Raw genomic sequence first — 134,746 nt, forward strand, 5'->3', positions numbered from 1 at the left:
GCCAGGATGCGCCCCCTCACTGCAGCCATAGGGCAGCCTGGCCCCATGCCCTGCATGGTCTTAGAGGCATACAAAAATCCTCATTCCTCATCTACAGCGTGGTCTGGGGCACATGTACAAAACAACTCCAGGATGGGGATTGCAAACCTACCTCCTGGTCACACTGGAGGTGGCTATAGCAATATTAATGCCTGCGTGGGAGATGGGGGAGTTGGAGCCTGCAATAAAGTCCAGAAGCACAGACTGTCGCCAGACCCAACATCAGGGGCACCTCCTGCATCTCTTACGGGCGCTGAGAGCCATGGAAAGCATGAAAAGGGATGGTAGCACTGCCCTATGTGGTCCTCTGGTATCTATCAACGTGGCTTCCCACCGTGGGCAAGTTATGGTCTCTGCCCTTTACCTGGCTACCTCTGCCTGCACAAGCTGGAGGGGTGAGTGTTTAGCAGCACGTGATGCATCACCACTTCTTGCTCCAGAAATGGAAGAAAAGGAGGAAAAACTGTAGGGTGAGGGCTGGCAGGGTCCCATTGGGCAAAGCCCTCCGTGCATCTGACGCTGGGCTGCGAAAGGGCAGAGCAGGGGAGATGTGAGCAGCCCATCTCCGCTCCCATGCCGGCGGGGATTTGTCCGGCTCGCACCCTGTGAGGGGCTGGATGTGCCCGTGGTTTCCCCTGCTGAATGCAACTCCCCAGCGAAGGGTGATTTTCAATGGGAGGTTTGACCACGACCTAAGCCAGCCCAGCCCCGGGGTATTTCTATCGGCATTACACACTCCGAATGCTTCGAGACAAGAAGTTACATGGAAGACGCCTTTTGTCCCTCGGCACAATCTGCTTTTTTGTTCGGGCGGCCAGGATAATTGGAGCTGTGCGGCGCCACCTTAACGCCCTTCCCCTGGTCATGGACTTAATGCTGGGGAGAATAACTCCCCGCAGTTATTGCCATAAAGCAGCACATAAAGAGAGCGCCCTTTTCACTCGCCGATGCCACGGGGACCACCCAGGCTCCGTCGGGACAAAGCTGCGCTCGTGCACCAGCTGCAGAGGTGTTCCCCACTGATGCATGCAAATTTATGCCTACAAACACGTATCCATCAAGAAAAATAAAATCAATCCTTTCCTTTGCTTCTATGTGTTGTTACCCACGTGTCGCAGGACGTTCGTAAATTAATGGCAGTTCCTAAATTAATTGTAGCAGAAGTGCTGTGCCCCCTCCCAAGGCGGGGATGCTTGGCACAAGCACCCCACGGCAGGAGGGTCTCTGCCACCGATGTCTCACCTGCGTGGCCTTGGGCACATCGCTCGTCCTTGTCCCCCTCTGGTCCCCTATTGGCACCAGGCAGAGGGTGTAAGCAGGATGGCAGCTCCCCCAGGGATTTCAGCCGGTGTTTGGGGAAGGTGTTTTTCCAGCTGCTGCTGAGCTGAGCTGAAACGAGCCTACAGATCGATAATCCTAGAGCTGTAGAGGAGAAACACTCCCAGGCATCCCTGACTTTGGAAACGAAGCCAGAAAAATAAATAAATAAATAAATAAGCAGAAAAAGGGTGGAAAAACAAAACAAAACACAATTTTAAGGAAGAACAAACCAATTAAGAGACTGATTTCCCAGTGGGAAAAAAAAAGAAAAGAAAAAGAGAAAGAAGGATAAAGTGGCCGGGCTGTGTCTGTGTGTCCATCCACCCCAGCTCTGAAATACCAGAGGAGTTGATTCAGCTCCAGCATCAAACACACGGAGGTCTCCAGGGTCCTCTACATCCTACGGCCTTTCTAAAATGTGATATTTGGGGGGAGGAGAGCCGCACACACCAGGGCCCCAGGGGAAGGGAATGCTGCTCAAGCCCTCTATTAGACACCGGAGAATCCACACAGATGAACAGAGCCAAGCGATCCGTTTTTGGTGTTTTGCTGCTGACTGCAGCAGCGGTGGGGTCACGGGTGGGGGGGGTTTGGTTTTGTCCTGGTCACCGGGGGCACCCCGGGCAGTGGGTGCTGGGTGCGGGTGATGCTGAGCACCCAGCGGGTCGGGGCCCCGGTGCTTTCGCAAAGCCGCTGCTGCCATCTGCTGCAGGAAACCTCCCTCGGAGCCAGCAGCAAAAATAAATAAATAAATAAAATAAATAAATAAAGGCTAAAAAAAAAAAAGAGTTTCTTGGAGCTGTTTCCACTGCTGCTGAGGTGGGCCCACCAATTCAACGAAAGCAAAATGGGCAGAAAAGGGCTGCTTTTGGTGCCCTTTTTTCCCAGAGCAGTGAGCAGGACTTTCAGCGTCTCCTTTTTTGGAAGAGACCGCTCAGATTTCTGTTTTTCACTTTTTTTTCGCTCAGTTTTCCACGGTCTCCAGCTTGGTTCCAGACCAGCCGTGACCGGCATCTGCCATCTGATCCAGCACGTCGAGGAGCTTTATTCATTATTATTTTGTTTCAGTTCTTAATTTTCTCAGGAGCTCTGCTTTTGCTTTCATTTCAGTTTAGAAAAGATATGAAAATAAATAAATAAATACAACTGCAAAACTGTGGGACTTAGAATAAAAACAAGTGCTGCCCTCACCCTGTTTTGATGCAAGGAGCAGCCCTGGCTGGATCGAGGACTGAAAAACCGTCAGCGACCTCATTAAAACCTGGGGAGCAGCCAGCATCACCTGAGCATGGCCTCTGGTCCCCTGTGATCCGGATTAGACCCTCCAGGAGCCCAAAACTAAAATAAGGGGCTTCGAGGGGCACCAGGGAAGAAATCAGGATGATGTTTCTGAGGTTCAGGAGATGCCGCGAGGACAAGCGTTTGGGAAAGCTCTTCATTCCGGCGCATCCTAGAGCAGCTGACGGAGGGATTTCGAGCCAAGGAAACTCGCTGCTGTAGTTTGTTCCTTGGAAAAAAAGGATGAGGGCCCAGCTCCCTCCCGGGAGGTGTGTAACGGAGAGGCTGCAAGCAGACATGAGTGGTCGGTGCCAACCAGTGGGCGGGCACCCTTCCGCAGTGACTCAGAGTCGGGACCTCACGGCTGACCGACGGCTCCTCTGGTGGCCTCCTGGGGTGTTTCCCCTCTAAAAAGCAGGGCCCCCAACCAAGGAGAAAGGTGTTTCAGAGGAGGAGAGCTCAGATGAGAAAGATCTGATAGCTGAAGCCACTCCTGGTGACACGTCTCAAACTTACGTCTTCTCCTCTGCTCAAGCCACCAGCCCACCTTCCCACCTGCACCAGGGGAAAAGGCCTCTAGAAGGAGACACATCCCCTCCTGACCTTTTCTGTGTGCCCCAGCCAAGTGAGCCACCCCAAAGCTACGTCCCTGCCATGCTCGCGCCATGCCCTAGGGCCAAGCCCACGAAGGGCTCTGCCAGCATCTTCCGCAAAGTCCCTACCAAGCCCACCACCAGCCACGCTCACGCGGTGCCATTTCCACCCCTCCTGGCCTCCAGCTATCTACGATCCATCCGACAAGTGCTCCTGCAATAGCTCAAGCGCCTCAGCTGGATTATAATTACAGATTTCACACCTCCAGAGATGTGCAGCTTCAGAAGCTGGGGCCTGGCTGCAAACAGGTTAGGAGAGCTGTCCTGCATCCACCGTTTTCCACACTGAGGACCCCCAAATCTCCACTTTTTTCCCCATTTTTCCTATGCCTGCCTCTCACACGGTGACAGCAAGGGGCAGATATTCCCCTCCAGCCTTTCTCTGTCACATCACCATGAGCTAACCCCCAGGAGCAAGCCCACACAGCCGCCTTGTATCAGTGCCTGCAGAATAAATCAGGAAACGAGCCTCTCTTTTGGTTTATTTTCACAGCATCAGCTCTCATTAGTGGGCAGCACGTGCTCCTCGGATGCTGCTCGGCAGATCAGGGGAGGGTGGAGCCATTTCGACAGCGCCGGCATCAGCCACGCGTTATCTGCTGGCACACGCGCGTGCCCAGCTCCCACCCGGGTGAGTTTTCAAAGGTTACAGAGCTTATTAAAAGGCTGATTCATTATATCGCCTCTGTAACCGCGTCGTGGGTATGGGCTTAAATGTTAATTGCAATCTAATTCTCAAGGATAAGTCACAGCTGTTTCCCTAGAGATAAGTGCGGTGCACATGCTGCAAATGTAAAGGAATAACTGAAATAATGGGGCGTCTGCCCGAGGGATGGTGAAAACCTGGAGGGCAGTTTGATCACAGCACGGAGTCAGCACAGGTTTTTCCCCCGTGTCCTGGGGGGAATAAAAAGGACACGCCTGGAAGGTGGTAGATCAAGTCCTTGCCCTGCTGTTGTGCCCCCATGACATCTTGGGCAAGAGGTCTTGCAGATGATCCCCTAGCTAAGACCTCCTAAAGTCCTCATTTGTGAGGTTGTAGTACCACACGAGGCTACCCACGGACATTACAGCTACTCCAGGGCTGGCCAAGCCCGACCCAACCACAAGATCCAGCCCAATCTCCAACCGCTTCTGCCAGGGTTGCCCAGAGCCACAGTTGGATTAAGAGTCCGCGACGGGCTTTCCCTTCCATGAACTCAGTGGACCCCTGTGAACTTTTAGTCCAAATATCATCCTGCAGCAAGGATGCCCTTGCCTGCAGTTAAATGGAGCATCGCTCAGGCACTACTGGGCCATACAAGCCAGGAGCTTAAATCATTTTAATTTAATTTACACTTGAATTTCAGCAAATGGGACCTTGGGAGCATTTGTTTCCTCAATTTCTTCTCTGTATTGCAAGCCCAGCCCCTCCACTGAGGTCAAACTGTCTTTGACTTCAGCAGATTTGCCTTGGGCCAGAGGAAAAATTTGTGATCCATTGCACAAGTGAGGTCTGCTGTGCTCCAAGCAAGTGTTGGAGGCTGCTGCGTGATCCCATCACGTTCATACCATCCTCACAGACCCTGCTCTCTCCGTGCTCAGGGCAAGAAGGGGGAAAACTCCCCAGTTCTGGGCTTATTGAGACAGTGCCAAAACTGTGATAAAGTTTAAAAACTCGTGGGGACCTGTTACATTGCAGGGTCTAGGCCAGGAAAACCCATTCACCAGGTAGAAAACCTGCTGCAGGTTTTGGGACCTGTTTGGTAATGCAGGAGGTTGAGACCGAAAAGGTGCATGGGGAACAGGCAAGCCACCTCCACAGAAGTGACAGTGTGGCTCCAAGGTCTGAGATGAAGCTTTCCTTGGGGAAAGCTATGAGACCCCCCCCAAGCCTCACCTGATCTTCGCATAATGCCAGGTGGAGAACATCAGCCCAGGACCTCTCACCTCTAGCCCTGCTCATCTTTCTCCTGCCATGCAAGATTTGATTAAATGAAGACAACAGCACCCAACTGAAGGCTGAAGGCTCCTCTGGAGGTCTCTTGTCCAGCGGTCATCTCAGGTGTCTGAAAGATGGATGAATTACACCCTCAGATCAATGGTCCTCTGCAGTGACTGTAAAAGGGAGCAGGGAATGAACATGGCTGGGGATAGCTAGCAAAACGAAATGAAATGATCCCATCCTGCAGTGATTTAGGCACTTGCCACCTTTATACCTCCCTTCTCATACCATACCTTATTACTGACCCCAAAACCTTCTCTGCAGTCCTTCCTCCAGCAGCCTCCTTGCACCGACCCCAAACCCATCTGCCTTGCAAACCTTGCTGCAAGGCCCAGGATTTCCCTTGCATATCGTCACTTCTCACTCCTGCTGTCATTCATATTGCAATTTTTCTGCAATTTGTATCTCCATATTTCTACAAAACAGTTGCTGGATGAACAAAACTCCTCAAGGTGAAGCTTTTCAGCCTGGACATCCCAGAGCAGCCCCGACAACTCGAGTAGTTTCACACAAGCCGGACCCCAAGAGCCGCTGTCTGCTTTTTTTCTCATCCCGCAGGTGTCCGGTGAGGGTATGTGACCTGACATTGATGTTATAATTAGGCGGGTTTCCATCTTTCTCCTCGCAGCTGAAACAATCGCCGTCATTCTTGCAGGCGGTCAAAGTTCAGCGCGGGCCTGGGACGGCTGTGACATTGATCGGCGGGTCCCAGGGCGGCCGCTGCCTTCCCCTTTGACGCAAGTTGTCAGGTTGGGGCATATCAATTAGTGGCTGCGCGACTTAACGAGGTTTTGATGATGGAGAACAGCTGAAATCTCATTCCCGTCCAGGAAAAAAAAAAAAAAAAAAAAAAAAAAACTGATAATAACCTTGATACCTCTGGTGTGACATTTTCTTGTAGATCTTTGTAGCCAAGCGACTTGAGATGGGGAGCTGGGGCACTCGCTGTTACAGCTAATTAACTGGGATGATTTTGGAAGAAGCCAGGGGTGGCAGAACACAATATTGGTGTTTCAGAGGTGGTAGTTTTGCTAGCAGACAAAGGGATTTGGGGGCATTGTGCCGCTAGAGGTGAAATATTGCAGCTCAGCATTTAAAATCATGGTTTTCTGTGCATGGCCATTAAAATGTGGTGGGCAGACAGCTTTCCCTGACGGAGCTCCATACAATTGAACACAGCTCTCCAAATGGGACATTTTAAAGCTTCTGTCTTTTGCCTTTACACTGGGACAGCATCTCCCCTGAGATCCTCCTTTGCAGAGCGTACAGTCTTCATGGGCAAAGCTGCACCAGCAGCGGCCTAGAGACTTAAACTGAGGCCTACAGCCTCCCCCAGGTGGCCGTAACTCTTCCTTCTGGCAAAGCTTTAGGAAGCCCCGGTCCCACACGTGCTGTGAGGCCGCAGCTCGGTCTCCTTGCGCTTCTGGGCCCTGCAGTGCCTGGAGGGATGTCCCCAGCTCAGGGAGCCAGTGTCTGTGGGGCAGGCTGTGGGATCTTCACAGGACTCCCCATTAGAGCGTATTTTCAATCCTCACAGCAGCCCCAAGTTATCCAGGTCACAGGAGCTAATATATTCATACAGGAGACTCAAGGATTCCAGGGAGACCAAACCGACCTCAGGAGTTGATCCCATTAAATACTTCACACCACAAGTAATCGCGTGGACCTGCCACGTTACTGGTTTGGAGGGACTGGCAGCACTGGTGTGGCATGGCTGGCTCCAGGGACACCCTAAGGCCAGAGACAACTGTGTTTGTCCAGAGGAGGCCACGAGGACGCTCAGAGGCTGGAGCACCTCTGCTGTGGAGCCAGGCTGAGGGAGTTGGGGTTGTTCAGCCTGGAGAGGAGAAGGCTCCGGGGAGACCTCACAGCGGCCTGCCAGGGCCTAAAGGGGGCTGCAGGAGAGCTGGGGAGGGACTCTTGGTCAGGGGTTGAAAGGATAGGACAAGAGTAATGGCTTGAAACTAAAAATTGTTGATTTAGATTAAATATGAGGAAGGAATTCTTCACTCAGAGGGCGGTGAGGCCCTGTCCCAGGCTGCCCCCAGGAGCTGTGGGTGCCCCATCCCTGGCAGTGCCCAAGGCCAGGCTGGATGGGGCTGGGGGCAGCCTGGGCTGGGGGCAGGGGGCCCTGCCCATGGCAGGGGGTGGGATTGGGTGATATTTAAGGTCCCTTCCAACCCAAACCATGGTGTGCTTCTACAGTTCTTTGGATCTGTGATCCTGTGATCTGGGCCCCACAGATCTGGACACACTGCAGCCTCATTTCCAGCAGCAGGTCTCTGACTGCACCACTGGTACCTCATCTTCAACTTTAAAACGCTGCCACAGAGCAAACCCAGAACTGAAGAAGGTGGATGGAAAGACTGTTTACAGCACCAACCAATGCCATTATCAGGACTTGAGTCTCTGCTGCTCAGGTCCCAGACAGGAGGCCCTTCTGGGTCCAGTAACAACACTGCTGCACACTCCTAAACGCTAAGCAGGCTCCAGGCTCAGCTGAGACACAACTCTGAGCATTTGGGATGCTGTTGCCACAGCATCTCCTGCACACACCCAGCTGACATACTGGTGAATTCGGCTCATCTGCTAACGCCTCGTGCCCTTCACAGGGAGGTCTGACTGCCTAAAAAAGGAGCAAAAAGGAGGACAGCGGCAGTGTGTGAAGATACCCCAGGTGCACGCTCAGGAATATGTTTCTGCTGCCACTGCAGGTGCCCAAAATGTTATCAGATGTACTCGGTGTCAATGGTAGCACCTCTATATTTAAAGTGCTCTGTGGAGAGGGCACAGCCAGCAGCACCTCTTGACCACAGCCTTTGAGTTTCAGGTGCAGGCTGAGCAGGTTGCAAAGCATTTCCCAGGCAAAGCATCCTGCTGGAGCGTGTTTTCCATCCTGAATGCTGAGCAAATTAAGTGCTTGGGGTCTAAATGATACAGGGGGCATGGCAAAGCCTCACCCGTCACCCGAGGCTGGTCATGGACATCTTCCCCAGAGCCCTCCTGGGGATGCTGGATGGAGAGGCGATGGTAGGGATGGTTGTTGGTAGGTGATGGAGACCTCCTGGAGCTGATGTCTGGAGCAGGGCAGGTGAATCACTCCCCTTTATCTCCACTGACCTGAGCAAGAGCAGAAGGACTGGCTCAGCAGGGACATCTGCCTGTAGCAGCTGAAGGGAGGGGGGATGGATAAATGACAGCAGAAGAACCAACTTATCCTACCTAACCCATCCTCCCCACATACCAAAAGACATCACAAGGCTGCTCAACGAGGCATCATCCCCTTGCACATGCAGCTGAGAGCATTATCCAGAGGTGTCAGCGGCAGCACTAAAAATTAGCAACACGAGCATTACACAAAGCTCTGCTCCCCGGCAGGTTGCACTGCACGTCCCCGAGTCACGAAGTGTAGCTATTTCTGAAATAAGGAGAAAAAAAAAAAAAAAAGGCAGAGAGAGCTGCAGTCATTTGCCCACCATCCCGAGGGAGTCGGTGTCATAGGCGGAGAGCTGATCCGCTTCCATTTCCCCACATCTGAGATGCTCTCAGGTGCGTGGGTCCTTCTGCCAGGGAGAAACCTTGGCAAAATGCAAGCTCTTGCTGCAAGCTCTTATTCTTTTGCTGCCCGTTGAGGGGACCATTTAGAGTTCTGCTTGCTTTTCTCTTCATTTCCACCTTCCAGGATGGCAAAGTGTGGTAGATCCGAGGCTTTTCGACAGCCCAGCCCCACTGTTAGGTGATCCCAGGCCTCCAAATGCAAAGAGCGCTCATTATTTTTTTAGTAGGTAAGGTAGCAAATAGCTGTTGGGGAGTAATTTCTCAGCTCCTGTAAGTGTGATTCTCACCCCAACATGAGACTCAAAGGTGAGACATCCCCAACCCAGTAACACGGCCTTGCAGAGCAGAGAGCAGAGAGCAGAACAACACGGGGGCCTACCCCAGCATCACCCCAAAATACCCCAAAATGATTTTGCCATCACCACTGGGAGGGATTTTCTGGCTGGACATCACTGCCACCTCCTCAGAGGGACCCGCTCTCACCACCACTACCGGACACCAGCAGAAGATAATCAAGCAGTAGCAATATCTCAATAATATCTCGATAAAAAAACAAGGTGCCCACACTGGGGGAAAAGATTTCTTTGGGGGACCTGGAGTTAAAGCAAACCCTACCCACAGTGGTTTTTTTCCTGGGGCAGATGCCAAAGGAAAAGCATCGCTCAAGCAAGCACTGCGTGACTGGGGGTGATATTTTTATAACCTCAGAAAATTCGCCTTTTACATACTTTTTTTTTTTTTATGATATTTCCCCCAAAGCCAGGAGAACAGGGCGTAGCTCCGCAGCAGATGCGTCATCCGAGGCTGCCGGCGGGGAGGAAAACTGAACAGCCCCAAGGGTTTTCGTGTGGAAAAAGACACCCTGAGAGCACCCAGCTCTCGGGGCCCCCCAGGGAACTCCTCTCCATTTTGTCCTTCTCCCAAAACTGCCTTTTCACGGAAAAATAAGGTTCCAACACTCCTGCCCTGCCGGCAGCAGAAAGAAGCCTCCTCCTTCCTCCAAACGCCGTGAGTCACCGGGCAGAGCGCTCAGCTTGCATCACAGCAGCCGTGACTCAGACCGAAGGGGACAAATTCCTCTTTGGGGAATCTCTGCAAGGCGCGGGCTCGCTCAGGGAGGAGAAGGATGAATTAAACCCCAAAAGCCGTGCGCCCTGCCTAGTCTGACCCCCTCCATCGGCTGGGGTTTTGCAGGGACAGGCGAGAGGCGATGGGGTGAGCGCCTCCTCCCCGCGTTGAGTTAGAGCGAGAAGCTGCTCTGGGTTAAAAATAACCCACCAGAAAGTGAAAAAAAAAAAAAAAAAGGTTATTTTTAGTGCAGAGCATCGTCCTGATCTGGTTCAGAGTCCAGGCGTGGGGACCCGGCTGTGAAACAAGCGGGTGCTCGGCTTGTAGGGGGAGCTGGGTATGGGGGGCACGCGCACCGGTGGGGTTTTGCCGCCCGGGGGTGCAACTTTTCAAACTTTTCCAGGAAATTCTCCTGACGGCAGAATTTGGCAAGAAATATAAGGGGGATTTGAGCACCTGCGGCTTTTTTTTTTCCACGTCCTTCAGCACTGGGTCCCCGGCCCCGTTCAGCAGCGGCGGTGTTCAGGGATGTTTCAGCGTGCAGCCTCAGGCACCGCAAGGAGCCCGAGGAACAAAAATATGAGCTGAGCACATATGGGATGTGCCAAATGCAAGCTCGTGAAAGCTTTGCAGTAATCTCTGTGGGTGTGGGATGGGAAATATGGACTGTGTCTCAAAGGTTTGGTGATAGAAGTGCCATCCTTTATTGTCACTTTAGGTTGTGCATATGGGAAAGGTGGTTTGGAAGGCAGTAGTAGGTAGGTGGGCTAATCGGGAGGAAAACCAAGCCCCGCGTGGGAACAGGGAACATCGTTTTGCTGCTGGATAAAGAAACAAAGGGGGCTGCTGAAGGATTCAGCCCCCGGTCACATTTTGGGCCCCGATGCTCTGGCAATGCTGCGCCTGCTCCCGATGGACGCGGCTCCCTGCGGCTCGCGGCGCCTGCGCCGAGGGGACGGGGCCATCTGCAGCCTGGCACTCGTCACACGCGGATGGCAAGCTGCTCACTGCTTGGGTTTTCCCTTCCTTAAATCCTCCTGGTGGCCCCGTTTCAGGCAGGTCATCTTCCAGGACAGTGGAAAAAAAAAATAAATACCTTTGTTTTCTCCTCATGGCTTTGCTTTTCCAGCACCACCGTTGCCATCGCCCTCTCCTGCACCACCTGATTTTTTCATTTTTTTTTTTTTAGGGAAAGAGGCTTTGGCCCTCTGTCCTCCCTCATGTAAGGTTTTCGGCTGCCACACCATTTCAGCCCCATTTGACAGGTGAATGGAGGGCTCTGAGGTGCTCGTTTCCTGGGACCGCTGGGGGAAAATCTTGAATCTTGAAATCTTATTTTTGTGGCTTCCTGCTGCCTTTCAGAACTCCTCTGCCTGTCTTTAATAAAGGAATTACTGAGAAGTCAACCTGGGACAGCACACGACCTCGGTTTCCCTTGAGGTTACCCAAAACAGAAAGGAAATCATCCTGACGTTGCAGCATGCATTTGGCTACACCAACCTCCTGAGCTCTCAAGCCACGTGAATTTTATTTTCCATGGGGAGTTAAAAAGAAAAAATCCCTGCGTTCCCATTCCCTCCTGCCCATCTGCGTATTGTTAAGGTGAAAATATATATATATATTTTTTTTTTCTTTTTAGCCCACACGGCAGGGTGCAAGGGCAGCTTTCAGATGCGCGCCCAAGCCTCAGGCACGTCCCCGAGCAGCAGAAGGTGAGGGCACAGAGGCGAGAGCTCGGGGCAAGGCAGCAACCCGCAGCCCGACCCCATTGCGCTGCCTTTCAGCCCCATCCCGGCCCTGTCGAGCTGCGCCAGGGGAGGTTCAGGTTGGAAACGAGGAGACATTTCTGCTCAGAAAGAGCAGTCAGGCCTTGGGAGGGGTTGCCCGGGGAGGTGGCGGCGTCACCGTCCCGGGGTGTCCCCACACGGAGCGGCACGGCCTGCGCAGGGCACCGTAAAGGATGAACACAGCAGGCCCCATACAGCAGGCATGCACTGCCACAGCAGCCCCCTTTTTCTAATTTTCCCCCCTTCTCTCCATTTTTTCTCCTTTTTCCCCATTTTCTCCCTTTTCCCCCTTTTTGCCCCTTTTCCTCCTTTCCCCCCTTTTTCCCCCTTTTCTCCCCTTTCCCACTTTTTCCCCTTTCCCCCTTTTCTCCCCTTTCCCTTTCCCCCTTTCCCCCCTCTTTACCCTTTTTATGCACTTTCTTTTTCCCCTTTTTCGCTTTTCCCCCTTTTACTCCTTTTTCCCCTTTTCCACCATTTTCTCCCTTTTTCCCCTTTTCCACCATTTTCTCCCTTTTTCCCCTTTTCCACCATTTTCTCCCTTTTTCCCCCTTTCCACCATTTTCTCCCTTTTTCCCCCTTTCCACCATTTTCTCCCTTTTCCCCCTTTCCACCATTTTCTCCCTTTTCCCCCTTTCTCCCTTCCCCCCCCTTTTCCCTCCTTTCCCTCTTCTTCCCTCTTTTCCACTTTCCCCACTTTTCCCACGTTTTCCCCCTCTTCCCCTTTTTTCCCCTTTCCCCCTCTTTCCCCATTTTCTCCTTTTTCCCCATTTCTCCTTTTTTCCCTCCTTTCCCCTTTTTTCCCCCTTTTTCCCCCTTTCCCCATTTCTCCCTTTTTTCCCCTTTCCCCCCTTCCCCTTTTTTCTCTATTCCCCCCTTTTCCTTCCTTTCCCTCTTTTTCCTCTTTTCCCCCTTTTTCCCCCTTTTCCCACGTTTTCCCCTCTTCCCCTCTCTTTCCCCATTTTCTCCCTTTTCCCCATTTCTCCTTTTCCCCCCTTTTCTCCCCTTTTTTTCCTTTTTTCCCCTTTTCCCTCTTCTTCCCCCTTTTCCACCTTTTTCCCCTCTTCCCCTTTTTCCCCCTTCCCCCTTTTTTTCCCTTTTCCCCCTTTTTTCCCTTTTCCCTCCTCTTCCCCTTTCTCCACCTTTTTTCCCCCTTCCCCCGCTCTTTCCCCTTTTTTCCCCTTTTCCCTCCTTTTCCTCCTTTTTCCCCTTTTCTCTCTTTTCCCCCCTTTTCCCCCTTTTCCTTTCTTTCCCCCCCTTTCCCCCCCTCCCCTCTCCCCCCCCAGCCCCACCCCCACCGCACCCACCCACGCCCCGGAGCCGGAGGGGGCGTGGCCACGTGGTGGGCGTGGCCACGACGCCCCAGTGGGCGTGGCCACGTGGTGGGCGTGTCTCCGCCCCCCAAGCCCCGCCCCTCCCCATTACCTCCGCGGGGAGGGGGCGTGGCCCCGCCGCCTCTCCCGTCGTGCCCCGCGCGGGGCTGGCACTGACGTGGCCGCCGAGCGCCGCCATCTTGTGTGCCTGGGCGGCGAGCGGCGCAGGGCGGGCGGCTCCGAGCGGCACGGCCCGGGGACAGCGAGCGCAGCGCCCGCGGCAGCGCCGGCCTTCCCCGGTGGGTCCCCGACGGCCCCTCGGCTTCCCTTCCCTTCTATTTTTCCTCCCCTTTTTCCCGACCGCGGCCGCCTCCCGTCCGCGGCTGCGGCCTCAGGGGCCTGAGGCCTGGGCGTTGAGGGGGGGGCGGCGGGGCCGCCGCAGGCCGCGCACCCTTCGTTCCCTCACGGCTTCGGCGGGGGGCGGCGGGGCCGCTTCTGGCCTCCCTCCCCTGCTTCCCTCACGGCCCCGGCGCCAGGTTCCGCAGCCAGGCCGCGGGGCTGGGCCCGGGGAGCGGCGGGGCAGGGCCCGGAGCTGCCCCCGGCCGTTGTAGTGCCCCCCTCCCTCCTCCTCCTCCTCCTCCTCCCCCTCCCCCCTTTCCTTCTTTTCTTCCCTTTTCTCTTTTTTCTCCTCTTTTTCTCTCTGGGGAGCCAAAGGGAAGGGGGAACCGCCTCGCCGCTCCCCCTACCGGAGGGATTAGCCGGGCCTCCCTGCCTGCCCCACGCTCCCGCATTCCGGCCCCGCCCGAAGGAGCTTTGCCTCCCCTTCCTCTTCTTCGGAGGGGCCTCGGAGAGGTGGGGCCGGGGAGGGGGGGATGGATGGATGGATGGATGGATGGATGGAGCTCGGGGGAAGCTCGGCGGAGGTTGTGCTGTGAGGGGCTGGCTGCTGAGCTGGGCGTTGGGGTGACGAGAAGGAGTCTGCAGCCTGGAGGAAAGTGGTGGACATCCAGTGCTTGGGTTTGAAGGTCTGGGAGATCACTTTTCCATGGCATAGCAGCTCCCAGTGCGAGGATATTATTTAAAATACTTTTAAAATGATTTAAAAATACCGTATGATGTTTCTGTAAGCAGTAAATGTGATGCTTCGGGCTGATAGCCTCCGTCCGACAAAGGGATAGGCAAGGAACAGGAACCTCTTCATCATTTGCCCCATTACAGTGTGACAAAACTCAGCCAGGTCATAAAACTGCCCAAATGTTGTGTTTGACATTGACCTTGCTGCTGTGCTGCGAGGCTCCTGCCAAAGCAAATTCCACAGGTTGATTAGAGTTGTATCCAGAGGGCTTGTTTGGAAATATGGCTTGGTCAATAACTAAAATGTGAACTGTTTATCTAATACTTTGAACTTTGTTTTGCAAGCAGGGAGGCTGACAAAACCCCCTTGCAGCATATTCCATTAACCTTATTTTTCAGGGAAAGAAACAGAGTCAGAGTTCTTGTTCAAGGTCGTTTGGCAATGTGGTTATTACTATTTTTGCTACTGATTTGCAGCATTTATGTAGGGAAAAAAAAAAAAGGAACTCCAGCTGAACTAGAGGATTGCTTCTTGGCTTTTGTTCCTGGATTTTGTAATCAACTTGTCAAAACAAGTACAGTCGTACAGATAGAGAAAGGAAGGGATCCTTTGAAACAAAGTTTAGGAGGCTGGGGTGATGCTGCATGTTTCCTACGTTTAAAACGCATCAGCAGTGCCCGAGAACCCTGTTGGACTGCTTTGTCTGTTGTGGTCATGACGTTGGGTGAAAGGGTGAGGAAACTTGCCTCGCTTGAGCCTCTTACACTCCCGTGGTTCGCCGAGTTTACCAACTCCTCCGCTGCGGTAGCGCACCAGGTGTAAAAGTGACTCAAGCAGATGTCATCCCCGCTCCGAACAGCCTCTCCTGCTCCAGCGGCTTGTGGCAGACACCATCGCTGCTGGATCGTGCCTTCAGAGCCTGGAGTAGGGTTACAGTGCAAACACCTGGAGGGAGGGCGCTCCCCAGGGGGCTGAGGCACGATTTTGGAGGTTGCCTGCTGGTGAAATACAATCCAGAGCTGGAGGGGGACTGGGCAGAAGTTCTGCGCCAGTGCTGAGAGGCAGAGCAGGGTAAGGGCTGGATTCGTGTCCTCGTCCAGCTCGTTGTGTTGCGCTCCTGGTACGTGGGTTAAAAATCAGCTTCAAGCAGCATTCATACATCTCACCGAGGCGCGATTATCAGATAAACTATCGATTACCTGAATTTGTGAAAGGAGAAGCTCACAACACGAGGTTGCAGCTGAATTTGCAGTGCTGTAGTTTAAAGAAAGCCCTTTCTTTTAATAAGAAAAGACCAGTTCAGATATAAAAGCTGCTGGGATGTGCCAGGAGGGACTTTCATGCTGGAATTCTTGCGGGTTTCAGCAGCCTGAAATCCCAGGAATCAATATTTCCTTACAGTGGGTAAGGTTGGTGAGCACAAGTTTGCTTTTTCTTCAAAGGAACGGTTCGATTCCTTCTGGAAATCTGTCAGAACTTTTGCTGCTGGGATGCCGTAGAGCCTGTGTTAGAGCTAGCGCCGTCCTCTGCTGTTACTCCCTTTTCTTAACTGATGAGTAAAGGAGTTTATAATCAGCTTCCTACTACAGCAGCTGTTTTTTTCTGTTATTCAGCATATTTTTCTTTCTGCTTGCAAGTATCCATTTTTGTTTCTTCTTCCTAGCACATGCAGACGTTGGAGGGCCGTGGTGCTGCTTCTGCTGATGTTTCAGTTCTAACGAACCACGTCTAACGCAGCTCTCACGCTGATCTCGTACCTAACTAGCTGCGTAGGCTCTGCTTTGACATTTTCCCCCAAACCAAAAGCCGATTTCATTACCGGGGCTCTCCTGTGAGTTCTTGCCATTTCTAATATAAATGTTGACTTACTGCCCGGCTGCTAGGAAGGAGTAACGGGTTGTTTGGCTTCGCACCGAAGGTTTTTAAACTTGTGAACGGTTCGGCCTTAAACCGTGCAGAGCTTGTCGGCGGAGAAATGCTTTGTAATGCTCGCTCCCCCAGCAGCACGCCCGCCGTTTAACGGGGGAGTGTGAAGGCAGGATCAAATTGGGGTGTCACGAACACGCTGTTGGCACCACCTTATTTCCTGAGCAGTCTGCGGGGAGGTGATGGATGCGCTTTATCCAAAACCATGAACAGCGCCTGGCTGTGTCTTCAAGAAAATATTTTTCGGGCCGGATGTGTTTTCTCCTGGGTGTTGGTTTGCGTGCCTTTGAGTCGTGTGTGATTCCTTAAAGCAGGTTGAGATTTTGCTGTGCAACAGAAGTAGCTCGTGCCCTACATCAAGGTGAGCGTAAGGTGACAGGGCTGGTTTGGTTTGTGACCTGCCCTCTGGCTTGCTCCAGATTTTTTCTTTTACTCCAACCCCTCCTTCAGGAGCGAGTTCTTGTGGCGTGTAGGAAATGGTCATGGCCCCAAAGGCCGCCTTTAGCTGATCAGTTCAAGCCTTTGGAGGCCAAATTCAGCGGTGCGGTGGGGGAAACCTTTGCAGTGGTTGGGGTCCCTTAAACACTCCCGTGGTTTTAATGGGTATGGCTATGAAGGCGCGGGGACTTTTGGTGATATTTGAGTTCCAGATAACGCCCCATTGTGGAAGAAGCCAGCAGACTCGTTAGCTGCGCCTCTGTCTTCTGCTTGGTGCCTGCTGACCTGAGCATGGTCTTGAGGAACCCAAAGCACCGAAGCCAAATTCCGGTGTTAAGGCCCCGTTAACAGGGCTCCTGTTGACACTTGGTCATCTTTCCCTCGGGTCATCACGTGTGGAGGGCCAGCAAACAGTGCCTAAAAATAGCTGGATACGACTGGAGGTGAACGGTTGGGTACGGGGCCACCCTGGCTGTGTGCGAACGGGGGTTGATCAAAAAGTTTATCAAAATCTTCAGCGACAGAGGACTTAAATCTGTAAAGAAATAGCTCCAGGCTTTAAGACCCCAGCCGTACGTAGCTACCTGTGCCTGCGGGGCTGAGGTGCTGTGGGCCCAGGTCAATCCTAAACCTCCAGCAAGGGTTTGTTCCTCCTTGGCTCGCTTCTCATGTGATTAAATCGCACTTTGTGTTGTAAGGAACAAGCTGCTGAGTTCATCTGCGCTTCGGTTGAAGTTCTTCACCTGTTCTCATGTGTAACGCCAGCAACAGCTGCTCAAGCGGATTTTTTTAACAAGTTTTCTCACCTCCCCTTTACACGTGGCTGTGGTGATGTTTAGTGTCTAATATTTTGCTGCTTTTTGCGTGCTGAGCTTTTAGCATCTTCTAAAATGTGATAAAGCAGCAAAGATGATACTGGCCAGCTAGTAAAACCTGGCTGGCTTTTAAATTGATATTTCTGTGAAGTAACAACTCGAATTTTATTTTCCTGTGACTGATGTGATCAGTTTGTGTTGATCCCAGTTCAGGAATGACGGGTTTGGTTATTTTTTCTTTCAGTTAGAGATGGAGCTAATGGTTAGCCCAGTGGCAAGCGGTCTCCTCGAAATGGAGATGTTTGGGATGGCAAACGGGCCGCCTCTGTCAGCGCACCAGCGTTTCTTGCCACAGGCCCCTCAGCAAACAGAACGAGGTCCAGAAAGAATCGGTAAGGCTGGAAAAGCCCTCCGAGGTCATCTGGGCCAGCCGCCCCGCTCCCACCACCATCACCCACTAATCCCTGTCCATGCAAGCTGCCAGGGGACAGTTTTTTATAACCCTGTATCTGTAGCGTCCCCTCTCTGCTGCACAGGTTTTTAGGTGGGCTTTAGGGTTAGCGCTATGAGTGGGTCCAGCTTTGCGATGCCATGGCTGCCCCTCGTGGAAAGGGGCACCGAAAAAAGATGGAAACGTCCTCGGGAGGGAGGTTTTAGGGGTTTGCCTTCCGCACCTCCATGTGCCAGAGAATTGAGCTTGTCTTGCCTGATCTTCGTTGTCGCTGGTGTTCATCAGCTGCAGAGACCAGGGTGCCAAAATGACCGCGTGAAGCAGCTTTTTTCGTGCTGCTGGCAGTGTTGAGCATTATTTTTTCTGCTTTGGAAGCCTTCTGTGGTAAGCGTTGGTACATACCATGTACGTAAATGTTTCTATACTGTCCTTTGCCTAACGAAACAACCCCTGACTTCTGTCCCTTACGGTGTGTTGAAAGGATGCTATAACCCTGGCATTCGCCCTAACTCCTGGCTTCGTGAAATTTAACCTACGTGTGCTGAAAAAGCTTTTTTCCAGAGGTGTAGAGCTGAGATGAAGCAGAGCTGTGGCCATGCAGCTGCGCTTCCCGTATCGTGCGGTGACCCCGTGGGCTGCGGCTCTGGCTCCGTGGGAGAAGCGCTCTGAATAAAACAGCACTGAAAGGCATTAATGTGTGGTTTAGTGCAAACTGCTACAGGAGATTAAATGTCGAATGATCTTCGGTCTTCAGATGCTCCTCAGAGCTTTTATTTAACCCCCCTGCAATTAATAAAGGCAAATTCAAGCTCTTACCACGGGCTGCGTCGCTCTAACAGGCACCGGGCTGCCTGCTCCGGCAGCCGCTCGGAGACCTCTTCCGAAGATGTGCTCACAAACTGTAAGCAGTTCGCAAGCAGTAGGCTCCTTGTCACGTTTCCAGGCTTTTCATTGGGCTTGTTGAGCTTCTAAAACAACGTTCAGCAATTATTCACAATATTTAAGGAAAAGCGAAAGTTATTTTTGTGTATAGAATACAGGTAATATTTTGGCAAGTCTTTACAGATGGGAAATGTTTGAAGGTGCCTGAAAAGCGACAGGATCGCTCGGTAAACCTACCAGGGTCTTGAATTTCCCCGTATCTTCAGTGTGTGTATGTTCTTCTGGCCCAACCAACGGGCTGAAACGAAGCAGACTGTGCTCTGGGGTATGCTGGAAGTGCTCGCGCTGTCCCTTGGCTGAGCTGTGGTGGGAAGCAGCTCCGGCCCAGCTGTGGGCTCTGCCGTGGTGCTCACGCTGTTGAAAAGCAGAGCCCTGGTGACGGCGGGTCGGGATCTGGTGCTGGTGTGGCTGAGGATGTCCTCGAGGAGGAGGAAGGAACTCAAGGGGCTTTTGCTCGTGGTACGAAGTGACAAATTCTGGCAGGGACGGCGTCCCAGGAGGGGTGTCGTGTCCGGAGGCATAGGAAGGAGCAAAAGGTTTCCTTTCCTGTGGCAGCGGACAAACACGGGCAGAGGACGGTCCTGCTGGTGGGGAGGATGGGCTCCTCCTCTGCCCCAGCAGCATCCAAAAGGTACCGGGTGGGACCCGCAGCACCTCGGGGTGCTCTGCACGGGGGCTTCCTGCAATGTTCTGCTGGGGGGCAGAAGCCGGTGGGGCTCGTGCCGTGCACAGCTCGGTCAGCACAGGCTGCGGCTTCTCCGAGGGTGGAAAGAGATGGAGGTAACCGCCAGGATTTGCTCCTTCCCTGGTGGCTGCTGTAGATCCACGGCATTTAATAACCTACGATGCTTTTAAGCACACTGAAGAAAAAAAAATATCTATCACAGGGTTTACGAGGCTGCCTTCCAACAAAAGCCCTCAAACTAGTTCTGGTGGGTTATGGGAGCTCCGGTAACAGGTAAGGGTTCAGCTCTGGCTATTGCTTTCCAGATAAAGCAGCAGATAGAGGCAGCGGGAGCAGAGGAAAGCTTGCAGCCTCCTCCCCCAGCCCAGCGAGAGCTGCTGGGCAGGGAGGTTCGCCGCTGTGTGAGCGGCTTGGATAAACAGGGGCTCGAGCAGAGCTGCCTTCTCTGCTTCCTCCTGAACTTTCCTGTTTATATAACTTCCACAGATTGAAGTGGCAGGTGAACATTCCCCATGGTGCTTCAGAAATATGACGGAAATGGTTTAATACCGAAATTTTACTTCTAAACTTTTCACCCGCAGGCGGCCGTGTCTGGTTTAGAGAGGAGCTTAGTTCTAAAGTCTCGATCCTGCTGAACTTCAGTCACATAAAATAAATGAATCTGACTTGAGTTCCTCCAGCAAGTCGGTGTTTGATGTCATTCAGGAACTTTGGAGTGGACTCTGGACCTCGCTGTGAGGCTGCTTTGTGCTGAGGCATGTGACTCACTTCGTGGCACAGGCTTAACTTTGGGGTTAAAAATCGTTTCCAGCAAACTCCCTGCGAGGGGCAGAACTGCGCGGGCCTTCCCCAGCGCTGAGCGAGGAAGCCAGCCTTGGGAAATCTGCAGCACAGGGCTAGAAAGAAAAAGGCAAGATTTTGGTCTGGAGAGCACTTTTCAGTTCAGTATTGTTTAATTGTCTCGCACAGATACGCTGTGAGATACGCTTCAGTGAGAATTCTGTTTCAAGCACGCAGTGAGCAAGGAGTAGCTTCAGGAGCAGGTTCAGCACTCCTGTTACTCCTTAAATTCTGCCTTGGTTTACAGGAAGCCCAGCCCTTGGACGTTGCACGGCTTGGCTCTGTGTGCCCGTGCTGCCTGAAGCTTGGGTTTTCAGTGGGCTCGGTCCGTTCTCTTCAAACTTATATCCGGCTTTTTATACTAAGCAGCACAAAAAGTGTGTAATGTCCCGGCTACGTCTGGCTGTGAAGCTTTCAGGCTGATTTTCTCCTCTTGGGCGAGCAGAGCGACGGCTCTGGGTGGTTCAAACTCAGCAGGGGCAAGGTTTGGGGTGGAGAAGTGGTGGTAAAGGTGGACCCATCGTCCCAGGGGCTCAGTGGCTGCTGGCAGGGAGCGGCGGTGTCTCAGTGCCTAGCCAGGGAGCTCCTGGTGGCATCAGTCGCTTGTGAGCAAGAAAAAGAGCTGGGACAGGGCGCTTGGACGCATGGTCTGATTTTGGGGTGGCCCTTTGGGGCCCCAGGAGCTGGACTTGATGATCCTTGGGGGTCCCTTCCAACTAGGGACATTCTGAGATCCAAAGTGAAGAAAGAAGCATCCGTTTCTAACCTGGCTCTTTTAAAGTACTTCATGTTGGGAGTTAAGTGTTAAAACCCACGGATTTGGTAAAGAAGGTTGTTGGTGTTAATGAAAGTAATGGTGCTTACATTGTGTTCACAGGGCATTTCCTCAGGGTTCAGGAGGAAGGAAACTGAGTAGGAGCGAATCCAAGCTGTACTCTGAGTTTCCTTCTCAAAGAAGGTGCAACTAAACAGGGAGAAGAGAAGAACACATTGAAAACTTCATTTAACTGCAGGACAATTACAAAAAGTTTACGGTGACACCTCAAATTACGCCTTAACAGGGAGACAAAGTATCTGACATGGGCAGTTGTGTTGAAAGCCAACAGCAATGGAACAAAACAAGTTAAGCCAACAGCAATGGAACAAAACAAGTTAGAGAACTAATAATTTAATACTAAAATCCCTGAAAGAACATTTGAAAGCTTTAAAGCACTCAGAGCCGCATCATTTTATGAGGGCTAAGTTTTGGTTTACCTGTTTGTTGTCTTGCGTTGCTTCAGTGTGGGGGAACAAACCCTGTGCTCTGGTCGGGGTACCCGTCGGGGTTTGTATGGCCTGGTGCTCTTTTGGTGGCTGACTGTGCCCCGTCAGAGCACGCCGTTGGTAACTCACGAGTGATACTGTGGTCTCTTTCTCTAGACTTCACTGGCCAGTGAAAACATATCTCAACCATGGGAAATATTTTTGCAAACCTCTTCAAAGGCCTTTTTGGCAAAAAAGAAATGCGTATCCTCATGGTTGGTCTGGATGCTGCAGGAAAGACTACTATTTTGTACAAACTTAAACTTGGTGAAATAGTAACTACTATTCCCACTATAGGTAAGACTTTTACGTTTATTTAAATGCTTGCGTTGAGGTTTGGGTCCTGTTGTTTGCAGCAGTGCCTTATCCCACTGTCAGCCCTGATGTACAGGATGTAGTGCTGCACCCCTCGATGTAAGGGACTTGGTGCTGCGCCCTGTCAGACAAACATGGCTAAAGCCATGCTATGAACAAATCTCTGCCAAATTTTCTGGCATGGGAGGAGATTACACTGGTTTTGTTGTTTTTTTTTTTTTGTTTCCTCCATTCCCTCCCTTTAGTCCCTTGGGGAATGACCCTTCATGGGCCGCAGCAGGTTGGTCTGCATGCCTTCTGCTAGGCACGCCGTGGCCTTGGGTAGTTGGCTGAGAGCTGTGGATCTGAGCCTTGCATTATTTGTTCTCCTCAGCCTCGGGTTGCTTTTTGACATGTTTGCTGTGCATTTTGCAGCTGCTCGGGTAGCAGCCCAGCTGTTAAGTTCATTAGTCTAATTGGGGCAGGGGTGGTGGTGAGGGCAGAAGTTCTAGGGAACCCCCATCCCTCTGTTACGAGGGATGCACTGTGAGACTCCTTGCTTAAAGCAGATCTAAAGTTTAACATTTTTAGTAACGACACTGAGTGTGACTTGGTAAATAAAATAGGTACAGGCCACCGATGTTTAATCGAGACTTTGCCACAATTTCTGTTTTAGGTTTCAATGTGGAAACGGTAGAATACAAGAACATTAGCTTCACAGTGTGGGATGTAGGCGGCCAGGATAAGATCAGACCGCTCTGGCGCCATTATTTCCAGAACACACAAGGTGAGTCCTGACACTTCAATCACGGGTTTCCAGGATACAAAATTTCTAGTGTCTGTACTATAATAATCTTGCCAGTTTCTTGGGGTGGTGGGGAGCACATGTTACAACAGGGTGTGTTTGTGTGCCGTGTGGCTCTTACATTAAGCTCGTGCTTGTTTAAAGGGGGGTGGAAAGGAATGTAGAAACCAATCTTGTCCATCAGAATCAGAATTCACAATTTCTGCTCTTCTTCTGTATGCATCGTAGCTCTCAGCCTGCACTTCAAAGCAGCCTTTACTGCTTGTCATTTCCTACAAACTTCAACAGCCCCGTGAGCTGAGAGCTTGTCACTTCTTCCACTGCTGCGCCTTGATAGCGTGCATGCATTAGAGCCCTGTCACAGGATTTCAAGAGTTGCTACTCATTGGAAAGTATCGAGTGGTTACCTAGATGAAGCAAGCACACGAGCTCCGAAAATGCAAACACAACGAGCTGCTCGCTTTCACCAGCTCTCCACAACAGCAGGCTTTCTCTCAGACACGAGATTACAATAATACAAACTGTGTTTTTTCAGGTATATTGTTCTGCATTACTCCTCCTTCAAAGCTTAGCTGTGATCTCCAGCAGCAGGTGTCATTTGGCAATAGTATTTGTTGTGTGCTTATTCTCGCTATTTGCTTGCTCCTAGGTTTGATTTTTGTGGTTGACAGTAATGACAGAGAACGAGTGAACGAGGCCAGAGAAGAGCTCATGAGAATGTTGGCAGAAGATGAGCTTAGAGATGCCGTTTTATTAGTGTTTGCTAACAAACAGGTATGCCCGAGGAAGGTGTCTTTCTCTAAGAAACCCCGAAAGCACGCGACGTATCCGTGAGTGAACTCAAATTTGTGTTTTCAGCGTAATAGATACGCTCAGTAAGTGTCCGTTCAGCTTTGCTGAAGACAACCAGCCCTTTCAAACTCCTCCGTGCGTATCTGCAGGGCGCCTTCTGTAAGTGAGCTTACAGAGGGAAGAGCGTGCTGCTCCGTCGCTTGTGCAGGCTCGGATGTGACGGGTGAGAAAGCCATGCGAGCCTTTTCTAGGAACAGGAAAGGTGGACTATAAACAGAAGCAGTACTCAGCTGAGTACTTTGTGATAAAAGCTGAGGTTAAATCATTACTGCAGTTGCAGAAAACACTTCCTGAGTGGAAAGTGAATGAAAGGGCTGTGAGCTGTAAGCAGGCTGGGGGCGGATCAGAAGGGCCCGATGGCTTGAGCCAAGCATCAGCCAGTTTGCTTCTGTTTTCTGAAGGCAATGTTTGGTGATGCTGCCAGCAGTGCTTCTGACTGTGTTTTTAAACCTTTAAAAACTTTGATATAGGCAAAATAGCTTGAATATAAAATTATCTGGGGTTTTCTGACAGTTAAATTGAGAAGCCTTAGCTTTTTTTTTTTTTAATGGATTTAAAGCTGATGATCAAATTGTTAGGAAGGTGGGCGTTCCTCCTCTGGTGCTAGGAGAGAAAATGACTCTTCTTCCTTCCCCCAGGACCTGCCGAACGCGATGAATGCAGCGGAAATCACAGACAAACTTGGACTGCATTCTCTTCGTCACAGGAACTGGTATATCCAGGCAACCTGTGCCACTAGCGGAGACGGTCTCTATGAAGGACTGGACTGGTTGTCCAATCAGCTCCGAAACCAGAAATGAAACCATAAACCTTCCTCTTCCCTCTTTTTCCACCCCTCCCTCTTATTTCCTCCTATTCGCCCTTCGCTTTACTCTAATGTGGCAAACTGTGCTACTTTGTGGTATTGAGTGCCGGAAGCTGTTTTCATTTCTTTTGTCACAGTATATATTGCATCATGCTGTAAATGTGGCAAATCCAAGCCTGAAAACAGTTAGGTTTCTTATTTAATGTAAATAGTTTTTGTTTCCAATGAGGCAGTTTCTGGTACTCCTATGCAATATTACTCAGCTTTTTTTATTGTAAAGAATCAACTCACTGTTTAGTACTTGGAAGGGATTAAGTGGATTACCATAAGGGTTGCCAGTGGTCCTCGTGCAGTAGAGCTGAATACTATCCCGGTTGGGTTGTGAGATCTGTGAGATCCATTTTGGTGGCTGGTTTTTAACCTGAATTCTGTATTTTTTTTAAAATAGTCGAGGAAAAGTAAAAACACTTCAACACACAAAGGTTTGACATAGCTTCTGCTGTTCTAGCTCTAATGCGGTGACTCTTGATTCTTTGGAACCGGTGAAGCAGCGATTGACACCCGGCTGGCTTCATCTGGTTAAAACACAGGTCGTAACTAACAGATCTCTGGCGCTTTCTGTAGCTCATCCTACGTGCTCACATTTGTTCCTGCTCGTTTAAAAGATTTGTCGGACCTGGTTTAGCTGAGCGCGCAGACTCGCGCTAAACTTCTGACTTTTGGTTCAGGTGAGATTTACCACTTCCATTGAACTTGAATAATTTCTGGAAGTCACATTTTTTAGCCTGTCGTATTTGTCAAAAAGTGTTTTGTACTTTTCTTGTGTGTAAACCACTCCAGAAGGCAAACTTTTCCACAGAAAGCACAGCCTGTACTAGTCCTAAGCTCTATAGTCGGAAAGTACTGTACTTAAGTAAGAATTGCCATGAAAAACACCAAACATCTATGTATAGTGTCTAGGGGAAAAAAAAAAAAGCATGAGAGTTAGGAGAGTCATTCCACTCTAGAAGTATTCAATCCCATTTTGGAACAATCCCATATCTGTATATGTGTGAAAACCCTTGGCATCCCTCATACTGCAAGGTTCAGATTTGCCATCAGAAAAAAAGACCTCTTTTCTTTTGTATTTTGATAAACACTGAAGAAGCTGGAGCTGTTAAACTTTAACTTGAGGAACTATCAGAACTGGTTTGTTTAGTGTTGTGGAAACCTTTATTGCTTTCAATACACGATTAGTAATCAACTGTTTTGTATACTTGTTTTCAGTTTTCATTTCGACAAACAAGCACTGTAATTAAAGCTATTAGAATAAAATCTCTTAACTATTTCATGTTTTTTATGCCTTGCTGTTCATTTGATCATCTTGGCAGAATCATAATGAAATACTTGTTGAATAAAAAGTTTCATGAAACTTGCGCTGGTAGCACGGTGGTTTGTATCCCCTTTGTGCAGCAGTAGGTGTGAGGCTTTGCTGAGGGCTGAATTGAACCAGTACCGCCTCACAAGTCCCGTGAAAATTGAAGAGCTCACATTTACCAAATAACGCATTGTTCCAGTTCCTTTTTTCTTTTTTAAGTGAAGAAGCGGGCAGCAGCCCTGTGTGTCCTGGTGTTTGGTGGTGATCTGCTGCTTCTCGAGTCCCTGGAGGGCATCTGCCAAGCTTCTTGAGCAGCCCCATCGCCTCCCACAGCAGCTTCTTCCTTAATAATAGGCTCTGGGGATGATCTGCTTTTAAGGAGGCAGACTTTGTCCCCAAAAACTCTTTCATTTTTCCCTTCCACAGTCCGCTCCGGCCCTAGGGCTGCCCTCCTGCCTTCTCCAGTCCCATACAGCCCTGTCACGGAGGCTCGCTGAGTGCCGCGGCCGCTCTGCCCAGCTCCAGCAGGAGCGCAGGTTTGTTCCGGGCTCACGGCCCCGGCCCCGGCTGTGTTCTCGCTCTCTGAGCTCATCTCGGTAGCGAAGTGTAAACAGCGTCAGGCAAACAGCGACAAGGGATTACCAAACTCCGGTAAGTCAGGTTATTCCTCCAAAGCCCTTCGTCCCACCTCGCATTTCAAGCTCTGAATCATGATCTCTGCACGCCTCGCTGGGCAGGACGTGTAGTTACTGCTGCTCGGGGAGGGACCTGAACCTGAAGGGCCAGCTCCTCCGCTGCCAGCACTGCTTCGGTGGGCAAAGCCCCCCAGCCCCAAAAAGGGGGGTGCCCTGCCCTGGTTCGGAACCCAAACCCCAACACCAGAAGCTCCGGGCTACGTGGGCGTCCCTAAAAGGTTTTAGGGTGAGGCACGGTGCGACCCGACTGCCCCGACCTTAGCAGCTCCTGCGCCTCCACACGCAGGAGGAAGAGAAGGGAAGAGATGTGGGCGCGCTGATGTTATCTGAGCTGGGGGAGGCGGCCCCAAAATGGTGGGGGCGGGCTGAGGCTCCCTCACCCCCCTTTCCACCCCAAAGCCCTTTGCTGAAGGAGGGCGCGGGGAAGCCGGAGCTTGGGAGCCGGGCCCCACGCTGGGATCCGTGCAGCCTTTGGGGTTTTAAGTTCCTTTTTCAGCCCGCAGCTCCCGGGGCCGTGTTCCTGTTAACCCTCCCCGGGCAGCGTGGCTGAGCTGCGCCAACCCCACCCTGCACCGGGGTGCTCCCGGCAGGCACCGCTCACCGCCTGGACCCCAAAAACCCCAGCAGGGCGACCTCAAATGCAGCGAGCGCGGGGAGAAAACAAGCTTGGGACTCTGGTGGATTCCCCACAGGCAGCCAAGCCGTGGCTCCCTGAGCTGGTGAAGGGAAACAAGGGGGTTTCTCCCGCCAGCGGGGTGCCGAATCCACCCCAAAAAGCATCTCAAGGGAATCTCAGGAAGCAAAACCCCACAGCAGCAGGGTTAAGCAGGCGCTCACAGCCGGGGCAGCAGGGACAGAAGGGCTTTATTGCCGCTCGTCCCCCCCCGCGCTGAATGCAGCCCTTGTGCACGCGCGGCCGGTCCCACCCTGCACCGGCACCCCGGGATGACGAAGGCCCCGAAACGCTGCCAACCGGCACCGGGTGCGGGGCTTTTGTCCGCCACGAGGGCACGGAACGGCCCCGTCCCGGGCAGGAGAAACGGCAGCGTTAATTAAACAAACGAGGCCCTTGTGCGGCCCGCGGTGAGCGGAGCCCTTCCCCAGCCACCGGGATTTGTTGATTTAAAACCCACGCTCCTCCCGCGGCGCGCGGAGCACGTAAATCCCCCTGGCTGCGGTCTGAGGTTTCAAATCCCGGAGGGGAACGTGAGCGCGCTGCTCCCCGCGCAGAGCAGAGATTTCTAATTCGGGCGGCTTCCTTTTTACCCAAAGAGGCCGTTTCTCAGCCAAAAAAAAAGGCACGTCCATCCCTCCTTTTTTTATCCGCGTGCCTTGCTGGGAAGGTGGTGGCTCACGCCCAGGCCTCCCCAAATTAAAGAATGAGGGGTCAGGGTGGGTGGCTCGCCGCAGCAACCTGCTTGGGGCACCCACGGCATCGGGGGGGGGCTCCTCAGCCTCTGCCTCACCTTTATTTCGCAGCTCATGAACTTAAAAAAAGGGCTTAAAGAAAGAAAACTCCCCGCCAGCCGCTTCGCCGGCGCTTAGTCCGGGCTGCGCCGAGGCCAGCCCGCCCCAGCCAGACGGCGCCAGCGGAGCTGTGAGTTTAATTTAAAGAATAACCTTCAAAAATAGAAAACCTCTGGCCCCGCTCCCCAGCAAAGCCCCTCAGTCACCCGGCTCGGTGTCGTGGCGCTGCCTGGCCCCGCCGCGGGAGCGGGGAGAGCGGCTCCTGCTCCTCTTCCTGCCCTTGTGGCGCGGGGACGGGGGCCGGTGGCCGTCCCCGCTCCGGCTCCGCGCCCTCCTGCGGGCCGGGCAGCGCGAGGGGCTCCTGCCCGAGCCTTCCTCGCTGCCGGAGGAGGAGGAGGAGGAGTCTGTGGTGTCGTGGCGGCGCCGGTGCCGTGAGGCCTCGGGGCGGTCCTGGGCTTTCCTCCGGTGGTGCCTGCGGGGACAGGGGGAAGGTCAGAGCCGGGGACACATCGGGGACATTCGGGGACATCCCGGCCCCGCTGCGTTCCCCTCGCCCCGTTACCTCTCGTCCCGGTCCGGAGAGGAGGCTGAGGAGGACGGGGAGGCCGCCCGCTTGTGATGTTTGTCCTTTTTCTTTTCCTTCTTGTGTTTTTTCTTTTTCCTTTTCTTCTTCTCCTTTTTGGCTTTCTTGCCGCTCTCCGTCCTGCGGGGTCGGGGAGAAATCAGGCAGCGCTGGCGGGTCCCTGCCCCCCCCCCCATGTCCCTCCAGCCCCTTCCTCTGCCAAAAACTCGTCCCCAGCCCCCCCTCCATGCACTCCCCCCGCGGGTCTCCCTGGTAAAGGAGACGCCTGGGGTGAAAAAGGGGTTTTGGGGGTGAAGCAGAGGTTTTGGGAGTGGATTCCCAGAGGTTTTGGGATTCTTGGGTGGCAGTGGGACGTCTCCCACCCTCACCGCTTCTCCTCCGCCTTCTCCTCCTTGTCCTGCTTCCTCTTGGAGCCGGACGCCTCGGGACTGCCGGGGACCTTCTGGTGCTGGAGATTGGAGAGAGGAAAACGCGGAGCGAGTCCACGGGCTTGCCCAAAGCTCTGAATTACACAAGAGAGGCGCTTTCTCCCTTTAAAAGGGGGAAATTAACTTTGGGACCAAGTTGAAATGCCCGCAGTTGTCGCTTCCAACCCCGCACTTCTTCCAAACCATGCAAGGAGAACACGGGAAATGCTCGCGGGTCGGCCCCGACGTACTGTGAAGACGGAGAGCCCCATCTTGGCCGCCTCCTTGTCCTCCTTGGAGAGCATCACCCGGCCGGCGCTGCCACTGGGGACAGAAATGTGAAAAATAATAATAATGATAAAAATAAATAAATAAAGTAAATGTGAAAAATGACGATAATGATTAAAAAAAGGTAAAATAAAACCGCTCTGAAACCCGGCGTCTCAGTGCCCACCTGGAGCTGCCCAAGCCCACCACCCGGTCCACGTCTTTCTCAGCTCGCTCCGCGCCGTCCCGCTTGCACACCTCGGCCAGGTCCTGCGGGAGAGAGCACTGAGTCGTGTGCCCCCCCCCCCAAAAAAAAAACAGAGCTGGGGGGGACACCCCAACCTGCAGGGACAGCGTGGGGACCCCCTCACCTCCTTGCTGAGCCCCGTGGGTTGCCTCTTCACATTCTTGTAGCCCCTACAACAAAAAAAAAAAGGGTGCTGGGGGGCGTCCAAAGCACTTATTTTGGGGGGAGGGGGGGGTGACGGGGGGGGGCACTCACAGGGCTGCCATCATGGCCTCCTGCTCGGCCAGGCGGACAGCGGCCAGCTCCTCCTCGCGGGACAGCGGGGTGGCCTCCTTCTTGCTCTTGGCGTACCACGTCAGGTCCTTGCCCTTCTGCCACCGGCCCACCGGGGCCATCAGGGAGTTTCCTGCAGGGACACAAATTGGAGGTGGGGGGATGGGGGGGGGCACGAGGCGTTTGCCCCCCCCCCCCCCCTTTCTCTCCCCGACCCGCCAGCCCCCCCAACCCCAGGCGGTGCGGGGGAACTCACCCAGGTAGTTTTCCCTCTGTTTGTCCGTCTTGACATCCTCCCAGCTGAACTGGTCCTGGCCCCCTCGCACCCCGCCTCGGGACGAGCCGAACATGGTGCCGGGGGCGCGCTGCAAGAGTCAGCCCCCGTTTCACCCCCGCCCTGCCAGCAGAGCCCCCCCACACCCCATAACTGAGTGTGTGTGTGGGGGGGCTTACAGCAAGCGTACCCCCCAAAAAGCCCCAAACCCATGGGTGCAGAGGTCAGAGAAGGGAGAAAACCCTGAGACAGTGCAAAGTGGCGGTTCTGCGTTGGCTGGGAGGGGGTTGCGGGGGGTTACACGAGTTGGGGGGGGGCTCAGCAAGGCCCAGAAAGGCCCGCACAGCCGGTGAGGAGGGGCGGCAGGGGCTGCGGCCCCAGCAGCACAACGCCGGGGGCTCAGAGGCGGTGGCAGGGCCCGGATCCCCCCCACCTCCCCCTCTATTCCCGGTGTCCCCCCCCCCCCCCCCACGCACCTCCCGCGCCGCTCAGGCCCCGCGCACCCCGCAGCCCCGCCCGGGAGCCACCACCGGGGAGATAAGGGGGGGGAGGGAGTCGGGCTGAACCACCGCGGGGGGAGCTCCCCTGAGGGAGACAAATAAAGCAAAACCACCCCAAATTCTCCAGGACAAACTATTATTATTTTTTAACACGTTGCTGTTAGGTCACAGTCTGTCGGCCGTCCCGTCTCGGCAGGAGCGACCCCCGAAGTGCTGCCTCGCTTTTTGCAACGAGCTTCACGGCGTCACTTTTTCCAGAATTTCTTGTATTTCTCCATGTCCAGCTTGTCGAAGGTGTCCTCGTCCTCCCTGGCCCTCAGTTTAGTGGGGAACTGCCGCCGCAGCCGGGCCTTCCTCTCCGCCTCGGGCAGCGTGTTGCTGTCCAGGGGCAACTGTGGGGAAAAAAGACATCAAAAAGTGACACTGGGAAGCATCAGAGCATCCAACACTGGGTTTTGATCTTCAAATAAATCAATAGTTGCCACAGTGTTCCTCAGTAAAGGGTTCTGGTGAGGTGAGCGCCTTACCATGAGGATCTTCTTGGGCTCCTTGTAGCGGATGTGGATGGTGGAGCCGTCGGTCCTGACCAGCAGCAGCGGGTACTGGCGGCCGTACGCCTGGCGCTGCAGGCGGGACACGGCCACCCGGTTGGAGTTGGCCTGGATGCAGGCGGTGTGCAGGCGGCGAGGCGTCGGCAGCCCGCGGGGCACGGCGTCGAGCTGCAGCAGCAGGAGGCTGGGGAGATAAATTGGACATAATGGGTCAGCACCAGCCCTGCTGGGAGCCGTGAGGGGGCTGAAGGCTCCATGTTTACCTCAGGGATCTCCTCAGGGCTGCCATCCCGGCCTGGGCCAGGCTCAGGTGCAGCACAGGGGTGTGAGGGGATGCGGTGCCACTCCCTCAGACAACCTAAGGACAAGGACAGCGGTCACAGGGACAGACGAAGCCCTAACGAGCCCTGTTAACACCTCAGGGACGGGTTTAACCCCAGCCCGTGCCCCCAAGCCGCCGCCGCCCCCCGCCACCCCTCAGCCTCAAGATGGCGCCCGCGCCCTCACGGCCCGCCGCCTCCAAAATGGCGCCCGCTCCCCCCGCACACCCGCACAATGGTTTGCCCCGCTTCCCCCCCCCGCCCTCCCCTCAGTGGTTCAGCCCAGGGTCGGCCCCGCCCCCACTCGGGGCGCCCCCTCCCCTCCAGCCGCCTCCATGGTTCGGCCCTCACCTTCCCCCCCCCCCCTCCAGCCCCCTCAAGGTACGGCCCGGCCCCCCCCGCCCAGCCCGCCCTCGTGGTTCGCCCCGCTCACGTGACCGCCCCGCAACGGCCGCCGCCTCCCCTTTTCCCCCGGCGGGGCTCCGCGCGCCGGGACGAGGGGGCGTGGCCTCGACGAGATGGGCGCGGCCTCGCTCGAGGGGGCGTGGCCTCGCTGAGGCGCAGGCCCCGCCCCTTCCCCCCCCCCCCCCCCCCTCGGTGCCGCTTCCCCCCCATGAGCTGGCGGCGGCTGCGCGGAGCCATCGCCCGGGCGGCGGCGGGTGAGGGGGGGACGGGGGGGGCTCTGAGGACCTGGGGGATCCTGTGAGGGGCTTCTGGGGTCCTGTGAGGTCCCTGTGAGGGGCTGGGGGGTTCCCGCGAAGATCCTGTGAGGAGCTTCTGGGGTCCTGTGAGGATCCTGTCAGGGGCTGAGGGGGTCTCTGGGGGGGGGGGGGGGGGCTCTGAGGGGCTGAGGAGGTCCTGTGAGGGGCTAGGGGGGGCTCTGAGGATCCTTCGAGGGGCTGTGAGGGGCTGCGGGGGTCCTGTAAGGTCCCTGTGAGGGGCTGGGGGGCTCCTGTGAGGGTCCTGTGAGGATCCTGTGAGGATCCTGTGAGGGGCTGAGGTGGTCCCTGGGGGTCTGAGGAACTGAGGAGGTCCCGTGAGGGGCTTCTGGGGTCCTGTGAGGGGCCGGGGGGTTCCTGTGAAGATCCTGTGAGGGGCTGCTGGGGTCCTGTGAGGATCCTGTCAGGGGCTGAGGGGGTATCGGGGGGGGGGAGGGGGGGGCTCTGAGGGACTGAGGAGGTCTTGTGAGGGGCTAGGGGGTCTGTGAGGTCGTCCTGTGAGGGGCTTCTGGAGTCCTGTGAGGGGCTGGGGGGCCTCTGGGGGTCCTTCGAGGGGCTGTGAGGGGCTGCTGGGGTCCTGTGAGGTCCCCGTGAGGGGCTGGGGGGGTCCTGTGAGGGGCTTGGAGGGTTGCGAGGGGCCAGGGGGTCTTGTGGGGTCCTGTGAGGATCCTGTGAGGGGCTGAGGGGGTCTCTGGGGGGGGGGAGGGGGGGGCTCTGAGGGACTGAGGAGGTCCTGTGAGGGGATGGGGGGGCTCTGAGGATCCTTCGAGGGGCTGTGAGGGGCTGCGGGGGTCCTGTAAGGTCTCTGTGAGGGGCTGGGGGGCTCCTGTGAGGATCCTGTGAGGGGCTGAGGTGGTCCCTGGGGGTCTCTGAGGAACTGAGGAGGTCCCGTGAGGGGCTTCTGGGGTCCTGTGAGGGGCTGGGGGGTTCCTGTGAAGATCCTGTGAGGGGCTGCTGGGGTCCTGAGAGGATCCTGTCAGGGGCTGAGGGGGTATCGGGGGGGGGGAGGAGGAGGCTCTGAGGGACTGAGGAGGTCTTGTGAGGGGCTAGGGGGTCTGTGAGGTCGTCCTGTGAGGGGCTTCTGGAGTACTGTGAGGGGCTGGGGGGCCTCTGGGGGTCCTTCGAGGGGCTGTGAGGGGCTGCTGGGGTCCTGTAAGGTCCCCGTGAGGGGCTGGGGGGGTCCTGTGAGGGGCTTGGAGGGTTGTGAGGGGCCAGGGGGTCTTGTGGGGTCCTGTGAGGATCCTGTGAGGGGCTGAGAGGGTCCCCGGGGGGTCTCTGAGGAGCTGAGGAGGTCCAGTGAGGGGCTTCTGGGGTCCTGTGAGGTCCCTGTGAGGGGCTGGGGGGGTTCCCGTGAGGGACCAGGGGGTTCCTGTCAGGGTCTGAGGGGTCCTGTGAGGGGCCGGGGGGTTCCTGTGAAGATCCTGTGGGGGGCTTCTGGGGTCCTGTGAGGATCCCGTCGGGCTGAGGGGGTCTCGGGGGGGGGGGGCTCTGAGGGGCTGAGGAGGTCTTATGAGGGGCTAGGGGGGCTATGAGGTCGTCCTGTGAAGGTGCTGTGAGGGGCTGGGGGGGCTCTGAGGATCCTTCGAGGGGCTGTGAGGGGTTGGGGGGGTCCTGTAAGGTCCCTGTGAGGGGCTGGGGGGGGGTCCTGTGAGGATCCTGTGAGGGGCTGAGAGGGTCCCTGGGGGGGCTATGAGGACCTGGGGGGTCCTGTGAGGGGCTTCTGGGGTCCTGTGAGGTCACTGTGAGGGGCTGGGGGGGTTCCCGTGAGGGACCAGGGGGTTCCTGTCAGGGGCTGAGGGGGTCTCTGGGGGGGGGGGGGGGCGGGCTCTGAGGGACTGAGGAGGCCCTGTGAGGGGCTAGGGGGTCTGTGAGGTCGTCCTGTGAGGTCCCTGTGAGGGGCTGGGATTGCTGTGAGGGTCATTTGAGCCTTTTTTTTGGGGGGGTGGGGGGGGAGGTGAGCTGTGAGGGGCTGCTGTGGTCCTGTGAGATCCCTATGAGGGGCTGGGGGGGGTCCGGTGGGGGGTCCTGTCAGGGGCTTGGGGGGTTGTGAGGGGTTGGGGGGTCCTGTCAGGGGCTGAGGGGGGGCAGTGAGGGGCCGGGGGTCCTATGAGGGGCTGGGGTCGTCCTGTGAAGATCTTGTGAGGGGCTCAGGGGGTCGCTGAGGGGGGCTCTGAGGAACTGGGGGGGTCCTGTGAGGGGCTTCTGGGTCCCTGTGAGGGGCTGGGGGTCCTGTGAGGGGCCAGGGGACCCTGTGAGGGGCCAGGGGACCCTGTGAGGTTGGGGGGTCAGTGAGGGGCTGTGAAGGACCATGGGGGGGCAGTGAGGGTCCAGGGGGGGCTCTGAGGGGCTGGGGAGGATCCTGTGGGGGTCCTGTGAGGGTCTGAGCGTTCCCTCGAGGGGCTGAGGGTCCCCCAGCAGCACTGAGCTCTGCGGTGCTGCAGCTGGACAACGTCCTGGGGCTGCATCCTGCACCTGACTGAGCTCCGCAGGGAGCGGTTCGAGCTCAAGGCTGCCCTCTGCGAAGCCAGGACTGCTAGTCGCTGCTGTCGGTGGGGGGGGGGGGGGGGTTAATTAGCACTTTGGGGTTAATCGCTTCCAGCAGTAAGGTTGTTCGGGTGCTCCTGCCAGCCCAGCTGCGTGGGGGTGCTCTGCTCCCGTTTCAGCGCCGCTTTTTGGGCAGGGAGGAGGAATTACCCGCACGGAGCCGCAGCCGAGCGTGTGACCGGCTGTTGGTGCTTGATCAGGGGGCTCGTTCCGTGCGGCTGACGAGGCGATCCCGTTAAGTGGGCTGTGGACAACGAGGCCTGGTGGCAAGGAAGAATTTTGTAGAACAGGTTAAAAAAGCGAGTAATTCCCTTTGATTAAAGCGTCCCCTCAGGGCAGTGTTCTTCTGCAAAGCCTCTGGGGCTCCCCGGGTGGATGCGGGTGGTTCCTGAGCTGTTGCTGCCTGCTCAGGAAGAGTCTCCACACTTACCAAGTCAGAGTTGCACCTCCGAAGAACCTGCTAAAAATAGGGAATGGGTTTATACTCCTAATCCGGGAGACCTTTCCTGGGGCTCCAGAGAAACCGTCCTGTAAGCTGCTTTTCGACTCGGGCAGGGGGCTTTGCGTGCTCCTTACGGGCTGCCAGCTAAGCGGCTTTAATTTCGTGTAACTCCTGTGATGTCTGTCCTTCGCCTTCCTGGCTCTGTGCTGCCTGCCAGTTAAAATCCGGGGTGGCTTTAGGAGGCAGGGCTGGCCTGGGAGGTGCTCCCTGCCCGCCGCTCGCTTGTCCTCTTCGTCACCTCGCAGCCCCGGCGGGGTCTGAAAATGTCAAAACCTGAGTGGAGAAGGGGGGAAATTCAACTTCTGCTCAAAACGTCCCTGTAATTCTTACAGCTACAAACACGGCTTGAAAACGTGACACGTAGGGGCAGGGGGCTGCGCCGTGCCAGGCCTTCCGAAAACGCGTGCCAGGCCGGCCCCGAGAGCTATTTTTGCCTTGCCAGCTGGGTGTTTGCTGCCTGCCGCCCGCGGAGGGCCTGGCCCCTTCATCTGGCGGTGGAAATCGCTTTTTTTTTCCCCCTGTAAATTACGTCGCGTTTTCCTCTGCTCGCAGAGGTCCCCGGCAAAGGAGGTGGGCTGTGTTTGGGGGGGGGAGGCAAGAGGGAACGCCTGTGAGTCCTCCGGTTTACTCGTAGCCTTTTTCCCAAAGAAAGGAGGTGCTGGGCGGAGCGAAGGTGCGTGATGGAAAGGGGTGCTGCGAAGTCAAGACCCTCCGAAACAAGAACTCGGGGCAGTCGGCTCCCATCCACTGAGGATTTTGGGAGCCTCAGGATTTCCAGAAAGCTCCTAGAAACAGAAAAGATGGAGCGGTAGGTCATGGTTAGCCGGGTTTGGTGCTCCCTGAGGACACGAGGCTCGCTGCCCTGCCCCAGCCAGCTCTGCTTTTGCCTGCCTTGGCCAGCTGCCGGAGCAGGGAGCGGAGCAGAAGCCACGGGAGAAGATTAAAGATCAGCGGGCGGTCTTCGTCGGCCGTCTTAAAATCACCCCCGGGCGATTAAACAGCTCACACGCAGCCCGGCGTTCTGCCTGCGAGCCCGTCGCGAGGAGCTGGAAGGGAGCAAAAGCACGAGGTAGGGACGCACGGCGGCGACGCACAGGGCTGGTGCCGCGGGAAGAGGCGTGTTTGGAGCATGCTGGAGCGACTGGGGAGGGGATAAACTGGCTCCCCAGCGCTCTCCTGCCTGATTTACGGTGAGGGGAACAAGCAGGGAGAGGAGAGGAGCTTTGGGCAGGTCAGGGGGGCGGCTTCGCTGCCCTGCTGCAGGCAGTGTGGTGGCGGGGAGCTGCAGAGGGTGTTCTCCAGCTTTTGGGGCTGAGCATTTAGGGAAAACCCGTGATTTCAGGAGTTGGACTCGATGATCCTTGTGGGTCCCTTCCAACTCGGGGTGATTCTGTGATTATCTTCGGGAACCGCCAAGGAGCAAAGGCGAAGGGAAGGACGGCGCCGGCCCATCCCCACGGGGACTTCTTAAAGGTTTGCCCAGCCTTGATGATTTTTGTTTTTTTTCGGATGGAGAAGCCCAACCCAGCAACGTGGTAACGCGCAGACGGTGGGGCTAATCCTGCAGCACCCAAAAAAAAGCAAGAGCAACCAGCTCCCTTTTGGCCAGCGATTGAACTTGGGTGGTTTTGTTCCCATGCCTGCCTCTTCCTACCGCCCTGGATAAGCTCAGGTCAGGCAAATACCGAGATTCCTTAGGGGACAGGGGAAAAAATCCCATAATTTGCTGGCTTTAGAGCTGCCCGCGATATCACGGAGCCGTGCGGAGGGGATTTAGGGATAAGGAGGCATCCAGCGCCCGCAGGCTGGGGTCAGGGAGGCAGCGAGGCCGGATTAGCCGGCGGGGCGGGGTTTGGTGAGAGGCCGCGTTTGGCTTAAGGATGGTTCAGGAGCGATTTGGGAGGTCGGGGTGACATTGCCGCGGTCTGATTAGAAACGGGAAGGCGTCACGCTGTCCGTCTTCTGGGTTCTCCTGGGGCCAGGCCCAGCTGGTGAGGTTAAAAAAAAAAAAAAATGCCTTCCCCGGGGCTTTGCCGCTTGCACGAAGTCGTCGGCTTTAAATAGGGAAACCCAGACCCGTCGGATTCGTCCTGCTCGTGGGGTCACCTCCGGGTTACAGGCTGCCGAATTGCTGCGGGTGGATGGCAGCCTGCAGGCCCCCCCCAGCGTCAATAATCAACCTCCCTTCCTCCCCGGGGAGGCAGGCACGTGAAAACGCCCGTTCTTTTCTTTCTGCCCGAAGAAACGACTGCCAAAAAGTCCGCGTGTCCCGAGGCTGCCTGCTTTCTGTTCCGGGAGCTGAACCCTTCTCGCGTGCTGACGCGCCTCGAGCCGCGGGGCGCGGCTGGGACCCGCGGGTGTCTGTTGTCCGTGCCCAGGCTGCTGCTGCGAGGCTGTGAGCTTTATTTCCCCTGGATTATACACACAGGGGGGAGAGGATGGACGCTTCGATGGTCCTGAGATGCCCCTGGGAACCTGCGGCTGTGTTTGCTGTGTTTTTCTAACCGGCTCTGTATTTTTCTGTCCCTCTAGCCATGCAGGGACCAAGGCCAGTGGTTCTGAGTGGCCCGTCGGGTGCAGGGAAGAGCACTTTGATAAAGAAATTGTTTAAAGATTACGAGAACGTCTTCGGCTTCAGCGTCTCCCGTGAGTATCTGCGTGTCTCCGGGAGGGTTTGGGGCAGCGGAGTTTGGGGTCGCCAGCCCGGAGCCCGAGTCCGTAGCTGTGTTCGTGTCCCGAATAGCGGGCCCAGGGCCCGCGCGGCAGAGCCGGAGATTTCGGCGCTTCGTCCTCTGACACGGGCGGCGGGAAAGGGGCGCTGCCTCGGCAGACTTGAGGGATTTGTGTCGTAACCGCCAGGACCGCGCGGTTTCCTGGGAAGATCGCACGTCTGTCTGTGCAAAACGCTCGCTTACACGAGCAAAATAATCTTAAAACACCTTTCCCCTCCTGCTGAATCCTACAAAATAGCGTGGCGCTCTCTGGGATGTTTTTTAAGGGCTGTAGGGTAATAACGACACGCATCGGGGTCGCCAATTCCACTGTGCTTTCTAATCGCAGCAGAGAACGGGATTTTCTTTAGGCAGCTCGCCCGTTGCAGTACAAATGTTGTTTCCTTTGTCTCGAGTGACACCTTGAAGATTATTCAGCCACGCACAGCTCATTCACCTGATTTTCCCTGGGGCTCTGCAAGGCATTAAGTGTGCTTAAAAGTACTTTTTGCTGCCCTGATGCTTTGGATGCCGCAGGTGGAATCCTTGCCTCTAGATCTGTGAAATCCAGATTCATTCCGTCGTGAAAGAGCAAATACTGGAATGTGGAAGAGTTTAATGGTACTGGAGGTGGAAAAAACTTTAAAACATCTTTCACTTACTGTGTTTCATTCTATTTTTTTAATTCAGCTGAATATCTTACTAAAGAATTCACTCCAAACTAAACCTTGTCTCCTCCAGGGTTGTCTCTTGGTATGTATTTTTCCCTAAATCTCTGTAGGCAGCTCAGACCTTGGTAGTCGGCGCTTTAAGCAAACTCAGAGGTGATTGTCGCCTTATTGTGGGCATGTTCTTAAAATAATGCAACTTCAAATGACTTCCAGCAGGCTTCAGAGGCAGCCCGATGTATTCACCTGCAGCACCTTGCCCCCTCCATTAAATCTGGGATTTTCAGCACCTGTTCATTAAATCTGGGATTTTCAGCCCCCGTGTGGGTGCTGCGTGACGCCATCTCTTAAAATAAAGCTAACCGTGCAAAGCAGGGCGCTGCGAATTCCCCTGAACCGAGGCAGGGCTCTGAGTAACGCGTCCAGGATCGCACAGGGGGTCTGTAGCAGAGCAGAAAACCAAGCCCAGCCGGGTAAGTCCCAAACTGACTGCTCAGCCCCTAACGATCTCAGCTGATTGCTTTCAGATTATCTAGGATTCTCCAATTACAGGCCGACTGACGGTGCCGTGGCGCTTTACGCTGGCTGATTCCGAAGCTTTGATCATTTTAAACCGAGGATCAGCTCACTGCGTGGTTGGGTTAATCTGCGGCGTGTGCGCTCTTGTTTCTTTTGTACTCTTACTTCCTTGTCAGCCCGCACAATTAACGTGTTTCTTGCTCGCAGACACGACGAGGCAGCCGAGACCGGGAGAAGTAAATGGCAAAGGTGAGTGTGGTGGGGATCAGTGTCTCACCCGATTCACCAGGTTACTGCTCCGAACACTTCTGAATTTTGGTGTGAAATGCGTGAATCCCAGTTGGCAGATAAGATAGCCCTGCAAATGTGGTTTTTGGGGTGTGTTTCCGCAGGCGGGAGGAGCAAGCATTCAGTAGTGATACATCTGGATGTGTTTACTTCTGGTTTTGATCTCGGTGGCCGTAAGACCGTAGTCGCTGCTGCTCTGCGGCACGTGCCACGCGCTGGAGGGAAGAAACGAAGAGGGAAGGATACGGCAGAACAAAACCAAACTTAACTGAGCAGTGAGGTGTTCGTTGAGGCGGAACGTGTGTCTTTATTTTCTCTGGACGCTCTCTGTGGCACACTGCTCGAGGTTTCCAAAGCAGGGCTCTCAGTGCAAGCACCCCAATCCATACGTGAGCTTGAACGGCTCGACTTTCTGAAGCGCCACGCATCTCTGGTTAGATGCATCAAAGGCACAGCGTCTGGGGAAGTGCAGCTGCTTCGTGAGACTCCTCAATCTGTGTCAGTAGCTTGTGCGCAGCTGGCTGGATGCTTTCCTGGCTTCTGGTTCCTTTCCGTATTTCAGAAAGGATCAAATGAGGCTCGCACTTGGTTTCCAAAGGCAGCTTTCACTCTGAAGTGAAAGGGGGAAAATTGGACAAAAGATAGAGAGACGTTTGTGTTTGTTTATATTTCACCTTCCCTTTTATGTCCCCCTCTCTCTTGTTCCCATCCTAGTCTTTAATCATAAATGCTTTCAAACCAAGGGCTTTGCCAGTCCCGTTGTAGTGTCTTTCAAGCTTGCAGGCGGGTTTCTCGCTGCACCAGGAAGGGGAAGGTGCGTGGAGAAGGGGGCACAGCAACACATCTGGCCCCACGGAGTTCCAGAATAGTTTGAGTAGGTGTCTGGTCAGTTGGGGTGGCGAGGAGATGCCGTAAATGTCAATTAGGCAGTAGTTATCTACAGACTGCCAGCGTTGTACTAAGGAGGTTTTGAGGTGCTTCTCCCCTGAGCACCCATCCCTGCATTTTTGGCCATGAACTTTACCTTCAAAGTTGTTAATTTCTGGGTATTTTTCCTGTTTGTCCCATCCAGATTACCACTTTGTGACTCGAGAGGAGATGAAGAAAGAAATCGATGCTGGGGAATTCATCGAGCATGCAGAGTTCTCCGGAAATATGTATGGGACGAGGTACGTGACTCGGGCGCTCACCACCAAACCCAGGTGGTGCTGGGAGCTGAGGTTAGGGTGAAGGAGAAGATATTTTAACTTAATTACACTGTTTTTTTCTCAATGCGCAGATTCTTGCCTTAATCAAGCCTTTCATTTTGGTGGTGAGGTACTCGTCGGATTTATTTGGTCATCGTTAGACCGCAAAGTTAAATCCTGCAAAGAATTACCTCGCTATAATTAGTTCATCGCTGCATTGTAAGATTCTCCGTGGGCTGTAGGACTTCTAAAGTTGTTCGTATGCTGAATGCTTTCTTGCAGAGGGGCAGTTTTCACAGTCTGTTGGCACTACTTAATATTTTCCAAGTGCTCGCAGACTTGCAAATAAGATGCCTTGCGTGCCGCTCTTGACTGGAGTTAAAGAGTTGGATGGATTTTAAAATAGCATTGCTCCGGGCATCGGAGCTGACGATCAATAAAACGTTAAGCTGCAATGTTAATTAGAAGTCAGATATCTTACGTAATCATTGTGAGGAAACTGTGGCACTACAGCACAGGACCTGCGAAGGAAAGGTAAATATGTCCTGGGATGCTTAATTAGTTGAATTCAAGACGGTCACCTGAAATTCACCTGGTTCGTATTTCTTAAAGGGCTGAACGTGCCTTTTTTTGGAGCATTTTTTGGAAGAAGCAAAGGCAGCTTCTGAGGGTGGTTTCCTTATGGGATGCCCCCAAACCGAGCGTGCTGCAGGTGTACGGCTCCAAAGGAGCGGCCAGGGACTCTGCGTTTCGTTAACGAGGCTGTTTTAACGAAGCCGTTTGAACGCAGCGTGCGCGGACGTCGCTGCTTTCCCCGCGGCTGGGGCAGGCTCTCGGGTCTGGTCCCGCTGCGGCTAGTGGGGGAGGGCGGTCTCTGCGCTGTCCTTCCCACTCCCAGCCTCGCTCGTTTGGCCAGAGGAACCCAACCCGAGAGCTCCCCGTCCAGTTTACCTCAAACACCCAGCACAAGCCAATCTCAGCCTCCTTAATCCCCCGGGTACATCCTGCGTAGGACAGGCTGCCTTCCTTCCTTCCTTCCTGCGCGCCCTGCTTAATCCGCTCGGCCGCCGCGCGGAGGAGGCGGCAGCTCCCTGATGTCTGACCCGGTCCGAGTTGGTCGCGGGGCCCTTCCCTCGGGGTGGGTGTCGGGATGGCTCCTTTCTGGGGCCGACTTCTGTGAAATTTGCGGATTTTGGCGTTTAATCAAACTTGGGTGGAAAGGGCTAACAGGATCAGGAGCGATTAGGAGGGAATCGGCGACCCGAACGCCTTTCAAAAAATAAATTGTGTTGGGGAGACCTCAGGGCGTGTGGGTGGCGGAGCGGCGTGGGGCGAGGGGCACACGTGCTCGTGTGCATCTCAGACGATTCGGTCAGCGATGGGGAGGCAGCACGGGAGAGCAGGAACACGGCTTGGCTTTTGTCTGCCTGGTGGTGGTAATTTTGGAAGAGCAGAGCTTGGCAGGTCAAATGCCACCAGCACAAATAGGTTTCAGTGATGTGCTTGGGTTGGGTTTGACGCCTTTTTCTCCTTGGCCCTCCCTGTGGTCTCCTGTCCCCCCTGCATATTCACGCCGCCTCTGCTCTGTCTGGCAGTGGGCGTGAAGGGTGGGAGGCTGAAATTAACCCGGATCAGAAATTAACCCCAAACATTATGTACCGAAACTGTCCAAGCCTATGTTTCCATACAAGTGCCTAAGGGTGTTTCTGATGCGATGCGTGCTAGAACAGAGCTCCTCGTGCTTATCAGAGGAGCTGAAGTTTCCGCCGATCCTTTGCGCTCCCAAAATCTCACTAGCTAATAACATTTAATACCCCAAAAATGAATTTCTTTAGGGACAGAGCCCCCTGAAAGGGCTCTGCCTTTGGATGGCCCAGAGGAAGCCAGGACTTCGTTTAACCTAGAGGCTGCAGGCAGAGGAGAGGCGTTGGGAGCTGCTGGCTCTCGGCGGAGTGCTTGCGGCAGGAGCTGGCTGACGCCTGCTGATAGCAGGTGAAGCCTGTAGCCAAAAAATAAATAAATAAAAGCCACATTTGGGGGAGTTTTTGTGGATCTGCTGGGGGTGATGCTCAGGTCTGGGCTCTTCCTGCTTCCCACACAGGCGCGGCAGCAAACCTCTGTATTTGTCCAGGGCCCTGGCTCGGAGGAGAACCTGTGCCCGGCACAAACAGTGCCCGCAGAGCCCCCTGGGAGGGCTGACACCCGGTAACCAAACCCGTTACCTCTGCCGCACGGGGAGAGGGCTGGAGTTGCTGCTTGTCAAGGGACGACTGCAGGTATTGAGGAAAAACCTCAAGGCAGGTGTATATACAGCCCGTTTTGTGGGAAGGGACAACCGCCTTTAGAGTATGAGAGAGCCGTTGCTTAAAAAAAATACGTATTTTTTTAATCCTGCATCTTGCAAAAATAGGCAAAGCGTCCTCAGCGTGCCTCAGGAGAGGGCATGGGTACGGGATCTGGGAGATTTACAGGGAAGGGAAGTCGGTTTTGCTCTCAGGATGAAATTGTTTCTGTGTTTGTCGAAGGTGGAAGCTTTATGGACTGTGTTTGAGCCGCACTGCTCATGGGATAGTCACCCATTACCTCTTCCCACACCTTCCATCGTGGCTTTCCCAGCCCCTCTGCACCATCCCAGGGGCCCAGAGGGCATTCAAGGAAGGAGAAACCGCTTAGAGCGGGCCCTTCCTTCCCTCCTGCCGCAGTTTGGGCACGTGGCAGCCCTACGCAGACCTCCTGCGGGGGAACCAAGCCCCCAGTGCTGGGGCTGGAGGCTCTGACCCCTTCCCCGTCTGTTCTGTCCCCAGCAAAGCCGCGGTGCAGGCTGTGCAGGCCCAGAACCAGATCTGCGTCCTCGACGTCGACATCCAAGGCGTGAAGAACATCAAGAGGACGGACCTGAACCCCATCTACATCTCCGTGCAGCCCCCGTCCATGGACGTTCTGGTGAGCGGCTGCCTTCCCTTGCCAGTAGCGGTTAGAGGTAATCGGCGCCTTGCTCTCAAGCCACGTCCCCCAAGCAATTTCCTCCCTTGTTGGTTTATCTCCACGTTGATTTATCCCCATATTTTAAGGACCACACAGCAGGGGGGCAGGAAGGTGTTCCCAAGCACGCTCCTCTCCTGCCGGGCCTGACTCTCCAGGCCCTCACCCCAATGATAAACCTTCCCGTGCCCTGGTTTTGGGTCCCTCCTGCACGGCTTCCGTGCTGAAGTGAGACTTCTGGTGTTGGTTATAGGCTCTGTTACAGCACGGCCAGGATTTAAAGGCGTTAGGTGTGCTTACGGTGGGGAGGTTTTGTGCTGAGACTTGCTTCCAGCTACTAAAGTTAACCCTAAGAAGGCTGGTTCTGCAGCGCTGGGATTCCTGTACGCCCTCTGGCCTCCCGTGGCCCTATAAAATACCGGTCACGCTGTGCCTCTGGGAGAATCGAACCACCGACGTGGTTCAGAGGGGGACGCAGACTCACACGTGCGACTTGCTGAAGCCGTGCAAGGAGTTACGTGGCAGAGAGGCCCACGGATCCTGGCTCCCAGCCCTGGCTCTCGGGGCAGGGATGCTCGTTTCTTTAATGCGTTTGTCATTGGGTTTAGGAAAAGAGGCTACGTGACCGACAGACTGAGACAGAAGAAAGTTTACTGAAGCGTTTGAGCGCAGCCCGCGTAGATCTGGAACTGAGTAAGTCCGGGGGGCCTCTGAGCAATGTGCCCGGGGAGAGGGGGGTGGGCGCTGGTGACTGAGGAGCTGCTTTCTGCACGAACGTCTGCCTTCTGCTCCCCGAGGAGCGCTGGCAGGGCTCGGGCATGAGCTGGCTTGGATCTGAGCATCATCCTGCATCGTTTCCCGTTGCGGTTCCTCGAGGGCGTTTGGCAGAGGAGCGCGTTGGCAGTGGCTGAAATAATAATAATAAAATGCTGCAGGAGCTCGGCTCATGCACGAGCGGTGACACAGGGAAAGAACGCGTTCTCCTCTAACTCCCCTGCCCTTGGCTCCTTCCCTAGGTAAAGAGCCTGGCCTGTTTGACTTGGTCATTGTTAACGACGATCTAGAAAAAGCCTACTCCGAATTGAAGGAGGTGCTCCTGAAGGTGAGTTTCGGGGGGTTTTCTGCCTCGTTCCCCGGGTAAGCTGCACTGAGCAGGGGCAAAACGTGCGCAGGTCCCTGGGCGGCACAGCAGGGGCGCGCTGGTCTGAAGAGCCTCTAGGACAAATGGAGAGCCTCTAGGACAAACCTTGCTGTGCTCCTCAAGCCCTGCCTTCTCCAGATCTGTCAAACCCCGCGCTGCTTCCCGAGAGTGACGGCTGCTCAGTTGTTTTCCCCGTCTTCTTGCAGGAAATCCAGAAGACCCAAGAATCCAGGAAGTCCTGAGCCCGCTTGGACGTTTTAACTTATCATTCCTGAACCACGTCGCAGCGTTTCATTTCAAGAGGCATTCCCTTTAGGCCGATCCTCCTCGCAGAGTTACCCTAGGACGTTTCTATTAAAAGGAAGGAAAAGGAAAGCCGCTTGGGCTTGTTTCTGTTCGCCGGGGGTGCTCGGCCCGTGCTCCCACGGGGTCGCTCCTCACGCAGGCGATTTGCAAGCGACTCCCCAGCACCTGCTGCAGGGGGGCAGAGCCGGCGGGAGCTGCAGCTCCCGGTGTTGGCCGCCTCCTGCTCCCTCTGCTTCCTCGTGCAGACCCGGCCCCGGCTCCTCCAGGCGTTTCTCATCACCTCCGTCCTCAGGCTCCTGGTGTTCGGTTCCGTTGCTCTTGCAGGGCAGCACGTCGGCACGGCTCGCCTGCTCGAGCCGCCGTCCCTGCGAACACGCGGGTTTGTTTAATGAGCGAGGGGGGGGGCGGGGAAGGGAAGGGTTGCGGGATGTGGTCTCCCCACAGCCCTTTTCTGGGGGAAACGTGCTGTGAGCTTTTCTTTCTCTGTCACTTTGGCAGTGACGTAATTCAAATGCACTTGTTCCGCTCGAGTTTAAGTGCAGGTAGATTTGTGATTGCTTCTATGCCTACAAACTGGGGGGGGGGGGGGGGAAGATTTCCAAGCTGTGCAGCCTGTTCTTTTCGGAAGATAACATGGAATGCTCTCTTGAGGGCAGAAATAAATCCTCTTTCCTAGCAGGGATCCGTGAATTTTAGCCATCATTCCTCCTACCGGTCTCTGGCTCGAGCCAAGGAGAGCTTTGCCTCGCGCTTTGCTTCCCTGCCTTTGTCCAGCCCTCACCCTGATGCCTCTGCCTAAGTTCTGAGCCCTCCGATCCCTCCCGCGGGTCGTGCCCTGGGCCCTCACGGCAGGGATCAGTCTCTCTCTGAGCCACAATGCTCGCAGCGCCCCGGGGGGTTTGTCAGAGGTGAGTGTGGGAGGCACCAGGCACGCGGCTCCGCTCGCAGGCTTGCTGTCCCAGAGCCTCTCCTGGGAAATACGGGCAGTTTGGGGTTTGATTCTTGAGAAATGGTGAATCCTGCAGAGCTGGCACCCTACACGGGGTTACTTTTGTCCGTTCTCCCCCAAAACCAAACCCAAACCAACTGCGTTGCGCACAGCAAGCGGACAGGCCCTGTAGCACCAGGCTGTGCCCATTTGCCCACCAAAACTCTCTTTCGAGGGCGGGCTTGTGCTTTTAACTCAACTCTCTTGGCTGTTACCCTCTTTATATCCTATTTCTCTGGTTTTTCCCTGCTCCTTGCCCCCTCCTAGCTTTCTGAACTCCGCCCTCCCCGTGAGGCACAGCGGTAAGCGGGACCTGACCTCCCGCAGCCCTTTTAGCACCTTGCGTACGTTTTAGCAAGAGAAGAGCTGCTGATTAGCTTCATCATTTGCCTCTCTTGGGGTGTTTCAAACATTTCCTGTACATTAGGGTGCAATCCTCCTCTCTGCTGACACGAGTATCGCGTGGCAAGTTTCTAGGATTCGGTTAAATGACCAGGAAAACGCTTCCCTAAAATTTCCCCTCCCTGGGAGCATCCCACTGTCCCCATCCTGTCGAGGGGCATCACTGTGGCCAGGCTCCTGCTGCCGCCGCTCTCGGTGCCGAGCGATGGACCGTGCGCGATACTTCCCGCGGCTGCTGCTTGGTTCCGTTCCGTGCGATGCGTTTGCAATGGGGAAATTTCCCCTCTAGATGGCGGAAAGGACAGCAGGAAAAGGCAGGGGCCCACGCTGCGGAGCGTTCAAACGCAGAGGTGCACGACTGCGGCGCTCGCCCCCCACTCCGGAGGTCCCCGGCCACCGGCTCGGGACCCGCGGAGCTGCGGCCGGATGGAAATGCCCAGCGGCTGCGCGCCCGGCAGCCGGAGCCCGCCGGCCCCCCGAGCTGCACGGCTGCCAGCCCCAAATCCGGCCCGCGGGAGAGGTAAGCGAGGTCTCCTGGAACAGGCAGGGACAAAGCCGAGGCTTTGCGAGGGAGGGAAAAGTCGTTCGGAGCACTCGAGCTGCGGCTCTCGACTCCCGCTGCTCCCTTCCCCCGGTGAGAGCGGGGAGGGAATCCTAAACGACCTGCCCGACATCGGGTGACCTGCTTTTAGCCGTCGCCCTTCTGCGGCCGCTGGGCATCATCGCCTCGGTGCCCGCGCTGACGCGAAGCGACGGGGTGGGCGTCGGGATGGCGACGCGTCAAGGAGGGACGGCGGCGAGCGGCTGGTGCGGGGCCTTTCGGCGCTCGGCTCCGTGGAGGGGAGGAGGTTTCAGCATCTGAATACAGAGGGAGGAAAAAAAAAAAAAGAAAAAAAAAAAAAGGCAAGCGTTGCATGCTCAGCCCGCCTGCTGCCCGCCCAGGTGGGATCTGGGGGTCTGTGGGGTGTCTTTGGGGTCCTGTGCCAGCAGCTAGGAGACGCGGGGTGTCCCTTCCCAGGGGCGAGGGGAGCGTTGTGCTGCCTTATCCGTGCCGAATTGCTCCTCGGCATGGGATGCTGAGGGACAAGGGAGCAGCAGCGACGGGGGGAGAGCAGTTAGTGGGGGTTTGGTGCTTGTCTGGCTGTGGGGGGCCACCAGCAGGAGAGCAGGAGGCAGCGAGTTTGGGGCTGGAGGGGTTACGAGGGCCGGGACGTGCCTGGGGGCGGTGGCAGGGTTGCAGCATCCCGCAAGGCTGATGGGCCTCATCTCGGTGCAAAAAAAATAAATTCACGTGCAGGTTTTGGGGCAGGTGCTGTTAGATCGTGGGTGTTTGGGGCGCGCAGGTGATCCCAAAGGCCGGGCTCAGGGCTGCTCCTCCCAACAGGGGGAGCAAAGGCACCTGTTGGGATGTTTCCTCTCTGCTCCTTCAGAAGGGAACATCCAGGGTGCTAATTACACTTCCGAAACCAAACACCCTCCTGGCTCTGGGCTTTGCCTTCTCCAGGGTGCCGCCGGCCGCCCGGGGTGGCACCAGGGGACCTCCAAAGCTCGGTGCGGGGCTGGGGGACAGGAGGAGACAGCAGGCTCCAGCTGCTCTGCCCTTCGAGGCATCAGGCAGCTGCTATCGACTGGGTTTTTTCGCAAGGCAGAAGTCATTTTCCACTGCCTGAGCACCCCAGCTGCTCTCGAGGGAAGGCTGAGACCTTCTCCAGCCCCCGTTGCTCTGTCTCAGGATGTCCCAGGATGGCATCGAGCAGCCGAAATCAGCCCGCGGCCCATCTACCCCCCCCCTCCCTGTGGCTCTTCCCCCTCGTCGTGTCCCCCGACGAGCCCCCGGGCCAGAGCCTTGTCCTTGCCGAGGCTTTTCTCGGCGTCCGTGCCGTTGGAGGCAGCGCTCAGTCTCAAGCTCACTTCCACGCGACTGCAGAAAGGCACCGCGGGGCAGAGCCGTCCCGGGAAATAATCGGGCAGCGGGGGCAGAAACGGGCAGGAGGCTGCGGGGAAAGGGGCTGCAGGTTCCCCAAAACCAGCCTGGCACGGGGTTTCGGGGTGACGGCTGCGGACCTGGCACTGAGGGACGTGGTTTTGTGGTGGGACGCGGTAGGTCAGGCTGATGGCTGGACCCGGTGACCCTTTGCGGTTCTGAGACTATCAGTTACTGGCTTTCTGACCAAAAAAAAACCAACAAAGCATTTATTTTCTATATCCAGCATCTGCAAGTCCACATTTGCAGCAGGAGGGAGCTGGTTGTCCCTGAGGGCAGCCTGGGGGCGATGCTGGATGGTGCACGCTCCCGAAGGGATGCTGTGCCGCCCTGGGGACACTGATGTCCTCCTGTGCTTCCCGCAGGACAGCGAGGGGACCGCTGTGCGCCGGCTGCCGCCGCCTTGCCCTGAGCCACCCGCCGCAGAGAGCAGGTAGGTCCCGTAAGACCCCAACCATTAATTAACCCTCGTTTGGGCTATCAACCCCGTTTGTCCCCATCCAGGGTGCTGCTCCTCCAGGGGCTCTTCTTTTCCTCAGGAAGCAGCTCAGGAGGAGGACGGGTTTCTCTCCAGCACAGGGTCCGGGGGATGAGATGCTCCGGGGTGCCTGGAGGAGGAGACCCCACGGCCCCCGGCACAGCCGCTTGCAGCAGGAGGAGAGCGGGGCCGGGAGGCGGCCGTGCCCGCCCCACCAGGCTGTATTTGGGTCAGCCTCATCGAGCGGCCGTGCAGCTGTGTCATCCCTGGAGAGCCAGGGGACACCGCCGCCCGCGCCGCTCGGCGGGTGGCACACGCGGCTGGGCGCCGGTACCGACACCGCGCTCCCCGTTTCTCAGAGCGCAGGCATAAAAATGGGGGGAAAAAAACCAAACAAACGGGGAATTCAGTCCCGTCTGGGCTTTTTCTGACAATAGCAGCTGTGCCTCTGCTGGTCCAGGACGTGGCTCCATCCCCGTAAATCGCCCGAAGCCATCTGCAATTCAGATTGCGTGCGGCGGCAACTGGTACAACAGGATGCTCGTGCGGGCGGGACGCGGTCCCCTCCTGGCTCCGTGCTTCTTCCTCCCCGGGCATGAAAGGAGGGAGGAGCAGGATGTTTTCCCGGCTCTTTCTTTCCCCATCCCGGCTGCCAGAGGTCGGGGAAGCGATAAAAAGAAGGGAGGCAGAGAAGGCCAGATGCTGGTGCCCAGGTCCTGCTGCGATGGGAAGGATGGGGCAGGCGGACCCCCAGCGGCCAAGTCCTCGCTGATTATCGCGGTTGTGCCCACGGAGTTCAAGCTGGGCTCTGTGAGCGCTGGGCTCGCTGCTCCTGCATCCTCCCTGCCCCGAGGAGGAGCCCCCTGCATCACAGCAGCTCTCCCACATCTGTTTTGCCTTCATATATGAATTTTTTTGGAATGCTCTGTGCTTTTTTTTTGCTCCGTCTGCTCTGCCAATCACGGGTGCTGGTGCTCCCAGCCACCACCGCGGCTTCAGGCCATCAGCTTTAGGACCTGCTGCCGAACGCCAGGCACCAGGGCTGGGGTTGGAGGAGCAGAACTAAAGCAGATGGCCCGGCTGTGATAACACCTCCAGGCTCTTCACTGGTTTTGTTGCTGAAATCCAACCTGAATCCCCCTTGCTGCCTTTTGAGCAACTCATCCCATGCCCCATGGTTGGAGAGGAGCAAATCCCCTGGTCCTGCAGCAGCTCCTGGTGCTCCTAAAGGAGTGGTCTGAGCTTTCTCCGTGCCTCCCCATCATCTGGCCTCCTGCTGGGCCCCACTTAGCAGTAAGATCTCCCCTTCTCTTCTCCACGCCACTCATCCTCTCCTTGTGCATCCTGGTGGCCTCTCCGTGGGGTCCTCCCCTGGACACGGCATCCCCGTGCTCAGTCCCTGGAAGGATCCCTCCCAAACGCCACCCAGACCATCCCTCCTTTCCACCAGCGAGCCCTTAACAGATGTGAATCACAGCCCAAATTTTCCAGCCACCACTGCGCCCCCGAAGCGTGTTATCCAGGACCCGCGCCACGTGCAGGAGCCGCAGCTCCGGGAGGGGACAATGACAGCATTGAGCGCGCCGCTGAGCCGCGGCTGCATTGTGCCTGGCAGAGAGATGCCCGGCAATAATCGCCTCCTCCTTGGCTTTGTTGCAGGGCTGCGGGCCGGCGGCACAGCAGGGATTTGCCCCCGGGGGCTGCGGTTATGCGGTGAGGACCCGCACCTTTTTTCCTGGCTGTGAAAGGTACGGCTGGCTGCGACGGCGGGGACCCCGGGTTCGGAGGGAGTGTTGGGTTGGGAGGCAAAAAGATGCTCTGGTCCTCGTTCTGCGGGGGGACCAGCTCACTCCTTCACGGATTTTCATCATGCGTACGATGTTGGGAGCTGTGGAAACTGTCTTCTTTTTATGGTTTTAAAAGGTTTTATGTTAAATGTGGGCTTAAGCTAAAGAAATCAAGCTCCGCTTAAGGTCTGGGCAACCCCTAGGAATTTGGACCCAGGGCTTTGCTTGGAACTGTTACACAACAAGGCAGAAAGAGATGTTGCTCCAGGTCCAAAACAGAGCTCAGCTGAGATTTTCAGAAGCATTTAAGGTTGTGTTCAAGCTGGGCATTTACAAGAGTATTTCCCTAAACTCTGGCAAGGACGTTTTCCTCACCCGAAATCCACTCAAAAATCTCCAGTTTGGGCTGAAGTTTGCCTTTGCACCATTTTGAGGGCAGTGAAGCCTCCCCTCGTCCTCCTGCTGCAGTCCTGGGGTGTGCTGCAAGCTCATTTCCCCCAAAATCCCCTTCTGGGAGCACATCCCTCCGGCACAGCCAGGTGGGCTCCCAGCTCTGTCCTCCCAGAAAGCAGCCTGGAGAAGCAGCACACTTGGAAAATAAAAGGATGAAAATATGGCTGCCCCCATCCCAAGGACATTCCTTCCCCTTAAAACGGGGAAAACGAGTTATTTTGAGCGGTTTCGTAGGGTGGCGCTACTTAAGAAGTTGCGAGGTGTGGGGTCCTCGAGATGTTTGCAGAGCACGAAGCAGATCTACATGTGTCCTACCTGGCCATGAGGCTTGCAGGGACCTGGCCCCCCTCAGACGGGCACGGGCTGGCCTTTTTCCTGGATTTATTTAGGGTTTTAAGCCCAGGCCTTGATGGGGACAGGCTTTGGGCCGAGCTGACCCCGGCAGAAGCTGCGGTTTCGCAGCCGGTGTCCCCAGCCGCTGACAAAAGGTCCATTGAGGAGATGATGCTCTTTGTAAGGTGCTTTTGTCTTGTTGTTTGTTTCATTTAAAAAAAATAATACTAATGTCCCAGGATGTGAACATACCTGTCATCCTCACACCTCAAAGCACCTCGTGAGGGCTGTCTGGAGCAGCTGGGGAAACTGAGGCACAGGGAGGGCAGCGGCTGGTGGCCTCATCTCCTCATTAACGATTTTTCCGTCTCATAGGGGGGTGACCCCCGGCTCTCTGGTCCCCCCAGAGCCACCTCGGTGGTCACCGGGGTCCACTGGGGGCTGGAAAACTCCTCCTGGCCTCAAGTGTTTCCCGATCCTCTTTGGGGCCTCCATCTCCTCCTAATGGCCTCCTTTAGGCCTCGATGGGTTGGACACACCACGTCCTGTGCTGCCGGGGGTGGGCAAACGCCCCAGGCCCCCTGATGTTCTGGAGGCCGCCGGCACCTTCTCCTTTCACCCAAATTACCTCCAAGAGCCACGGGAGGGCAACCTGTCCTCCCCCAAAAGCTTCCTTAGGAAGCGTCCCGAGGAAGGAAACGCGATTTAACGGGGCTGGGTGAAGTCACGGGCGGCTGGGAACGGGGGGAAAGGGGCACGGCGGGTCCCCGCCTCGTCCTCCTGCGAGCCGCGAGAGCTATTTCTGAGACAACCCTTGGGCGCTTTCCAGGCCCGAAATACCAGAGGATGTTTCTCGGTGTGTGTCATGAGGGACCCCCCCTTTCCCCTGTGACACGCGGCTCGGGGAGGGGGAGCAGGGCACCGATGGGCTCCGCTCCCTCAGCGCTGCTCCCCCCGCCATTTCCAGCTCCTCTGGGGCTCGCCCGCCCCCGGCTCCTCCACCCAGGGGCACCGCGAAGGCCGAGCAGCTCCCTTTGACCCTCTGTGTTGCTCAGAGATCTTGGTGACCGGCCATGTAAACCGCTGTTGTTCCAGCTCCTTGCCAGAAAAAAAAAATAAAATAAAATAAATAAGGGTTTGGGCTGCTGCATGCTGTCTGTGCAACCCGTTACGAGATGTGGAAATGGAGGCTGCCAGCCTGAGGTGCCCCTGCTGCCCCTAGGGCACAAGATGGCTCTGTGTGGGCCCGAAGCCTGTCCTCATGCCCAGCAGAGGCTCTGCCATCCCCTGGGGAGGCTGCCGGGCTGCGGAGGTGGGAGGGATGGCGGGGAGCCATCTGCAGCCGGGGGGACAGAGGCGGAAGGTACCTCAGGAGGCCTCGGGGGAAGGCCAGCTGTGGTCGGCCTGTGGTGGCGGTGGTGGTGGGTGAGGTTGCCCAGGGCCCTGTCCAAATGAGTTATCTCCAAGGGTGGAGATGCCACCAGCTCCCAGTGCCAGCGTTTGTCATGGAAAAAAAAATATATATATGTATATTTGTCGCATCCATTTGAAATGTTTCTGGCTGCAACTTGTCCTTTCACTGTGCACTTCTGAGGAGAGCCTGGTTCTCCTTCCCCACGGCCTCCTGTGAGGCAGCTGCTGCTGGTGAAACCTTCCCCTTCTCTTCTCTGGGCTGCTCAGACTCGGCCTCCCCTTGGACAACCGTTTTGGACGCCTCTTGTCACCAGGACTTGTCACCAGGACCCCAGTTTGTCTGCAGAGCTGCTCTCCAGCCAGTTCCTCCCTGCTGGCCTGCGTCCCACTGGGGCCGTGGTTCTGCCTTGGCCTCTGCTGAGCCCCTCCTGGGTCCCCTCAGCCTCACCTGGGTCCCCTCAGCCTCACCTGGGTCCCCTCAGCCTCACCTGGGTCCCCTCAGCCCCTTCCTCCAGCCTGCTGAGGTCCCCCTGAGCGGCAGCACTGCCATGCAGATGCTTTTCCTCCAGCTGGGACCGGCCACAGACACGGTCCCATCATCCCCATCATCAACGGTGTTCAACAGCCTCGTAGCGAGGCCACATTTCTGGGTGAATTTACAGGCAGCATCGCCGTCTCAGCCGGGATTAGGTCTGTTTCGACACAGCGGGGACGGAGGGATCTTGGCATCGCCCGAGGCCGCAGTTTTGCTTTGCCTTGTTATTTCTGGCTGCGATTTTTTAATGCCCTCTCCGACGCACGCTTGGCCAAGAGGTTCACAAGCGTGTGCTTCGTGCAAGGAGCCTTTCTGACACCAGGGAGCGGGCCGTAGAGGGCATGCGAGAGCTTTGGGCACTCTCCCACCAGCGGGATATAAACAGATAAAACCTGGGAACGCGGCCCGGAAACACGGCTCATCCCGGGCGGCCGAGCCGCCGCGCTGGAGCATCGCTGCCGGCCCCAAGCATCTCCCGTTTCCTTCCCACCAGGAGGGCTGGGATGTTCCTGCCGTGCTTCCTGCCCCGGGGCAGTTCGCAGCTGCAGGGTGGGAAGCTGGGGGAATGGGAGAGCTGGGAGCAAGCACCCGAGCCCCCAGGCTGAGCGGGATGCTGCCGTCCCTCACCACGGCTGAGAAGGACCTTGAGGACCACAAGAGCATCTCTGGGTGCCTGAACCAGAGTCAATCCAACCACAACCCCGTGACGTCCCCCATCGCTTTCCACCTGGGAAAACGCCCTGACCATGCATCCAGCGGTCTCTGCTTCGGAAACCTGCTGCCGGTTTCCGAGCCAAATTCCTTCAGGCACGTTTTTATCATCCCATTTTTTCCTGCAGGGGACAATGGCGTTGCTGGCTGCTCTCTCCAGCCATTTCCTCTGCTCTCCCAGACAGAAATAGTTAACTGGGTTTACTACAAGACCCCATTTCCCTTCCTGGCCCCCCAGCCATGGACAGGAGTTGCTATTTAGTGACGGGGTGCAGGAGCAGAGGTGCCCTCCCTCGCCCCAGCACCGTGTCGGTGACCACTTCCCTGGGGCTTTGGCTGGTGGCACAGCACCTCCTGGCTCTGGGGACGGCGTGAGCCAGCCCCAGCTCTGGGGAGCTTCAAGCACAAATAAATGGAGCCACTAGGAAAATGGTGGGAGACCAACAGGGATAAGCAGCTCCAGGCCACCCCTAGCTGGATTCAGTTGCCCAAATGCAGGTGTTCGGGTCCATTTGAGATGTTTGGGGTAGCCGCATGGGAGACAGCCAGGACACCCCAGCACCTCTGCTGGGGACACCACATCCCCCAAGCCTCCGTGCAGCCCTCCAAATGAGCTGCTTCAACCTGCAAGCCCTGGTTCCTCCAGCCACCAGCCCCATTACCAAGCATCCCATCACTCTGCCCCTCTGCCCTACACACCGTTTTCCCCTAAACCCCTTTTTCCCTCCCCAAATCCAGCCTCGGGCACATCAGCGGAGGCACAGGGCTGGGGCAGCCTCCAAAACTGACTCCCCAGCCCTTTGCCGCATCACCATTAGAAGGGAAACGAGCGCTTTCTCCCAGAAACACAGATCCCAGGCGGAGATATTTCATCCCCCAGCCACTTGAGATATTTTCGCCGTAACCGGTCCGTTTTGGGAAGGCTGCTGGCTCGCACAGACCTCCAGCTGCCCGAGCTGCCTGGGGACGAAGGCGATGTGGGGCTGGGGAGGAGCCGCGCGTCCCCGATGTAGCCACTTCCCCAAGGGCACCGAAGGAAGGCTGCCTGTCAATGGGGCTTTGTTGCGAGCGGACGAGTCTCTTGGAGGGAGGTGGCGGCTGTCAGGCCCCCCAGCAGCCCAGACAAAGCTTTTTTCATGCGGCGGGGACAGAGCAGGAGCTCCTGGGTGTGAGTGGGGGTGAACCAGGTGCTTGGGGAGCTGCGTGCGGGGTAGAGACGCATGGAGCCCCCCTTCCTGCGCTCCTCCGTGCTGCCCCATGCAGAAGATCTTTGCTGGGGAGGTCAGCGCTGCTGCTGATTGAACACAGCCAGAAATTTGCCCGGGATGGACCCGGAGTTTGGTTGGGCACGAGCCATCCCACCGCCCCGGGTGGGAGCGGAGAGGTGAGGAGCCCCAGCAGGCCAGCAGAGCTCCACCAGACATCCCCGGGGGAGACGGACTGCACAACCCCACGAGTTCAGGAGATGGAGAGGAGCGCCGTGTCCTTCCCTTTGGCCTGCCAGATGTCCTACGGCTGATATCGGCCACGCTGCTGCTCTTCCAGTGTGCTGTGGGGTGAGACCCACGGCCAAGAGACCAGGGCTGGGGCTGGATCCCTGCACCGGGACTGCTCCACACCTCCAGCTTCCTGCCTCCCCACATCGCTGTAGGGTTTGACCGAGGATGTTTCTGCCCTGAGATTGGAGAAAGCTTCAGGGGCAGACACTGGAGGACGGGACCGCCTGGTGAGTCCGTGCCGGGTTGTACTCGGTGTGAGCTGTGATCCGAGGAGCCCCTGGGAAGGTTTCGATCTCCTGCTCTGGTCCTTTAGAGGAGAGGGAGCTATGGGGGTCAAAAGGACACATCTGAGGAGCCCACGAGAAGCTCGTTTGCAGGAGAAGCTCGTTCCTAGCTGTTATTGCAGAGAGGGCTGCCCTGGCAAACGGGAGGGGATGGCTGAAAAAGGCTGACATCCCCTGCTCCTCGGGGCAGCGAGGCTAGAAGAACGGCGGAGGAAAGCAGACAGCTTTCTGCAAGAAATATTGTGCAAAAACAGCAAAAACATGCGAGGCTCTGCGTGCTGGCCAGGATGTGCGTGGGTGTGGAGCTGATTTATTTGATACTCCACGAGCAGAGCTCGCCCCGAGCTCCCGAGGCAGGAGGACGAGGCGGAGGCTGTGCTCCCAGCAGCTTTGCTCCAAGCCTGCGACCGGCATTTCTCCCCCTGGCGGGTGGCTCCCGAGCCCCCTGGCAGCTCAGGGCACTTTTTCTGGCCGTTCCAGAAAATTGTAGCAGCAGTTTGAGTGAGGATGAACTCCGATATGTGATTTACGTAGAGCGTCTCACGGTGTTTATGTTGGCAGGGTGTGGTTAATCCACAGCTTGAAACGTTCAGTGGAACCTCTCGTAATTGGAGTTTGAGAGCAAAGGAGTGCTGGTGACTGACCTGCACTAATTGGAAAAGGGCTGATTGAGGGTGTGGGGCAATGGGGTGGACCTCCTGGCTCCTGTAGGGCTCGGGAGGCTGCTGCGGGGACAGGAGGCCCTGCCGGCAGGAGGGTTTCACCCCCAGTGTGGTGGGATCAGTCCCGATGTGGCTGTACCGCCGCTGACGGCCGTGTCCCGCTCCCAGCGGGACCGTGTCCCTGGCCTGGCCGAACAACGTGGTCAGCAGAAAAGATATTGGCTTGGGAAACCTCCAAAAGCGATTGCTTAAACGTGCAGTTTTGTAAGGCAAAGCAGATCATCCGCTGCTCAGATACAGGGGAGCACCTTCTGCTGGTGTTAAAAACTCAGCTCGTTTCCCCTCCCGTTGCTCCTCGCTTTGTCACAGTGCTAGGATCTCAGTGGCACAGTTCTTATTTTACTAAAATCAGTGACTTCGGTGAGATGCCGTCAACATCTGTGGGGTTTGGAGTAATCTAAGCTCACAAACATGCCACAAAAAGCATCTCCCTGCCCTTCTACGGCTCCCTGACGGAAGCAGGACTGTCCCTCTCCCGTTAGACCTGCAGCTGAGGTCTGCGAATACAAAACTTCTTCAGGTGCAGTGGGTCATCTTGGAGCATAAGGCAGCAATTTATCCCGTCTGCCGTGAACGTAAGAAGCAGGGAGCTGAGCTGAGTCCTCCTATCTCATCGCTCTTTCCCTTCCGAGGCAAAGCCACCGCGTGCATGTGGTCCTGCCTCCGCGTCACCCCACGCTTGCCCCATACCCCTGCAACCCTCTTCCTGGAAGCATCTCCAGGGGCTCCCCTTCCAGGGAAAAAGGCAATTTATTGCAGGCCACTTGATTAGGAAATTTGACTTGCTTTACACTGTTGTACCCTACTAGAAAGAGAAAAGAGAAAGCCAGAGGACTGGAGGCACATGTACATGCCTACGGTCTAGGTGTGCATCCCAGAGAATGGAGCAAATTTGGTTAAAACTAGTTTGTTGGAGCAAGCAGCCTTCTATTTTAAGAAGTTTCTGCTATCTTGAACGGCACGGCGCCATTAAAAAAAAAAAAATCAGTAAAGCCTCGTCTGGCATGTGTGAAATCCTATTAACCTGTGGCCCGTGCTAATGTGCGGGGGCAGAAACGAGCCGTACAGTAGGAGAGCCCATCCTGCTGTTCTTCCTTGTAACGGGATGCTTCCAACAGGGAGGCCAACACAAATATTTGTAGCACGGGCAGGGGCTGCCCGAAGGGAGCCGCGGCGGCAGGACCGCTCCTGTCCCCGGGCAGGAGGTGACATCACCCGGATTCCTTCACTGAGGAATGCAGGATTTGGCCTCTTCCCTGCCAGTAATTGCTTTTTAAAAACAGACCTGCCCGGGGGTGCACGTTTCACCCAGCCCCGTCCATCACACGCCCTCAAGTCCCCCCAGTTCCTCTTCTTTTCCACGGCGTTTGCAGGGCTGCTGCACGGATGGGCACGTTGAAAGCGGTCATTTTCCCCAAATTGCAGGGAAAAGCACCCAGACTTCCGCGAGCGGGGGCCAGCCAGGGACCTGGGGAGCTGGTGGGGGGGCGATGAGCCCTTCTTGGGGCTGGCCAGGGCGGGCTGAGGATGTGCACGGACTTCTCTGCTGGGCAGAGTGCTGCAAGCACAAGAGGAGCCCATTTGAGGGTATGGTGATGACCCCATTTCTTGATCCTATGAAGCTCACCAACTCTGTTGTGAGTTTCTGAATTCAGGATTTCTGTGTCATCACTGGTTTGGATGCGCTGACGTGCAGAGCGTTCTGGTTGAGCACAGGTAGGGCTTGGACGGGTGGGTCTAACCCAAGCAAAGCCACAATTCCCCTTCCACCCAACCCTTGACTCCTCCGTAGGGTTGAGCATCCCCACGGTCCCTTGAGCTCGCAGTCCTCCACCCCTGGCTCTGCTCTGGCTCCAACTTCAGCCACCACCGCTGGAAAATGATGGGGTCACTCATGTTCGTATGTCATCAGCGCTTCCACCGGCCTCGGCGGCAGCGGCGGGTCAGTTCCTGTGGGCTGGAGGCGCTGCCGTCATTTCAATAGCTGGAACTAGGTGTAGTTGTCCTGCCCCGCTCCGGGTCCGAGGGGGTGATTTAGTGGATGGAAAGGCACCACGTTTTTTTTGCTCTCGGTGCCTGAAAGAGGATGGCTGGCAGGAAACGAGAGCGCTGCTGTTCTCCAAGGCAGGGGTGGTGTTGCTCCTGCACTGATCCTTTAATTTTCCATCGGGTTTTGGAAATTGGTGGCTATTACAGCCGGACAATTAAACGCAGAGAGAACGGCCAACAGGAAAAAAATAAGACTTGATCAGCTGAATTTTTGAAATTAGGATGGATTGAGGATGTTTGAATGGAGAGCAGCAGAGCAGGGGCTGCCTGGGGTCTGGAGCTGTGGTCCCAGAGATGTGGCACCAGGTGTGCCAGGAATGGGTTTGGTGAACTATGGTCGTTGGAGCTGGTAGGACAGATAAAACTGGCAAGGCTGGACGCAAAGGGATCGTGGTGGAGCAATGCCATGACATTTTGTTAGGGGTGTAGGCAGGAGGGAGATACACAACCAAGCTGGACGCAATGGTGTGGCTGCTTGGGTCAAGACGGGCACGTGGGACAGAGGGGCAGTACCGTGGGGCAGGTGCACCTCTTGGGGTCACCCCAAAGATGGCACAGCATCAGCAAGGTTGGCTGTAGAGGGTTGAGGTGAAGGCTCCCAGGCTTTGAGGGCAATAGGGACCCAATAAACAGCCAGGAAAAAAAGACAGCGGTGGATGAAGTTCTGCAAATGATGCAAGGAAGCTCGCAGGCCCTGTGCTCCTCAAGGCTCGGCGGGATGGATGCTGCTGTGGGGCTCTGCTCCAGCTCCTTGCTGCACGCACGGCCTGCAGGGCTCTACCTCGCCCGTCCACGTGCAGATCATCCTGCTGGAAAGCAACGCTGCAGGACAGAACTCGTGGGTTTGGTTCACGTCCCTTCCGTACAGGGCAGGGACTTGTGCTGTTACCGAGCCTTTCTCAGGAACACAGATGGTGTGGAGGTTTCTTCATTTTTTTCTGTCTGGAGGCTAAAGGGAGGACGCCTTGAAAAGGAAGGGAGGGAAAGGGCCAGAGGTGAAGGAGGGAATTTTCAGGGAGATCTTCCCACAGCTTCATCTTCCCCCAGCTTCTGGTAACGGCCAGGTCACTGACCACAGCTGTTCACTCCAGAAAATTTCCAGGGGGCTTCCTGGAATACCCACGTGTGGTGGGCTGGGGGTCCAGCTGCTGCTGGAGCCCTGTTGAAGATGACAAACCTCGCTCAGCCAGCAGCAAACAGCGTCCCAATAGCCTCCTGTGGGTGTAACTGATACCCTGGCCTGGCATTTCTAAGAGCTGTTTATCACACAGTGGAGGAGGATCGTGGTTTTTTTTTTTTCCTTTTTTACTCTCTTTCCTTTGTATTTTCCACGTCGTTTCACTCTTTAAGCAATGTTGAAATCGGCAGAGGAGGCTGAGCAGGGTCTGGGCAGCGAGCTTCGAAGAAAAGAAATGTGAGCACGAGACTAGGAGCCCAGGAAGGGGCTTGGTGAATGTCACGGGGGATTTCAGTGTTATTGATGATTAAATAGTGACTGTAGCATCCTCCACGTCCCATCTCAGCCTTGCAGTGGAGAAAACCTGCTTGGGGACCAGCCAAGTACCCGGCAGGGGGGTGTTTGGCCCCCGTGCCCACCCCAGCGATGCCGTGGGTACCATGGGCCCCTCTGCAGCCCAGCGAGTGGTGCAGGGTTTGGTGTCAGCTGCTCATTGCTCTACCAAACCTGCACCATGCACCTGGTGCTCTCTTGGGAAGATTCCCACCTCCAGGAGGGTGTTGTATCAGCAAAGAGAGAAGAAAACCTCATTTGGCTTCCCACCTGGCCCAGCCCCGAGCACCGGAGCGGCGTTGGCTCAGCCCCGCGTCCCTGCCTCTGCCAGATGCCAAGGTTCTCCTGTGCCAAATGTGAGGAAGGGCTGTCCCCCTCCTCCTCCCGCATCTCCCCCTCCTCCCCTTCCGCCTCGACCTGCTCATTCATGAAAAAATGCCTGTTGGACGGACGCGGACAGAGGAATTAGCGTTGGCGCGTTTCTTTTCCTCGCGTTGGCCAAGGGAGGTCGTAGGCTCAGAGGGTTTTAATCTTTGTTTTCACAGCTGGATCCGATATCGCCCTTTCTTCTCTCCGCCTTTTTATAGCTGCTCCCTCCCCACGAGCAACCTGTTGCAAAGCAGAGCGGGAGCGTGGAGCACAACCCGCTGCTGGCTTCCCCAGGGGCAGCGAGCCCCCACCTCGGGACCGACCACCCGCACGGCCCCACATCTTCGTTAAGGATTATTTTAATCCCCTAAGAGATTTACGCTCTCCTACCGGGGTCCTGTGCCCACGAGGGCAATGCTGCAGTGAGGAAGGTGCCATCTCATGAGGATCCTCTGAGAGCCTCTGGCCACAGCTGGCTGCTTCCCTGCGGGCACCACGTGGGGTGAAGACGTCCCAGCAGCGTGGTCCGTCCTTCGGTAGGCAGCAAGGTGGGGTGTCTGCCTTAGCCCTGCGCGTGGGGTAGGAGGGGGCCATAGCAAACCAACCTGGGGACATCACCGTGTGGGGTGCTGTAGGGTTTGGTGGTGCTGGTGTAGGGCTTGGTGGTGCTGATGTAGGGCTTGGTGGTGCTGGTGTAGGGCTTGGTGGTACTGATGTAGGGTTTGGTGGTGGTGGTGTAGGGCTTGGTGGTGCTGGTGTAGGGTTTGGAGGTGCTGGTGTAGGGCTTGGTGGTGCTGGTGTAGGGCTTGGTGGAGGTGGTGTAGGGTTTGGTGGTGCTGATGTAGGGTTTGGTGGTGGTGGTGGTGTAGGGTTTGGTGGTACTGATGTAGGGTTTGGTGGTGGTGGTGTAGGGCTTGGTGGTGCTGATGTAGGGTTTGGTGGTGCTGGTGTAGGGTTTGTCGGAGGTGATGTGGGGGTTGGTGGTACTGATGTACAGTTTGGAGGTGCTGGTGTAGGGTTTGGCGGTGCTGGTGTAAGATCTGGTGGCACTGGTTTGGATAACTGTCCCATGCAGCAGACAGGCAGGTGGGTGCCCAAGGCTCGGACCTCTGGCTCTGAAGGTCTCCTTGGTGCCAAAGTGTGCTTCAGGCACCAGCACGGCCCAGATGGGGCCAGCTCCGTTCCCACCTGGATGCCAGCCTGAGGCCGCAGGGCCTGCCCCCTTGGCATGGGGGACCCAGTGGCATCCAGACGCAAATTTTGATGTGATCCCTCATGCAGGGACTGCCAACCTCTCAGACATCCAGGAAGGCTCCCATCCTGCCCAGCCTGCGCTCTCCTTTGGATCACACTGCCCGTCCTTCATGATGCCCTGGGGCTCCCAGGGCAGGAACCGGACAGCTTGCCCAGCACCGGGCACTTCTCCGGGCATTTCTCTCTTCTATTCCTCTTTTTGGCACGTAGACACAACTGTTTAAACATCTCTGTGTATAATTATCTAGGCGGACATTTAAATATTTACTGGTGATACTGGGGTGACTGTAAATCTCAGTCAGCAGAGTAGAAACCTGCCCCGGTCACGCTGGGACCCCGGCCAGCAGGGTAGGAAAGCACTTGTAGTAATAATGTTTCCTTTTTTTTCTGTATTTTCTTTGCTGTCTGTTATCTAAGAACAGCTGGCAGGAGCATGTCCAACCCGTTTGTTTCCTCATTTATCATGTTCCAGTCTCTCACTCTCTTCCCTTTTAACTATCTTCAAATCTTATTAGTGATGGAAAAACATCACAAAGTCGCGTCCAGGTGTCTGGCACTTTTGCTTTGCCCTTCGCTTCGTTGTCTTCAGTCTCCTTACGTAGTTGATGATGGATTTGTATGTGTGGAGGATGCCGGGGGGGGGGTCCCTGCTCCTCTGGAGGGGATGGTGCCATCCATTCCTCCCCAGCCCCCGTGGCCTTGCCGAGATCCCTCGGTTGGTAACCACTCCAGGTCCGAGCCCTTCCAGGTGTGGAAAGCCTTGGGAGGACATTTTGTGTGGCGTTTATCCGGGGAGGCAGCAGGGATAGGTTTGTCGGGGGGAGGGACGGTCTGGCAGCCATCCCCCACCCTTTTCCCCACTTGCACAACGCCGTTGTGGTTCTGCCTGGCCTGGCAAGTGGGAGGCTCCTCCAAAGCCAGGGGGTTGGGAAACAGAGGCTCCAGTGCCTTGTCTGAGAGATTTGGTGTCATGGACACACGTGTCCCATTCAGACATGGTTTTGGTTCACCCTACAAGCGTGGGCTCTTGAGCTCCACCTCAGCTCCTCCAAGCAGGCCGCTCATGGAGCTGCTGGGTTTAGGAGGCCACCACTGGTTTTGGAGCAGGTCTCAGCACCCCGAGCAGGTGCCACACCACACCAGAAAGACTTTCCACCTGCTCACAAGCACGGCAGCTCTTCCAAACCACCCCACGGGGGCTTCAGCCACACTGCTGCTGAAGGCACTAAGGCCTGAGGCCTTCCCGGAGGGACAGGGCAGGCACCTGGCTTGCTGCCGGCGGCCTGTAGACCAGGTTGGATGAAGGTGTGACCACACGTAGGGCATGGACCTGGCTCACGTAGCTGAGCTGGATCCCCCACGGGTCCCATTCCCACACAGCTTCGTGGGGACTTGCTCTCTGCAAGTCCCTGTCCTCACCAGGGCTGTGGTACAGCTCCTCTAATCCTCAATACCTTGGTTGGCAAATCACAGTTACTTTCGGGGTGTTGAAGAGGCAAAGATAACTTTGGATCAGGTCATTCTGGGCTTCTCCTGCACTCGGGGGTTAAGAAATCTCCACCAAATCCCATCTTCAGAGCCATCCTCCCTCCTGCGCTGTGGTTTGGGCAGGCGGACATCTGACAGAGGAGGCACGTGGTGATGGAGGTGACGCCCTCCTTCTTGTTGGAACTCCTACAAAAACAGGCAAACTCTCAACGTCAGCAACCCACCTGTGTTTTTGCTCCCCACCTTCCTCCTCCCTTTTCCTGGGGCTCTTCCAAGCTCCTCTCTAACACACCACCTCTGCCCGTTGACAGGTGTTAGGGGAAACAAAACCCTTCTGGAACAGCCAAAAATGTGTCCGTTTTCAGTGCAGCTTGACTTTTTCCAGCGTTCCCTCATCTTTCCCGTGCACCTTGGCCTTTTTCCTCTTGATGCGCCTCTGCTCAGTGAACCGCTAAAGGAGGAACGACCACGGGGGCGAGGACAGGCGGAGGTGATGCGCCGCGAACTTTTGCACATCCATTGTTGCCCGGGGATCCACTTCCTCTGATTTTGATGGATTTTTTGAATTTTTTTTTTTTTTCCTGCAAGTTCAGGAAGGTCTCCAACGAGCCCACCCTGGCGGGGCTTCACAGGGCCATGCCGTCGGCCAGCCAGCGCTGGGAACGCCGGCTGGGAAGTTTATTGCTTCCTGTTATGTGCCGCGGTGGGTTGGTGGGAGAGACGTGGGCCAGCGCCGGCACCAGGTACTGCCCCGGCACACGGGGTGGGGTTGGAAACGGCCCCTTTTCCTCTTCGCTTCTCCAGCTACTTCAGGAAAGGGAAGCAAATAAAAGGAATAATTGCTCGATTTGGCCTTTGCAGGGACCTCTGGCTGTTGAGGCAGATCTCCGCCTTTGGTCTGCTTGCTTTGGAGCAAGAACAGACGCAGAAAAATATCCTATAAAGGATATTCACCAAGCAGCGTCCCCACAGGTCCCCATCACGGTACCTTTCTTGCCACCTCTTGGTACATCGGCCTTGAAAACTTAACCGAAATGTTCCTGACAGACCAAAAAAAAAAAAAAAGTGGTTTTGTCAACATCGAAATTTATCTCAGGAATGTGTCCATCACAGCGAAAATTTCAGCTGGGAAGGGCTGGAATAAATCGCTTCTGCGCTTCAGCCCAGGCTTAAATGCTTCCTCTGGGCTTTTGTGCTTTGTGATTTAAATCTTATTGTTATTTTCCTTTATTGGATTTTTCTTGTCATTTTCAAAGTGAAGTGCTTTTACCTTTCCGCAGTTATGATTCAGTGAAATCCCAGGGAAACGTTTCACCGCTTTTCAGCAGAAACATTATTCATCCTGCTAACATCTGGCTTTTTCCTCCAATTACCAACCAAACCAAATTTAACAGGAATTCTGTTTTCTGACCTATCTTCTGGGCTGACTGAGGCCAAAGCGTGGTCCAAATTCAGTGGCAGTTGAGAGCTAGAGTTTATATTTTCTGAGTGCATTAAATAAAGCAGCTTCCACCTTGTTTTCAAGGTTACCCTTACGTTACCCAGCCAACATCCCCATGGGCTGTTTTTTTTTTCTTGATTTGGTCCTTGAAAGAGGCAGAGACCTGCCACAATGTCCTGATCCAGACCGAAACCTTCTCGGGTTGATCCAACAAGAAGAGCTGGGAGCAAAATCACCAAAAACCGAGCCCGATGATGAACGGGTAGAGGCCTCTGCTCTCTGGCTTAACATCCCTTCTTTACGCCTCACCATAGTTCTGAAAAGTCCACGCAGAGATTTGTGATGGAGCAGATTTTAGCAACAGACACTGCCATAACGTTTTACCCCGCCTGTAAATTTTGTGGTAAGACTGTTTTGAGGTTTTGGCTGAGTCCCTACGACGTGAGTCCTGCTTACTCCCAAGCCTTGGAGGACGCCCAAAGCTCTGGATGCAGGAGGGAAGTTTGCACAGCCGAGGATCGGGGTGGTCTGTAAGGTCCCTTGCAGCCTAAACCGTGCTGTGGTTCTAGGTCCAAAATGAGCCCGTAAAGTCCATTTTGCATGGGAAATAGGACATAAATGGCAAAGTCGGTTATTAATCACTGGTGGTGGGGAAAAAAATAAAAAGAAAAAAAAACGAAAGCGAGTAGAAATTCTCTGAGTCTCATAATTTTGAGGACAAGACCAGGGGGATTTCTGGAGGTGGTGTTTGAGGAAATGCAAGCTCTTGTGACCTGGGCTGGATGTGAAGCCAGCAGCAGGTGTGAGGCAGTCCTCTGCCTCCTCGTCCTCGTCCTCCTTGTTCTTCTCTTCCTCCTCTTCATCCTCCTCCTCTTCATCCTCCTCCCCCACCAGTGCCCCGCTCCGGGAGGAGCAGAAAAGGAGGCTAATGGCAGGAAGAAGGGAATCAGAGACGGGAGGAAGCACCGACGAGGGAGGTTGCCCTTCCCTGAAGCATGTTTACATCTGACAAAAATCCCCGCTGAAAGCTGTTTCTGGAACCGCGGTGCTCTGCTCAAGGCACGGGGCTGCAAATAGCAGTCCAGACAAACCAGAAGCACTAACGAAATCAAAACCTGCCTCTTTTTTTTTTTTTTTTTTTTCCTGTTTAGCTGCAATGTTTTAAAGCGTCACCTCTGCTTGCACAGCCCGTCTTTCAGTGGCTCTCACCACCACTCACCAGTAACGCTGTGGTGCTTATCCCTTTTTTCTCTCTAAGTTTTGTAAAATTTGTCTCAACACGGTGACGTTGCTTCCTGGGTCTTGTTTTAAAGAGCAGGCCTGTTATCTGAACAAAGGCGCTTTTCTTCATTTTGCATTGTTATGAAACAGATCAAATGAAAAACCAAAAGGTGGAAATTAGATAAGAAAAGGAACCCCGTGCAATGCAGTACAGAGCTTCGGAGACTTGGGGCCAGGCTGCCTACCTATGGCTGCCGCTCACCACTGCAGGCAGGGAGATGCAGCACCAGATATTACTGTAATTAGTGGGAGCAGTTACTCATTTTAATGGGACATCCGAGAGAAACACATCCAGACCAATGCCTGGCTGGAGAGGTGGCTCCCAGCAGCCAAAAGTGCTCAAGCCTGCGTTACATCCACTCCCCTCCATCCCCACCGTTGTTTCTTGTTTGGTGCCAAGCACCAAATGGAGCCAGGACACGGGACGCTGCACAGAGAGTGAGAAGGTGCCTGTTGCTGCTTTAGCCTCTAACATTTATTTATGGCTAGAAAAGCTCTGTTTGGTCTCCAGTGCCTGCCTTGGGAGGAAGAAAACACAAGCTGTTTATAAGTGCGCATATCCCTGCCGTCCTCTGCTATTACCCTGGCTACACGCAGCGAAGGTTTTGGCATGCATGCAACCTGCTCGGACGGTGAAAACCAAACTAAAGCACGCAGGAGAAAACGCTCAGCCTCCAGCCCTCTGCCTCCTTCCCCAGGTGATGCTTTGGTTCGGGGAGATGGGAACCACTCGATCCCCACCAGTGCAGGCGGCTGCTGGAGCTGCTGGAGCAGCCAGTGCCCTGCTCGCCCGAAAAACAGCCACCCCGAGAAGACGTCCACCAGAAGAGACTGCTGTGTGTATAAATAACCCGCACGGTTTGAAAGCAGAGGGTCTGGAGAGGCTGCGGGACCCACGGGACTGGGACGGTGCCGAGCTGCCTTTTATCTCCCAGCCGCTGCCTGCGCTCCTGCAGAGCCTGGAAGTTGTTCTCAGCTGGTTATTTTTAAAGAACTAATAATACTTCTCCGCGGCTCCGTCCTGCACCCGCTGGGGCTGGTGGAAGTCTTGCCACGCTCCGTGGTGGGAATGAGGTTTTGGTGGCCATCCCTCAGGTCTGCTGGGTCTCACGGTCCTTCAGAGGTCGCTGGTGTGAAATGCGCTGGAAGCCGGATGGGAGAAGGCTCCCAGGGACCACGCGGTGGCCCCTGTGGAGGTGCCCACCAGGTGTCCCCACCACGTTGTCCCCAGACGTGAAGGGCCCTGTCCCTCCAGCCTGCTGGAGGCCAGACCCAGCCCTGAGATGTTCTCAGGGCTAACATGAGATTTTTCTCCTTCTCCGTGGGGTCCCGATGGTCCAGGGAGGTCGGGGCATTGCTGGAGGAGATCTCCAGCCCTGGTGGTCTCAGGAACCAGCTCCGTATCACCCTAAGTCCTTTGAGAGTGCAAGCTTTGTAGGCGTGCTAAGCACTTAAGTTGAAGCATGAAGCCGGGGTCATGACCATTTAACCTCTTTAGGGACTCACTCCCCCCAAAATCCCTCCCTGGACCTGTCTACCCCTAGAGTGGCAGCCACCCCTCAAGGGTATGTTCAGCCCTACATCTAACTTTCCCGAATATAAGGATTTTTCCACCTGACCTACCAGGGATGGCTACTTCTGAACAATGAATTAACTGACCGATTAATTAAATGAAATGATTTTGGAAATCTGTAACAAATACCCTGCTTTGTCAGGACCTTACTGGGATAAAAGTTCCCAAAAAGGCATATGTTCTCTAATGTGATTCCCCTCGATCAAAATGTGCCTCCTCCCGCGCTTTCTCCCCTCAAAGGCTGAGTCAGATCCTTTTCGTGACTTGCTGGCTGCTGCTTCCTTCTCCTCCCGGGGAGACTTTCTGCCTCCACCCTCTGCTTTCACCCAGCAGCTACCTGGAGCCCCAGCGCCGATCCCACCGGTGCCAACGACTCCCCATGGGCAGAGCACGGACGAGAGGTGCCCCCGGACCACCAGGAGGGAGGGTTTCTTCTCCACTTTCCTTAGGCTTCATGCGCATTCCCACGCTTCTTATTTCTTTTTCCTCCTGCAAAGAAGCCAGAAAGCCAGAATGTGTATCCCAAAGCCCTTCCCCATCCTTTTTCTACCCTCTGCCCCCATCCAGGTGCTCCGAGGGAGCACCACGTCTTTCAGAGAAAGCCTCGCCTCGAGGAACACCAACGCAGGACCTTCACACTGCCTTTCCTCGCTGCTGAGCCTTGCTTCTTTCTTACTCTCTTTTTTTTTTTTTTTTCCACCAGCTCTCTCCCCGAGAAACTTTTGCCAAAATGCATTTTCCACATGTTCCCTATTAGTCATGCTCTCTGTCTTACAAATCTGTTACCAGCGCCACTAGCTGATGCTATTAATTTACTTCCAGCCGGCTCGAGAGCTCGGCAGCAAAATTCCAGGCAGCGTTCCTAAAACCAGACCCGGCGGCTTGTTTGGATTTAAAACCCATGCCTCCTTCCCCCCTCCGGGATATAGATTCCACCTTCTCCCAAGGCTTGGGGAGACCCGGCGAGGTGTGGAAGCAGGAGGTTGCGGTGGGAGCGGGGCTGCCCCAGAGGCGGGGTCTGCAGTGCCTTAAATTCATCCCCGGAGCTCCGGTTTCCAACGGCCGGGGCATGGCTTGACCGCAGCGGTGGCGGCGGCAGGAGTTTATCTAGGGCAAGGCGCAGGAATGCCGACAGAGGAGGGCAAGCCGCCGCAAGAAGCACCATGTCTCTGTGAGTACGTTTCCCATTGTTTTCCCTTCAGTTTAAACAACTGGGTGGGAAGCGAGCGGAAAGGAAGGACGTCCAGCGAGCACGGATTTTCTTCTTTTTTTTTCATCTATTATTCTTTTTTTCTTCTTCTATTATTCATTTTTTCTTCCATTATTCTTTTACTTATTTTTTTTTTCTCCCCGTTCTGCTTAGTTTACCCTCGGCTTTTAAAGTTTTCCCAGTTCCAACAGTCGTGCCTGCGATTGCACAGAGGGGTCAGTGGATTTGGGGAAGTAACCGCGGTGGGAACGTGGAGCCAGCAGCTAATTCCTGGCTAAAATTGTCACTATCCTAAAACGCTGCTGCCGGGCAGAGAGGTCCAGCCGCTCTCTGTGCACCGTGTGCCTGATGTGCACCCCATGCACGGCAGCAGGGCTGGAGAAGCGTGCAGGCGGATGGCTGTGAATGAATGGATTTCCGAGCCGGAGGGATGGGAGGTCCTCTCAGGGGATATCTGTAGCAGATAATAGGGCTACAAAAGCCAACAAATCCCAACCGTCTACCTGCTGCAGACCCGTGCACCCCTTCCCCAGGGGCTCGGCTGCCTGCCCTCTGCACTCAGCGGAGGAATGAGGGCTGCAGCACACAGATGCAAAAATCCAGTTCTTGGGCTTCGATAGCCAGCAGCGTGCGGAGCTGAGACATAGTCCTGGCCTGTTACTGTCCTCCCCATCAGCAAAAGTGAATGAATCCTCCCTCAGAAGCTTGTTTGTGTTAGAATTGGTTTTAAAATGTTAGCATAATACTCTCTCCCCACAGCTAAAGGCATGGAAATCCCACAGCGTTGCCTTCCCGGCTGGCACGTCGCAGGCCGAGCACGGGAAGCAGAACCAAGCTGGCCCTAGGAGGGTTTCTGCCCTCATTTCCCCCGGGTCCAGGGGCTGCAGGAGCTGATTTCCGCAGATGTTTCTGAGGGTCCAGGACAGCACCGACAGCTCTGCCTGTAGCTGGCATCCTCTGCGCGCCTCCTCAAAGCCCCAGCCTGCCAGTTCTGCTGGTTCACGGCCTCTCTCCCTGACGCAGGGGGGCTGTGAATGTTTTTATGCCAACGTGGTGGGGTGCTCCTTCCTGAAAAATGCCTCCCAGAGGAGTCAGTGGGTGCTTTGTTAACAATCCTGACTAATAGGATTATTATAATTAGGATCCAAAGTGGAGTATTTGCTCCAAAATCCATCATTACCTGGGGCAGGCCCTCGCTGCTCCAGCCAAACTGCTGCTGGGAGGTGACTCCAGTCTGTGTGGATGGTGTCACAGAACCACGGCACGGTTTGGGTTGGAAGGGACCTTAAAAATCACCCAGTTCCAACCTGTGCCATGGGCAGGGCCCCCTGCCCCCAGCCCAGGCTGCCCCCAGCCCCATCCAGCCTGGCCTTGGGCACTGCCAGGGATGGGGCACCCACAGCTCCTGGGGGCAGCCTGGGCCAGGGCCTCACCTCAATATGAGTGAAGAATTTCTTCCTAATATCTAATCTAAATCTACCCTCTTTTCATTTAAGGCCATTCCCCTTGTCCTATCCCTACACAGAGTCCGTCCCCAGCTGTCCCGCAGCCCCTTCAGGCCCTGGCAGGCCGCTGTGAGGTCTCCCCAGTCCCTGAGCGACCCTTGCAAAATGCTGAATTGCCCCCAGGGCCCGCCTCAGGCGAGCACCGAGCTGACAAACGAACTGCTCTACGGGACATTTGAAGTCCATGTTTTCAAACAAGCCCAATTTGGGGCTCACAGCTAATTGGGGAAGCAGACGGTGGCTGAGCACCGACATGGGGACCAAGGGGCTGGGGCCCCGTGTGCTCCGTGCAGGCCCCAGACTTGCCTCAGCTGGACAGGGGTGCTCCAGAGGTGGAGGCACCATGTCCCACAGTGGGCAATCGGCACCTTGGTGCCTTCCCTTCCTACCCCCTGTCAGCTGGAGCTTGGCTGAGCGCTGGGATTAATCCTACAAATTGGCCGAGGCCCCATCCTGCCCTAATAGATCAGGGGCACAACGCAGAGGGAGGGCTGAAAACACCTTAAAGTGGGTCCAGCGGGTCTAAAAGAAGCAAAAGGTGCTCAAAGGGGACGGTTTCCTGCCTCACCCCAGATAAATAACATAATGCTAAACCCAAATTCTTCAATAAAGAAAGAAGAGCTCTGTGGGGTCACTTTCCACGTTCTTCTGCAGTGGCTGAGCTGTTGTTTTTGTGGCAGCGTTTCTGGACTGACCATCAGGTCTGAGGCGTCACTTTTGGGGCAGGAGATGAGGATTTCTGGTCCCAGTAGCATTGAGGGCTGTAGTGCTTCTCCAGGTAAGCTGAGGGCAGAGAGGAGACCTTCCCCAGCCCTGCTGGCTGGGCCGAGCTCTTTCCCTGCTCCCTGCCCCGGTTTCTCCAGCTGCAGGACAGGAATTACAGCCCCCAGCACCATCTGCAGCGCTCCCGCGGTCCCAGCCTGGTGTGTGAAGACCTGGGAGTTTGGGTTCACAGGGGTTTTGTTTGATCTAGAAATAGCAGGGTTAGAAAATTCCATCTGCCGGCTCTCGAGAGCCCTCGACAGTGGAAGAATTGAGCTGGATCTCGAGCCTCCGGCCGCGCGAAGGCGAGCGCTGAGCAAACCAGAGCTGCTTGGCTCCCGTCCTAAGAAGCAGCGTGAGCAAAATAACATTCCAGGAAGGCAAAACGTGGAGAACAGAGCAAGTCACGTTCGTGGCTTGCTCGTGTGCCGGCTGCTGCTCGCAGCTGCTCCCACCCCGTGCCTGAGTGGCTAAGGGGGGTTCAAAGCCTCCCCTGAAAACCTCAGGGTGGGGATTTTGTGTCTCCGTGCAAAAACGGTGCCAAGGGTTAGGACCAGGCTCAAGTCTTGCGGCCTCATTTGTCTTCCCGGACATTTACCCCCGTAAATGAGGGCTGTGGAGCAGCAGGGAGGTTTGGGAAGGCTCGGTTCTCCACCTGCGGAGCCATCACACACCCCACACCAACCCGCTTGTGCCCACACTCATGCACTCGGCTCCGTCATCCACCACCATCCCACTCTGTCTTCACTCCCACCTAGGCATCGTTTTGTGGCTGGGACTGTGTTCATGGGTGCCCAATTCACCACCTGACATTAGGGGCACGGCTCCGAGCCTGGGGGTGATCCGCAGCAGGGACGCAGGGGTGCAGAAAGGATGAGCCGTGCAATTACCGCCTGCCTTTAATGATGCCTGGGGCAACCCAAGGAGCTTGGGCTGAGCCCCTGACTCCCACAAATGGAGCTAAACACAAAACAGTTCTTCTTCCTGCCCAGCTGTCCAGGTCTTCTAAAACATGCGTGGTTTTCCCTGCAAGCTTTTGAAGGTTTATTTTTAAAACAGTCTGCATTTGATTTAGGCATGTTTTGCTTTGTTTTTCAAACGGAACTTGAAAGGGACATCAGCCTGTAAATATAAATATTCCCATTCTTTCGCTGATTCTTTGCATTTTTCTGGGTTTGCTAATGAAAGACATTTCAGCATCCCCTGCTCCCGCATTCAGCCCAGGCGCTCGAGCCCGTGGCATGCAAGCAAAAGACTATCACAAGTTAAGGATGTTTTGGGTACCTAGGTGGCCTCCGTGGTGCATTGCATTCATTTTTAGTCACCCAAGCCCTTCCTACAGCTGCGCAACGTCTTGAAACAGGCAACAAAAAGTGTAGCTGGGATGTTGGGGTGTTTATTTACAGCTCTGTTGTCTTCCTTCCTTCCCCCTGCAGGTTATAACTGAGTAGCCCTTATGACCAACATGAGCTGGAGCTTTCTAACCCGCCTGCTAGAAGAGATTCACAATCACTCCACCTTTGTGGGGAAGGTCTGGCTCACCGTGCTCATCGTCTTCCGCATCGTCTTGACGGCGGTCGGCGGAGAGTCCATCTACTCCGATGAGCAGAGCAAGTTCACCTGCAACACCAAGCAGCCTGGCTGCGACAACGTCTGCTACGATGCCTTCGCACCGCTGTCGCACGTCAGGTTCTGGGTCTTCCAGATCATCATGATATCCACCCCTTCGGTCATGTACCTGGGCTACGCCATCCACAGGATCGCCCGGTCGGCGGAGGAGGAGAAGAAGTTCAAGGGATTCAAGAAGAAGAAGCAGTTTGCTCTGAACTGGCAGGCGGTGCGCAACATGGAGGACCCGATGGAGGCAGACGAGGAGGAGCCCATGATCTCTGACGACACGGCAGACAACGAGAAAGCCAAAGCCAAGCCCAAGAGCAAAGAGCAACAAAAGCACGACGGGCGGAGGCGCATCCAGCAAGAAGGACTGATGAAAATCTACGTCTTCCAGCTACTTACCAGGGCTTCGTTTGAAGTTTGCTTTTTGATAGGGCAGTATTTGCTCTACGGTTTCGAGGTAGAAGCTTATTTTGTCTGCAACAGACTCCCCTGCCCTCACACCGTGGACTGCTTCGTGTCCCGGCCAACAGAGAAGACGATCTTTCTGCTGGTGATGTACGTCGTGAGCTGCCTGTGCTTACTGCTGAACATGTGTGAGATGTTTCACCTGGGGTTCGGGACCATCCGAGACGCCATTCGCAACCGGAAAATCAACAGCTTTAGGCAGCCCCCCTACAACTACGCCTACCCGAAGAACATCTCCTGCCCTCCCGAGTACAACCTGGTGGTGAAATCAGAGAAGTCCACCAAGATCCCCAACAGCCTGATGGCTCACGAGCAGAACCTGGCGAACGTCGCTCAGGAGCAGCAGTGCACCAGCCCGGACGAGAACATCCCGGCAGACCTGTCCACCCTCCACAAACACTTGCGAGTGGCCCAGGAGCAGCTGGACATAGCGTTCCAGAGCTACAGCAGCACCCAGGCCAACACGCAGCCCTCTCGAACCAGCAGTCCCGCCTCAGGGGGCACGGTGGTGGAGCAGAACAGGGCCAACACCGCCCAGGAGAAACAAAGCGCTAAACCTAAGGCCTGCTTGGAGAAAGGGAGCTCCAGCAGTAAAGACGGAAAGACATCTGTATGGATATAGCTTGTCTGATGGCAGAGAGGGCGGCGTAAGTGCGGTTTTTGTTTTGGTTTGTTTCTGGTTTTCGGTATTGTCTTGAGTTCATTTCACAGGGCACAGACGCAACTTTTATATAGAAGTCAAGAGAGAAAATTCAGACCAGTTTAGTGCTGTCTTCCGGTGCATTAACAAAAGACGTTTCCTTCCTCTTCCCAACTCGTTCTCCAGCTGGGAAACTCCAGCGAGCAACAGCGAACGCCGCATCCCACCGGGACCGGCCACGAGCAGGCAGCGCGAGGACGCAGTGCTGTAGGTCATACAGTGTTTAATTACTAAATACCCTTAATCAAAATTAACTTCTGATCCCTCGGTTGGAAGGGAAAACAACCAGTCCGTGGCATGAACTTTGACGACGTGCTGCCCTGCCTGAACCTGCAGACCTCAGGCATCGCTGAGGGTGGCAGAGATGTGTGCTGCGAGCGACGGCCCGGCACCCGCACCACTAACACAGCACCGAAGGCTTTCATCTTTTGGTCCCCTGCGCTGAAACACCAAGCAACTACGACTGACCACCCTTGCAGATGCGGTGGGAAGCACTGCGGTTACGGTGTTTGCAGCAAACCGCTGCTCCACATCATCAGAAAGTGCCTTTATGCAACCAGGAAAACAAAATCGCAAAGGGTTTCTACTACTTGGTTTGCTAATTTGAGCAGAGGTGGGAAGATCAGTGCTGGCAGATTTGTTTTTCTGTTTAATCAAACCCTTCTAACTAGTGGCAGAGAGCAGATCTATGCATCGCGTGTATGTGGTGTGTGTGCGTGCATATACGTATATACATGGACACGTGAACATGTGTGTGTGAATATAGATATAGAGAGAGATATATAAATGTAATATCAACCCTCTGGTAATTTTACAGCCTTCCAGCCTCACCGGGCCATGGGCAGGTTTCCACACACTTGTCTGGGGGGCTCACCAGCAGCTCCGGCTTCCCTGGGGGCAGGACCCAGGCCAGCAGCAAGAAGTTTTCCCCCAGTTTATGGACAGCTTCTTTTGGCTTCACTTGGTTTTAGGGTGAGGTAGCTCGTGCTGGATGTGTTTCGTCAGGATGGTTTCATCCTGGGAGCTGGGATGTCCCTGAGATGCTTGAGGCTTGGCAGATGCTCTTGCAAGAGTCAAGTTGTTGATTCACCACCATGGTCAAGGTCATACTTCACGTGAAGGAAGCAAAGCCTTTCTGAACACAGCACCACCCCTGCTGAGCTGCTCCCTCACGGCTGTGCCAGCACACAAGTCCCCATGCATTTCTCATCCACTGGATCAATGTACCTTCTTCATGGGCATCTTTCTCCTGTCCCCGAGATCAGTCTCTGAAAGCCTCAGGGGTGCCAATTGTCACAGGCCAGCCCTTGGGGACCTGAGCGTGGCCATCAACACTGGGTTCACCGCACCAGAGCTGTGCAATGCCCTTGGGGTAGCTAAAAAAGGAGGTTCAAAAAGATGCAAAGAAACATCCTACAGGGTATTCAGCTGCAAATATTCAGCGTGGTTTTGGGGAACAGTTTCAGGCTTGTTCCTGGTCCCGCTGAGGGTACTGGTGAAACGCCTGGAGCGCTGCCTGCTCTCGCTGCTGGAGATCTTCCCCTTGACAAAGCCCAAATGCATCCAGGAGGAGGATCAGCGCCTCCTCACAGCAGCAACGGGCGGCAGCACACACCGGTCGCATGGAGGGATGCTTTGTGCCATGAATTTTCCATGAAGGGCTTGTAGAGTTCACGCCGCGGTGGTAGGACACACATATCACACGGCTGGAGGGGCCGGGTGCTGGTGGGTGAGCTCCTGAAGGTACAGGGAGAGCACAAGAGGAGCTCTGGGTGGACATTTGCCCCTGGCGATTACAGCAGACACCAACCTGTCCCACACACTGATGTGAAATCCTCACCGAGGGAATCCCCCCACGTGGCCTGAGCACAGCCCGGTGAGGTCCCGGGGCTCTCTCAGGAGCCCACGACAGATCCGTTTCCACACCTGCAGGTTCAGAGATGCTCAGAGCAATGGTGCTGGAAAGGAGCACAGATCATCTCGCCAACTTGCCAGCATCGAACGCATCCCCAAAGGCTAGCACCAACCCCCCGCTGCCACCCCTGGCTTCTCCCCTGCTCGGTAGACACGAAGAGACGCTTCTTCCCTTTGGGTCTGCAGAAGGTTGGGGGTGCCTGAAGATGGTCTCTCTTTTTTTTTCTTTTTTAATTTTAATTTAATTTGATTTTTCATTTTCATAACACGGATCCAACACGCCGAGTGGGGTTTGGACGCTCTTGGTCCTGCAGCAGATCCGCAGCCTCCTCCTGGCTGGTGTCACCGCCCCATGCAATACGCACACACTGTTTTCCATAGTGGGAGTCGATAATTGCAATATTGACGAGTACTGGAGCCGGGGCAGACACTCAGGGGATCGATACCAGCTCCTCATCGGGCAGGGCAACCGCTCGCTCGGCCGCCCTCCCAGCCAGCCCTGCTCATCTCTAGGGCTTGAAACCTTCCCTTGCATCAAAGGCTTTGCGTATGGGGGCCGATCTCGCTTCCCTATTTCTTTTTCCAAGAGTTTTGACAGGGACCAGAGCACACAGGCACGTCCACGGCAGGACTGCTCGGTGCTGGAGAGGGACGTAGGGTGTCCTGCGGGGCCCCGTTGACTCCTCTCACTCTGAGTCAGACACGCATAGAGGGTTATTATTATAATAATATTATTATTATATTGCTCACTTCCTCCTTTCCTCCTCCACTGCTTGGCCCCTGAAGCCCTCAGGATGTTGTGTCTTCCACTGAGCCACCACCAGCAACGCGAGCGGCGCGCACTGAGCGGCTCCTTCCAGGGCAGGAGGAGCAAGCCCACCTCCGCCGTGTCCGTCTGGGGAGCAGAAGGCAAAGAAGGCAAAATAAGCAGAGCCACAAGCAAAAAAAAGAAAAAAAAACCCTCACAAACCCAACCGGCAGCCGGAGGAATTTCAAGTAGACGACTGGCAGCGTCGGCCGCGGAGGAGACGCCAGTAGAATAACTAACGCTTTGCTTTTCTTCCTGCGGGTCGGTCATTTTGTTCACGCTCTGGACGGGTTTAGCTCTGTAGCTGAACTAATCGTAAACGTTGACACTCTCGCTAAGCTTTGCCGGGTAAAGCGCCCGCCCTCGCGTTTCTGTTCTTCCCATTCAGGGCCAGGAATGTCCCACGTAAAAGCCAGATTACCTTGTTGCTTGCATCGCATTCCTCTGGGAAATACTTGAACTTAACTCGAGGCCATAACCAGTCTGTGCTGTTATGAAGTTTCTGGGATTTTTTTGTTGTCGTTTTTTTTTTTTTTTAATGTACTAACTGTATTTGTACTAGAAAACCTTTGAGTATGAGGTTGAATCTCTAAGTATTTTTCAGTGTAAACGTTCCATCTGGGCTGTAGTTAGAATATGAAGCACTGGTCAAAGGAGAGATACGTCAGCCCGACTCTTCAACCGGCTATTCCACATCCATTACTAATAAATGGAATAAAACTTACGTTTTGTTACAGTACGCAGAGTGTGTCATGTTTCCGTGCGAAGGGGGCTGAATGTTGATGAGAAGACATTCTTCTCAACCTCTCATTTGCCCGGTTTAACCATATAAGACCTCTATTTTCCCAGATACGGCTATAAATCACCGCAAAATATTTTTGCCTTAAGAAGCAGTTGACCTTCGGGTTGTTTGGGATGTGTTGTCTCTCTGATGAATCACTGCCTGGAGTTCCTTCAGGCGTGGAGCTGAAACCGCCTAGAAAAAGCCTCTACCCTGAAAACTGAGAAAACTTTTCCGAGGCTGGGAGAAGTCAGGAGCGAAGGCGAGCAAATGCTGGGAGAGCCCTTGTGAGAAAGCCTGCTTTTCGGAAAGCCCTCGCTCTTCGCCCCTCCCATTAACTGGCAGGCATGTTCGCTCACAACTGCCATCCAAAGAGTCTTCAGGAAACGGATTTGGGGCGGAAACGTGCATTTTTTGCTGTTCCTCTGGCAGCTGGGCTGTCTCCACGACTCCTCCGGCAGAACAGGAGCAGCTCTCCCCAGGAGATGAAGGGAAATGGGGCCCTGCGAGGCGTCCTTGAGGATGGCCGGTGGTCAGAGGCACCTTGTAGGGCACCCACTTTGCAGTGCTACACAAAGCAAGCAAGAAAGAAAAAAAAGTCTTGCTAAACAACAAGGCGTCCTTCAGACCAGGAACAGGCTGAATTCGCCCATGCTGTGGGGTGATACCAAAGCCGAGCACCCATGGGTGCTGACCTCAGCCTGGTGCTGCTGCAGGACTGGGCCCTGCGGCGAGATTCCCTCGCTAGCAGCCTTCATCTCTCACCTCAATTCCTCCGGGACCCAGCCTGGGGGCAGCCCTGTCCTGTCCCAGCGGGCGAGTGGCATCAGCGAGGGGTGAGGTGTGCGGAGCAGCAGTACCCCTCTTCCCCAGGCCATCTCCAAATTCCTGCTGCTGAGAGAAGTGGCAGCGGCAGCCTCGGTCTTGTATTTTCTCGTTTCTCTAGAAAGCCAGGCTGAAATGCCGGCGGCTTTCCAGCACCCCTGAGATCACAGGGCTCGTCTTGTTCATCAGCTGCTCCACATCTGTCCTGCCAACAGCATCTCACCAGCCGCCAGTCGCTCCCCCCTGGGGAAATGACAATGACAGCTTTACCTTTGTTTTCAGACAAGTCTCGCGTTTTTTTGTGCCACCCAGGCCAGCTGCAAGCTGTGTTTCCCTCCCGTGCCCTGACCCCCCGGATGCACAGCTCGGGGACTAGCACGTGCACAGGGCTGGGGCTGAACAATCGCATCTCACGGGGGTTTGCGGACGGGAGCTTGTGTGCTCTGAGGAAAAGCCGGAGGAAAGGAGTGCACGGCAGCAGTGCTGGGCTGCGGGCAGGTGGCCAGGGGGCAGCCGCTATCGGCACGGCAGTAGTGGCAGGACAAGGGGGGTTGGCTTTAAACTAAAAGAGGGGAGATTTAGATTAGATATGAAGACGAAACCCTTCACTCAGAGGGCGGTGAGGCCCTGGTGCAGGCTGCCCCCAGGAGCTGTGGGTGCCCCATCCCTGGCAGTGCCCAAGGCCAGGCTGGATGGGGCTGGGGGCAGCCTGAGCTGGGGGCAGGGGGCCCTGCCCATGGCAGGGGGGTGGCTCTGGATGATCTTTAAGGTCCCTTCCAGCCTGAACTGCTCTGTTATTTCACGTTTCTGTGATTCCAAGTGCACTGAGGGCAGGGCGCAGACTCCTTCTCTCCGGCTTAGTTTTTCCACACAGATGCTGAGCAGAGAGGGGGGGGGTCTCAGGGCAGAGAGGAGAGGACCAGACAAGCCCATGCATACATGCTTCTGGAAGCACAGGTCAGATGCAAACTGCCTCAAATGCAGTTCCCAGTGAGGGACACGGCAGTGCTCAGTCTCACCCTGTTCATCTCACAGGAGAGCACCCGCCACATGCAATATTGCCCTCCTGAACAAAGGCAGGAGGGTCCTGCTGGAGAGGGGCGCTGGTGCACCATAGCTTCATCGGGTGCTGAACGATGGAGTTGGAGGGTGGGTCGGAGGCACCCCATGTCTGCCACATCCATGGGGCCAAAGCTGGATCCGGCTGTGGGTCCACAGTGCCCGTTACCCCTGGGGACTCAGCCCAGCTGTGCTTCCAGATGTGCAACTTCTTCCAGACCTCTAAATGTGCCGCTCTTGGCAGGGATAAAAAAATAAAAATAAAAATAAAAAAACAACGATGGGCATCACCTCTGCATCCCCAGCTGGCTCAGCCACCATGTGTGCAGCTCCCCCAAAAAACAGCCCCAATCAGCCGTATTTTAGGGTTTGGTGGGTTGCGCCTTGGGACCATCGCATTTATTTGGGGACAGCTGAGCCCCCCGTGCCCAGGGCAGCAGGAGGGATGTGACCACAAGCGACAGGCACCCCCAGCCGAGGGACGAGCCCCAGGCTGACGAACCATGGCAGTACCAGTCCCTTGAGAGCCACCCGTCCCCTGAGAGCCACCCCAAGGAGCGCCACCGGGGTGGGCGCGCAGCTAGGTGGGTTGACCAGGCGGCCCTAGAGGCTGGGGCGGCCAGGTCTACCCGGGGCTAGGCTAGCTGGATGGGGCGTGGCCACATGGGGGCGTGGTCTATAAGAAGGGGGCGTGGCTTGCAACCAGGGGGCGTGCCCCGCCCCTCCCCGCCGGCAGGTGGCGCCCGGCGGACACACACAAGATGGCGGCGGCGGCGGGAAGAGGAAGCGGCGGCCCGCCCTGACAGCCCGTTACCCCGCCGCCATGTTGGTGAGGGCGGGCCTGCCCGGCCTGCGGCGGCTGTGGGGGCGCGGAGGGGGGAGAGGGGCCGGGACCGGGGCCGGGGCTGCCGCCGCCGCCTGGTGCTTCCCGGCGGGCCGGGCGCTGCTGAGCGTGCGGGGCGCCGAGGCCGCCATCTTCCTTCAGGGGCTGCTCACCAATGACGTCACGCGGCTGGCGGGGGCGGGGCCGGGGGAGGGCGCCGCGCCCCCCCTCCCGCGCGCGCTCTACGCGCATGCGCTCAACGTGCAGGGCCGCTGCCTCTACGACCTCATCCTCTACAGGTGAGACCAATCAAGGGGGGTGGGGGGGGGGGAGATGGGCGAGACCATTGCCGGGAGGCGGGGGGGGAGCCTTGGAGCCTGCGCTGTTGCCATGGAAACGGGGGCACGCGGCCTGCGCGGCCTGCTGTGTGGTGGCATAATTCTAATAAAGTGAAAATTCGAATAAAATTATAATTATGTATCTTATTTTATCATTCTCATAACATGACAATTATTTTATTTTATCATTATTAAAAATGATTTTTTTAAATTTTATCATCATAAAATGATCATTACCACAAAGATCATTATTTATTTTATTTTATCTTATCTTTATTAAAAATGATATTTTTTATTTTATCATCATAATGTGATCTTTACCACAAAAAGATCATTATTTATTTTATCGTTATTACAAAATGATGATTTTATTTTATTTTACCATCATAAAGTTTTAGTTTTTATTTTATCATGATTATAAAACGATAATTTTTATTTTATTATCATAAAATTATATATTTTTTATTTTATCACTATCATAAAATGATAATTCCTGTCAGCGGCAGTCACACACCCGCCCCTAAGAAACTTTGTGCGTGTCTTTATAAATTCAAAAAAGTACCGAAAGCAGCTCCTCTGTATGATTTTCCTCCCTGGCTGTCATTTCTGTGAATTATCCCACAGAAAATTACAATAACCTGACTTTTTAAAGCAGCCCTCCCAGCAGGTCCGGTGTCTGAGGATCTGTCTGGATGGTGTCCAAGGGGTTTGGGTTCTCCACTCGCTGCCATTAATGGGGTCATTAGCACAAGCAGGATGTCCAGCTCTAATTACACTTTATAGCCACCTGACCCAGGTGTGAGAGGGGAAATGTGTAAGCCAGTGAATAAACATCACAGAATCACAGAATGTTAGGGATTGGAAGGGACCTTGAAAGATCATCTGTTCCAATCCCCTAAACATCCCGTTTGTCACTCGCTCGTCCCGTTTGTTTTGGGACATCCCGTTTGTCCCAGGTCACTCGCTTAGTAATGAAAGGCACAAAAATGAAGGCCAAAAGATGGACTGCTTATGGTCTGGAAGAGAACGAGAAAAGTATACGTGTCAAAAATATGCTCGGGGTGACCCTGCTTGAGTAGAGGGGTTGGACTGGATGATCTCTGCGGGTCCCTTCCAACCTCAACCATTCTGTGATTATTTTGTTACAGGGTGCTGAGTGCTGTCCTTGTCTGCGGCAGCAGCAGCAGCATTCCCCAGATCTCTGGATTCGGACCAGGCTCAAGATAATAATGCCTGTTTGCTTCCTCCGCCGTGGGGGTTTGCTTCCCTGACCTTGTAGGTGTTGCTTTTCTTAGGCTTCACGAGAGTCCAGAAGAAGAGCCACACATCCTGCTGGAGTGTGACAGCAGCGTGCTGGATGCCATACAGAAACATCTGAAACTGTACAAGATCCGGAGGAAAGTAAACATCGTCCCTTGCCTTGACCTTTCTTTGTGGGCCGTCTTCCCTGGGGAGCAGGCTGGAGATATCGCTGGTTCCCTCGCACAATGTGCAGACCAGGCTCTGGTTTTAACTCCTGACCCCAGGACAGAAGTCATGGGGTGGAGACTGGTTACAAAGAAAGGAGCAAATCTGACAGAGGTCATCCCTGGAAGTCGTATCGGGAGCATTCAGGATTACCACAGGCACAGGTATAAGCAAGGTAAAGCCAATACCTGTTTTGCACTCTCTGTCACTGGATTTTAGATAAATGAATTTCTTTATTATGAGGGTCTTATTATCAGAGTCCACTCTGATATTGATCGGTGGAATAAATTATAAACGCTACAGGGGAATGCCTCAGTGTGTTTAACTTTTTAATAAAGGCAGGAATTGTTTGCTGATTTAAGGATAAGACTGATCCAGTAGTTGCAATTCTGGCCTGTGGCAGAATCAATATTTGAGTCCAGTTTCCCATTACAAAAATCGTGGGATTGTGGGTCAGCGAAAGAAAACGGGGATTATTCATTTTCTTAGAGGGGAATTTCTGTGGTTTGAGTCATTTTAATTATTTTAGAGTTATGCACAATCTACATATTTTCCTTGTTGCTAAGGAAGGAAAAGGAAACACCCTGACATACTTTCCTAGAAATGTATGACTGGATTTGCAGTTATTTTGGAGGCCAAGGAGTGTATGTTTGATTTGAGAAGGAGTTTGGTCTTGAACACCTCTGTGCCTGTGCAGAGCTCCCGTTGATTTTACTATGTCCACATAGACAGTGGAATAAAATAATTAGCAGACAGAAGGATGATGGTCATCTGCTAATAAACAACGATCACAACGTGAGTGTCTGTCTGGTACAGAAAAGCAAACTGTTAATGGGTCACAGTGGGCTGGACCACGGCGGTATGCTGCCTCCCAGAAATACCAGCACTAGTCTTGCTTGCTACTACAAAAAGCCAGGCCCAGCACTGCTTCAAAAAAAAAATAACATGCCACTGGTCACAAAAGAAGCAGTCATAGCTACTCACACAGCATTTGACAGTTGGCTGGGTTACTTTTGCTAGCTTTGAAGAAAATAACTCATTGATGTTACGGTCTACCTGTGGGAGAAGATAATTTTGCCATTAGCATTAAATGTATGTTGATGCCTTTGTATGGGAGTCTGTGTTGCTCAGCTTCACAGGACTAGGGTTTAGTGCAGTTTTTCCTGTTATCTTTTAGAATAATCTTTGCTAACCCTGAACATTTACAGCTAGTGGTTTCATTAAGGCCCAGACCGGAGTACTGGCAAGCTCATTCCTTTACATTGCTTCTTCTCACCTCTCATTTTATAACACAGACGAAACATACTCCAGAAATCTAAAATACTGAACATGTTACTTTATTTACATGTTGGTTTTACTCCTTTCCTAGGAATTCCTGAAGGTGTGAAAGATCTCCCTCCTGGAGTAGCCCTCCCGCTGGAATCCAACCTGGCCTTCATGAACGGCGTCAGCTTTACCAAAGGCTGCTACGTGGGACAGGAGTTAACAGCCAGGACCCACCACATGGGTGTCATTCGCAAACGTCTGGTGCCAGTGCAGTTTTCAGTTCCTCTTCCCCAGGAGAGCATTCCCGAGGGTGCCGAGATCTTGACTGAATCGGGAAAGTCAGCTGGCAAGTTCCGGGCTGGAGGAGATGAACTCGGCATAGCTTTGCTGAGGCTGGCTAATATAAACGAACCACTCTGCCTAAACGTAGCGGGTGATAAGGTGAAGCTCACCGCAAGTATCCCTGAGTGGTGGCCAAAAACTGCTAGCAAATAAATGAGGAGCCGCCACTTGCACATTTGCCTTATTGAGAGTATTTTTGTGTGACAAGCTTGGGAAGGTGACTGTGCCTTCAGCTGTTGTTTGTGGTGTTTGGTGAGGGTGTGTGTCAGCAGAATTCTTCAAATTGGGCTTGAACAGCAGGAGCCCAAACCAGCAGCAAGTGCTGCTGACTGTAATGCTTTGTGGAGAGACCCTTACACAGGGCAGCACACCTTTCTCTGAGGGTGCCCCTTGTTTATTTGGACTCCTGCTGAATCTTCAGTCCACCACTTGCTCGATCAAGTTGTATTCTGCACGGGGTGCTGTGCGTATGGAGAGACCAGAGTGAGTGATGGGGCAGGAGTATCACCACTCTATGCACTGAAGTTTTGTGTTCAGAATTACCAATCTGTGGTATTGTAATTTTCCACTGGGGAGCATGCTGCACTTACCTTGAATAGGATATATCGTTGCTATACTCAGGCTGAAGTGTTCATTGCAAAACACTCATTGCATTGAGCTTCTTATTAAACTTGCTGATTGGGTGGGTATTTTTTTTTCCACCACTCTAACTTCTAATTGTGCTCAGGAAGAGGAATAAATTGTACTTCTCCTTTCAGATCTGCTTTTAATACATCACGCCACATTGAGAAGTGGGGGAAAGCTCTCAAAATATCCCTGTCCTGTTCCCCGCTTCATAGCCAGCAGAGGGAGCACAGCCAGAGCAACCTGCACCGAGCTCCTGTGCCGTTGCTCACCTTGGCCACGCGTGCTTTGCTCACTCAAACAACTGTTCAGAGAGGAAAGTGATATTTTATGGAAATAAGGTGTGCTGGGGCATGCCCTGGAGTGGCTATTGTATTGGTGTACTGGTGCTTGGCTGAATAATCTATTACTATAAGCACCTTCCCTCCAGCGTTACTGATGGAGTTGCCAACAACAGTTGAGGGGTGGATTTTTTGGCAACTTTGTAATTTGTACATGAATGTGTGCACAGTTACATAGGAGGAAAGATTCCTCACTGTGTTTCAGTTAGGCTGGTGTAGTTGCAAATGAAGGTAATGCCAGGTGAAGGTGTTGTGATTAAATGCAAAAAACACTAAGACCACGTGCCCCGCAATCTTGTAGAAAAATCCTCTGAACTTTCCTGAAGGCTTCAGCAGGGGTAACACAGCTGGTGAAGGGACAGCGTGCCCCCACGTCACACTGAGGTCCTTGCTCTTCCCTCTGCGTAAGCTGCAGTCTCTGGGGCAGGGGTTAGTGCTTAGCCTGGTGCTTGGGGCAGGATTTTCACCATGTTCATTTCTCTGGCTGCTTCGTCACCACACTTGTTCTTCCAAGAGCTGTGTCCCTCATACAAAAAGCCCGTTTGGGGTGAGACCCTGCTGCCATCCCTAGCTGAGGTTTTCTCCATCCACAGTCCCCTCTGGGTTTTCAGAGCAGCCCAATACTTCTGGGTGTCTTTGCTGCTTTTTTCTATCTCCTGCTGCTCTTCTTTAAGCTTGTTCCTGCTTCTGCAATCGATGTGTCCGTCTCCCTGTGCCCCAAAGCCAGACAGGTCCGTGCCTGTCAACCTGTGGCAATTTATAGGAGCCCTATGTATTTTTATATTACAATAAATCCATTACGTGTTCAGTCTTGTATTTCCATGGGTGATGAAGGGGGTGATGAGAGAGTTTAGCAGGTGACTAAAAACACTCTTGTATGCATATTTGTAATAAAAAACCGTCCAAAGTGTGTTCTATTACTGTGAAGGGAATTTATCTGTGAAAAAAATGCTCATATTGCTTAAAGCTCATTAAGCTTGCTGTGAAATGAATCTGTGGAATATCTCATTAAAAGTTTATTGTATCAGTAATTTAAATGCGACTTCTCTTAGAGGGAGAGACACTAGCCGTTGTTTAGCTTGTGCAAGGATATACAACAGAAGAGTTGTTAGGGCTGGTTGCCGACAAGAAACATGTTCAACACAGCCCTAAAACACTGTGATGGGTTTGAGATTGTTAAAAAGTCTCTGCGCTGGAAAAATAAATTAAACTGTAATGCTTCACACTTTCAGGATCCTCTGAAGGCGACAAAGGAGAGACTGTGCTGCCTGTGTTTATGCCAGTCTGACAGAAGCAGCTTTTCCTCTCAGCCACCCACTGTGCAAAGCCTTCTCAAAATAGTTATATTGCACTGCCATACCAACAGCCTGAATAAACATCGCATTTCTTCTGTCTGGGGAAGCCCAATACCTCTTTTCTGGTGCCCAATACCTCTTTTTCTCTCTTAAGTATTTGAAAGGCTTTTTTTCTGTTGACAACTGCTGCATTTTTCAGACTGCAGACTGAAAATGTGCAGGCACAAAATATGCCCACAGGCTGATTTTCAGAGGCACTAGACCACTTCTGGAGGTGAGAAGGGATGTTGCAGAAGTTGGGAGGGCAGCCCCCATGCCCACCATCCTCTTTTTTTTCTCTTTTTATTCTCCCTCACAGCCCGCTCCATCACTAAGAGCTTTGTCTGGGTGAGCTTGGGCTGAAAGGTCAGCAACACAGCTTTATAACTACGAGCTTGCATTTGCAGTGGCATTTACTCTACTATTGATTTTCGGTAAGGAAAATCACATTCAGCTAAGGTAGAACTGAATGAGGCACAAAGATCCATTGCTGAATGAAGAAGCTATCAAATACAAGCTAGTCAAAAACAGAGTAACCACTGACCTTTCTGTTAGCTGCATAAACTAATGGGTCAAAGTGGTACTTTTAATGAGCAATTTCAGTATGAATGAGGAAAAACTGAGAAATAAATCACTGGAGGGCTGCTGCCTGCGTGATCTGATGCCTTCCTAGCCAGGATTTAGGCACAGCCCACATATTAGAGGATTACCTCCCTGCAGACTGCTCTCAGTTGCCAAAAACCTTATCAAACTGCTTGCTCTGAAATTTCCAACCAGGTGTAGACAGCTTGAAACACCTGAGCGTGGCTCACACAGTCCCCTTGCAGGGAAACAACATGCTTTTATGGTGCAAAGCCATCTGGTTTTTGTGCTTTTGCCAGCAGGGGATGAGCATTGCCCCGGGTTACCGAGCTCAGCTGCGTGTATTTACCTCCCCAGAAGCTAGGTGAGGTGAATCCCACACCAGGTGCTTGTCTCAGACTAAATATAGCTGAAAAACGTCAGCCAGAACAGATTATATCTGTAAACACGCAGCTATGGGACAAGGCGTTGTTGTGGCTATTTAAAAATCGCGGTGGCCCTGCCTGGCAGAAGTTTCTGGGCTTTCTGAGGTGGAGCGGGGACTGCATCCAGGACCAGTGTGCAGCAGGAGAAAGGGGCACGTATAATTTCTGAAAACAACAACAACAACAACAACAAACAAACAAAAAAAACATTTCAGTGGGCGGTGGCAGCAACGGCTGGGGGGGGCGGGCCGGGGCGGGCCGTGAGGGAGGGGGAGAAGGGCCAAGATGGCGGCAGGCAGTAGGGCTGAGGGGGGTTGTGAGGGGAGGAAGGGGTTCTTTCCTTGTGAGGAGCAGTGCTGTCACTGCAGTGGGGTCGTTGGGCTCCCTTAGAGCTGAGGGGAGCCCCTGTGGTGGTGTAAATAAATAAAGGACTGTCTGTGAAAGTACCAGGTTTTCTTGTCTGTCGTGTGCCCTGCTGGGTATCTGTCAGAAGTTAAAGGGCTGTGAGGGGTGCTGGCACCCCAAATGGGTGATGTTTCTGACCTGACGGGGAGCAGGAGGGAGCTCTGAAGCAAGCAAGGGTTATCGATTGAAACCCCAACAGGGTAAGACAGGCATCATTTTCTGAGATTGTTGAGGGGAATACCCTGAAATGTTTGATTTCAGGAAAAAAAAGGTTTTTTTTTTCCTTTTTTTTTTTTTTTTTTTCTTCTGTTTGTTTCTGGAAGCAATGCTCAGTTTCATGTTTCTGGTTTTTAAGTTTCCTCTCCTAATAAAAAGCCTAAAGGTTTGGTGAGGGATCCCAAAGGAGGAGTGCTGGTGCTGAGTCTGCTGTGCATGCAAGTGTTTGCGGGGTTATTGAAATCACTGCTGCCTGCCCTGTAAAACGTATCGTTACTTGAGTGAATCCACTGCTGTGGCCTGCTTGATCTTGCAGATACTGGTAGCTTTACTAACATTTTGAATATGTTTGTCAGCTGTTGATACTTTGCTAAGACCTTTTAAATCTTTGGTGAGTTGGAGTGCTGCACAGGTAAGTCATAAATGCCACATATTCCTCCTCAAAGCATGTGGTGTTCCTGCCTTTCTAACAGGCATGTTTTCTCTGAAGTTTTCAATACACGGCAGTTTGACAGCTTGTGCTGACTTCTTCATAACAATCCCTGCTGAAACCCAGCTCTGCCTGCACACATCTGCATGGGCAGGAGGGGCACTCAGTGCATCACTTGGAGGTGGAGGTACCAGTGCTGGCTCCTTCCTCACCTTGGTGGTGGGAGCGTGGGTTCTGCTGGCTGGGGGCAATGAGATCTGCTACATTTTGACTTAAAACTACTCTCATCAACCATTTACCTTTTGTTTTTTGGCATAGACTGCGAGCCCATCTTGTTCTGCCATACCATGCAGTTCTGAAGCTAGTGGAAATACTTTATCTCCAAACAGGATTTGGGGATTTGTGTATGGTTTTCTTGACTGTCCCCTTTCTTGTCCAGGTCAAACGAGTGTGAAATTTTGCTCTCAGACTTCCTTTGAAGCCGTTTTGGTCTCCATATCGCTAAATTGAGTGCCTGTACTTCAGCGCTGTTTGTGCTGCCATAACACTGGAGTTGTTTGGACTTTCTCTGTTTCTTTAATCCCTGGTCAGAGCGTGGCTTGAGATCAGACTGGTTGAAACACTTGAGCTTGGCCTGTACTTTTGGCAGCGTTAGTGCAAATACGTTATTCTCAACGTGGAAGTGGGTGTTAAAGCATCCTATATCACATTTATGTACATTGTCGGTCTTAACTCATGGCCCCATCGGATTGGGGAGGGTGGAGGAGGACAGCCACCTCCTCTAAGTGCTTTGTGATAGGGGAACAGCGACAGCCTCATGGCGAGGGGCTGAGGCTGTTAGGAAGGCGAGCCTTCATTTCCTACATGCTGCTGTGCCAGGAAAACCATATGGAGGGACTTAAATAACATCTGGGGGAGGTTATGTGCTGCGGGAAATTCTGGGGTGTGTTTTAGCAGTGCTGTCACTGGTTAGTGCTACGGTGATGGTGATTGTGAAGGACATTAGTGAAAATGCCTCGGGAACATGAATCTTTGGATAAAGTCTCTCTCTCTTTCACATTTTAAGTTCTTTAGTTTTTAGTCTGTCTGCACTAAGTTGTTCAAGAATTTAAGAAAGTAATCTTCTGATTTCTCATGCAACACTTGTGGCTGTCATAAGAGTTTTCTCCGATTTTGTAGGATGGATTTAGGGGCATGGTAAACACTTCAGTTTTATTGCTCAGGGTGAGCAGTGTATATTTTTAATTGTAACTCAGCTGAAGGATAGACTGAGATTTTTTGGGGAAAAAAAAAAAACGGCTAGGGACTTGCTGGCACTTTGCTTCCTGTTTTATTCCAGTCTCCAGAGTCACTACTAATACCTGGCTGGTGATGGACTGTCCTACCCAGCTACTGAACTGCTTTCATTTATAGCTATCTGACAAGCTGATTGCTTTGTTGGTTTGTTTTCCCCCAAAAAAGATGAAAATGGCTCTGTTGGCACTGTGCATTGTCTCTATAGCTTTCTTAATTTGCTTAAATTATTTCTTACTCTTTTGTAGAATGGAAGAACGTGGTGTGAGGGAAGGATCAGGGTTCACTGTCTGGATGAATGCAAAGAGTTGTAGAAAAATAACATCTTTATAAGGAAAAAAAGTGTAAAAGGCGATAATATGTAACTGTTTAAAAGGTATTTGACTGAAAGTGGGGAGAAGGTAAGTCAGGCACACCACTTTAGCTGGCAAGGAAACCTTTGCCTAACATAGCCTTTGTTTCCTGTAATGAGAATTAAAAATACAGGGCTCCATTTGCTCACACTGCATCCTTCCCTGGTTATTTAGCTGGAGCCAAGCTGTAGCTTTCAGTGGGGAAAACAGGAACAGGAGTGGCAGGTGCACCATAGGCACTGACAGAAACATTCATTTGGGGAAATTATTTTTTCATGTGGAGAAACCAAAACCCTGGAGGTACAAGAGGCGATGAACTTGTTATAGGGACTCCTGTATTGTTAAATAGGATGTTACTATACCCCATAGCAATTAATCCTCAGTGACAGTGCTTCCTGATTACACCTTAAAGGCATTTGGAGTTATTGATCACCTGAAAGCAATTGTCTAGGAACTACTATTCCTGCGGGCAGTAGGAGAAGGTGCATTTCACAAGCACCAGAACCCTTTTTCTTGCCATCTGAGCAGCAGTCCCCGGCTAAAATACTTCATCTCTGTTTGCCAGGCAGTTCCTGCGAGGTGCCGTGCGAAGGAGGCTGCTCCAAGGGCTGCAGCCCTGGCTCCTGTGCCTCGTGGCTGCTGCACGACGGAGAGGAGACTACAATTCCCATAGTACTTCCACATACTGGCACTCCAGTGACATCAGACGCTACATGGCTGAGACTGGTTGTAAAGCGAGGAGACCAAAAATGTAAGCTGGGTGTTTCTTTCGCTTCTGTAGCAGGGCCTTCGGCAGCGTGAAATCTTTGCCTGCTAGGGGAGGATTTCACTTGCTGCGGAGGTGTTTTGATAAGGGCGCGTACCTGAAGAAAACCTGAGGTGACACCTAAGGGCGAGCCACCCGTACTGCTCGTGGCGGTGCTGCTGCAGCTCTGGGACTCCCCTAGTCTCGGAGCAGCTGCGTGGAGCCCTCGCTTAATGCCCGCGTTGCCAGTTGGGCTCGGTGGGCCGTTGCCTTGCCCGCTGCTTTCTGTTCTTTCTGGCGGGTGGAGAGGAGACGCTGTCCATAGCCTGGCAACGGCTTCGTCTGCGTGTGGTAACCGGCTGCGCGGCGCCGGTCCCATGGCAGCGCTGGTAGGAAGGGGAACGAGGTGCAGCGGCGGCACCGGCTGAGCTACGCCAGCGGACTCGCGAGCCCAGGGATCGGCTGCTGCAGTGGGTACAGCTGGCACGTCCCGGTGCCTGCGCCGCGTCCTCGGTGGCCCGTGGCGGGGTTGGGAACGCTGCTGCGAGCGGCTGGGGGGACCGTCCCCGCAGGTTTGTCTTCAGGGAGCTTGGTTCTCGCAACGGGGAGAGATTTATGGGGGGGGTTTATTGTTCGGGAGAGATGTCGGGTGTCGTGACGGTGTTTTAGGAAGCTGGAAAGCAGTTTTGCAGTGTAGTATTGCTTGGGTTGCTCGAACGCTGCAGTTTAAAGTGTAATCGGTTACTCGCCTGGCAGCTCCCAGCCTTTCAAGAGATCCCATACGACGAGTGCCCGGTAAAAACAATTCTCCAAACGCAAACGTCGCGTAGTGTGGACTGCCTGAGCTTTCTATAGGGCGATGGTGGGAGACTTACAAAGTGGATGGGAAACTTGAGAATACTTGCTGTTGTCCTTACTCTGAGAAACTTAACTTTTCAAGCAGGTAGTAGTTTTCCTTTAATTCCTGTTAACAGTTTAAAGCTGTTAAATGGCCTCGTAACGTTATTTGCTCAAGTCTGCAGTCTTGAAGACTATTTACTACTTGAATTTCACAAACTGAAGAAGTGGCCAAGAGGGAAAAGTAGTTTTATATCTAATCTTAGCAGCCTAATGAAACTAGGAGACAAATCATTTTATAATGATATATAGTGTATACAGATCCTTGTACTGCTGACCTTAAAAATTCAATTTGGCCACGTATACTGGTTTGTAACTTCAGAAAGTTTATTTTGATACATGAAGTAATTGACAACTTGAGCATTTTTATGTCCGTTTAAAAATAACTCTAAAAAATACATTTGCAAAGACATTTTCGTTTAATGGAGTTTAAATTGTAGTGGATGAATCTGGAAAAATAATTTGTAACTTCATTATTGATTTTGTATTCCTAAACAAAGAGGTTTACCGGGAGTATGTCAGTACCAACAGTGCAGTTCTACAGAAACGTGTCTGGAAGGATATCAACTGCATATTGTGCTTTTATTTTTAGTGTACTTAAACCACCTTTGGGTTAGTTATCTGTGAAGTGAGGAGTTCAGAAGTCAGCGCCTGTCTGTGTAGCAGTGCCTTGTGTTTCCCTGCTCTACCAGGAGGTGATGGATGTGACACGTGGTAAAAACTGAGCTGAAGGTGAACAAATAGAGGTAGCTGCTGTTAAGTTCCTTTTTATTTCCATGAAGCCTACAGTGAACTTAATATTTTATTAATTCAAATACTTAAGCATATATTTGGTTGCTGAATATTTTGAGTATCATAGCCTGCTCACTGATAAAGGTGTTAGAGTAAATTCTTTCACCACCTTTGTGCAACTTTCCCTTATCAGTCCCAAATCTGACCTTCTGGCTAAGGACATCCCACAGCTGAGTTGTGCCTACTGCTCTTACAGCTGGCAACTTAATGTCAATGCTTTGTGAGGAGTGGGTTTTCTTTTTAATGGGGGATTAGCGCATCAAGGCATTTATAAACAAAAACATCCTCTGAAACTCCAGGGTAAGGATGGGAAGCTTAAGTCACTGCCTGCAGATGGACTTGGAAATAGGGCTCTGCTGTTGGAGGTGTTCAGGGTTTTGGAGCACTGTTAGAGTTTGTAGATCATTAAAAACAACGCTGGTAACTTTTGTTTAAATGAATTGCAGATCAGGACTTTGTTTCTTAGCTACCAACTGGCAAAGTAATTACTTATTTTTTAATTAATAAAGCAAAAATTGCAGCAAGAGAGGTTAAAAAAATTGAATTTCTGAAATTAAAAACTTTAGTTAGGTTGAAATTACAGTGCTTGCACCTACACAGCCCCACTTCCTGTGGATAAATCTGTGTTGCGTGGCTTCCCAGGTGCTGAACCTGCTTCATTTCTTCCCATTGACTCTCTAAGCTTTTATGTTCATGTTGTAGAACTGTTCTGCATGTTGATTGTTTTAGTTTTTTTGGCCAAGGAAGAAGCACCTCACAGAGGTACTGGCACACTCTTCCAGGGATAATGTTTTCATAAAGTTGCAGTTGAGGAGCAGATGGGAGATCCATTCTGCAGCAGAATTTTCATCTTGTGGCTTTGTAAAGCAGACACAGGACTAAATATAAAAAGTCCAAACCAGGCGTGTCAAAAAAAGGAATGAGGGTCGTCAGACTTAGCACTTCACCCTTGGAATCTGATTTCTACAACCTGTAAAGGTTCAGGAAGTGGAAGTCTTTATGCCCTCCTTATCATCTACCTGCAATATTAAAGTGATGTTTCAAATTCTCTATTCCCCCCTATGGTTTTAGATGTAGCCCTGATGCTGATACTCTTCCATGCTGACATCAGCGTGGGTGCACGTGCACAAAGCATCTCTAGGAGGGCGACGTAAACCCTTCTGAAGATGCTGCTATTTGTGTTATTCTGAAAAGCAGGCAGCCAGGTTAGCAGAGCTCACGTTAATCAGTGAGAAAGAGCTCAAAGTGAAGTCTCGTGCTCAAAGTTTGTTTGTTTGATCAAAACAAGAAGATTGTTGAAGCGTGTGTGTCCAGACATGTGCATAAGTATACAGGGGAACACATTACCCCTGCCTTCATCAAGGGACAGGGCACGTGGGGGCAGAAGCTCAGAAATCAGAGTGGCTGCATATGTCTTGAGAGGGCTCGTTATTTACAAGGCTTGGTCAAAGTTTCTGGTGTTAACTTGAAGTGCTGAAGGGCAGGCTGGTGGACATTACGCCGGCATGAAGGGTTGGGGGACTGTTCTTTCAGGATCCTGAGGGTTATGTTTTTGGGGAAGCTGTCCTTCCTCTAAGCTTTGAACCATCGACCAAATGCTCTGAAATTGAGGGAGAGGTGGCGAGGTGTCTCGGCAATAATGGATTTCTGTAAATGCCACAGAATTTGACAGGTTTGCACAGAAGAGAGCATCCTCGTACAGAAAAAGGCTTCTGAGTAACTTTGAGCATCCATCGTGGCCTGCTGGTGCAGCCCCATTACCGTAAGCTCTGTGCTGGTGGCCCTTAGGAGGAGAAGGGGGGAGGCCACGAGGCTGCGGCAGGGGGGGTGCTGCTTGGGGCAGGGCATGAACGTGGACTAAGAAAGCCAGTCTTTGGTTTTCCCTGCTGATGGAAGAGTGGTTTCCTCCAGGTGCTGGGCCTGAGGTCGTTCATCTTTTTGCTCAGAGTTCTTGAACAGTATCAGAAGAAGAAAAAAAAAAAACTGTTTAAGTGTTTAAGACATGGTGTGGAAAAGCTCAACAAGAAACTTCTTATTTGTGAATTTAGCAAAATGCAAGCTGGCATTGCTTCTCCAACTGAAGCATTTGCTTCTACCTGAACTCTAATGTAGCACCCTCCCATCCTGAAGATACCCCAAAAGGCCTTTCTAGGAGTGAATTATTTACCAGTAGGGCAGTGAGCACGTTTGTCACTCCCTAAAAGGTAAGTAACAGCTCACAAAGTTATTGAAAATCCCTTTTTTTTTTTCTGGAAGATGGTGTATTGGCTGGGGCACAGCGATTGCACTCTTACCTCTTTTTTGGACAGCTGTATGAATTTAAAACTTGGGCGTTTCAAGCCAAGCCTGTGGAAACTCCACTTTTAAAGCTGCAAGTAGTTGCACTGTGTCACAGAGAGGAATGATTTGGCTGATCACTGCAGGTCTCGTTAAGTCTGCTTTGGCAGAAGAACAGCTAATAAATCACAAGTAGGTAAAAGATCCACAGAGGTTAGCAGCTTAAACGTACAGACAGAACAAATCATCACTGGTGGTGTAAAGATCCTGCTCATCATCTCTATTGAAAGGAAGCTGTGTAGGGAAGGCAGCACCAGGAGCAGCCGTGTGCACCTGAATCCCTTCAGTGCTGAGCCCCCTAACTTAGCTGAAGCACGGGGGGGGGTGATCCCCCTGGTTGTAGGGGCCACGGAGCTTTTTGTCAGGAGTTCAGAGGGTGTCAGTGCCTCGAACGTGCACTGAAGGCCACTTGGTGCTAGAGCTGCAAGCTCGGCGCTTCCTAGAAGCATCGAGGTACCTGCAGGACGCTTCCCAGCACTGTTCTGCTACTGGCTGCAGACTTTGCTGTCCGTCTGAGCATGTTTCTCTGCTAAAAGGTGATGTAAATGCTGTAGGAATCCCAAAAAAGCTGACTACCAAGAACGGGTTAACTAGTTCATCCAGCTCTTTGCCTGTTTCCAGCAGCCCTTGGAAGAGAGAAGAGCAGGAGCTTGTCTGGGGGCTGAATTAATTGCTGTAGCATGTTTTGGTATGGCCATCAGGTTGGGTAAATCTGGTTCTGCCGTTCAGCAGGTCAGCCACAGGTGGATGTACGTGCAGCTGGACATAAGCTGCTTTCTTTAGAAGAGTAAATTTAGAAGAGTAAGTGCTGCGCTGATTTTTAAGAACTTAAGATGTGACTTGCACACTAAAGAACAAGCTAAATCGAGATGAAAAGCAGCCCTTTCCCCACTTGTTGCTTCCACCAGTTAATGCTTTGTGTCAGCAAAGATGAGACCTTACAAAGATGAGACCCTGAGCAGTGTTCAGTTCAAATGTGGGCTCTGCTGCGTGCCGTGACACGGGCGGCTGATGCTGGAGGAGTGGCACACGTACAGCTGCAGGCGTGTCAGTAAGTGGCGGCAGCTTGACAATCTGCTTCCCAAAAGGGAAGCACGGAAGGTTAGACTCTTAACGTGTGTAAATGCACGTGCAGAGCAAAGATCTTTAGGATCAGCCTGTTTTTAATTGGAGTGCTGCTGGGAACGTGCTCTTATCACACCTGGATTTGGGAAACAGTGGGTGGGAGAACCTGCCTGGCCTTTGCCACTGATGGAAGGTGGAGTGGAGCCCTTACACAGGCGGTCCCAGGGCGTTTGTCCTGTGTGCTGGGGATGGCTGTTGGGTTCTGGGCTTGTGAGCAGGACCCCGTGCTCCTTACCGGTAGGTAAGGACCTGCGTGATGTGTCGGTCAGTCTGTGGCTTGCTGGGCAGCGTGCTTTTGCCTAGGTGCAGCACGGCGCTGCTTGCTTGTCCCTTCTGGGCCTCCGTGTGACCCGTGCTCAGCAGCTCCTGGCTGCCGAGCTGTTTTGTCATGCGGGACCTCAGCAAGAAAGGAACATCGTCATCGTTCTGCCAGCATCTGAGATGTAGGGGATAGCGGAGGAGCTGTGGGCATGGCAAGATGGTGGGAGGAGCAGTGAGGGGCGGCTAGAAATGAGTTTCGTGCATAACAAGAAATACACTGACCTGGTAATTGTTCTTCTTCTTTTTAATTGTTTTTAAATAGGTTAAATCTGTCCATAAGAATCTAAATTTCTGCTTGCCTGGCAATGCTGCATACGTCGGAGAAGAGAACTGGCATTCTGCTACCAAGGACATGGTCAAGCCAAGTGCCACCCTTGGTCCTTACAAGTCACAGGTGAGTCCGAAGAGCAAGTTTGCGTAGGGAAACAGAAATAAATACTTCTATAATATGTTGGGTTTTTTTCTAACTACGTGTATTGAATAAGCGCGTACAAAAAAATAAAACTCCTCCAACCCAGGAACTGAAGAGAGTGCTCCATTACAGCCAGAGCAGATTTCAGTGTTTGTGTCAGTGCAGGAGATTAATCCCCTGTCCGTGGCAGTCAGCAGTTCCTCATCCAGCTGGGCTTTGAGTGTCTCCTGTCAAGGGCGCTTGTGAGACTCACCACAAAGTCTTCTGAAGAACAATTACTGGAAACTACTCTGGATAAAAATTCTTTGACCGTAAGAAATGAGTGTACTTAGATGTCAGTGTTTAAAACAAACAAACATAAACTTCCCCAGTAGCCCTTGAGTGTGCTTAATGGTAATGGGGCTACAGAACCCCTGTATTGAGCAAGCGTCTCAGAGCTGTGCTCTCTGTAGGATTTTGACCCAGCTATCAAAGGAAGCAAGTCTGTCAGAGCTCTCTTATTCTCAGGAAAAGTTTCCAGTGCTTTGCGGAGAAAGAGCATTCCCTTTATCCCTAACAAGCCCTTCGGATGTTAGGAAATTGAGATTTAGAAGGAAGTCTCCAGTAACCTGCCATCATTGTCTGTTTGTCCCTAATATCACGAGATCTGAATACCTGACCTATTTTCTTTCCCATTTATAGTTTTTATTTATCCCTGTCACCTGTTTGCATCCCTGCTGGTTAGTTTCCCAGGTATCACAAGAAGGCAACTCATAGAACTCTGATTTTTTTCACTAGTTTGTTTCAGAGAGTTACTAGCAGTGCCTCCCCAAATGGTTAACTGGTTTGTGTGCTGTAGGTAGGAGTTATTAGGATTCTTAGTCACAAACAAACAAAAACCACAATGCTTTTTCATATGTTCAGTTTATCTTGCCAGGAAAAGCAAGAAATAAACACTAAACGCTTATCCTGCCAAGAAATCAAAGAAGAATACACTCAGTATAGAAGCAGTAATGCTGTTGTGGTGCTGTTACTTACTGGCATCACAGATAAAGTTTGACAGCTTTTTGTTTGACAGGTCACAAAATGCATCTGCGAGCAGTGCTCTGTAGTGGGGCAGTCCTGCAGTTTTAGGATACCTGGCTGTAAAAGGACTTTTTCCTGATTTAGCTCAAATGTTTTTGGTAAATGCTCAAGTTTGCTTACTCCCCAGTCGTGCTGAGCTTCCTGGAAGTGAAAAGCCCTCTGTGTGCATCTGAAGATACAGTGTGACTTAATAACAGTATTAGATGTCTCAAAAACAAAACAGTGTGCCCAGTTATGTTTGCAGAGAGAGAGCTTAGCATATGCACGCTTCCATTTTCCAGGAACAAACTGAAGCTCTGTCTTGTTATGCTTTGAAAGAAAAATCCCCTGAGATATTCTGTCTAGGTTTTAGATAGGACAAGTCTTCTGTTGTTGTTTTGAGAGGTAGTAGTTGAGTGGGAGCAGAGGTTTTCCCATGCTTTGCAGGGTGGGAAGAATGAAGTGAGAACCTGACTGCAGGAGTTGCCATTTCGTTTTGTTGGAGACAGCGTTTTGTTCATTGATTTACTTTATACATTCTCTTAAGGTTGAAATTTGGAGTGAAAGACACCTGTGCTTCTGCAGGCAGCCCTTTCTTTGCAAGGCCTGTTAGGGAGGTTATCACTGTCTGAACCTCAGTGAAGAAGGTTGAAAATAAAACAAACTGGCAGGCAGCACGTTGTTTTATCCTTTTTTTACTCTAGCTCGCTACTAGTTTGTATGCAAAGCCCAGGTGAGATTTCCCAGTTAGTTTGGAGTTTTGTTGAACCAGACCGAATGAGACTTCAGAGCTTTGGAAGTGCAGACCGATGGGGCTGTGTGTGGGTACATGAAATACCTCCTCTGCTGAGCTGTGGTCGCATTGTCCTGCACAACTCCCATCAGCAGTGACTAATGGCTCTGAAAATAAGATACATCCATGGCTCTGAAAATAAAAGATACATCCAATAGTTACAGGTCCTATTTTTAAGCTCTGCAAAAGCATTTTATACTTTAGCCAAGGAGCGTGATTTATCTCCACGCTTTGATTCTGAGCGGACTAAACAAGACCAGAGCTCAGGCAGTGGCATGTGCTTGCTGATGCCACTAAATTGTTCCGAAAGTTCTGGCCCTGGTGAGCTCCTGCTTTCCTAAATGATACCTGGGCACGATTTGGGAGCCACTTGCAGCAGGTCCTTTGGGTACCGTGCTCCTTCCCATCAGCCAGGGTGAGGGTTCAGCTGAGCAGCGTCGTGCCACTGGGTCTCTGGGAGAGGGATCACGTCCTGTACCATGTGTGTGTATGGAACAGTACAGAAAGTGTCCGCTCTACAGGATGATACTGCCTCTAAAATAACCCGTTATTTAATAGGGGTTTGTTTGGGTGTGTGAGACAAGGTTGTAGCAACTGATAAGCCCTCAGTTTAAGCTTTTTTCCATCCAAGTGCACTGCAGTGTCAAAGGCCTGTTCAGTCCTGCTCCCGGTAGGAGCAGGCTTTGGCAGGTAATGCTGTGTTTTCAGACTTAGAGTCAGGAAGAGAGCCTCCTGAGGCTGTGGCAGCTTTCACTGAATCAAATTCTGGCTGAAGAGTTGTAGTAAGCAAGATTTCACTGGTCTACTATTGAAAAAAGTTGTGTAAAGAAAGAAAATAACTTTGTATTTTCTCTCTTGAACAGATAAGGCATGAGATAGTGATTGATATCTAAATAACATAAAAAGATAAATCCAATATAAATGACTTTTGAAAAGCCTGTCAGTGGCTCTAGAGACACTTAAAACACAGCTATATTCAGGCAATGTGAATTTCCCTGAAGTGAATTTCCCATAGCAAGTGCCAGTCTCACAGAGTTGGCAGTTTTGGCCATGTAACTGTGACTCTAGTGACAGTGCAGTTTTTAATCTTAGGGCCATAAAATGAGATTTTAGTAGATCTGTTTAAATGTTTTTAAATAACTCGTCGTTGTAGCACCGTTTCTTCCTTTCATGTTCTGTTTTTAACCCTTTTCAGGATTTTAAGTACATGGTGATTTCTCTACAGTTATTCAAAAAGGGTTTAGCAAACAGTTTGTTTTGTGTGATCCAAGGCTAGTTTGACCATGCTGATGAAAGATGTTTTTCTTTTTTTCCTTCGTTTTTGAAAGCTTCCCCCCCAAAAAAAAAAACAAATGTTAAATCTGTCTTAGTACCTTCTCTAGCTGCATTTGCAATGGAGGAGAAGTGTTTTATCCTCAGTCTTAAGAGCTCTTGCTCTCCATCCTCTGCAGCCAGGTAGCCAGAGTTCAGCGTGGCTTCTAAATGCTAGGATCTCAGATGAAGCTTTTGGCTGCGGTGCCTCTGGAATTCTTCCTGCTGACAGGTTGTATGCAGGGGGGCTGAAGGTGGGAAATTAGCGTAACGAAGGAATTCCATTTATGCAGCAAGTTATTTTTTCTCAGTCTGCCTACTGACCATTCGTTTACCAAGAACACAAAATTCTGAGATTGTTTCAGGAAGGTGGGTTGAGTTACAGAAACTGAAAGGTGGCATCTTGAATGAAATGCATCTTGAAATAGGAAATCCCCTCGATAGATTTTTAAGCTGATATGTTGGTGTGTTTTCTTTGCTCGTAAGAACCGCAGCTTGCTAAGAAATACTTCTAGAAACGGTTGGGGAAAAGGTGCTGCTAAATGTTCTCCCTTGGCTCACACCCTTCCCTCCCTCCTGTGACCTCTTGCAGCTTCTGCTACAGCTGGCTTCTTATGTTGCTGTTGGTTTGAGTCTCCCAAACATCACTTGCAGAAGAGGAGTAGGTACCCTGTCTTGACTGGGTAGCTTTACTTAGGAGAACTGAAGGGACCTATTTCAGTACCACAATATATGTTTTTTTCAGGAAAGCTTGAGGTTTTATTTTGAGAGTCAGAACTTGCAACGGGCTCTTCTCTGTAATTCTTAGCAGTAATTCCAGGCAGCATTTAGAAAAACTTGCCCAGAGAAGAAATGTCGGGACCTCAAAACCCAGCGTCAAGTTTGTGAGTAACCTACCTGATCAAATCTACCACGAGCAGGGAATTAGGCCGGGTGACCCCAAAGGTCCCTTCTAATTCAAAGGGTTTCTGGTATTCTGTTCCCACCTTCATCCGTCACAGGTTCTGCTGCAGCAGCTCCTCGTCTAGATGCCTTGGGAGGTGCAGTTCCTCGTGTTGCTTACATCTCCCATTTTTCACTCTTTGAACAGTAGCTGTCAGTCATCTACCTGTAGGAGTCTTTCCAGGACCAGTACTCGAAGAGAGCTTACTTAACCCCACTTTTCTCTGAAGTTTAGATTTCCCTCCCTGCTTACGTGGGGCGCTCTGCAGGAATATCTCTGTTCTCAGGGGATATAGCAGGGGTAATTGCTGTACTCTGTTTTCCCAGAAGGGATGTGTATGCCTGTGACATGTGCATTTCCAGTCATATAGGCTAGAAGATTCTGAGCTTGTGAACTTGACACTCAAAAACCAGCAATGTGAAATCTGTAGAGATTTCCTGTTATTGTATAGTATGTAATCTTTATTATTTACTTTCTTATTTTTAGGAGGTGCGTAAACTTGTCACATTTCAGGTACTTTAAGGCAGGGAAAGGAACAAGTTTTAGACAGTATGCTTTTGTAACACTTGTTTCATTTTCCTGACAAATTATTTAGCTCATCACATAAAAGACAAGTTTAACTTTGTTGCCCTTACTGCTCACTGACATAAACATCTTATGTTAACAATTTTTTCTTTTTCAATGTAGGTAAATAGCAAGAAACAAAAAATGGACACTCAAATATTTTCCCCGTTACTAGGGGCAATTACTAGCACGCCACCTCCGTTAGAATCTTCCCGGCTGTATAGCGACTGGTCAGCATGCGGAGAAGATATCAGCACAAAAACCTCTTTTCAAGACTGCACAAAAAAACGGTATGAACCTTTTTGGCATGATCTTCTGGCGGTGTTCTGCAACACTGAAATTGTTGCTGAGCAGCACCGGTGGGGTTATGGATTGTTTTAAGAAGAGGTTATGGCATAACCTTACTCATTGTGGCCTTTCAGTACTTGAAGGGGGCTTAGAAAAATGATGGAGAGCGACTTTTTACACGGAAGTTACTGCTAGGACAAAAGGGAATGGTTTTAAACTAGAAGAGGGGAGGTTTAGATTAGAGGTTAGGAGGGAATTCTTCACTCAGAGGGTGGTGAGGCACTGGCACAGGTTGCACAGAGAAGCTGTGGGTGCCCCATCCCTGGAGGTGTTTAAGGCCAGGCTGGATGGGGCTTTGGGCAGCCTGGTCTAGTGGGTGGCATCCCTGCCTGTGGCAGGGGGTTGGGACTGGGCAGTCTTTAAGGTCCATTAAAGGTCCAACCCAAGCCATTCTGTGATTCTGTCTTCATTAGAATCTACATCAGAAACTCGACTTGCTGTGTAGTAGTTGATGTAGAGCTCGTGAGAAACGATGAGGGAGTCTGTGTACATATATCTATGTAAAAAACTTAGAAGTTTGGTGAGAATAGTATAATTTCGTTGTTAGGGAATGAAATGGGAAACTGTCATAAGTGAGAACTCCTTTTTAAGAAAAAACAAACCAAAAAATCCTTCTCCTTCCTTGCCCCATCACTCAGTGTTGCGGCTCGTAACGATCCCGCCTGGTGGTGCAGTGTCATGGAACGTGGGTCTCAGTGGTACCCATCTGCCACTGAAAGCATAAATACGTGCACCGCTGCTCTTGTGGCAGCCTGCTGTCTTCATGTGCCCTTGACTAATGCACTCAGGTTTGATTTTTATAATACATTAAAAAATATATTTTGAATGCTGGCTGAATGCAAAGCCCTTTTTGGCTTGCATCGTGTATTAACTGGAACCATGTATTAAGAATAAATAAGTGAACTTTCAGCTAAAATTAGCTAGTTTAATACACGATTTTGTTTTCTTGATGGAAAAGATTAATGTTCTCTTCTGAGATTAAAAGCCTTGTTTTCCCCCTAATTAAAACAGACAGCTTTAAAATGCTCTCAAGGAGGAGAGGATCACTGAGTTCCATTTAAATGACAATGGGCTTCCTCATCTGTACTTCTCTTGGGTTCTTGACCTTCAGACCAAAGCTATTTTATCTTTACAGCCCTCCCTTGGACTTTTTATGGAGTCCTCCATGGTAGATCTCTGAAAAGATCACCATAATTCTTTAGCATTTGCCAGAAAGACACATACATTGTTTCAAAACTTGTCAAGGAAAAAAGGCAAAACCAGAAACAATTTTATTCCTCTGGAGAAATTCACTCTGAGTCTTGAGTATTGCAGGCACTTGCGGTCCATCTGGTCTTAGTAATGCAGTGAAATTATTAAAGGGACAGAGAATGAGGCTGGGCAAAGGCTTGAAATATTCCATGTCAGAGTGTAAATAAAACTGCTTTTTGGTTGTGATAAATCAGGTGGGCAGGCAAAAAATAATGACTCCTATAAAATCAGGAGTTATATGAGGATTGTGAGGAGCAGGGAATGAGTTCGTAGTATACAAACTAGGGTAGGTACTATGGCTTTATTGTATACTACAATTAAAATTGGAATGTTTAAATTATTTCAACTTTTGAAATGCATAAACAGTGAATTCATATTAGGCTTCCTACTCTTTTTTTTCCTAATAGCATATGCTGGCAGTATAACACTGCCTTATTTCGGGGGTTGGTCGGTGCAGACTGACAGTAGCTTTTAACGCTTGCTACCAGTGCTGCTAGCATTTCTAGTATCAATCTCTCTGTATTTGGAGTCACAGAACATCCTAAGTTGGGTTTGTATACGGGAAGGGATAATTGAACACTTGGTGTTATCACAAACACTTAACAAAATTCTGACTCTTTCTAAAATGGGATTACAAAGTGGTTCAATAGATCTTAAAATAAATAAAAAATACACTTAAGAGTGATTAGGATTAAAATAGTAGATATTCAATATCAAAGTAGAATAAATCAGAACCCTCAAGATTTTGAGAATGATTGTTTACCCTACGAAGGAAATAGTCAAGATTTGAAGAAATGTGTTCTGTGAAATAGTTGCGTTGATTGGAAAGAGGAAGATCTTTTGGCACTCCTGTCTCTTTATGTAACAGCTAGAGAAATCTCCAGTGAAGCAAAAAGTTAGGAATTGGGAAATGATAAAGGAAATTCCTTCTACTTGGTATAAGCTATAGAATTCACAAATGCAGGAAGAGATTTCTATATATTGCTGCTGAGAATACATTACATTCAAAACACTTGAGAGATGCTGCTAATGCAAATTAAAGGTGAAAATATTATTTTTACCTTTTCTTTTATATGCTTTGTTTAGGAGAAAGACTCACTTATTTAGACTTTATTTTTTTCAGGGCACAGGTAAATCTTTCTTATTCTGGCAGTGGCCCAGATATGTTTGGGCTAGTGTCAAGCATTTTAGAGGAGCCGAACAAGACAGAACCAGTTACAGATTGGTAAGTTTATTCTGAAAATTGTTTTATGTTGCATATCACTTTTGCATTCTTTTATCACCCATATACGTTTTGAATGTTTTCACAGAATTTAGATGTAAGGGTCTTATAAATGCCCTTGAAATGTGAAAGCTTTTTCTTTTTTTTAACAAGTGGTTGAAGTAAGCTGTTATAAATGAATTTTTTTTCCTCCAAATGCTTTGAGATGAAACTAAAAATTTCATTTTAGAATAATAGAGAGTTGACTAAATAGAGTCAAATCTAAAATACTGAGTACAAAATCTGTGGTGTTTAATATAAATACATACATACATATATATAATAAACAGAGAACAACGTTGGCAGTCAGATCTCACAGCATTTATTGAACTACAGCAGGAACTTCCCTGCCCTGAAATTTTGTAGGAGAGCTGTGTGTGACTAGCCAAGAATGTAACTGGGGGCACTGTGTTAGGGGCAGGAAACCAACCCTGAGATGTGAACTATTGCACTGTATAAAAGTGTTCGATTATTGCTGGAATTTTGTTTAATTTTGTTACAGGAATTCTCTTTCAAGATTGTTTCCGCCAATGTGGGCACCTGATCTTGGAAACAAGGGTGAATTCTCAGGGCTTTCATCTAAGCACTCTGTAGAAAATAAGGATTTTTCAAACCTGATGTGCACACAGAACTACTACCAAGAAGAGCTGCAGAAGTCGCGTGACGTGGAGATGTTGCACAGAGGGTTAGAAGATCTCCATCTCCTAGAGTCTTGGCTTTCTCCATCTGGCCCTTGCACTCAGCCTGATAACATGCTGAAGAACAGTTATCCTGACAATTCCTCTTTCCAGAATAAGAATTCAGTTCACCAAGAAGGGTATTCGTTTCAAAGTGCCAACTACAATCAGCACTTGCGCAGTTATGACCACACGAGGTTAAATGGAGACTGTGAAAAAATTGGTCCCAATTTTAATACTTTTTCTTCTAGAAACAGACTTAAAGACGACACTACCGCTCAGAAAGACTATTGGAAAATTGAAAGAACAAGGGGTAACGTTATGAATAATGATGCGTGTGAACAAACTAAATATTCCCCTGATCTTTCCAATCAGCCTGGTGATGACTCCTGGGATAAAGCACCCCAGGACAGCCACTTGTTTTCTAAAAGATATGAGAACTTTACAGCTGCTCATAAATCACAGTCATCTGTTCATCCATCGCTGTATTTTTTCAATCAACCATCTAAAGAAAATTTTTCTGGAGTGACAAACGGAAAACCACAGGAAACCCACATGCAAAATGGTCATCAGAGCTTTACTTTGGGGGATGCTTTTAATAACAATGAATCTAAGATCCATGCTAGTCCTAAAGAGTGCTCTCATAAAACTTTGGAGTATGATTTGTCTGGCAAAAATATGCAAAATGGGAATTACTCGCCCTACCATATGTGGCTGGATGGAAAAACTGCAGGTCCAACAGCTGCGTCAGATGTTGTGTATGGAAAGCAGCTGGTAACGAGTCCCCAGTCGGCTTCTGGGGTTTCAGCCATGTCTGGTGGTTCTCCCACCCATCACTCTGTAACACAGTCCTACTTCTCACAGCTCTCCCCTGTCCCCCCTTCAAGAAAGGATGGAAGGTTACACCCTTCAAATGGTGTTTCTAATAATTTGGGACTTTCTAATTTCATCTCAGAAAACCAGAAGCAAACGAAACCCTTTGGACGCTCACAGCACGAGTCGTTGACCGGTAAGGAGTGGCAGCACAGCAAATTCCCCACGAGTTTTTCATCCAACTGGTTAACACAGCCCAATGCTGTGAGCGAAGACCCCGAGCTATTCCACAGATTTCAAAAAAAGCAAATGCAAGAAAACGGTAATAAAGATGATAGAAGAGGCAGAAGGAACTGGGTTCCCCATTTTGGTTATGCAACGCCAAACCGCCCGCAGTTCAACGTGTTCCGAAAAAAGCACGAGCAGAACGGTGGTAGCATGTCAGATCTCATCAGTCCTTCTTTTCTCCCCTCCTTCCCATTAATGGCTGATTTTAAGCAAAATCCTGGCTTCCCTCCATTTAATCACCACCTGTTTTCATCAGCAAATAACTTCAACTTTCCCCCTTCACCCTTCCCATTCTCAGAACTTGTTGATCTTCTTCATTATGACGACTTTAACCACTTGAACCCCTTCATCAGTGATCTGTTTTGTGGGGAAATAACCGCGCCGTACTTTGCCTTTCCGACGCCATTTAACAAGTACAGACCGCCAAGAAATCGCAGCGGACCCGCTAATGAGCTTCATACCCACCTGGAGGAGTGTTACGAGCAGTGGAGAGCTCTGGAGAAAGAGAGAAAGAAGGTAAAACCATAAATGAGTAGCTTTCTGTCAAAGCTGGTGATGGGATCAAACAATCCACAGAGAGCAGAGGCTCTGGTGGTACTTCTGAGGAGCAGAGGGTTCCGTTGTCACACTGTTAGCTTTAAATACTTCAGATGCCATCTGAAACATCTTCCCTTTCCACTCAGACAGGGCCGCTGACACAACATTTTTCTCCGTTAACCTGCAATATTTGCTACAACAAACAGAAGTGTCACTGGCCAAAGCACTGAATTATCCTTGGCTTGGATGCTGGTTCTCATTTTTATGGTCGATAGAAGATCACCAGCTCCTTGTTACTCATTCAGGAGGCCTTTGTTATGATTCTGGAGCCACCAACCATACGTGGAGACAAACAGGGTCAGCGCTACCACAGGTGATTCTTGTAGACTGGTGTTATGCACCTCCATGGTGTAAGTTTTTATATTATGTTCAGGGATTGCTTTTCTTGTCCCATCCCATTTCTCCCCAACTAAATCTTTAAGTGATATATTTAGAACCCAGGCTCTACTCTTCCCTAGTGCAGTCACTTAGGGAGAAACTTGTGTTGTCTTTTATTTAATTAAACTAACAGTCATCTTCTGGTGTCTTTCCCTTTTTATTTCTCCTTTTTTTTTTAAATCTTTGGCTTAGTAAAAAAGAAGGGAAATAATCCTGGGCACCCCGTGCATGGCTGTAGAAGACACCTGCAGTGTCTTGTGTGGATGTGACTTCTCCCAAAGGTTCACGCTCCTATCTCAGGTTCTCTTTAAGAAATTGTCTGCGAGGGGACCGTGCTCCTAATAAATGTCTTACTTTTAGGAATGAAAACTCTGAGCTCCGAAGGAGCTGGAACTGCTTCCTCAGGAAGAGTCAGATCTCCTAACTCCGCATCAGGTCTTGGCAGCCGGGTTGTTGCTCATCCAACAGTCCCAGCGGATATGCTGAGCGCCTGCTTTCTGCCTCTGTTAGGGAAGTCTCCTGGTCCTTGGAGCAGAGGCAGGTTTCTGACCCAGCTGGCTCACTGGAGAGCACTTCTTTCTTTCTAGCTTTTTGGAGATCTACCTAGAACTGCTTGTCGTCTTTGCTTACTGATGCCCTTAACTCTTTTCTACCCATCCAGTCGTCTACCAGGAATCCTCTGCAAGTGAGAACAGGTGCTGATTGTTGCTCCTGGGTCTGAGAACAGTGTTTCCAGAAACTCTTCTGCTTTCTGTTGTGACGAAGACAGCTATTCCAAGCCTGCTCATGCAGCATTGGGGTCAATTAAGTCATTTGGGATGATTGATTCAGTCTTCATCTCACAAAACACATTTTTGTGCTTTCATCCTTAAAGAAGGATTGTTCATCCTTGTTCAGTGATGTTCTTAATAATCCAAGGGATTTAATCAGTGAATTTGATCTGGTCCATTTTAAGTGGTCGTTTATCCTAGTGGTCTACTGAGGCTACAAACCTCAGTCCTTGATTTTTGTGGTAAAAGCTACACCTGCAGATAGCTTTATTTATCAGCATAAACTCTTCTCAGTCCTACAGGTCAGCTGTGATAGTATGGTTCACATCCCTACAGCCAAAATACTTACTCCTCAAACGAGGATGACTGCATCACGACTGCCTGACAGGAACGTGCCTGGACTGCATTAATTGCTGGTTGTGGCTCTTGTTTGGACGAATGCTGGTTGGCAGGGAGTAAAACTGTCAGAAACTGCTCTCATGCTCCTGACAGTCTGAACTATGCTGTGACAGTGCCGAGGCCTCTGTGTCAGTGTTGTTTAGCTCATTAGGATATGCATTTCACCTTTCCTTGGTCCGTAAGAAGGGTTTGCTCTTGAGGTTCTCGCCCTTTTGATGTTGTCAGCCTGCATGCTTTCTGAAGAGGGTAGGCACAAACTCCTCGCAGTGGGACTTGTGTTAAAGTCTGGCACAGCGAGCTTGGTTCTTCCTCTACATCTTCCTCTTCTAGGGATCTGTCATCAACAAAATATTACTAATTGTCCATTTGGAATTGCCTGCAGTATTAAATTGGCATATAGATTAACACTAAAAGTTGTTTCTTAGCTGTCATTCTTGAATACCTGGTAGGGTTTTGTAAATTCATGACCCTTTCCCCAACTTTTTTTCTGAATGTCAGATTTCAAGAGTTGACTCTAAGTGGAGTGATTGGGCTCTGTACTTACTGATTCTGAGTTAGAAGGCAGACACCCAGTAGTAAGGATGCCAGTAAAGCAAAAAGGAAGAGACTTCAGCACGCTTTCAGTCTGAATATGGACTTAACCTTACCCTGAACAGCAGCATGGTACTTAATCTTTGTCCTCAGTCCCTTGCATGCTGAAGAAGGACCAAGACGGAGAATCCACGGCTAGTTTTAGCTCTTTTTATACTTCAGGTACCAGAAGCTCCTATCCAAAAACAGGTTTGGTGGTGCTTAGTCACTACTTGTGCTGTATAGCATTTGGGCCAGTTCCTTTCTCAACACAGTCTGGCAGCTGTGTTGATGACTTTCAGAGCCAATACCAGATTGTTAAATCTGGTTTAATTCTGATGCAGTTCAGATGCAACTTGTGCTCCTGTGACCATCTGTTTCTTTTGATAGGATCATAATATGTAACAATAGATGCGGTGAGAGAGTTTAAGTAACTGGTATACAGAACAAGAAAATCTCTGCTTTAGCCTATGCCCAAGGTTGGTTAAAATAAAGCTGCCCAGAGAACTTTATTCTAAGGTAGAGCTGAATTAGAGAAGTATTCTTTTTCTGTAGCTTGCTGCACATCTAGACAGATACTTGGGAGCATTTTGCTGTGAATGCAGTCAGAAGCAAAGATAGGAAGTACTCTTCGAATGTATTTGAGAACTCTTAAATGAAAACCTTGGTTGTAATTTTGTGCTAATTTCAGACAGTTAAAATGGGTATTTATTTCCCCTTCAGACTGAGGCTGACCTCGCAAGAAACTTCCCAGGAAAGCGCGTATCTAGCTCAAATAACACTCCTGTGTCTCGGCTGCCTGCTAACCCATCCCGCGTCGATCGCTTGATTGTTGACCAATTGCGAGAGCAGGCCAGGGTAAGTTTTCATGAAATATTGTCTAGTGAGCTCTAATACCTGGTTAAATGCTTCATTTCTCTTCTTTTCTTTGTTTTATTTTGATAGAGAGTTATAAATAGTTAGCGACTTTGGTGTTTTCGATGTGTCTGGTAGGTGCTCACCTTGATAGGGAAAATGGAAAGGCTTCGTGGTGCCCCTGTGCACGGTAACATATCCGCGACGTTGGAACACCACATGGAAGCCATCCACGTAACACAAGCGAGGCGTAAGGATGAGATTGTTAATGCTGCTAATCCGCAGAGACAAGGAGCGCTGCGCTATAATAATGAGAAAGGTAAATACTTTCCGTCTGGTAGTTCTTGGAAAATCTTTTCCAAAGATTTAACTATGCAAATAAATGATTTGAATTATGCAGCAATTATTTTATCTTCAGCAAAAAAGTTGTAAAAAAAAAAAAGTCTATACCTGCCATTAGGTAAAATTGTTTAAGCTTTTTGAAGAGCTCTCTTCTTTCTTTTTTGTTACTACATTAAACACTTTGAGGCCTTCTCCTCTTTATTAAAAGATCTGTAAAAACTGTCCAGTGATACTATCTAACCAGAAGTAGTTCTTAAAATCAAAATGTACTTGTTCTTAAACAAGGTTGTTTTCTTATTAGTGCTGTTTGGCTAATCTTTTCTCTTTAGCTTATAAGGTAAAAAAAAATGTGTTGGTGCTGTTACTTCATGGTGTTTACCTTATCAAAGTCACAAAACCACCAGAAATTAGACTTTCTAATTCCTAACTTCTGTTAAAGTAAAGCCAGAATAACTTGCAGCAGAAGTATGTATTTATGTAGAGACATTGTGTGCTGTTCTGCAGTGTTTTTCTCACCTGGCATAGCTGCTACTTAAATAAAAGATCAGCTTCAAGAATTTACCATAAATCTGTTTTCTAACTGTGACTTTGAAAGCATATTAATTGCTAAAAAATTAACAAACTCTAGCTCGTTATGTATTACAAATGGCTATTGGAAAGCAATTCTTAGAAAGTAGCCATACGATATAAAACCGAGGGAACTATCATGCTTTGCATGTTCATTTTTCTGCGAGTTGGACAAAGCAGTCTTTGCTAAAGTGACGTGTTAATTGGAAGAAAAGTGCTCATAACACGTACATTTTCATCTACTACTAATGAGTATTAATGCACAACAAAGAGGAGTTGCATTCCCTTCTAATAGAGCAGGATACACAGTAACTGCTATTCAGTGTAATGACTGTACAGCTGATACCTCCAAAACCTCAGTGCCTAAAGGTGCAGATCATTACTTTTCTTCAGAAAGTACCCATCTCAGGAAAAGTTTTCCAGAGGGGACTCCACTTCCCCGGCCTCATTTGGATCCGTGTGCAGCACTGGTTTGCAGTGTCGGACTTAACTGTCCCTGTAGTGACAGTGCCAGTGGGTAGTCCTCGGCTTTGTGGGATAACCTTCCTCGTAAGAAGGGAAAGCTGAACTGTAAAGAGTCAAAATACTTAGTTTTCACAAGGTAGGTGTCAAGCACCTTCTTAATGATGTCATATACTTAAAAGTAATAGTCCCGTAAGCAAACCACCTTCTAAAATTACTCTGAAAATTGTATGATGTGATTTGAAACACAAGTATAGGGCAGGAAGTAGGCATCTTACCAAAAAACCCAACGCCAACCATGTTTTTGATAACACTTTATAGTCAAAGGACCTGGAACCAGTATGTGAGCCATTGTAGCTAGAAAAATTGCAATTGCTTTTATCGTTAATGGTGACACTTCCAGTGTTGATAGGGTCCTGAAGAAGAGTTGTGCTGCTGTTGCTCCTCTAAGTTTAGTCTGAATTGCATACAGAAAAACCTCAGGTCTGTTTTCTGCTGTGAAATAGTTACTGCCCTGGGTTCTGCTGCTGATCAGGTAGCCAAAGTTCGGTGTGCTACTGGCGGGTGGATAAAGGAGGAAAAAAGGATTGCCTCCAGCTCCTCTGGCTGGACTGAAGCAGGTAGTTTTACTAATTGTAATTTTTTAATGTTGTTGTAGATGGTCTATTTTGATAACATTAATTAGGTTTAATTATTATATCATAGGCGTGGTGATTATGCCAGTGAATTTTAAACATGATTATGGTCACTAGTAGTGTGAGATGTTAAAGCTATCACTTGCAAGAGGGGAATAACTGTTGCAATTCAACCGTTGCAGTAACAGGGTACAATGTTAGCTCTTTCTTCATAAAATTGTGTGTATTTTCAGTGTATTATGAGGCTTGTGTACTAGTTTTACCCATAACGTGTTTTTCTGTTGCAGATGTTTTGGCTCTGGCAGCTGCCATCAGAGAGTTGGCTGCTTCCACACGCAAGGCTCGTACCGCGCTGTGGTGTGCGCTACAGATGACTTTGCCAAAAATCTCTTTAAGCAGCCCAGTACAGCAGGACGACATTGAAAAGGCCTTGCAAGAGCTTTGTCCTCCAAGCACAAGCACACAAGAAAAAAACAGCGTGGAGCATGAAAAAGGAAGCAAAAAAGAACAACCTGGGGAACCCATGAGGATTCTGGATTAATAACAAATACTCAAAGGGAGGCAGAGGGCTGAGGATCGGGAGGGAAGGGCAAAAAGCCTGCCTAGTACTGAGGGGGGGTGTTTTGAGGGGCTATCGGAAAGCGAAAGGGTTAAAAATAACTAATCAGTGCTGCAATTCTATTACTGTGATTCTGGTGTTGAGAGACACATCCTGTAATAGTGTTAATGCAATTTTAATATTGCTGGTGTTGCGATGTCTGCTACATAAGAATTTTATTATTAAGAGGAACTAAACAGTAGCTGAGCATTTCCTTTGTCTGCTTATCCAAAGCTCCGTATCAGCTGTGACTCAAGCCATGACCTGAGAAACCAGTGAGACAGGACTTAATTCTCTTTTGTTAATGATATAATTTTGCGTACTTAAAAGACAAAGAAAAAAAAACACATTTTAAAGGTATTTAAGAAAGGTATTTAATTCAGGTGTTTTTTCTTTTGTTTGTTTTGCACCATGATGTGGTTCTTTGAAGTGCCAAAGTGATCAATAAGTAGATTGCATCCTGTCACAGAGCAGTCCACCTCCTGTATTGTTTCTGTGACCAGGAGTCGTTGATCGTTCAGGTTATTGCCAAGTTTAACGAGAACAATCGGTGTTTCCTGGTGGTTCTGCGAGATGCTTCAGCAGTTGTGCTGCCGATTCAGTTTCTACCTAGACCAATGTAGACCGAGATTTCATATCCTTTATTCCATATAACAACGTTTTACATCTTAAAAAAAAAAAAAAGATTTTGTAGATGTGCAGTAAGTTCTGCATTAGCAGGCGATACAAAATTGTCACTCAGGATCAGAAACTAGATGTATTGATTTCTCACTGGGTTCAAACCCATGAACTAGAGATCATAGTATGCACTTAATTAGAAAATATTTTTTGTTACTAATGTAAGTTCATGGTACTATAATTTTCAGAAACATTCCATATTTATTTTAATGTCTTTATTGAATGTTTATTTAAAAATTTATTTTAGTAATGTAAAGTTGGATCTTTTTGCCAAACCTTCCGAATAATCAGATTTAACGATTTACTCAGGAAATATGTGTATTATAATATAAATATACACGTGGTATATAAGGATTTTGGGTGGGAAGGGATGTTTGCAAAATATTTACACAAAGCTAACTATATACTAGATTACCAAAGCTGTTTAATTCATTTTCCGCATGGAAGACTTCGTAAACTTAATTGCTGTTAACTAGTCTCCGTTTTGTGGCTTAGACAATCAGAAGTGTCGTGTGTCAGTGTGGATGTTCAGGGTGAGAATTAGAAAGGAGAGAGGAATTCTAGTTTTGTTCGTAGGGCACGTCAATATTTTAATGCTTTAACAGCTGTCTTAATGGAACAGGATCTCTTAACACGTGCTGGTAACCAGCTGTGGCTCCTGGGTGTTCAGATATTAGCAAGTGGCTTTGGAGAGCAGGTCTTGTTTTAAAAGTCAATTAAGTATGAAGAAAGGTTGAAAGATAGAAAGGTTGAAAGATTAAAAATGACTTTTTTTGTGTTCCATAATGCTCGATGTTAAATTCGACACTTTGTGGATAAATCGAATTGTTTTCATATATATGCACTTGCAAAATGTTCTGTAGTTTTGGATCTGTGAATGTTTCTAGGACAGATACAGACTCGTTAGTCCCACCGTTAACTGGAAGGAGGCAGTAACCACATAACCCTGTAGATACAAGGTTACACAAGCCTCTTTGTAATGCACTGAATAAAGCTCAAAAGCTAGAGTTGACAGAAATCCGAATCTTAGTGTAGCAAGATCATTTTTTCCTAACGGAAGTGAATTCAACTTAAATGAATATTTGCAGCCTTAGCCTAAAAAAAGGTACCGAAGAGTTACTTTAGTGTTTTCTTTATGTGCGTGCAGTTAATTTGCACAAATTTCAGAATTTGCTTTTGTGAAACTAATTAACTATACTTCACAGTTTAGAAAGTGGAGTCTACAGTATTTCAGTTAATGACTGTTCTTTAATTATGATTAGTGTACTGACGGGAAGTCAGAATTTGAAAGTCTTGATCTGCTTTTCTGTTTACAGAACAGTCGTGGTCCTGCGGGATTGCTTTGTAGTGGTGGATGTGCAGGGCATGGTAGGTCCTACGGTATCGCTTGTGTATTAATTATTATTGTGAGGGAATGTGGTCTTAATTGGTTCATACCATAGTTAATGTGCCTTCAGCCGTCTGTTTTCAAAACCAGTAACTGTGCTCACTCTGTTTTCCACTGCAGTTTAAAAACCCCTTTAAAAAGGGTTACGGTGGCTGTGTTTGGCTGCAGCTAACACCTGGACACTCTGTCCTGTTGCTCGTGGGACTGCCCAGCACAAAGCTCCATGGCTGCAGAGAGTTATCATGGTCAAATGTGTTCAGCAAGGGACTTCCCTGGTCATGCCGCACACATGCAAGCACCGTGTGCTCAAACTTCACTTTGCCTCGCTCTGCTTTCCCCCAAACCCCAGGTCTTCATATCAATATGATTTTGTGGCCATTGCTTTAAATTATTTAAATATGGATAGCACTGGACCTAAAAAGACCTATTTCAGAATATTCATTTCCGTTGCTTTATTGCACACCCTTTTATGTTTCGGGGGAAGTAGCACGCTATTTTATCACGTTGCCACTTACAGTTGCAGTAGCTCTGTTGCAGTCATAAAATATTTTTAGCTGCCTAGCATTTAATTTGTCAACAATGCACAAATTGTGTACGTATTGCACTGAATTGTTGGTATGAGTGTAATGCTTCTGCTTTTAGGGACCAATCCTATTCACATTTTATTGACTTTGCTGGAAGCAGAGTTGGAGTGCTAGGTTACACTTAAGCCAGAGATGGTTTTGGATTGGACTTGGGATTGATTTTTGATTATTTTTTTCCATTTGTAAAGCAATCAGGTAAAAAAATTATCAATGGATCCTTAATGCTTTAAAATCTCCAATTCCTATTCCAATACAAGGTGGATTTTAAGAATTCAAGTTACTTTGTGGCCTGTATAAATAACTGGAGTCCTCTGGTTATTCGACCTTACAGTTTCCCAGAAGAAAGTCTTGCTTCAAAGAATGATTTTTTTTTCTGGTAACGTTTGATATCTCTGCTTTTCTTCTGTATCCACGGAGTCCCCATGGCAGTTAAGTTAGTCTGATGGGATTTACATAAACCAAAGCTAAGAACTTGGTGTTAGTTTGTCATTATTTACTAGAACACCACACAGGGAGATTTTTCTGCTGGGGCTTTTTGAGGAGCATGTGTCAGGTTGTAGAGTTCCTAAGCCAGCCCTATTGTTTTTTATTCCCAGACTGACTATTCTTCGTTGGTATTGGTATTTACCGCTGCTGCTAACCTCTTTCCCTCCCTACCTGGACATGTATAATTTGGAAACAATTTGCCTTACAGCTTAGGAACTGTTGCTCTGGGCTTCACGATGTCTTCGTATTCCTGTTAACATTCCTTACTGGTGTAGCAAACGCAGGGCAGCAGATGCAGGTTGGGTGAGTGGGGGGCTGTTTGAGGAATTTGCTGGCCTTTTGGCCTTCGCTGTGTCTTCAGAGAGGTGTGGAGATGCTCCAGACTGTAGTGGAAAGCTTCCTAGCCGTTAGTCCTACGCACTTGTCCAGAAGTGACCATGAGCACACTTTCCTGGGGCTGTTTGGTCTGCTGCCTTCTCACACTCTGTTTGGGGATATACAGAAGGAAAGGGGAGCCACAAGGAGGAAGGGAACATCGAGCCACTGGAAGCCCTCCTTCCAGAGGACGAGATCACTCTTTGTGGCTTAACGTGAGACTTTCCTTGAGCTGTCTGGCTGTGGGTTATTTTTTTAATCAGTTATTCCCCAAGTGAGAGCGTTCAGCTCTGCTCAGCACAATGCATCTGGTACCTGATCTATGAGGTCATAGCTCTAACTCCAGGATGTGGGATTTTTTTTGTTAAACTGCTGTGAAGATTATGCAACAAACAAACCTTAAAGCTGTATGCATTTGTTTAAAAGTTACCTTCTTACCTGTTCTGAGAGCTGATTTTGTTTGTTTTTATTCTCTGTTTGGGAACTGTGATGTCAAAATGCTGCATTTTGGAGCAACCCAAAGCAGTAGGGTTTTGAGTTTTTTGTTCTTTGTATCTTTATTGCTCTGAGAGTATATATGATAAAATTTTATTGCCATGATATTCTGTAGACTTTTTTCTAATAGTGTCATTAAAATGGAAAAACTTGAGCTCGGGATTATTTAACTCTTCAAGATTATACATTATGTTGGACACGAATAACGTATATGGCACCTTGGTGAATATATGAGAGCAGATGACTTTGGAATATATATATTTTTATTTTTTTAATAGGTGCATTTGCAATTAGGCTACTGAGGAGATGGGTGCGGTCCTGCTTCCACTGAAGCCAGCAGCTTTAACAGATTTTTGTCTTTATCTGTCTTTGTCACTCTCCTGGCATGGTATCTCGAGTTAGGTAGGCTTTTTGTAAATACAGCCTTAGTAGTTCACCTTGAACATTTGATATCGAGAAACTCCAGAAGGATGTGTTCCTGACCTTTTTGATAAGGTTTCTCCCTCTGCTGACAAACTTGGGATTAGCAGGGTTGGTTTGCTTTCTTTTAAAGCTGAGGAATGTACCCACAGCTGAAGCTTCGGCTGAGTTGAATTTGTGGGTTTCTGAGAATTTTGCACCTTGTTTTATCCCGATTTGCTTGGATGGAAAATAGAGCCTTAACCATACCAAGACCCTGATTTATGTCCTGTGCAGTTTATTGGTCTCTGTCACCAGCACTTTTTTGTCTTGTGGAATGTTCTATAAAAATCAGGCATCTCTTAATAGATTGCTTTCTAATTAAGAAAATTAAAATCACTTTCCTGATCAGTTTTATCAGTTGTATAAAATGGAAGGTCGTTATTTTTCTTCGTTAGCAATACTGTAATCAAAGGTGCAAAAAAAAAATGAGATGCATTTAATGTTTGCGCTGTTACAGATTGGAAGTGTACGGGGTTAGGAGCAACTTTTAAAAAACTTGAGGAACTGGAGCTATAAATCCTCTCTGCTTGTTTGCCAAATGAGCTTTAAAAAGGAAATTATTTGCAAATAGTGTGTCGAAAGTTAGAAAGGATAAACCAGAGTCAACGTAAAATCATTGCCAGATAAAAGTTGCTTTACATTTTTTTTACTGTATCAAATACAACCAGTTTAAAACTCGTTTATGCACAGTAATAACTTAAGGAGTGTAATTTTTTCACAGAATTAGGCTATTTCCAATATGTGTGGGGAAAAATAGGTTTCCTTTTATTTTTTATGACAGATATACAAAGATTAATAGTGTCTATATTTTAATATACTACTTGGTGTCTGAAGTATCTTTTACATGTTTGTTGGTCAAACTCATTTACTTAAAATAGTAAATTTTACACTGCTAGCGTTGTATTACTGCAGGAGGGTTTTGTGAGTTGATCCGTGTGATAGACCCGACAGAAATATGTGAAAGTATAATTTAGCTTAAAAAAAGGTCAATTGTTGATTTATAAAAGATTTTAATCATTGGTCAATTTCGGCTTATTTAAGTATTTCTGTAAAAACAACTGTGGCTGTTGAATGAACGCTGCAGAAATCTTACTTCTACCTCTTGTGTGACGTTCTTAAAATTATACTTCACAGATCTCTTTGGGATGTACTTTGACGTTAGAGGAAGTCGGTACACCTGAACTTGTGAATTTCATGTGCTTTCTTTTTTTTCTGTTAGTAGTTTCACGTGGAACACCAGGATGCCTTGTGGCTGAGGCTAGGTTCTGTTCACTCGTGTAAAGTAGCTTCAGGCAAGCTGTGCACATTCACACACTGTTTCTGTTGAGCAAAAGGTACAGCAGTCAAGAGATGAGGCTTGTGTTACATGTGTGAAGTCTCAGAAATATGAGAATTCTGTAATAAATCATGGCCAGTGTAATTTTCTAGTCTTTTTATGTACACGATTGATTCCTTTTATTTAAATAATCAACTGTGTTGTATGTATGTCCCTAATAAATAGTTACGGCTTGTTGTTTCATTAGTTCAACACTATTCATCAGATGCTGTTCTCCATATGAAATTAATTTTGGGGCAATTCTGCCTCAGAAAGACATGTTATGTGTTCTGCTTTAACACAGTTACAAAAATTAAAACTCTTCATGTTCTATGACGCTGATCTTACTCCTTTAGCAACCTCTGTGGGTGAAGAACGGGCAGTTCTGTTGAGTATTTGTTGTGCCTGGGTCTAAGGAATGCCCTTTGAGCTGTATGCGAGGTCGCATACAGATTTTTCTCAGAGAATGTAGAATTGCATCAAAGAGTTGAAAATAAAGGACGGTCTTCAGTTGTACTTCCAGTAAATTGTACTCATCACTTCACACAGCATTACTGGGGGTGGGGCTGGGTGGGAAGTGCTGATGAATTTGGCACGTTTCTCAAACCAAACTACCAGGTGTCGTGGTTCTGTTGGTACGTGGAAATAGTTACAAGCAGCAACAAAACTCCTGTGTACTGAATATCCTAAAAGGCACTGTGAAAGACTGTGTGCTTTGCAAGATCTGTACTGCCCCCGTGCCCTCAGCAAGACGACTTTCGGCAAGTCTCAGGTATGTGGAAACTCTTTAAATTCTGGGCTTACTCATTGACAGGGTGTCTATGTCTGCACATCAGGTGAGTTTAAGCATTTTAAAAATTAAAAATAAAATATTTCTGATAAATAATGAACACTTGCTTACTTTATTTACACCGGGAGAGCTGTTCTTTACAGACTTTTGAGGATCCCATCTATTCTGCATATAATAGCTGAACACTTTGTAAGGGTCAAGGGTGATTCCTCTCACCAACACGTAGACACGTAACGTGAGCCTGGCAGGTCACGTTGGCTGAAAGGGCCCATGTTTTTTCCCCTAGTTATAGATGGGGCATAAGCTGACTATCTCTTGTTACTTATGTTGCTGATGAGATTAATCCTGTCTTGCATACTTCGTGGATTTATTACTTGTAGTAAGTCAAGCGTTGCACAGCCAGCGTAAGGATTCAGCTTGTTTGTCTTTTGGAGTCTAGTGTGAAATTTCAGACCTCACAGGGAATAAATGTTCCTTAGTTTAGAGTTTAAAACTTTCTTACAGCATTTTCTTTGCTGGTGGCATGCAGGGAAAAGAATAAAATTTCCACTAAAAACAAATATATTAAGTTTTTATGGTACTTTGAATAATATAAATCTGCAATTTGCAAGCAGCACATTTCTAGATTGAAATTACTTATACATGTCAGATATCTTAACATGAAGTTATTGAACTCTTTTTTCCATGGCTCAGCTTTGCAAGAGTTCCTCTCAAATCAAAGCTCTATGAACTGTTTTGGTTCCTTTCTCCGAAATCCCCAAGTTCCTGCATTTCCTATATGGTGTAGGTGCTTGTGTAGCATCCAGGGTCACGCACGCGATGGCTCAGAATGACGGCAGCGGTGTCAGATGTGGCTCGAGGAGGGAGGTCGCAGTGGTTTCCTGAGGCATCCCGCTGCACCTGCGTGGGTTTGGGTTGAAGTCTTTGCTTGGGAATCGATCAAGGGATGTCACTTCTGGCAAGCCACAGGAATTTAGGTTACTAAATAACCTCAGTGCCATTACAGCTGTGATGGCTTGCGTGATAACATGTGAGAAACACTTGAAGTCTTCCCATGAAAATGCTTAACTAGGTAATGGAAGCAGCTGTCTGGGTTCTGGACCCCAGATTTATTCACTTATTCTCAGCAGGTTTCTGTTGCTCTGGGGTCACTAAAAGGAGCTTTTTTTTTTCCACAGCCCCTTTTACATAGAGAACAGGATTTCCAAAGCACTGTTATTTATCACGTCTTCAGAGGAACGTGCCTCTGCAGATGAGTATCTCTACTTTTGCTCAAGTACAGCTTGGTTGCTTTGATGCTTGTTCCAAAACACCTGTAATGGAATAGTCACAGCTATTTCAGTACGACTATGCTGGCAACTTGCCTGGGAAGATGCTTCGGAAAACAGTCACAGTGAAATGTCCTGGTCTGTTACCCACCCCCGTATTAACCTGATAATGTTTGGTTATCTTACGGTGATGGTTAAATAATAATAATTGAAAGTATGTGGAATTACGTGTTTGATAGGCTGATTTTTACAAAACCATGCAATTTGGTTGTACTGTTAGGATTTGAGTAATAGTCCCATATAAAAATGAAAACACTGTTTCCACGGTGCTAGCTTGTAAAGGTTCCCGAGAAGACCTTTGACTTCTAGCTGATGAATCATGATGTGTATAGATAGATCTCTATTTCATGAGTGTTGAGTTGCAAGATATACACAGCTCGGTAAGTGAGGAATTTAGTTAAACACTGTATGTTTTCCTAAAAGAAGCAGCATTCTTTTATACTGTCTAAGGAATAAAATTTGTTGCACTCAATGATACTGCGAGTAGATTATATATAAGCAAAAGTAAAACTGAAATGTTTGTTTTATTTGTTTAGGATCGGTGCCTGAAAAGCAAAAGATGGACGTGCTAAACGAAGAAAACAGATTTGGCATAAAGACCTCGGTCTAGCTGTTAAAAGGGAAGTAATGACCAACTAAAAAAGTGGCAGTGTTGTCTTAATTTCCTCACTAATGTGTTGTCCTAGAAACAAATCTATCTTGTACTCGCAATAGGAGTACCAGCTTACCAGCTGTTGGGATTTTTTTTCCTCCTAATAGAGCCACCGACTGCCTCATCAATTTTATTACAGAACATTATTTCATATGGTCCTTTCAGCCTGCCAAGTAGCTTCCGCTGTTGTTTGCAATATACACTTCCCAGATACGTGTGACTTTGGTAAGCCATTACTGAAGATAATACATAACTTGTAACTCAAATGTGGCTCTTCACCGCCTCTCCCTCCACCCCCCTTTCCCTGCCTCTCCCCTGACATTTGTGATTTTCCTGGTCTCTGGTGATTGAAGAATCCGTCACAGCAAACCATTGATGTTGCAGGCTTTCTTTTTTTTTAAAAAAAAAAAAACACAAACTCACAAATTGTGAACTAGAGCATGTAGCTGGATATATGGGCTCTAATGGTAAAAACACGTGAAAAATCTGCTTTTAAATTTCTGTATGGTTTTGTGAGTGCAAGGGTGATATGAGATATGATTTAGTAGCGTAGTGGGTAGTATTGGTGATAGGAGGATGGTTGGACTAGATGATCTTGTAGGTCCTTTCTAACCTTGTGTTTCTATGATTCTGAGTGCACACGTGTCAGAACAAATGTGAACAACTGACTACCAAGTGACTGGCAATCTGAAAATTCCCTAAATACGTCTTCAGTGTCAATTTTGCATACAGTTTACAGCTTGTTCAAAACAACTGTAATTTTTCTCCTTTTCTGTTTCCTTTCTTTATTTGCGTGATTGCATTAGAGGCCAGGCTTCCCACTGCCTGTTCACTCACAGCTAGCTGGTTTTGTGCAGAGCCCTGCATGCAAGACACGCAATGTGAAGGAGCTGCATGGACATTCTGATTTACAGAAAATTCCTTACGGCAGGAGCTTTAAATTTGCTTATAAGTTGTTCTGAGTTATGTAGATGAGATTAAGAGCTTCTAAAACTTGCAGGGTTATGTTTTCGTCATAAGTAGAAGAAAATAGTGGCTTCTGTAGGTAAGAGTGAGTTTCAGATCTTATGTAGGTAGTGTTGCATACGTAGTTGTTTGGCTAATCCTCTTCTATAAGTTCATACCTTACGTAACTCTCAGGACCCACTTCTGGTTTCCCTCTCCCATCTTGCAGTGTTACAGACTTACTGAATGAAATAGTTCCTTCTGGTTTCTGGGTTTTGTGGTAGGGAGGCTGCCTCGACAGTTCCTGATGTAAATATAGAAGGACTCGAGCTCTGCTTGAGTTTAAGTCAGTGTAGTTGTATCAGCATGACATTGAAAGCTTCTGGTTAATATCGCAATACAGGATGGACTAAAACCTCTTAGAGTGAAAAATAGGATTGCCAAAGACTTCTCAGAACCTTAAACGAAGACGTGTGGGCAATCGATATCAAAAGTTTTAGAAAAGCAGTCTTGTTGAATTGATGGAGCACTGCTTTATTGTTTCTGTGATCCACCTGCCTGTTTTCAACGAATATTTAATGTGTAGCCTGTTTGCATGTGGCTTATAGTGCGAAAGATGATTTTACATTATCCTGTCAGATCACCATAACAAAGGCTGTAGGGCAATTACATCAAGACTCGAACGTCCAGAAGAACAAACAGCTTAGTTGTAAGAATTAGCAATATGAAACTGCAGGTGTCAAGGGAGGGAAATAAATTCTGTCTTGCTAGTGTCAGAAGATTTTATCAAAATATTTAAGTAAAACTTTCATTGTATCTTATTATAGGGCAGTTTATTAGCAGAATGGTAATGCTGTCTGTGTCACTACAAGCTCAGCTAATGATGAAGTACAACAGATGGGTGAGCTGGAGAGCCAGAAGAAGGGGTGAGGTGATGGTCAAACACCAGTGTTCTGGACGCTCTGGGACAAGCTGAGTCCTTGGGCAAGGTCTGAAGAAGATTTGGGATGAGAAAAGGAGACCATTTTATCAATTCTGACACCTCTTCCTTAAATGAAATCACTATCAAGTAAGAGCTTTGTGCATATGACTAGCTTAGAGCATATGGCTAATCCCATTGACATCAGTGGTGCTACTTAAACACTTAAAAATAGGCATTACTTTTGGGTAACTTTGAAATGGATTAAACTTCTCATGTGATAGGCATTCCATAAAGTAAATCAGCTTCTAATTTCTTCTGATAGTCTAGTATTGTCTGAATATTTATATACGAAAGCTTCTGACCAGCTTCTGTATGGTCTCTTCAGTTGCCTGTGCATGATCCAAGGTGTTTGCATATTCTTGAAGATCTTCACCACCCAGCAAAGAAGTTGTTCACAAGCAAAACCGTACTTGCATCAGGATTAAATTTTAATGTATCCAATTATAAAAGCTTCTAACTTTGCTATATTGGCAAGGCAAGAGCTAGTGAACTGCTGACACTCAGTAATAAAACACTTGGTCAGAAGAGCCTACTATGAAAATGTTTTTGGACCCTCGCCTTCATGAAAATGTCAGGTGTTTGGGAAGAAATAGTGCTTTTTGGAAAACAATGATAATAAACCAGTACCCGTGCTCTTCAAGAATGCATGTTTTCAGGAAGTAGGGAGTATTTTTAAGAGATGAAGTTGTAAAAGAAAGGAAGGGATGAGAGGAAAATACAAAGAAAAGCATCCATGGAAGACATGGTGAGAGCTTAAAAGCGATGGAAATGTTTTTGAGGACAATTTTTAAAAGTGAATGTTTTCTACACACAACGTTATTTAGCAACGACAATTGCACTACTCTTGGTGTAAAAGAAGAAATAAATCCAGTGCCTGTTTCTAGTAGTATGGGTTTTTTCATTTTCATGAAGACAGTAATCCATGTAGAAAATAGTGATGCCTAATCTATTTATTTATTTTAATTCCCTTTACATCAAAATTCCCTTTACATCAAAAATGACCCGTGTAACATTTAGGGGAAGTATTAGACAAATTAGACAACTTTCACGGGCAGAAGTACATACGAAATCTCCAGCAACCACATTCTAAGAGAAGAACTGGATCATGAAATATATAAGTTTGGAAGGGACTTCTGAGTATCTACTTCTCTGCCTGCTCAGGGGAAGGCCAGTTTCATAGCCTGGGGCCTTGTCCACTCGAATTCTGCATTTCTCCACGGATGGAGATCCCACAGCGCCTCTGGGTGCTGCACCACTCTCATAAGGAAGACTTTCATTTTTCTTATATCCAGTCTGGCTTTTCCTTGTAACTTTTCTTTGCCTCTTGTCCTTTTGCTGTATCTATGAGAAGAGTCTGGCCACGTCTGTTACAGCTCTGTCTCCCTACCCTTTGGGTTCTGGCATGTGTCAGTAGAGCTTAGGAAGAATGTCGGATCGTGTAATGGAAAGTGGGTACTGGTGAATGTTCCTTCAGAAGTTTATCAGCTCTACCGAGACTAGTGGGAGCACTTCAACCAGAGAGCCCAGCTGTAGAGGGAGGCACTAGCTTGCTTGCTTTGCACCTGGACTCATATGCAGGAGCCTTGGAGAAGTTCAGGTATAACGGATGGGGCTGCTGCGTGCAGAGGGATTTGAGATATGCTTAGAGAAATGCTGGTACCCGTGTTCAGATTGGAGCCACGGTAATCAAGGAAGGTCAGTGGGCTATCCAGAAACAGAGCTTGGCTGTGTGGTCGGGCTCCAAGCTGGAATCTACGCGTGTGTCTGAACAGGACCCAGCCTAGAGAAATAGCTGAGAAAAGCTGTGGTGTGAAAAACATGCAAGGAGCAAGCGATTTAATGATGATAAACATTTTACAATTGTATGAGTGATAAAAAGATTGAGGAGAGGATTGACTGAATATTTAGTAAAGCAGGGGAGTTGTCAATACATTTTTTTTATTTTTACCCAGTACAAAGGAGGCTGCAGCCGGATGAGTGACATAGTGTCAGAACAAAAGGTTTTATCAAGCAGGCTTTGCTGTGGGCACACTGACATTTTCGTGAAAACCTGATTCTGACAGGCTGTATCATGACCTCAGCAAGTCAGATTTAGAGCTCACTATCACAGATTTGAGAAGAGGTCTGAAGAATATATGAAGTTCTCTGAGAGGGAAGGCGTTAATAACAATGGGGTGCTCAGTGACAGCATGGGAATAGCCATTCAGGTGCAGTTCTGTGAAGGATTTGGGGATTACTGGGAAGCACGAGTGGATTTGGGATCAACAATGCCCAGCTCTTGTGAAACAGCAGAGTCGATGCCAGGATGCCCAAAGGGACCGGCAGGCTGCAGCACGGCCCCAGTCATCCTTCTGGTCTGCTTCCCCAAGGGCTGTGCCCTGCTTTGGCCATCGCTCATAAAATCCGTGCAGACAGATGGATTTGGTCCAGCTGAGAGGAAGGAAAATCACCGGTGGGTCAGAACTGGGGCCGTGCAGCCCAAAGAGAAGATGAGTGGCGGAGGTGGTCTGCAGCCACGTCAAGGCTTCCTGCCAGAACAGGAGGGCATGAAGTGCCTTTCCTATTTAGGGCATATACGGTTTTAAATTATGATGTTTCAGATTTACTGTATAGAAATAGGTTTAATGTCAAGGACAGGAAAAGGCTGAAAAAGATGGCATAAGATCCTTTGTACAATTTTTTGAAGCTTTTAGTACTAAGCCAGGCAAACATGTAAATTTTGTTTTTTCATTATTGTCTGTCCGCAAATTATTTTTTTCCATCAAATCCTGGAAAGATGCCTTTTTTAAAAAAAAAAAAAAGTTGATCCAGTACCTCTGTTCTTTTTTTCTCAGGTACTTAAATTTCCCTTTGTGCTATGGTCATTTCTGTATCCTCCATGACTTTTAACTCCCAAGTAATGTTGTCAGGCACGTGCAACCTTTTGGGGTAGAAATGCTCTGTTCAGTGCGGAGTGCTTTAGAAAGCTGCTGGTGACTGCAAGATGTTTGGCACAGAATAGGTGGTTCTAGTAATCAGAATTAGATGTGGTAGAAAAAATATGTTGTCTGCAGGTTGTTCATGTGTGAAATTTTTGTTAGCATTGTTTTTTTCTGCTCTGAAATTATTTTAGTGTTAGACGGGAAGAAAACATTTTTTAAAGTTTTCTGTGAAAACTAAATAATATTGAGAAGAAAAAAGGTGACAGCTTTTTAATTATTTTTTTTTACAGCATCACTTGGGGGTAAAAAAAAATCTCCTGTAGGGAAAAAAGGTTTTTTGTTGTTTTTCTTTTTTTTGATGAAAACCTGCCCTTCTGTCCAAAATATGTAGTACTTCAGAGGAACATTGCAATTAGACCTAATGTTCTAGGCCTTGCCAGTTGGAGCAATTCAAAGAATATCATTGATTGCTTGAAGCAAAAACAAGCACAACTCATTTCGTTTTCTGCAAGCTGTGGTTAAATCACTTTGGAATCCTTTTGCTTTCAACTTAGAATTTAGATGAACAACTCTGGAGCTCAAAGATACAACCTTTTCAAGCACGAGCAAAGAATTTTCTCCATTTTAAAACCATATGAATAGAAATTGCTCCTTAAAGCACAGCTCCCTGATGTTTGGAGGGACAGAGGGGAAGAAGACATCCTTGTGGAAGAGCTGGCTGTTGACTTCACAAAGGACGAGAAGGGACTGGTATCATGCCTGATACTGGTATTTTGTGTGTTTTCATTCAAATGCAGGTTACTTCAACCTATTCATCATTAAATCATTAATTTATATCTACAATTTCAAACACTTATTAGTTGATATAGAGCTTTTCTTTTAGTTTATACCTGCGATGCTGCAACTTCTAGGTAAATAACTCCTTGCTACTTCAGTTCATCTCACTTGAGAGATCTTCGTTCAGGGTATCTCAGGCCGTCCACTCACGTCAAGAGATCTGGGATGAGTTGGAGTCCAGGAAAGCAACTGCTAGTGCGAGAACACGGAGAGATATCACTCATTTGTGTGGTGCCTGGGAATGCCACTGCGGAGTACTGGCAGGCACGGTAAGAGGAGCTGCAAGGAGATGAGTTAAGCAATGAGGTAAATGCTCCATGGAACTGTGCTTGGAGAAGAGAAAATTGAGAAGGGGTCTTAATGTGTATAACTATCTGAAGGGAGGGTGTTAAGAGGATGGGATCAGTCTCTCTTCAGTGATGCCCAGTGATAGGACGAGGCAATGGGAACAAAGTGAAACACAGGAGGCTCCAGCTGAATACGAGAAAATATTTTGTTACTGTGAGGGTGACAGAGCACTGAAGAGGCTGCCCAGGGAGGCTGCGGAGTCTCCTTCTCTGGAGGTATTAAAAACCCGCCTGGATGCCATCCTGTGTGAGGTGCTGGGCAGAGGGTTGGAAAAGGTGATCTCCAGGGGTCCCTTCCAACCTCAGCCATTCGGGGATTTGGTGATACGTAAAGGTGAGGGGCAATTCAAACAGGATCCTCTTAAAAGGTATTAGGTAAATATGTGACAATTTGCTGGAACTCTAAACTCAGTTTTGTTTTTTTTTTCTCAGACTGAAGGAAACGTTCTCCCAAAATAAAAGGATTACACATTTGTTGACCAAAGTACGTTTAAAAGCCTTCCTTAAAACAGACCACCACCACCAAAAAAAGCACCCTAAAGTCAGAATAAAGGGGCACTCCTTGTCCATCTCTCCAAAGTGCACCAGGTGAATCACAGAATCAAGGTGCACAGCTGGAAACCCTTCCAAAAAAAACGTACCTGTGTTTTCACTCATATCAGGGAAGTGCCAGCACCCTTATGATGCTGGGCTGGCTTCAGCTGGTGCCTGCAGAATTGAACAGGAACAGAGGTGGGGGCTTGGAAGGGGCTTTTGTGCCATTATCATCACAGGGTTGCAATGTGGAGCTGATGCAGGTGCATTCATCTTATGCTTTGCACCTCCAAAGAGTGAGTCTTACATATTAATTACCTAATCCTCCTTCATAGAACTAAGCAGAAGGGCCAGAATCTTTAAGATGGGAGATGAGTTTCACAAAGCCATCACTAAACATCAGATAAAGTTACAAGTCATTTGTAAAAGGGCTTCATACAAACCTTTGCCTCCATCTCTCAAAGGAGTGCCCGAAGATTTGCGTGGAGCACACCATTTACTTTGCGTAGATGGTGCTAACCATGAGTGGCCTCTCTGTTTCTGAGTATTTGGCTCTGTCATGCAATGAGGACGAGTAGTCAGGGACAGCATAATGGCATTCACATCCACCTGAACTCTTCTATAAATAGAAGAAATAGAGAAAATATAGAATTAGGAAATAGAGAATAGAAAAATAGAGAAAAACTCTTCTGAAATAGCTCCACAACTTGCTTTCGCAAAAGCTGTAAGAAAATAGGCAGCTACTGATGTTACATATCAAATCAGAGATACTACCAATGATGCTGTAGACTTTGTATTTCCACGTGTTTGGCTTTCTGTTCCTAATGGCAGGTGAGATGTCTGGAAGAAAGCAACTTCTGTACATGCTGCCCGTGGCTTTGGGTGGTGGTCCTAGTCTTCCCAAACCCACAGCCAGTGTGCAGGCAGTTCAGGACCAGAAGGTGAACAGCCACTGTGCGTGGATCAATATCCAGTAGTGCCTGACCAACCTGGTGCCATTTTGTGGTGATGTGGGGACAGCAGTGGATGGTTAGAACGGACTTCGTCGTGGTCTGCCATGCTGTCCCTATGGCCAATTCAGAAAACTATGAACTAGATGGGTAGACTACAAATTGAATGGAAAACTGTCTGGAATCCCAGGTTCAAAGGGATTCAGTCTTTCACCGTCCATCTGGCTGGCAGACTGTTCACTTGATAACAAAGCCTTCTAGTTTTCCTGTCCTTATCTCCTGAGGGTCAGCATTAGGTACCCACCTCAGATAATTTCTCCCTTTTTTCCTTGCCTGTGCTTTCTGATCAAACTGTCTTCGTATTGATATCATGAACTATATCAGGAACTTTTTAGCATGTTCTGGTTCAGGATTGCAAAGCTCTCAATGATAACCACAAGCCAGGATCTGTCTACTTCTGCCTGGGCTTTCTCTATCCACTTGAGGAACTTATGAAAACGCCACCTAAGATCTAGGTGCCTTCTTCCTCCTCAATCCTAGAGCTTTATTTTATTTATTTACTTATTTATTTATTTTTATTTTTTATTTATATTTTTTTTATTTATTTTTGACCCACTGTGGGTAATTTCTGATTGTATTTTTACTCAAAAGGAGTGGGGAGCATGAGGCAGTAGCATGCCACCTTCCTGCAGTGTCTTTTTGGTCCCTCTTACTCTTACCAGCCCCTGCTCTCAAAATCCCTAAACCACTCCCATTTGCTCCCCTGCTGGTGTTTTTGTCCTCTGGAAAGCGAGTAAACACAACACATTGTTGTGCCTTCAGCTGATCCGTGTCCTCAGACATGCAGAATGTTATCTGTTTTGTTTCCTGCCAAGAATAAGCATATCTCACAGCTCATTCCCGATAGCCACGCGGAGGTGAAGTGGTTGTGGGGGGCTCTGCTAGACTCTGGTCTAATGCCCAAAACATTAGCAGAATTGAATTTTGAGCCTTGATTGCTAGTAAGAGTTACCAGAAGCTCTGTGTTGAGGAAATAAATAAAAATAGCAGTTTTACAGGTAGAAAATAGGATCTTGGGCCTCTGAGGTGCAATGCGTGTGCAACTCAACGCCATTTCTGCCGACGCCGTGCACAACTGATTCGTGCTGCAAAAAGGGAGATAGTGTTAGGGTTATTAACTCAATGCTTATTAACTCAATGCTTATTTGCCGTTCTAACAACTCTTGCCTGGGAGGCTATAAATAAACCTACTATTGATCTGATGCCTTTTGAAAAAGGCATTACTCCTGCGAGGAGCGGCGTGCAGCGCTGATAAGCTGGCAACTGCCCGCTCCCGAGTCCCTGTTTCACATTTATCGCTTGGTTCTGGGACAGGCTCTGGAGAAGCCATCCTGACCCGTGCTGTCACCACAGCCTGTCCCCGTACCACCGACCACACTCCCCTCCGATGAGTCCCCCCCCTGTTGCTGGACTGTCCCAGCGAGTCCCTAAAACGCTGCCCTTTCGCCTCTCTCCCGCAGGAAACCTAATCTCCCCGGTAAATGACACCCAGAGCTATTTTGGAGCCGGGCTGCAGAGGGAAAAGCGAAGCACGTCAGCGATTTGACGGGAGGAGGACAAGCGAGAGGAGGGGTGGGGAGGGGGTGGCACAGCCTAACCCCGAGCCGCAAAGGCACTGCTGGGGGACTTGGGGGGGACCTCCTGCTGCACATCCCTGCCGTCGCTGGGGTTTCTGTTTTATTTTGCTGAAGGGGAAAGGGGGGAACCAAAAGCAACATGGTCCCCCCACGTCCTCTGTTCCCCTTTTCCCCCTTCCCCCTTCTGTCATCTCAGTAGGAAGCGGCTGTTACCCTGCCCAGAGCTTTTTACCTCCTCAGACCCTGACAAGACTCCAGGTAAGATCTGAACCTTCAGCTAAAGAGGAGTAGGCTCGGGGAATCTGGTATTTCAGAGAGAGTGGAGGACGGTGGTCCTAGCTGAGGGAGGGGTGAGCTTATTCCTCTGACAGTGTTTCTGTGCTGGAGTTATGTCTTGTCTCACGAAACGTATTTGAAGGTGGAGCTGAAGACAGAGGAAATCCATCCTCCTTCTGGTCTGAAGCAAATATGGATTCGCTTCGCTTAATTACTTCTGGCCTTGTTAGCCAAAGAGCAAAGATCGGCCTCCAAAGGAGAGGAGAAAAGAGAGGGAAGTCAGGTTTAAAGCTGGTGGTTGTACTTGGTACATTTTCTCCTCAAACTGGTGACAGCAGTGTGCGTGAAGAGCCTGGAGTAAATCAGGTTCCTGCGGAGAGGTGGCAGCAAGGAGTGTTTTTTAAAGAATTATTTGCAGGGCATAAAGTCTGCGCTGCTTTTCTCCTCAGCAAGAACTTTTTTTTCCTCTGAGCTTCTCTCCGGTGTCAATACCAATTCAAACCACAGCCCCCCACCCTCCTCACATTTCTACAAATGGCTCTGACGAGAGATGGGGAGAGATGGAGCTCGACAGCTGAGGCTATTTTCGGCCCTACAGCTCAATGGGGTGGAGTGGCTGTAATGACAATGACGTCCACCCGTTAAAATACAAGCGCTCGGGCCGCAGCCTCGTAGCTAATTGTCACGGAGGGAATTCTTTGTCCCTGCGGCAGTTGTGACCCTGAAACTCCCTCACACAGGAAATCACACGTGCTAAAACTCGAGGCAGTGCTTCCAGATTAATATAAGACAGTTTACTTTTCTGTTAATGCTGGTGGCGAAGTATTTAAGGGTTGGGATTATTTCTTTCAGTGCTGGAAAGAGCCTGCGTTCCTCATGGATATGCATGTGACAAGTGGCAGAAAGTGAGGAAATAGTCTCAGGTTGTGCCAGAAGAGGTTTAGGTTGGACGTTAGGAAGAATTTCTGCACAGAGAGGGTGGTCAGGGATGGGAACGGGCTGCCCAGGGACGTGGTGGAGTCCCCAGCCCTGGAGGTATTTCAGAGACCTGTGGACGTGGCACTGAGGGACGTGGTGTAGTGATGGGACCCGGGAGGTCAGGTTGGTGGTTGGACTTGCTGATCCTGAAGGACTTTTCCAACCTAGCTGAATCTATGACTCGGTGTGTAAGGGAGAGAAAGGTACATGCACACATCCAGGGGGTGTGTGTGTGCACGGAGAGGAAACATGCATTAGCTCAGCCGTGGAATAGTGCTGCCAACTTCAGACATGTAGAACTCCAGCCTTCAAAACTGTGAGGTAGTATAAATGAAGTATTATAAATCTGTGTGAATCCACTGTTTTTCTGAACTTTTTGAGCTCACCCAGCTCACACTGTCATTCCTTGCCACCTGAGCAGACACTGGGCTGCACCTGCAGCAGGGGTTCTGCTATAGACATTTGTGTCCTGGATATGTTTTATGCAAAATCCAGTTGGAGGAAATCTGTGATGAAATTGTTAGAGCTTACATCGCTCCTTTTCTGTCCCCAGGGTGTCAAACTCATAATTTTTGTCTTTCCCCTCTACTCACGTCCTGCCTTTTCAGCTCCTTGAAGCAGTGATGAGCATTGCCACATGCCTAAGAACTCCCCTGCATTGTAGCTATTCTTTGTGCTGTCAGAGCAGCCTGGGTGGCTTTAGGTTCAGAAAAATAAAAGGAAAAGATGATGCCACACCATCTTCAGTATCAGAGGGGCTGAGCTGAACAGTTTTGGTCCTTTGGAAGCTTCTAAGGTTGTTTTTGGTTCATCAGAGGATCCCAAAGAAACCCTATGCTGCAGCAAAGCCCTGGTAGGAAGAAGTCTCTCTATGTGGACCTATGGACCTTTTTGGACCTATGGACGTGTTAGAAGGAAAGCAAACACTAGCTGTATGGTTAAAAGGGGTGAGTTTTATAAGCAATAGGTCTGCCTTCATCAAACAGGAAAGACCAGTGTGCTTGAACCAATGTAAGCCATCTAATTGGCTTCAGCTCCCCCGTGCTTTACATTAACCATGTGCTTATGTGACTGGAAGGTGATCTGCCTCACTTGGTAGAATCACAGAATGGTTTGGGTTGGAAGGGACCTTAAAGGTCATCTAATTCCAACCCCTCTGCCGTGGGCAGGGACACCTCCCACTAGACCAGGTTGCTCAAACCTCGTGAATGATACTTGTTAGAGTTTTCTAATGGTTTGACTCTCTTGTTCGCTACCAGTCATTGGAAATATTCAGATTATTAAGAGAGGATTCATATCAGGAGCATGAGGTGGTGCAGGTCCCTTCCTAGATAGCTGGTGCACATTTAGCCCTTCCCTGAGGGCCAGGTTGGAAGATTTTGTCTTGAGCTTAGCTGTCTTTTTGCTGAGGGCTACTCACAACCTTTAACGCCACATACTAGCCACTGACCAACTGTGAAACTTCCATGAACATTTCCTGTAGACTTTGGCTAACTATGGAGGCACCAGATGTCAGGGAAGGCAAGTGAGCCTCCCTCTGACTTGAGATAGCTTATGGCAGTAGGCTTAGTTTAATGCATGGAGTCCTCTGTGTCCAACATCTCCTACAGAGCATGGACGCCTATCCTCCAAAGAGCCATGGAAAGCTTTCATCTGCTCACCAAGTGACCTTTAAACGTGCCAAAATCCGTTGTCTCTCACTGAAGAAGAATTTAGAGTAGCCCAGGCTAAGCTCTATGTCCAGCTCCTCCGTGACAGATCCTGTTCCTGCGCAGATGAAACAGGCATCCGATCAATTCTGTCATCTCAGAGCAGCGCGTCTGTGGGAATGTCTACTTACACCTGATTTGGAGGTGTGATGGCCATGTAGCACTGGGTGTGCTGGTGTGCGTTTCATCCTCCAAGCAGGAAGGGTTTGGGACCCAGGAACAGGAGCTTCCCTGACTTAATTGCCTCTCTTCTCAGGAGAGGAAGGAGTGCAAGGCTGTAGCAGTTCTCCTTGTGGGGAAGTCCAGGAGACATGAGCTCTAAAGCTGATTGAGTAAATGAACAAGCAGGCATGTGACAGGTCTTAATGTGTTTCTGAGAGAACCCTCGTGTTCCTGACTTGCATTTCAGTAGTCTCCTAGGTTTAGGGATCTGTTGTCATGTGTTTAATAACCTTAAAGTTCCTTGTTCTTTGGGGGGGGCTACTCATGGCCACATTTGTCTTGGGAATGTTTTGTGAGGTGCACTGCACGGTGCTCTTTGCCCAGGGTCATGGTGGACAAGATTTCCTTTCCAACCATTGACCTGAGAGGCCTCGGCAGAGAATAACCTGCCACCTCTGTACCCTCTCATGCCAAAGAGCATCACTACAGGGGAAGTACTCCACGGCGTGGGGCCTCTGCCTGCCCAGGGGCTGCTGAAGGCTTCTCAGATGCAGCCCAACATCGGCGAATCGAGGTGAAACCCATCCGCTACCCGGCCCCGCTCAGCGAGTCACGGGAGGTCAAGCGAGCGATGGCGCTGCCTATACTTGGGGTGACATTTAATGACAAGGGCAGTGCCTGGCTCCACGGGCTAAGACAAGTGGCAGGAGGGAATCTTCTCATTGATGTAACCAGAGACGCCTGCGACGGCTTCCAGTGGGGGCTGCCTGCTGGTGTGCAGGAGGCCTGCTCTCGGTACTGCAGTCGGCAGGGTGGCCTGAGGTGATGTTTCTTTCTTGAGGGGAGAGGCCTTTCTCTCTGACGGCCATTTAAGTTTATTTTTCTCTTCAGAAGGAGAATCCTGAAAGTAAATGTGCCCTTGGTGGAAAAACCACTGTCAGGGGCTTGTTTGTCCAGGGGGAAGCACGTGAAGGTGGAGGCTGACAGCAGTGAGGAGAGTGTCGGGGGCCTTGGCTGTGTGCATGCTGTGTGTGATTTCCTATGATTTATTTACATTATCTGACAATTCTTTCCCCAAACCACAAAACGGTGAAAATTTGAATGGATAAAGACGCGGTTAAATTACAATACCACTGCTTTTCCCTCAGTGTGCTCAGAAACACCCCGATGGGAATGTGATCTCTGCTGCAAATGATTAATCACAGTGGGATTATGAAGTGAAATATGACACTGGTAAATGTCTGAGATTAATTGGAAGGGGCGTTTGCATTGACTAGGTTTATTCATGCTTTGCTGTCAGTCCTGCCGCTTCCAAGAGAGCTGTCCTGGCATTTGCAGAGTTACTATTATTTTTGACGTTTGCATGCGCCTACGAAGAATTTGAATTAGTGATTTATTTTTTTTTTTTTACTAAATTGACTAACAAGTTGCACTATAGAGAAAAAATAAATCTTTTAGCAGTATTTCCACAAGGTTATCGTCTCCCTCTTACTCATAATCTATTTATCAGTCTAATCTAAGGTGATGCATTTTGTCCTATTTAAACTTATAAAATGTAGTTTATCTAGTCCAACCTATCCAAACCTTTTGTTATGTTTGACTGTTGGTTAGGTATTTATTGTAGCTTCATCCTTGCCACAAGTTAAGATTTCATGCCTGTTACGGGATTTCTTGCATTCAGCACCCTTAAGACAATGTTTTTATTCAGGCAGAGACTGAAGATACGAGTGATTTTCTCATGATTATAAAAGTAAGCCAGTGGCAGAGCAAGGAATAAGCCCTGTTTTATTTCCCTACCATGTTAGAAATGTATCTAAAATAATTCTGTTGAGCACGCTGTTGTCACTGATGCCTGGTGGTCTCCTGTCATCCTGGCCATCCATAATGGCATAAGAACCGTCCAGTGTGATGGTGCGTAGTGAAAGCTGGTAGAGAGCAAGGTGCCTGTAGGTTACAGCATCAGACCTGGGGGCTTGACCTGGCACAAGGAGGTCTCTGTCTGCTGGGGCATAGGGGCTTGTGTCTGCTGGAGAGAAGAGAAATGAGATGCAGACACCAGGGAAGGGTTTGGGAGAAAGGGGAGAGGGAGGCTGCAGCTTAAGGGAGCAGACCTTGGAGAGAAGTGTTTTGGAGTTGCTGCACCAGCCTAGTTCAAGAGCAAGGCCAATAGGCAGTCGATGCTGCAGCTTCCCCATGTTTTAACTGCTCTTGGCTGTCAGAGCTACCAGCGAATGGTGAGGCACCCGTTTCGAACAGGGATGTATCCCTGCAAGCAGGCTGTGGGTGGAAGGAAAGCACGGGAGGGTGGGTGAGGTGAATGCACAAGAGCTTTAGGAAGTGAGAAGCATTCCTGTTCTCACCTTGTAACAGCCAGGCTTTGTGAGCGCCCACCGCATGCCCACAGCTCTCCTCCAGCCGTGGAGATGTCCCCTGGTGACCAGGGGAGGCCGGCTGCTTGAGGGAAGTCTCTGCTGAACGGTCTCTGGTTGGCTCATAACCAGGCACCTCTTGTGTCTGTAGCCATCTCTGTGGTCAAGCACTGCTCCATATTACACGGATCCCACTTCACAGAAGTGAAACAACTTCACTCTTTTGCTCTTTTTGATGCCGTGGATTTGAAGCTGGAAATGTTGTTGGTGTGACACAT

The 134,746-nt window shown here is 50.5% G+C and overlaps 7 protein-coding genes across 23 annotated transcripts; 5 read left to right on the top strand and 2 right to left on the bottom strand.

The window, feature by feature from the left end:
* The first annotated feature begins 13,120 nt into the window (after positions 1 to 13,120).
* Positions 13,121 to 25,642, top strand: ARF1 (ARF GTPase 1). The gene is made up of 5 exons (XM_080579534.1): positions 13,121 to 13,296; positions 21,589 to 21,768; positions 22,442 to 22,552; positions 23,220 to 23,344; positions 24,061 to 25,642. The coding sequence occupies exons 2-5, from the start codon at positions 21,621 to 21,623 to the stop codon at positions 24,220 to 24,222; spliced, it is 546 nt and encodes a 181-aa protein (XP_080435660.1). The 5' UTR covers positions 13,121 to 13,296; positions 21,589 to 21,620; the 3' UTR covers positions 24,223 to 25,642.
* Positions 25,643 to 27,796: 2,154 nt separating this feature from the next.
* On the bottom strand, positions 27,797 to 30,356 carry LOC308189479 (multiple myeloma tumor-associated protein 2 homolog). Its single transcript, XM_080579530.1, has 9 exons — positions 30,274 to 30,356; positions 29,780 to 29,888; positions 29,506 to 29,656; positions 29,375 to 29,420; positions 29,191 to 29,273; positions 28,988 to 29,060; positions 28,698 to 28,777; positions 28,309 to 28,449; positions 27,797 to 28,218 (listed from the first exon to the last, which is right to left on the bottom strand). Exons 2-9 carry the CDS (start codon positions 29,871 to 29,873, stop codon positions 27,945 to 27,947), a joined length of 942 nt encoding a protein of 313 aa, XP_080435656.1. The 5' UTR covers positions 29,874 to 29,888; positions 30,274 to 30,356; the 3' UTR covers positions 27,797 to 27,944.
* Positions 30,357 to 30,416: 60 nt separating this feature from the next.
* MRPL55 (mitochondrial ribosomal protein L55) lies at positions 30,417 to 31,735 on the bottom strand. The gene is made up of 4 exons (XM_080579535.1): positions 31,602 to 31,735; positions 31,112 to 31,206; positions 30,825 to 31,032; positions 30,417 to 30,689 (listed from the first exon to the last, which is right to left on the bottom strand). The coding sequence occupies exons 2-4, from the start codon at positions 31,135 to 31,137 to the stop codon at positions 30,543 to 30,545; spliced, it is 381 nt and encodes a 126-aa protein (XP_080435661.1). The 5' UTR covers positions 31,138 to 31,206; positions 31,602 to 31,735; the 3' UTR covers positions 30,417 to 30,542.
* On the top strand, positions 31,715 to 44,804 carry GUK1 (guanylate kinase 1). Of its 8 annotated transcripts, none has more exons than XR_013946384.1 (10): positions 34,322 to 36,002; positions 36,276 to 36,406; positions 37,176 to 37,328; positions 37,466 to 37,579; positions 39,039 to 39,080; positions 40,192 to 40,339; positions 42,408 to 42,582; positions 43,111 to 43,286; positions 43,897 to 43,981; positions 44,305 to 44,369. XR_013946384.1 is itself a non-coding variant. In XM_080579532.1 (10 exons), the coding sequence occupies exons 4-10, from the start codon at positions 37,468 to 37,470 to the stop codon at positions 44,669 to 44,671; spliced, it is 597 nt and encodes a 198-aa protein (XP_080435658.1). In that variant the 5' UTR covers positions 35,535 to 36,002; positions 36,276 to 36,406; positions 37,176 to 37,328; positions 37,466 to 37,467; the 3' UTR covers positions 44,672 to 44,804. The 8 variants fall into 8 exon arrangements, 3 of the variants coding, with proteins under 3 accessions (XP_080435657.1, XP_080435659.1, XP_080435658.1); XM_080579532.1 differs by lacking the exon at positions 42,408 to 42,582 and adding an exon at positions 44,636 to 44,804 and having other exon boundaries at positions 35,535 to 36,002; positions 40,192 to 40,288; positions 43,111 to 43,249; positions 44,305 to 44,390; XR_013946382.1 differs by lacking the exons at positions 34,322 to 36,002; positions 36,276 to 36,406 and adding an exon at positions 31,744 to 31,827 and having other exon boundaries at positions 42,438 to 42,582.
* A 156-nt stretch (positions 44,805 to 44,960) lies between these two features.
* On the top strand, positions 44,961 to 77,009 carry GJC2 (gap junction protein gamma 2). Of its 5 annotated transcripts, none has more exons than XM_080579525.1 (4): positions 44,961 to 46,645; positions 48,336 to 48,542; positions 50,247 to 50,335; positions 72,203 to 77,009. In XM_080579525.1, the coding sequence occupies exon 4, from the start codon at positions 72,223 to 72,225 to the stop codon at positions 73,468 to 73,470; it is 1,248 nt and encodes a 415-aa protein (XP_080435651.1). In that variant the 5' UTR covers positions 44,961 to 46,645; positions 48,336 to 48,542; positions 50,247 to 50,335; positions 72,203 to 72,222; the 3' UTR covers positions 73,471 to 77,009. The 5 variants fall into 5 exon arrangements, with proteins under 5 accessions (XP_080435651.1, XP_080435650.1, XP_080435653.1 ...); XM_080579524.1 differs by having other exon boundaries at positions 48,475 to 48,542; XM_080579527.1 differs by lacking the exons at positions 44,961 to 46,645; positions 48,336 to 48,542; positions 50,247 to 50,335 and adding an exon at positions 60,500 to 60,800.
* Positions 77,010 to 79,630: 2,621 nt separating this feature from the next.
* Positions 79,631 to 85,167, top strand: IBA57 (iron-sulfur cluster assembly factor IBA57). The gene is made up of 3 exons (XM_080579529.1): positions 79,631 to 80,057; positions 81,392 to 81,738; positions 82,933 to 85,167. The coding sequence occupies exons 1-3, from the start codon at positions 79,759 to 79,761 to the stop codon at positions 83,322 to 83,324; spliced, it is 1,038 nt and encodes a 345-aa protein (XP_080435655.1). The 5' UTR covers positions 79,631 to 79,758; the 3' UTR covers positions 83,325 to 85,167.
* A 139-nt stretch (positions 85,168 to 85,306) lies between these two features.
* On the top strand, positions 85,307 to 117,254 carry LOC308189476 (uncharacterized protein). 6 transcript variants are annotated; one of them, XM_080579519.1, is made up of 9 exons: positions 85,307 to 86,633; positions 89,744 to 89,925; positions 95,654 to 95,785; positions 100,582 to 100,748; positions 103,181 to 103,282; positions 103,821 to 105,612; positions 108,534 to 108,668; positions 108,804 to 108,984; positions 110,959 to 117,254. In XM_080579519.1, the coding sequence occupies exons 3-9, from the start codon at positions 95,744 to 95,746 to the stop codon at positions 111,210 to 111,212; spliced, it is 2,673 nt and encodes an 890-aa protein (XP_080435645.1). In that variant the 5' UTR covers positions 85,307 to 86,633; positions 89,744 to 89,925; positions 95,654 to 95,743; the 3' UTR covers positions 111,213 to 117,254. The 6 variants fall into 6 exon arrangements, with proteins under 6 accessions (XP_080435645.1, XP_080435644.1, XP_080435648.1 ...); XM_080579518.1 differs by lacking the exon at positions 85,307 to 86,633 and adding an exon at positions 86,754 to 87,082 and having other exon boundaries at positions 89,740 to 89,925; XM_080579521.1 differs by lacking the exons at positions 85,307 to 86,633; positions 89,744 to 89,925 and adding exons at positions 89,947 to 90,491; positions 91,409 to 91,530.
* Positions 117,255 to 134,746: the final 17,492 nt, after the last annotated feature.

The sequence above is a fragment of the Anser brachyrhynchus genome (genome assembly GCF_964034855.1).
Source record: "Anser brachyrhynchus genome assembly, chromosome: 2".
Classification (NCBI taxonomy): domain Eukaryota; kingdom Metazoa; phylum Chordata; class Aves; order Anseriformes; family Anatidae; genus Anser; species Anser brachyrhynchus.

Coding starts and splice junctions, on each gene's coding strand:
- GJC2 (XM_080579525.1), top strand. CDS start 72,223: ATGACCAACATGAGCTGGAGCTTTCTAACCCGCCTGCTAGAAGAGATT.
- MRPL55 (XM_080579535.1), bottom strand. CDS start 31,137: ATGGCAGCCCTGAGGAGATCCCTGAG. Junction 31,033..31,111: donor GCCCTGAGGAGATCCCTGAG/GTAAACATGGAG, acceptor TTATCTCCCCAG/CCTCCTGCTGCTGCAGCTCG. Junction 30,690..30,824: donor AGCCCAAGAAGATCCTCATG/GTAAGGCGCTCA, acceptor TTTTCCCCACAG/TTGCCCCTGGACAGCAACAC.
- GUK1 (XM_080579531.1), top strand. CDS start 31,782: ATGAGCTGGCGGCGGCTGCGCGGAGCCATCGCCCGGGCGGCGGCGG. Junction 31,828..37,465: donor CATCGCCCGGGCGGCGGCGG/GTGAGGGGGGGA, acceptor CTGTCCCTCTAG/CCATGCAGGGACCAAGGCCA. Junction 43,250..43,896: donor CCCCGTCCATGGACGTTCTG/GTGAGCGGCTGC, acceptor CATTGGGTTTAG/GAAAAGAGGCTACGTGACCG.
- ARF1 (XM_080579534.1), top strand. CDS start 21,621: ATGGGAAATATTTTTGCAAACCTCTTCAAAGGCCTTTTTGGCAAAAAA. Junction 21,769..22,441: donor AACTACTATTCCCACTATAG/GTAAGACTTTTA, acceptor TTTCTGTTTTAG/GTTTCAATGTGGAAACGGTA. Junction 23,345..24,060: donor TAGTGTTTGCTAACAAACAG/GTATGCCCGAGG, acceptor TCCTTCCCCCAG/GACCTGCCGAACGCGATGAA.
- IBA57 (XM_080579529.1), top strand. CDS start 79,759: ATGTTGGTGAGGGCGGGCCTGCCCGGCCTGCGGCGGCTGTGGGGGCGC. Junction 80,058..81,391: donor TACGACCTCATCCTCTACAG/GTGAGACCAATC, acceptor TGCTTTTCTTAG/GCTTCACGAGAGTCCAGAAG. Junction 81,739..82,932: donor CAGGCACAGGTATAAGCAAG/GTAAAGCCAATA, acceptor CTCCTTTCCTAG/GAATTCCTGAAGGTGTGAAA.
- LOC308189479 (XM_080579530.1), bottom strand. CDS start 29,873: ATGTTCGGCTCGTCCCGAGGCGGGGTGCGAGGGGGCCAGGACCAGTTC. Junction 29,061..29,190: donor GTGGGCTTGGGCAGCTCCAG/GTGGGCACTGAG, acceptor TTCTGTCCCCAG/TGGCAGCGCCGGCCGGGTGA. Junction 28,778..28,987: donor TGGGGCTCTCCGTCTTCACA/GTACGTCGGGGC, acceptor TCCAATCTCCAG/CACCAGAAGGTCCCCGGCAG.
- LOC308189476 (XM_080579519.1), top strand. CDS start 95,744: ATGGTCAAGCCAAGTGCCACCCTTGGTCCTTACAAGTCACAG. Junction 95,786..100,581: donor TTGGTCCTTACAAGTCACAG/GTGAGTCCGAAG, acceptor TTTTCAATGTAG/GTAAATAGCAAGAAACAAAA. Junction 103,283..103,820: donor ACAGAACCAGTTACAGATTG/GTAAGTTTATTC, acceptor ATTTTGTTACAG/GAATTCTCTTTCAAGATTGT.